Below are 144,179 nucleotides of genomic sequence, written 5' to 3'. Positions count from 1 at the left end.
GGATATGGGACCAGAGATGCCAGGAAGAGAAGGGTGAGGGGGCATCACTGACAAGGAATCAGCTGTTAGTGACCCTATCATTCTTTTCCCTTTCCATAATATTTATTACAGAAATCTCGACCTTTACAGCAAAAGGTTGAAATCTTCACGTCCCCAAAATAGAAATTTGAAGATAAACAATAATCATAACAGTCCAGTTGAGTGTGGTTGAGGCGCCATCCGTCTGGAAGAGAAGGACACTGACACTCAGTGCCAGACAACAGTACCTGGAACCTTCCCCAGCCGCCCCAAGCCTGGCCTCCAGACCAGGGACACATCCACCTCCCAGCGAGGGCTCCCCCAGGCTGCAGCCCCTACCCAGTGTCAGGAGTCAGGGGCCAGCTCAAGCCAGAAGGACGTGGCTTAATAGCATTACCTTTCTCTGAGAAAATGAAGAAATCTCTGGTTCTGCATCCAGGGCCTTGTTCCATGGTGCAGTTGCCTTTGCCTCTCAAACACTGACCTTTCTTAAAATTCTGGCAGACCATACATAATGTATCTGAAGCTGTAGAAAACAGACATGAAGGCTGATCCCAGAGCTGAATGGCTGATATTAAGGTGGGCTAGAACACTGATAGGGTCCAGGGGGTCAAGGGAAAAACATGATCCTAAATACTTCCTCCAATATACGCTTAAAGCTTGGAAATGTTTGCATCATATTATGACTGTTGATTCTGTAAGGATATGGGTTTTTTACACAGGATTTTGATTCCATTAAAAATGAAATGAATGCTGTCCCCCTCACTATGATGCCATTATGCAGAACAAAATGAGAGCATCTACATACAGGCACCTGAGGCCAGAATATCATGGGACATAAGGACTGTACTGGCTCCAAGGTGGGGATGCAGTCTTACAAAATTTCTTACCGTACCTCCCCACAAAAGACATCTGATGTCCAAACATATCTAAGTGACAGTGGAAATATTGTCACTTACTATGGAAATATTGGTTCAAGATAAGCCTTTCAGGGACCTGTTCCTGGTAGTTCATTGCCCCTTGGCTGTGTCTTTATAGGAAGTCTTGAGCAGCCATTGGCTCTGCCTCTTAGGGTCATCCCAGCAAGCCACAAAACCTCCCATTGAGAAGAGCCCCCAGCTGCAGTCTGGCCCCAGGGAGGGACTGACCCCACTCTGAGACCTTGGAAAGGAACCTGAACTCTTGCCCTGGTAGCAGTCGGGATGGGGACAGCAGAAAGAGACCTCAAATCCTTGCTGGTCAGATCATCCCAGAGCCTCATCCTTGATTTGTCCCCTCCCAAGCTGGTCAGATCACCATCCAGGTGCTGCTGCCCAGCCCACCTCCACGTCGTCACCCCCTGCCCAGCCACCACAGGCTCTCACCCACTCCTTGGAAGAGCACGAAAAGCAAGATTCCCAGCAGCAGGAGCAGGGACTTGTCCATGTCAGCCTGGGATGGCGGGAAGATGCAGAGGCGGCTGCAGAGGGGAGCAGGGTGCCCAGGAAGGGTGCGGACAGACTGCTCTTGTGTGCAGATGAGGGAAGCCGAAGAATCTGGACTGAGCTGCTTCTGGGCTGTGGGCAGAAGCTTCCTTTTACACACCTGCCAGTGGGTGTTTCACAGCCACGCAGGCCCAGGAAACGTTCCCACAGAACCAGCCCCTTGGACACTTCCGAGGATTAATGTCCCAGGTGTCCCTCCTGATCCTTTGAGGCTGCCTCCTGATCAGTGGGGGACATGACGCCTGACCAGATCTCGGGGCCCCTCAACAGTTCCTGACTGTTTACTCTCTGGACATCCCACTGCCCCAGGCCCAAGAACAAGAGCTTGTCATGTGGGCCGGGCTTTGCTAAGATAGCCATTTCCTCTGAGTCCACAGTGCCCATGACCACCTCCCCTCCAGTCCCACAGCCCAAGCCAGTACCCAACCTGGGCTGACACCAGCCTCAGGCCTCAGGATGCACTCATTGTAGTTATAGCCTGTGCCTTTTGCTTTCCTTTCCCCCTCCCAATGTTTGTACTCATATTTAGGACCATGGCCCTCTACTAAATGGAAAACACTCATGACATTTGTTAAAAACAGTAAGGTAAACTTTATTCCAGGGGACAGCTATAATGGGTTTTGTAGTAGGGAAGAGAGATTGGACTCAACTCTGAATACAACAAGGACAAGTGAAGATTTATAGTCAAGGAGCGGGGGTGAGGTGAGGGTCAGTGATGCAAAATTAACTAAGAAGAAACATCAAATCTATGGGAAATCTTGCTAGGCTGACTCAACAGGATTTTTGCTGAGGGCAGGGCAGAGTGATAAGATACAGAGGCAGGGAATGAGGAATTTGATCAGATATCAAGATGGAGAGTTTTTACTAAGCTGACCCAGCCAGATTCTTGCTAAAACTGGACTATCTGTGCCAAGGACAGGGCCAAGGTCAGGAACGAGACAAAAAGAGTACTCAGAGGAGCCTGACTCACGTTTGGTGAAAGTACAGAGTTTTTGTCACCTCTCAGGACCAAATTGGTGTTGGCGATTGCGAGAGTAGTTGGCAATAATTTTTGTAAAAACAAAAATTATTCAGCATTTTCAAAAACAAGGATCTACAGCCACTGCTACAAATGCAAATACATCATTTAAGATATATCTTCAGCCTATCATGAATACATAGTAAACAAATACTATCCAAACAACAAAGGAATTGAAGCCTTAGAGCTAGATGGATGCCTAGGTAATTTTACAAAGTATAAAACAATTTCTACCATATTCAACTCTTTTATTTTTCTAGCCCCTAAAAATGCAGACCCATTTTTACCAAGTTGGATGTATACAGATAGAGGCAAACACTGCTCCAGGACTGGGCTGGAAGACTCAGAATTTTTGCAAATACTTCGCCATCAACATGGAGTGGGACATGCTAGGATGGGACACACAAGGCAAATAGGGTGCAAATATTTTTGTCATATTTTAATTACAATTCACCATTTATTTTCTCTCAAGTGTCTTCACCTCACTCACCATGTTTAATAAAAATAGCCAAGCCCCCAACTAGAGTGTTCATGCTTGTAGATCCAGCCAAAGGAAGGAGAAAGTTCATGGAGCAAGATCCCAATGTGCAGGTTGGGCACTAGAGAAAACATTCCAGGTCACAGTGGCTGTCTCCCTTTCCCCTCTCTCCTTCTCCATCTAGACAACCCTTTCATGGCAGAGACCTTGACAGTCACGTTCACCATTAGCCAGAAGCACTCCACACAATGCATGGTAAAGAGCAGGCGTTCAGTAATATTTCTGACTAAACAAGAATAAGAGGACAAGTAAATGAATGCTTAGAATCTGCCAGCCCAGAAGGCAACTACGGGAGGAAAAGGGCCAAGAAACCCCACGCACCCACAGACTGAGAGTCCAGCTGTCTCCTACACTGTGAGAGGAGGGCTGTGATGCGTGAGAACTCCCCTTCACCACCTTCAGAAGACAAAAATGATTCAGAGTAGATTCTGCAGGAGTGTGGGGTGCATGGATGACTGATGTCATTGTTACCCAGTCCCCACACTGAGGAACTGTGCTGAGGGACCCAGGGTCCTCTGTATGCTCAGCAGGTCACTCTAACATGATAGTGGAATTCCAGAGATGGACACGGTTCTGCAAATCCCACATGCCCCCGTCTTCACTATGCAAGAACAGAGGGTGTGGAAGGAGTAGAGAATGGAGGAAACAGGATATACACAAATTATTGGAGCTGCCAAGGAACAGAATTCTTCTTTCATAACATTGTTGTACTGAAGATACTCTGTTCTGTGCAAGCTTGAAGGATGTATTGATAATAATAGTGCATAGTACACAATGCATAATGTGATATTGTAAAGGGCCACGTTATCACTGGGGAACCTGGGAAAAGAGAGTGAAAAGCAGAAAATAATGATCTGGTTAAATCATGTCATGGAAATTTATGCTCCTCAAACATTCCGATGATGTTTCCTAAGGGAAGGATAGTGCTGGATGCTTGAGTATGGAATTCTTCTGGCATGATGTACCTGTTCTGTTCAGAGTACTTACAAGAAACAAATAAAGGTTTAGGGGATGTGGCCCCACTAGAAAATGTCTAACAGCTATCTAATTATACTAAAATAAACTGAAGATGCCACATGGCTAAAATAGTTCCATTTGTATATCCAAACCACACATAAATCATTTAGAAACATCATAAGTAAAATCTATACCTGAAAAGGCCATGATCGCCTCAAAGAGGAATGTGCTGTGCCACATTCCTGGCAGGGCTTCGTTCATCCACTCTTCTCTGTAAAGTTTCTTTTTTGTTTTATTTAAAAAAAATTTTTAATTGAACTACAGTTGATTTACAATATTATATTAGTTTCAGGTGTACAGCAAAGTGATTCATATATATGTGTGTGAAGTGTCTGTAAAATATATATATACATTCTTTTCCATTGTAGGTTATTACAAGATACTGAATATAGTTCCCTGTGCTATACAGTAAATCCTTGTTGTTCACCTATTTTATATATACTGGTATCTGTTAATCCCATACTCCTAATTTATCCCTTCCCCCGTTCTTTTTCGGTAACCATAAGTTTGTTTTCTGTGTCTGTGAGTCTGTTTCTGTTTTGCAAATAAGTTCATTTGTATTATTTTTTAGATTGCATATGTAAGTGATATAATATTTGTCTTTCTCGGTCTGACTTACTTCACTTAGTATGATAATCCTTAGGTCCATCCATGTTGCTGCAAATGGCATTATTTCATTCTTTTTTTATGGCTGAGTAATATTCCATTCTACATATATACATCACATCTTGTTTATCCATTCTTCTGTCAATGGACATTTAGGTTGCTTCCATATCTTGGCTATTGTGAATTGTGCCGCTATGAACATTGGGGTGCATGTATCTTTTCGAATTAGAGTTTTTGTCTTTTCCAGATATATGCCCAGGAGTGAGACTGTTGAATCATATGGTAACTCCCTATAAAGTTTCTTAAACAGTGCTCCATAATGTGTCTACATCAGGTTGCACTGGAAGACAATGGTCATTTTAAATGGTGGCGTTATGCTGGATGATACATCACATCACTGAATGATGTACTTTGGAAATTTCCTCGTTTTTCAGGAGAGGAGGCTTCAGAGGTTGATCAGGAATTGAGAGCTTGATAAAAGTCATATATTAATTTATCCCGAGCCCATGAGACTTCCAAAGTTGGGAGGGATCTAACAGTTAGTTCTAATTCATGACTTTATTCCAAGCTTGCTTACTAAATTACCACTTTCACTGCCCATTGCTTCAGTCTAGGGAATAAATTATATGGTCAGTCTACTTAGAGGTTATCAGGCACAATCTCTCCCAGCACAGGAACCTTCGCCTGGGCAGCAGCCAGACAGGGGGCGCCTAGAACCACCACAAGCTTCCAGGCCCACGCCAATCCCTATCAGATCTTTCAGTAATGTGTCTAGGCAGAAACCCAACCTGGAAGTGCCCTGGCCAGAGCACAGACTCAGAAATCAGATGAATCTGGGTTTGAAGACTCGTTCCAACATCTACTGGCTATGAGACTCTGGCAAGTCATTAATCTACAGCTCTCAATTTCCCCATCAAGGAAGTAGGGAATATAATAGCACTTAAGTCGTTAGGTTATAGGTTCAATTCTTTACATTCATTTTCTTTTCAACTACTAACTAGAGAATACAGTTAAGAAAAGTTTAATTAAAAAATTGGGACTAAGTATTTTCACAGGTTTATATTTAGTGACCTCTATTCTCTGCCTATATGATTGGTCCAATCATCAGTCCTAACTTCACCCCCAAGACACACACACATCGGCAAACCTCCTTCCATATGGTCGTTTGTCTCCCTTCCCCCAACATCACGCAAGGAGTGTGGCTATTTTGCCTCATTTCCTGAACTGCCGTCTCCCACCATGTCTCCTCTCATTCATGTTCTACCTTGGAAACCTGCTAACCTTGTCCAGACCAATGACCAACTGCAGCAGTCACAAGACAAGGAATGCTGCTTTATGGGTGGATGAACAGGCTGCCCTCATCACTGGTCCTTCATCATTTCCCAAATCACCACTGGGAACATGCATCTTCTTACAATACGTTCTCTTGTGGATTTTGTGTATTTTTCATCAATTATGCAGAAAGTACACTCTGTTTGAAGAGCTGCTTTTCTGGAACATTGATAATAAAACCCACGTGTATAAACCACCTGGACCAGCCCGTAAACCTCTCCTGTCTGGCTTGCTCCAAACACCCCACCAGCATAATCCACCACTACCAGCACCACTTTAATTGCCATCATCAACACTGACCGCCACTAAGACACTCCAGGCATTTTATTATTTTTTTGTATGAAACTTTTATTGTCCCAAGATCAATTTAAAAAAATTGTAATTGGTGCGGCTTCCCTGGTGGCGCAGTGGTTGAGAGTCCGCCTGCCGATGCAGGGGACGCTGGTTCGTGCCCCAGTCTGGGAAGATCCCACATGCCGCAGACCGGCTGGGCCCATGGGCCATGGCCGCTGAGCCTGCGCCCGGAGCCTGTGCTCCGCAACGAGGGAGGCCGTAGCGGTGGGGGGCCCACGTGCCACACACACACAAAAATTTTATTGGTGTATAGTTAATTTACAATGTTGTGTTAGTTTCAGGTGTACAGCAAGGTGAATCCGTTTTACATATACATATATCCACTGTTTTTTAGATTCTTTTCCCATATAGGTCATTACAGAGACTCCAGGCATTTTAAACCCATGTTCTTTCACCTGTCAATGCTCAGCCTCCAGGATATTTCCAGTCGTGTGTGGGTTTGGGGCATGGAAGAATGATGTATGTAGTGGGGAGGGACATGGATCTAGGGCAGAAAGCACTGGGGAGCTCAAGACTTTGAGTCTTTGTGTCAGTTTCTCTGATGACATCAGTATAAAGTTTCTTCCTGATGTATCAGGGCCGAGCATCAAGAGTACTCCAGAGCATCCCTCCCTTCACTATCTGTTTTGGCCTCATTCTTCGCACTCCTAACCGCTCCACGAGCAGAAAGGAAGGACGTGCCCTGGGAACCCTCCTAAGGGCAGCTTGATAAATGGACTTGCCACACAGCCTTATTCCCCAGTGCCACACTCCTCACAGCAGAGGGTCAGTGTCAGAGTGTTCTCATCTCATCACGGGACACTGCTAATTGAACTGCTCTGCCAAAGCTTGGTTTCTTTGCCCACTTGGGCACGATAAGGCTAGAGCCACAGGGAAGTTGGGCCAAGGATCCTGCTTCCAGCTGGGAAGATCTCAGGTCCTGAGAGTGATAGATAGGTGTCTGTTGCTGAGTGTGGTTTCGTTCTGGGTAGTGAGTGCTAAGGTGGGCTAGGATATCTTTCACAGTCTGTGATAGGCTGAATTCCATCATGGTTCCATGATGTTTGCCACGTATTCCAACCCCCATGATAATGGTAAATTCAATGACAGGATTTTGCAAATATAATGAAGTTCACTAATCTTTGGGCCATAGATTCAGGAGATTACTGGTATGGACTTACATCTGACCTACAGGCTATGTGACAATAAATGGGTGTAGTTTCCAGTTGCAAACTGTATGGTAATTCTTTACACAATGATAGAAAATAATACGGAGTGATGTCAGCAAGATGGTGGAATAGGAGAGTCCAGCTCTGATACCCTCACAGAAAAATCAGTTTTGTTAACTATCCCTGGACAGGAAGAGCTCTGTGGAACTTATTAGTCCATCAGAGAGGTTCTAGCATAGTTAGTCACATGAGTCTTTTATAAGGTGAGGTTTTCCATGCCTGGTCAAAGTACAGAAATTCAGAGTGATACAAAGCTGGAGGAGGATTCAGCTTGAGAGTAATATTGTTGCTGTCTTTGAAGATCAAGAGGCCTTGTGGAGAGCAACTGAGACTCCCTCAAAGGGCTGACAAACAGCATGAAAAATGGACCTCTGTTCTACATTCACAAGTAACTGGATCCTTACAAAAACTTTAATGAGATGTCGATTCTTCTCAGAGCCTCTAAGTAATGTTCAGTCTGGCAAAACAACAACAATAAAACAAAACAAACAAAAAAACACTTTATTTAAACCTTGTAAGACTCCTAGCAGAGAAGTCAGTTGACCTTGCATAAATATCTGACCTACAGAACTATATGATAATATAAAGGTATAGTTTTTCAGCTTCTAAGTTTATGCTATTTGTTACACAGAAATAAACAGAAATAGACAATGACATCAGCAAGATGGTGGATCAGGAGATTCCAGGCCTCATACCCCACAGAAACTTTGATTTTGACAAGCATCCCTGGACAGGAATATCTCTGTGGAAACTTGGGAGTCCCGTATGGAGATTCCAGCACCCCGCTCAAGCAAAAATATCCAAGAATAGACACATTAAAGAGGGTAAGAACAGTTTAACTTCACTTGCATCATCCCTCTCCTGGGGAGGAAGATCTGAGTGCAAAGAGAGACTCCCACAGTCCACAATTTCTCCCAAGGGGGAAAGTGAGAAAGGAATGAGTGCCCATTTTCCCCAGCTTTGCAGCATGTTGCCAGAGTGCTCACTTCTGTCTCATCCCACTCATATCACTGAGAGGATCAGCATGGCTGAATAGTCTGGAGGGAGCGAGAAGAAGGGAAAAAGGGAGGGACCTCAGAAAACCACCTCTTGCATCTCAAAACCTGGCTGCACATCCTACTAACTGGCTGGCAGACTCCACCAAAAGGCCCGTGCATGAACACCACAGGACACCTTATCTGCAGTACCCACCAACTGGCTGAAATAGGCCCCCAACACACCACACGTGCTCTCAAGTTGGTGCACTGAAAACTACCTTGAATAACTATGCTATCAAACTGGATAAACTAGAAGTAATGCATCAATTCCCAGATACATATAACCTTCCAAGACAGAATCATAAGGAATCAGAATTTCTGGGCAAATCAATAATAGATAAAGAGATTGAAAAAGTAATCAAAAGTCATCTACCAAAGAAAATCCCAGGACCAGATGGCTTCATGAGTGAATTCTACCAAACATTTAAAGAAGAAATTACACCAATACTTCTCAAACTCTTCCAAAAAATTTGAGAGCACCTCTAAACTTGTTTTACAAAGCCAGCATTACCCGGATACAAAGACACTATAAAAAAAAGAAAATTATAGGCCAATATATCTGATGAACATAAATGCAAAAATCTTTGACAAAATACTAGCAGACTGAATTCAACAGCACATTAAAATGATCATACATCATGACCAAGTGGGATTTATCTCTGGAATGCAATGATGTTTCAACATAAGCAAACCAATAAATGTGATACGTCACATTAATAGAATAAAGAACAAAAATCATATGACCATGTTAGTAGATGCATTAAAAGCATTTGACAAATTTCAACACCCCTTCATGATAAAAATTCTCAATAAATTAGTTATACAAGAATTGTACCTCAACATAATGAAGGCCATATGCGAACAAGCCCACAGATAACATCATACTCAATGGTGAAAAGCTAATAGCTTTTCCTGTAAGATCAGAAACAAAACAAGGAAAAACTATACTCCAGTAAAAATTAATTAAAAGAAAAATAGAAGTAAAAAAAATAAAGAAACAAAGCAAGGCTTCCCACTCTCACCACTTTTATTCAATATAGTCCTAGCCAGAGTAATTAAGCAAGAAAAATAAATAAAAGGCATTCAAACTGAAAAGGAAGAAGTAAAACTGTCTGTTTTAAGATGATACTATTTTATATATAAAAAAGCCCTAAAGACACCATGAAATCAATACTGCCTGGCCACCAGGTCCAAGCATTCAAAGGGTTTTCCTTGTGTGAGCTGCATGCAATGTCCTGTTGTGGTGGAGCCATAGCTGCTGCTGTGGTCTGTTGGTGCACAAGGCTGGTCCCCAGACCAGATACAGTGCCCAGCTGCCATTTCTTCAGGGCTCTGGTGCATGAAGCTGACCGCAGACCTGGCTGTAGAGCCTGGTCATGGCTGCTGCAGGGTGCTGGTGTGGGAGGGGCTACTACTTGGCTGGCTGTGAGGCTTGGCCAAGGTACAGGGATTGCTGGGACTCTTGGTGGGGCATGCCCACTGGTGCTAACATCTCCCATGTTGGAGGGAGAACTCCAAAATAGCATCCACCAGCACTGGCATTAGCAAGGTGTCTGAGATCACAAAAAAGGCTCCGACCGGTGTCTCAGTTCCTGGGGAGCATCCCAGCTGGTTCCATTGTCCTAACTTCAAGTTTGCTGTGTTTTTCTTCTGTCTGCTCAAATCTGCCTTTGTATCCTTCTAGTGAATTTTCATTTCAGATTTACACTTTTCAGTTCCAGAATTTCTTTCATTTTTTTTGTTTTCTATCTCTTTATTGATATTTTCATTTTGTTCATACACATTTTCTTGATTTTCTCCATATTTTCCTTCAGTTCTTTGAGCATCTTTTACACAGTTGTTTTAAGGCTTTTGTCTACTAGATCTGCAATTATGTCTTTCCAGGGAGAGTTCATGTTGTTTTGTTCTTTTCCTTTGAATGGGCCATACTTTCTTGTTTTTCTGTATGTCTTGTGATTTTTTTGTTGTTGAAAATTGGACATTAATTCTAATAATGTGGTAGTTCTGGAAATCATATTTTCCCACTTTCCCAGAGAAAGGGGAATGAATCTGATTTCCAGATTTTTTTTATTGTTTTTGTTTATTGTTTTTGTTTTTTGATTGTCCTAGGCTGTGTTTGTGCCAAAGATTTGCCTGGGAGGTAAACGTAAAGTCTTTTCAGATCTTTTCTGTCCAATGCCTTTCCTTTGGCATCCTGGTCACTTTTTAATTTTTTAAAAAATTTTCTCTGCATATGTAATTGCTTTTGAAGGTCCTAGTCTTTGATGTCTGGCTCCCCCCAAAAGAAGTGTGGTCCTATAAGTCTCCTGGAAGTCATTTTCAGCCAGAGGGTGAGAGGATTGCAGCAATGTTAGGGAGGCACAACCATGGCTACCTGCCTCTTTGTCCGCACTTCTGTAGTCAAAAGCTGCAATCAGCAATCAGAGCACAGATTCCTGATATTTGGAGGACATGGTTCTTTCACCCATACTAGCCCTTACAAGCTGTGTCCAAGCTACCCCAGGAACATGTGCACAGTTGTCTGTCATAGGACTAAAGGTGAAGGATGGGTAGGTACTGCTGTCTAAAAGCTGAAACTGACCATAATTAACTGCAATTTACTATCCAAGCCTTCCCCTGGAAGTTGCAAGCCTTCAATGGACTCCAGAGTTCTAAGATAGTTACATCAGACAGATTTTCCCCATGTAATTGTTGTCCAAATGGAGAGATAGATTCCTGGTGCTTCCTACCCAGCCATCTTCCCAGAATCCTTTCCCTGAGAGTCATATTGTATTTATTAAGAAAATATCTGGCACAGATATAGAGATTATACAACAAAGAAATATTCACAAAGGTCAAGAGACAGACTGGGAAGAAAAATTTAGTAGACAGACTGTGAATCCTTCTTCTAGACTAAAGAATTCACCCTTAGTCAAAGTTCTTGCAACATTAATCCTGAAGATGGAAGAGTGTCCTGCACGTCCTGCCATGCATTGAACACTGATCCAAGGATATTCTAGAGTCTGCTCTACTTGATTTGCAAGCAGACTCTTGTGAAACTTGTAATTTATGGATGGCAACTACACTCAAAAACATGAGATAGTCACTTATTCTTACAGACACTGTAATAATTCTTACAGAGACTGTAATACTCAATAGCAGGTATTTAAGCAAGGAGATCCCAGACCCGGTGGCATCCCTGCACTATTATAACCCACATTCATGTCAATGCCACATCAACTACATGACCAAAATACGACTTAAGTGTGATGAATGGAGATATTAGATGCTATGTCAGAGTTTTGAGGTTTCTGTGAAGCTGCTAATGTGCATGGCAGTGTACTCAGTTCTGTATAATTTCCAATAAATTGTTGCTGGAAAAAATCAATTGTATTTTCTGAATTGATTAAGAATCTGAGTCTGAAATGCAGCCTGGTGGTTTTTCCTTAGGGTCCTTCTTTTGTTTTCCAACCTAAGTGGAACAAATTAAAATTTCCTCTATTAAGCCCACAGTTTGCTATAGGAAATTATTTACAGCTAGGAGGGTATAAGGATCCTTATTACTTAATGGAATTCCTTTTTAACTACTTTTGATTTGCCAAGAAGTTTTTTTGTTGCTGATAGACAAGTTTTGAACCTCACAAAATAATATTTTCTTCCTTTGAGATCATCATACGATTTATCTCCTTCAGGATATTGATGTGATGTGAATGGATTGATAGATCTTCTAATGCTTACCATACTGGCATTTCAGGTATAATCTTGAACGTTATCTATATGCATTATTTTGCCCTTTATTTTTAAATTCTGCAGCTAACATTTGATTTGATACCTTGTATTTATAATTATAAATAGCTGATCAATAATTTTCTCTCTTTTACTATAATCATCTAAATTTGAGGTAAAATCATCTGGTTAGCTTTGTTTCTATTTCTTAGAAAAATTTTCAAATAATATAGATGAACTATTCTTGAAAGATTAGTGGAACCCACGTGTAAAGCCATCAGAACCTATTTGGGGTTTTGTTTGTTTTGGTTTGGTTTTGTATTTTAAGGACAATCTTTCACTACTATTTCAAAACTTTAATATGATTACTATATTTAAGAATCTTATTCTAGAGCCAATTTTGGAACTTCTTCTTAAAATTTTTCTTAGATGGCTTTAAGTAAGTGAACTAAAACAATGAGCCATAATCTTTAGCTGAGAAGCTTTATGTCCATTTTAAAATTTACCATATGGTAAGAGAGGAGGGGTAGACAGAGAGTGAGACAACCATTTGCCACATGGGATAAAGGCAAGTTACACATAAAAGGGAAAATGTGTTGACACCTGTTTTTAGGACCCTCATAGCTACCATCCAGTGCCATTCTGCTCTTTTTTATCAAAAACTTCCCACAAATTCACATAAAAACCCACCCCAGGAGATGCTTATTTATCACTCATACCCACAGGGATTGGCCTACACCGTGTCTGCTAGGAGAAGCCCACCTTGCAGGGAGAGGCAAACTAAGGTCCAGGCGGTCCCGACCCTGATTATTGATTCATCTCCCAGCTGTCATGAGTCACAAACCCTTTCCAATCTACTCTGGCCAAACGGGAGGACACTGAGAGGACCCCTTCCCCACTGGCTGTTCTTACACCATTTCCTCAAGATTCCCTGCCACCCCCAGAAACAAGTTTGGAGGAGTGTCATTCCTGAAGGTTTCCTGGAAAGAAAATTCCCAAAGCAGCCCAATCATGCCCCAGAATCACTGGGCAGTGACCCCAGAGGAGGGAAACTGAGTGTTCTCTGCTCACACTCGAGGAAGCAAAGAGGAAAAGGTGCTCTGCAGCCAGCGGTTCGCTGCTTGGCCTTCACGTGATGCTAAAGCTCCGGAGCCTGGCCCTGCCTGCAGGACGTCAGTTCCTGAGGTCCAAGGCCCTCAGCTCTGATGATTCTTGTTGGGGATGGGGTGGGAGTGGTAGTGAGCTGAGAGTAGCATTCGGGCTCCTCCCAACCCCTCCCCTGAAGGAGATGGTTTAGGAGAGAGTCAGAGAGGGTAGGCTGCAGCAAGATCTAAGCTGCTCTCAGACAAATCAGGAATCTGAGGCCTTGTCTGTGGCCTTGACCCAGGCCACCAAAGAGCAGTCGACATTTAATATCCACATTCTGTATATGATCTTACTCCTGTAAAAGATGTGTATTAAAAAAATTATATATCTATATTTGTATGTATCTCCATGTATGCATGCATACTTATCATGAGAAGTCCTGTACAATATACATGTAATTTTTAAAACGTTAATCTCTAAGAAATTATTTGGGAGCGTTTTTTCAATAATTTTTCTTGAATAGTTTTAGACTTAACAAGGATGTTACTCATTTTCTCACCCAGTTTCCTGGACTGTTAACAGTTGACATCACATTGGTACTGTTGTCACAACTAATGAAAAAATATGGATTCTTTATTATTAACTAAACTCCATATTGTATTCAGATTTCCTTAACTTCTTGCCTAATGTCTTTTTCTTTTTTTTTTTTTCCTCTTCCAGGAGTCTACATTTCTTTTACTCACCACGTCTCCCTGTCCCCTCTGGATCCTTACAGTTTCTCAGAATCTCCCTGTTGTTTTTGTGATGTTGATAATTTTGAGGATTTCTGTGCAGATATTTCGCAGAAAGTCCCTTGTTTGTGGTTTGTCTGATGTTTATCTCATGGTTAGGCTGGGATTATGGATATGTGGGAGGAGAACCACAGAGGCTCAGTGCCATTCTCAGTGCTTCGTATCAAAGGTATACGCTGTTAACCTGCCTTATCGCTGTTGATATCAACCTTGATCACTGGACTGAGATACTGTTTGGCAGGTTACTCCAATTAAAGTGACATTTTCCCCCTTTCCATAGTATGCTCTTTCAAAGCAAGTCACTGGGTAGCCCATTAAATCTGTTTTTAACTGTTCTTTTAACTTATTTATATTTTTCAAGTAATTTACAAGAGTTAAGATTTACATTACTGGTGAGAGTATGTCTAAGAAGGCAGCTTTTCAAATAGAAATGGCCTCGCACTGGTCCTGTCTCCAGAATCCTGGCTCATCCACTGTTCTCTTTAGTACAGCGGGATCTAACCAGACAAGCTTAAAGTAGGCTGGAATACTTGAGTTGGGTTTTCACTAGTGATGCTGATGGAGTTGTTCCTGATATTTAAAGACAAGGCTCTGGCTTAGGCTGTGCCCCACAAAGGCTAATCTAACTGGCCTTACCTTTTTTAAAAATATTTATTTATTTATTTTTGGCTGCATTGGGTCTTCATTGCTGCGCATGGGCTTTTCTTTAGTCGTGGCGAGCAGGGGCTACTCTTCATTGCAGTGTGCAGGCTTCTCATTGTGGTGGCTTCTCTTGTTGTGGAGCATGAGCTCTAGGAGCACGGCTTCAGTAGTTGTGGCTCACAGGCTCAGTAGTTGTGGCTCGCGGGCTTAGTTGCTCCATGGCATGTGAGATCTTCCCAGTCCAGGGCTCAAACCCATGTCTCCTGCATTGGCAGGCGGATTCTTAACCACTGTGCCACCAGGGAAACCCTGGCCTTACCTTTTATCTCCTATCTTGCCTCAACTTTAGGGGGAAAAAGGCCATGAAAAATATTTACACTTGACATTCTGAAAATAGAAATAGATATTTGGAAGATTTCCTTACAAGTTCAAAAAATTTTAACTAAATAAAAAATCACACGAAAATGAATTTTTTAGACTCTACAAGAGAAACAAAATATTATTGATACGTTGTTTTAATTTATGAAGGAGAAATGTAAGATTATATTAAATAAGTAAAGTAAGATGATCATATTCTTCATTCTTGCATCATGAGTGGTTAGGGAAAGAGAGTGAAGGAAAGGGGTAAGGACAGAGGAAATATAATACAAAGGGAAAAAGAATGAGAGGTAAAAAGGTCAGGAAAAACACACACAGAACTGATGATAAATGTTTTAAAATTCACAGGGAGAGAGATAATAAGATGGTGACACGTATTTCTAAGCATAATATAATAGAGCCATTTTTCACTAAAGAGAAGAAAGACATAAATCTTTCTATGCCTAAAAACATATTAAACTCATTGTTCTTATAAAAGATCCTATTCCACTTTCTCAATTCTTCTCAAATTTCTTGGAAGAGTTGCCCATCCTCACTATTTCCTCCTGTCATAGTCCATTCATTCTTCAAACCACTGTAATGTGGTTTCTGTGCCACTTCTCCACTGAACCTGCTCTGCCAATAACATACACGTTGTCATGGAAAACAGAGAATCATGCTCTTCTGTCCTGGTTCTCCACCTACTTCCATGCCCATCACTCATGACTCTTTTTTGGAGAGAGACCTTCACCTGCTTTTTATTTTGGTGGTCTCTAGTGTCAATGACTTGTCCCCACCCTGTTCCCACCTCACTCACTAGACAACCTCTTTAAGTCTTATAAGCTAAGTTATCAGTAGCTTCTGAGCATGTATATAACATCTAAATCGGATGAGCCCACTTTTTCTGCCTTAGGCCTTGATACCATTTTGGACTTTAAGGCCTCTCTGTCCATCTGCCAGTTGGACACATTTTCCTGAGTTTTCCACTGACCCCGCAAACTCCTGATGTATGAGGTGGTACCTGTCCCCTTCTTGGACACATTGCAGTCACTTCTGAGTTAGTGGAATCAGAAACCAGGCAGCCAGACTGCCAGAGGAATAGGGCGACTGTGAGGGAACAGGGTGGGATGATGATTTGCAGATGTGAACGAAGCAGAGAGATGAACCAAGGGTGAATTGAGAGCACTTGGTGTACGTTGGTGGGAAGGAGCCGGTTGCCAGGAGAGAAGTGAGGAGGGAAACTTGGGGTAGATAGGAGGACACAGCATGCTCTGCAGGAGCATGTGTGCAGGGATATGGGACCAGAGATGCCAGGAAGAGAAGGGTGAGGGGGCATCACTGACAAGGAATCAGCTGTTAGTGAGACTTCCAATGCAGTGATTTTCCTCTATATATATTGCAGAAATCTTGACCTTTACAGCAATAGCTTGAAACCTTGAAGTCCCCGCGAATCAACTTCCAAGCTCTACACTTATCATAACAGTCCAGTTGAGTGTGGTTGTAGCGCCACGCATCTGGAAGAGAAGGACACTGACACTCAGTGCCAGACAACAGTACCTGGAACCTTCCCCAGCCACCCCAAGCCTGGCCTGTAGACTAGGGACACATTCACCTCTCAGCAAGGGCTCCCCCAGACTGGAGCCCCTACCCAGTGTCAGGAGTTAGGCAACAGCTCAAGCCAGAAAAGCCTGGTTTAAGAGCATTACCTCTCACATTGAAAAAGTATATATCCGAAGTTCTGCATCCCGGGCCTTCTTCAGAGGTGCAGTTACCCTCGCCTTGCAAACATTTGTCCTTCTTAAAAATACTGCAGACCTTACACAACGTGGCTGGAGCTGCAGAGAAACAGACATGGAAGCTGAGGCCAGGGTTGAATGGGCTGAGACCAAGGTGTGTAAGACACATTAGAACGTAGGAGTTTAAGGACAAAGCATGACTCTAAATACTTTCCTGCGCATAATTTGGGGTAAGAAAGATCCCCACTAGATTTCTTCCATTGGATATTTAAGGAAATGGGGTCTTTGACCTGCGGATATCAAAATCCATTAATGATAAATAACTTTGTGCATACATTATGAGTGAATTGCATGGTATGTGAATGATATCTCACTAAAGCTGTTTTTCTCAAAATAACCTTGAACAAGAATATGACACTTTACTTGCCAGGGGATATGGCAGATACTGGACAGTGAGATATAAGAGAAAAAAAAAAGATAGGTGTTCTAACCAAGCAAGAGAAATTTCCAAACTTGCACCTAAACAGCACTAAGAGATTATGTCTCCTTAATTTTTGTTCCCTGGGAGCCTGGATGAACTCCCCATAGTAGCAGCTCTGTGCTCAGAAGCTCACTTTAGCTTTGGAGCAATTGTGCAGAACACATTCAGTGCATCCCATATAGCCACCCTGGGCCAGGATCTTGGGGAAATAGATGGGGCATACGGACTACACTGGCTTGAGAATGAGGAGGCAGATTTTAGTCTCCAAAGATTTCCTACGACAGCACCAAAAGTCATCCAAAGTACACACATATATAAGTGAAAAGACTGCTGTGAAAATATTGGTTCAAGATAAGCCTTTCAGGGACCTGTTCCTGGTAGATCATTGCCCCTTGGCTGTGTCTTTATAGGAAGTCTTGAGCAGCCATTGGCTCTGCCTCTCAGGGCCATCCCAGCAAGCCACAAAACCTCCCATTGAGAAGAGCCCCCAGCTGCAGTCTGGCCCCAGGGAGGGACTGACCCCACTCTGAGACCTTGGAAAGGAACCTGAACTCTTGCCCTGGTAGCAGTCGGGATGGGGACAGCAGAAAGAGACCTCAAATCCTTGCTGGTCAGATCATCCCAGAGCCTCATCCTTGATTTGTCCTCTCCCAAGCTGGTCAGATCACCATCCAGGTGCTGCTGCCCAGCCCACCTCCACGTCGTCACCCCCTGCCCAGCCACCACAGGGACTCACCCACCCCTTGGAAGAGCACGAAAGGCAAGACTTCCAGCAGCAGGAGCAGGGACTTGTCCATGTCAGCCTGGGATGGCGGGAAGATGCAGAGGCGGCTGCAGAGGGGAGCAGGGTGCCCAGGAAGGGTGCAGACAGACTGCTCTTGTGTGCAGATGAGGGAAGCCGAAGAATCTGGACTGAGCTGCTTCTGGGCTGTGGGCAGAAGCTTCCTTTTACACACCTGCCAGTGGGTGTTTCACAGCCACGCAGGCCCAGGAAACGTTCCCACAGAACCAGCCCCTTGGACACTTCCGAGGATAAATGTCCCAGGTGTCCCTCCTGATCCTTTGAGGCTGCCTCCTGATCAGTGGGGGACATGACGCCTGACCAGATCTCGGGGCCCCTCAACAGTTCCTGACTCTTTACTCTCTGGACATCCCACTGCCCCAGGCCCAAGAACAAGAGCTTGTCATGTGGGCCGGGCTTTGCTAAGATAGCCATTTCCTCTGAGTCCAAAGTGCCCATGACCACCTCCCCTCCAGTCCCACAGCCCAAGCCAGTACCCAACCTGGGCTGACACCAGCCTCAGGCCTCAGGATGCACTCATTGTAGGTGCAGCCTGTGCTGTTTGCATTCCCTTTCCCCTCCCTATATTCGAGCTCATAATTGAGACCTCAGTGGGCCTCTCAATACTGAATCAGTGTTGCCAATGCTGGGGGTAGTCATAATAGCAAACATTTACTTAGTATTTTCTATAAACCAGTATCCACATCTACTGCTACCATACATATCTAAATTAGGATATATCTTCAGCCTATCACAAATATATTAAATATACAGCAAATACTTCCAAAACAAAGAAGGAATAAAAGCACTATAGAGGACTAGTTTATTTTATAAAATATAAATCAATTCCTGCTATATTAATCTTATTTCTCTGGACTACAAAGGAAGCAGATAATTTTTTTTATTTAAAATTTCGTTGTTGTTGCTCAAAGAAATACCTATGCCCCAATACCTCTGAAAGTACAATCCTGTAGTATCCTGAGTTTATTAATCATGTATAATAAAAATAGCCAATTCCCCAACCAGAGTGTTCATGCTTGGAGATCCAGCCAAAGGAAGGAGAAAGTTCATGGAGTTCATGGGGTTCATGGATCTCAATGTGCAGGTTGAGCACCTGAGAAAACATTCCAGGTCACAGTGGCGGTCTCCCTTTCCCCCTCTCCTTCTCCATCTAGACAACCCTTTCATGGCAGAGACCTTGACAGTCACGTTCACCATTAGCCAGAAGCACTCCACACAATGCATGGTACAGAGCAGGCGCTCAGTAATATTTCTGACTAAACAAGAATAAGAGGACAAGTAAATGAATGCTTAGAATCTGCCAGCCCAGAAGGCAACTACGGGAGGAAAAGGGCCAAGAAACCCCACGCACCCACAGACTGAGAGTCCAGCTGTCTCCTACACTGTGAGAGGAGGGCTGTGATGCGTGAGAACTCCCCTTCACCACCTTCAGAAGACAAAAATGATTCAGAGTAGATTCTGCAGGAGTGTGGGGTGCATGGATGAATGATGTCATTGTTACCCAGTCCCCACACTGAGGAACTGTGCTGAGGGACCCAGGGTCCTCTGTATGCTCAGCAGGTCACTCTAACATGATAGTGGAATTCCAGAGATGCACACGGTTCTGCAACCGTTCACATGCCCCCGTCTTCACTATGCAAGAACAGAGGGTGTGGAAGGAGTAGAGAATGGAGGAAACAGGATATATACAAATTATTGGAGCTGCCAAGGAACAGAATTCTTCTTTCATAGCATTATTGTACTAAAGATAAGCTGTTCTGTGCAAACTTGAAGGATGTATTGATAATAATAGTGCATAGTACACAATGCGTAATATGATATTGTAAAGAGACGTCATCACTGGGGAACCTAGGAAAAGAGTGAAAAGCAGAAAATAATGATCTAGTCAAATCTTCTCATGGAAATTTATGCTCCTCAAACATCCTGATGGTGTTTCCTAAGGGAAGGATAGTGGTGGTCATCATTAAAAAGTCTCCAAATTATACATGCTGTAGAGGGTGTGGAGAAAAGGAAACCCTTCTACACTGTTGTTGGAGATGTAAATTGGTGCCACAATAATGGAAAACAGTCTGGAGGTTCCTTAAAAAATTAAAAATAGACTTCCTATATGATCCAGCAATCTTACTCATGGGCATATATCCAGAGAAAACTCTAATTTGAAAATATACATACACCCCAGTGTTCATATCAGCACTATTTAAGATAGCCAAGACGTGGAAGCAACCTAAATGTCCATCAACAGATGAATGGATAAAGATGTGGTACATATACTGGGTTGGCCAAAAAGTTCATTTGAATTTTTCCGTAACATCTTACAGATATATATACACAATGGAAAGTTACTCAGCCATAAAAAGAGAATGAAATAATGTCATTTTCAACAACATGGATGAACCTAGAGATTATCATGCCAAGTGAAGTAAGTCAGAAAGAGAAAGACAAATACCATATGACATTGCTTGTATGTGGAATCTAAAATATGACACAAATGAACTTATTTACAAAACAAAAATAGACTCAGACTTAGAAAACAAACTTATGCTTAACAAAGGGGAAAAGGGGTGGGGGGGATAAATTAGGAGTTTTGGAGTAGTGGATACAAACTACTATATATGAAATAAATAAACAACAAGGTCCTACTGTGTAGCACAGGGAACTATATTCAATATTCTGTAATAACCTATAATGGAAAAAATATGAAAAAGGATAGATATATAACTGAATCACTATGCTGTACACCAGAAACTAATGCAACATTGTAAATCAACTATACTTAAAAAAAATAATAATGATTTAGGGGATGTGAGCCCACTGGAAAATGTCTGTGACAGCTATCCAATTATGCTAAAATAAAATGGAGATATTATATGACTAAAATAGCTCCACTTGTATATCTGAACCTCACATAAATCATTGAGAAACATTGTGAGTTCAATCTATACCAGAAAAGGCCATGACCACCTCAGAGAAGAATATGCTGCCCCACATTCCCGGCTGGGCTTCCTTCAGCCACTCTTCCCCATAAAGTTTCTTAAACAGCACTCCATAATGTGTCTGCATCAGGTTGCACTGGAAGACAATGGTCATTGTAAATGGTGGCGTTATGCTGGATGATACATCACATCACTGAATGATGTACTTTGGAAATTTCCTCGTTTTTCAGGAGAGGAGGCTTCAGAGGTTGATCAGGAATTGAGAGCTTGATAAAAGTCATATATTAATTTATCCCGAGCCCATGAGACTTCCAAAGTTGGGAGGGATCTAACAGTTAGTTCTAATTCATGACTTTATTCCAAGCTTGCTTACTAAATTACCACTTTCACTGCCCATTGCTTCAGTCTAGGGAATAAATTATATGGTCAGTCTACTTAGAGGTTATCAGGCACAATCTCTCCCAGCACAGGAACCTTCGCCTGGGCAGCAGCCAGACAGGGGGCGCCTAGAACCACCACAAGCTTCCAGGCCCACGCCAATCCCTATCAGATCTTTCAGTAATGTGTCTAGGCAGAAACCCAACCTGGAAGTGCCCTGGCCAGAGCACAGACTCAGAAATCAGATGAATCTGGGTTTGAAGACTCGTTCCAACATCTACTGGCTATGAGACTCTGGCAAGTCATTAATCTACAGCTCTCAATTTCCCCATCAAGGAAGTAGGGAATATAATAGCACTTAAGTCGTTAGGTTATAGGTTCAATTCTTTACATTCATTTTCTTTTCAACTACTAACTAGAGAATACAGTTAAGAAAAGTTTAATTAAAAAATTGGGACTAAGTATTTTCACAGGTTTATATTTAGTGACCTCTATTCTCTGCCTATATGATTGGTCCAATCATCAGTCCTAACTTCACCCCCAAGACACACACACATCGGCAAACCTCCTTCCATATGGTCGTTTGTCTCCCTTCCCCCAGCATCACGCAAGGAGTGTGGCTATTTTGCCTCATTTCCTGAACTGCCGTCTCCCACCATGTCTCCTCTCATTCATGTTCTACCTTGGAAACCTGCTAACCTTGTCCAGACCAATGACCAACTGCAGCAGTCACAAGACAAGGAATGCTGCTTTATGGGTGGATGAACAGGCTGCCCTCATCACTGGTCCTTCATCATTTCCCAAATCACCGCTGGGAACATGCATCTTCTTACAATACGTTCTCTTGTGGATTTTGTATATTTTTCATCAATTATGCAGAAAGTACACTCTGTTTGAAGAGCTGCTTTTCTGGAACACTGATAATAAAACCCACGTGTATAAACCACCTGGACCAGCCCGTAAACCTCTCCTGTCTGGCTTGCTCCAAACACCCCACCAGCATAATCCACCACTACCAGCACCACTTTAATCTCCACCATCAACACTGACTGCCACTAACACTCCAGGCATTTTATTATTATTTTTGTATGAAACTTTTATTGTCCCAAGATCATTTTTTAAGAATTTTTATTGGTGTATAGTTAATTTACAATGTTGTGTTAGTTTCGGGTGTACAGCAAAGTGAATCAGTTTTACAGATACATATATCCACTGTTTTTTAGATTCTTTTCCCATATAGGTCATTACAGAGACTCCAGGCATTTTAAACCCATGTTCTTTCACCTGTCAATGCTCAGCCTCCAGGATATTTCCAGTCGTGTGTGGGTTTGGGGCATGGAAGAATGATGTATGTAGTGGGGAGGGACATGGATCTAGGGCAGAAAGCACTGGGGAGCTCAAGACTTTGAGTCTTTGTGTCAGTTTCTCTGATGACATCAGTATAAAGTTTCTTCCTGATGTATCAGGGCCAAGCATCAAGAGTACTCCGGAGCATCCCTCCCTTCACTATCTGTTTTGGCCTCATTCTTCGCACTCCTAACCGCTCCACAAGCAGAAAGGAAGGACGTGCCCTGGGAACCCTCCTAAGGGCAGCTTGATAAATGGACTTGCCACACAGCCTTATTCCCCAGTGCCACACTCCTCACAGCAGCGGGTCAGTGTCAGAGTGTTCTCATCTCATCACAGGACACAGCTAGTTGAACTTCTCTGCCAAAGCTTGGTCCCTTCAGCCATTTGGGTGGGATTAGGCTATAGCCACAGGGAAGATGGGCCATGGAACCAGTCTCATACTGGAAAGATCTCACTTCTGAAGGTGATGGACAGGTTGCTGAGGATAAGTGTGGTTCTTTCTGTTCTGGGTGATGAGTGCAACAATGGGCTAGAACATCTCTCACTGTCCAACCCACCTTGCAGGCAGTCAAGGAGATAGGCTGCTTTTATTGCCTTGCCTTCCCAGAAATATAGAATAAATTCTGGACCTGCAGTTCCTTGTGTGTTCTGACTCCTGGATGCCCAATAAAAAGTTGTCATTCAAAGGAAGCCTTCTACCTTTTATTATCTTTATATAAAATACATACTAAAAAATTTATATATCTCTTTATAATACATATATAGAGATAAAGAGACAGAGACAGACAGAGAGATAGAGACAAAAAGAGAAATTGCGGGGGGGTGGTAGGCAATGATTTCCCAGATATGACACCAAAAGCACAAGCGACCAAAGGACATGATCAAAATTAAAAACTTTTGTAATTCAAAGGCACCACTAAGACAGTAAAAAGACCACCCACAAGCCACAAAATGGAAGAAAATGTTTGCAAGTCATATATTTATTACAAGACTTTTATCTAGAGTATATAAAGAACTCTTATAATTCAACAATAAAAAGATATATAACCCAGTTTTAAAATGGGCAAAGGATCTATACAGACATTTCCCCAATGAAAATATACAAATGGCCAATAAGGTCACAAAAAGATTCTCAACATCATTAGCCTTCAGGGAAATCCGAATCAAAACCACAATGAGAGGGCTTCCCTGGTCGCACAGTGGTTAAGAATCTGCCTGCCAGTAATAAAAAATGAAATACTGTTACATGCTACAACACTATAAGCCTTGAAAACATTATCCTAAGTGAAAAAAGCCAGTCATAAAGGACCAGATATTATATGATTCCACTTATATGAAAAATCCACAATAGGCAAATCTATAAAGAAAGTAGCTTAGTAGTGGCTTAGGGCTGGCAGTGGAGGCGGTGGAGATGGAAAGGCAGTTGTGATAAAAGGTGACAGCTCGTGGGTGCAGGGTTTCTTGCTGGAGTGATGAAAATGTTCTAAAACTGATCACGGTGATGGTTGCACAACTTTGAATATACTGTTGGGAAGGAAGAAAATTTTCCTCTACCCTTCTAGGTTCTTTTGGCTGGTCTAAGAATTAAATTTACATGAGACAGAGTAATAGGAAAAACTTAAAATTATTTTTGTATGTACAGGAACCCCACATACCTGAGAGATAAAAAGACAGAAAGCTAAAATAAGGTACAGTATATATGCCATCCTGAAATAAGAAACGGGATAAGGGCCAGAGGCCCTCAAGGACAGAAGAGTAATTCACAGGACAATAAAAAGAACAGGAAACACCGAATCTATACCTACATACGTTTAGAGCAATTCCTCTTTTTTTTTTAAATTAATTTTTATTGGAGTATAGTTGCTTTACAGTGTTATGTTAGTTTCTGCTGTACAGCAAAGTGAATCAGCTATACGTATATATGTATCCCCTCTTTTTTGGATTTCCTTCCCATTTAGGTCATCACGGAGCATTGAGTAGAGTTCCTTGTGCTATACAGTAGGTTCTCATTCGTTATCTATTTTATACATAGTAGTGTATATATGTCAATCCCAATCTCCCAGCTCATCACACCTACCCTTCCTCCCTTGGTATCCATATGTTTGTTCTCTACGTCTGTGTCTCTATTTCTGCTTTGCAAATAAGTTCATTTGTACCATTTTTCTAGTTCCACATATAAGTGACATTATACGATATTTGTTTTTCTCTTTCTGACTTACCTCACTCTGTATGACAGTCTCTAGGTCCATCCATGTTACAGCAATTCCTCTTAAGATCTGAGGGCTGATTGAACAGCTATTGCACATAGAAGGACCACATAGAAACGGGTAGGAAAATGAAGACACGGTACCCATGAGACACCCCTCCCGCCCCAGATGCTACGACTTGCAGGAGGGAGGGATATTGCTGGAAGGGGCCCAAGGGCAGACTCGCCAACCCTAGGACAAAGCAAAGAAACAGCAATTTAAAGAGCACCTAGACTATATGGGAAGGAAATCCGTTTACTTACCCTAGAGCTTCTGGTCTGGGAACTGCTGGAACCCTCTCCAAAATCGGAGGCACCAGCCAGTGCTTTGAGTCCTCACAGGCCTCCCCTCATCTAGGGCCCACTCCAACCCCAGCTGCCCCACCAAGAGGCCTCAGCCAGGGACTGGCCCAGCCAGGGTCTCTTCCAGTATCAGATGCCCTGCCTGAATTTGATCCTTCATATTTTCAATATCGTGAAATCTATCCAAAAGTTCCTGAATCATGTGGGGTTTTTCCCTGGAGACAAGCAACACAATTACATGCTTTGCTCTCTGTGAGTCAGTTGAACAACAGATGCACATGTTACTTTGAAAGACATAACATGATCACTGGTCATGATAAGCCATCAGTTACCTACATAGTGATTTGGATTTGTGGACTGAAGGTCTAGTAGTAAGTTCATATTTTATGCAATTACTCACCGTTCATATACCGTGGTAATCAGAATTTGAACTCTGTCATGGAGGGACTGGCGTTATTTAACTAATGCATGGTAACTGAAATACGTGCATATTGGGTGTGTGCGAAGTGAGAACTACCTGCATGTATTTTCTTCACAGTTGCCTTCAGTTCATACCCATTCTTCCTACCTGAACCCACAACAATCTTCCTGAGTGAGATAAGTCATCACCGCCTCCACCCCAAATAGCACCCTGACTTCTGCGTGGTCTCCGTCTACATTGCCCACCCTCCAGAGCATCCTGTGCATGAGCACCCATGTCTCTGCCTCAGTCCATGGTGGGGTAAAGTGAGGCAGGAAAAAGGTCAGGGGACTAAAGGCTTTGAGTGTGTCAGGTCCTCAGCAGACATCATGAGGACACCATTAGCAATATATTGTGGCTATGTTGCTGGGAGAGTCTGGGAGACTCTGAGAGAGTCTAGGAGAACATTTCCCCAGTCTCCCCTGAAAAACAAAAAGTCTCATCAACTGAGGGTTTACTCTGAGAACCTGTGACACCCCATGGAGTGGAGAGTGGGGTGGAAGAGCACTGAGGTTATCAAAAGACACTGATAGTGGACCTGCTATGCCAACAAGTGGCCCCTGCTTCCACTGAGAGCCAGTATAAGGCAAAGCCCCAGGAGAGCCGGGCTTTGGAGCAGCAGCCTGCTTAGGGGACCTCTTTCTGAGGCCAGTGGACAGACTGCTAGGGCTGAGTGTGGCTCTGTCCTGTCTCCTGTGTGGTGAGTACTGGGTGGGTGGGAAGTTTTGTAACCTGGTGACACTGGTAACCTGGTAAGCTGGCTCAGCGGCTGGCCACTGAACGAAGGTTTGCCTCTTGAAAGCCATGTACTGCATTTTCATTATCTTTTTGTAAAATAAATTCTTAAAAAATAAAACAAAACACAACAAAAAAAAAATTATAACAGAGTGATCAACTCACCCCAGGTGGCCCTGGGACTTTACTGACTTTGGCACTGAAAGTCTCACATCATGGTAAACTCCCTTTTCTCAGGCAAATTTGGGATGGTTAAACATTTATGTATGTGAAAATAAACCTGGAAGTATAGAGACTAAAACATTTATTGATTAACTCTGGTTAATAGATTATTGTTTATTTTAATTTTATTATACATGACCTTATATCCATTTTTTTTTTTGAAGTCCAGAAAAGTGTGATTATATTCACAGCATAGTAATGGTAGCAATACTTCCTATGGACAGTGTACTTTCTTTTTTTTAATTTTAATTTTTATTGAAGTATAGTTGATAAACAATGTTGTGTTAGTTTTGGGTGTACAGCAAAGTGAATTTGAAAAAGTATAGATACATGTATATATATAATTGAATCACTTTACTGAAAACCTTATATACTTTTAAATCTTTTCTACAGTGACCATGTTTTAATTTGCTAAACAGGGAAATTGGGGGAATTATAAAAGTCACTTTAAAACAACATCAATTCCATTCATTGGTCCAGGCTTCATCATCATTAGCCCATCCCTGAATCTCCTGGTTAGGACCAAACCCAAATTGACCTGTATAGGCTGGAGAATTTGGGTTTGTGGTTGTTTCTCTTTGAGGTGAGCTCTTGTGTTGGAGCAGAGAAATAACCAGACCCAGACTCACCTGTCTTCCAATTCTCTCCTTTGTCATTCTCATTATTTTTAAAAGTCCATGAAAAACATTATCTGAACGTTAAATATTTATTTGTTGAAGCTTACTTATGAGAAAGAGAATGTTTTAAACTATGATAAGCACACTAAGTAAAATGGGGAAAGATTAAAAAATAGTTGTAATAATAATATAAATAATATAAATATTCTTCATTTTTACATCAAGCCTAGTTTTAAAAAAAAGGGTGGGGGAGAAAGAAGGAAACAGCAGAAGAGAGAAAGAAGGGAATGAAAAAGAAAATGAAACAGGAGAGACGTGAAACATGATAAAGATAGAGAAAAAGGGGAGGGAGAATCTAAAGGAAAATTAAAGGTACAAACAAGGAAATAAAAAGATGGATGAAAATAGAGATTCCTAAACTCATGAGGTAGACTTTCTGCACTAATGCAAGGAAAGGAAAAAAGATGGCAGAAATGTCTTTGTCTAAAAACATGCTGGGGGCTTCCCTGGTGGCACAGTGGTTGAGAGTCCGCCTGCTGATGCAGGGGGCACGGGTTCATGCCCTGGTCCGGGAAGATCCCACATGCCACGGAGCGGCTGCGTTCTCTTTGAGGCGTTTTATGGTGTTGCGTCTTACATTTAAGTCTTTAAGCCACTTTGAGGTTTTTTTGTGTATGGTGTGAGGGAGTGTTCTAACTTCATTGATATGTACGCGGCTGTCCAGCTTTCCCAACACCGCTTGCTAAAGAGACTTTCTTTTCTCTATTGTATATTCTTGTCTCCTTTGTCAAAGATTAATTGACCACAGGCGTGTGGGTTTATTTCTGGAGTCTCTATTCTGTTCCACTGATCTACCTGTCTGTTTTTGTGCCAATACCACACTCTTTTGATTACTGTAGCTTTGCAGTATTGTCTGAAGTCTCAAAGGGTTATGCCTCCAGCATTGTTCTTTTTCCTCAAGATTACTTTGGCAATTCTGGGTTTTTTGTAGTTCCATATAAATTTTAGGATTATTTGTTCTAGTTCTGTGAAAAATGTCATGGGTAATTTGATAGGGATCTCATTAAATCTGTAGATTGTTTTGGGTAGTATAGCCACTTTAACAATATTAATTCTTCCAATCCAAGAGCATGAGCTATCTTCCCATTTCCTTGAATCATCTTCAATTTCCTTTATCAGTGTTTTATAATTCTCAGCATTAAGCCTTTCACCTCCTTGGGTAAGTTTTTTCCTAGTTATTGTATTTTTTTTTAATAAAATTTTAAACAAGATTTTTTTTTTTTACTTTTCTGATATTTCATTGTCAGTGTAAAGAAATGCAACAGATTTCTGTATATTAGTCTTGTACCCTGCTACCCTGCTGAATTGGTTTATCAGTTCTAATAGTTTTTGTGTGGCATCTTTAGGTTTTCCATATAGAACATCATGTCATCTGCATATAATGACAATTTTACCTCTTCCCTTCCAATTTGGATAGCTTTTATTTCTTTTTCTTGTCTAATTGCTGTGGCTAGGATTTTCAATACTATGTTGAATAGAAGTGGTGAGACTGGGCACCCTTGTCTTTTTCCAGAATTTAGTGGGAAGGCTTTCAGCTTCTCACCATTGAGTATTATACTGGCTGTGGGTTTGTCATAAATGGCTTTTATTATGTTATGAAATGCTCCCTCTATACCTACATTGGAAAGAGGTTTTTTTTTTTAATCATGAATGAATGTTGAATTTCTCAAATGCTTTTTCTGCATCTATTGAGATGATCATGTGGTTTTTGTCTTTTCCTTTGTTGATGTGGTGTATCACATTGATTGATTTACATAATCTTTTAAAAATTATTTTATTTTATTTTTGGCTGCGTTGGGTCTTCGTTGCTGCACGTGGGCTTTCTCTAGTTGTGGCGAGCGGGGGCTACTCTTTGTTGCAGTGCGTGGGCTTCTTGTTGCAGTGGCTTCTCTTGTTGTGGAGCATGGGCTCCAGGCACGTGAGCTTCAGTAGTTGTGGCACACGAGCTCAGTAGTTGTGGCTCAGGGACTCTAGAGCGCAGGCTCGGTAGTTGTGGCGCACAGGCATAGTTGCTCCACGGCATGTGGGATCTTCCCGGACCAGGGCTTGAACCCGTGTCCCCTGCATTGGCAGGCAGATTCTTAACCACTGTGCCACCAGGGAAGCCCCAATTTACATATGTTGAACCATCCTTGTGACTCTGGAATGAATTCAAGTTGATCATGCTGTATGATCCTTTTTACTTGTTGTTGGATTTGGTTTGCTCTTATTTTGTTGAGGATTTTTGCATCTATATTTATCAACGATATTGGCCTGTAATTTTCTTTTTTGGTAGTGTCTTTGCCTGGTTTTGGTATGACAGGTGGCAGGAATATACAATGAAGAAAGGACAGTCTCTTCAATAAGTGGTGTTGGGAAAACTGGACAGCTACATGTAAAAGAATGAAATTAGAACATTCTCTAACACCATATACAAAAAAAGAAAAAAGAAAAGAAAGAAAAAACCTCAAAATGGATTAAAGAACTAAATCTAAGATGGGATACTATAAAACTCCTAGAAGAAAACATAGGCAGAACACTCTTGGACATAAATCACAGCAATAATTTTATGGCTCTGTCTCCTAGGGTAAAGGAAACAAAAGCAAAAATAAATAAATGGGACCTAAATAAACTTAAAAGCTTTTGCACAGGAAAGGAAACCACCAATGAAATGAAAAAACAATCTACTGAATGGGAGAAAATATTTGCAAATGATATGACCAATAAGGGATTAATATCCAACATATATAAACAGCTCATACAGCTCAACATCAAAAAAAAAAAGCCATTGAAAAATGGGCAGAAGAACTGAATAGAGGAAATGCAGTTGACCAACAGGCACATGAGAGGATGATCAACATTGCTAATCACCAGGGAAATGCAAATCAAAACCACAATGATATATCACCTCACAACTGTCAGAATGGATATAATCAAAAAGAACACAAATTGGGAATTCTCTGACTGTCCAATGGTTAGGACTCTGTGCTTGCACTGCTGAGCTAAGGGCCCAGGTTCAATCCCTAGTCAGGGAACTAAGATCCCACAAGCCGTGCAGAGTGGTTTAAAAAAAAAAAAAAACCACAGATAACAAATACTGCACTACTGGTGGCAGTATAAGTTAGTGCAGCCACTGTGGAAAACGGTATGGAGGTTTCTCAGAAAACTAAAAATAGATCTACCATTTGACCCAGCAATTGCTCTCCTCAGTATATATCCAAAACAAACAAACAAAAACCACAAAAAACAGTAATTTGAAAAGATGCATGCACCCTTATGTTCATAGCAGCATTATTTACAACTGCCATGATATGGAAGCAACCTAAGTGTCCATCAATAGATGAATGGATAAAGAAGCTGTGGAATATATATACAATGGAATACTACTCAGCATAAAAAAAAAATGAAATTTTGCCATCTATAGCAACATGGATGGACTTGGAGTATTTTATGCTAAGTGAGGTCAGTCAGACAGTGAAAGACAAATACTGTGTGACATCACTTGTATGTGGAATCTGAAAACTACAACAATCTAGTGAATATAACAAAAAAAGAAGCAGACTCACAGATATAGAGAATAAACTAGTGGTTACCAGTGGGGAGGGGAGGAGAGGCAATACAGGGTGTGGAAGAGGGAGGTACAAACTATTGAGTATAAGATAAGTGTTTATTGTACAAAATGGGGAATATAGCCAATATTTTGTAATAATTGTAAATGGAAAGTAACTTTTAAAAACTGTAAAAAAATTTTTAACAATTAAAAAAAATTGAAAACAAGAAATGTAAAAAATAAAAACACACCAGCTCTTGGTTTTATTGATTTTTTCTATTTTTTAATCTCTATTTTATTTATTTCCTCTCTGATCTTTATTATTTCCTTCCTTCTGATGACTTTAGGTTTTGTTTGTTCTAATTTTTCTAGGTCATTAAGTTAGGTTGTTTATTTGGAATTTTTCTTGTTTTTTTGAGGAAAGCCTGTATCATTATGAACTTCCCTCTTAGGACTGCTTTTGCTGCATCTCATAGGTTTTGTATGGCTGTGTTTCATTGTCATTTGTCTTGAAGTATTTTTGATTTCCTCTTTGCTTTCATTGTTGACCCATTGGTCTTTTAGTAGCATACTGTTTAGTCTCCATGTGATTGTTTTCTTTCTCATTTCTCTTTCTGTGGTTGATTTCTAGTTTCATGACATTGTAGACAGAGAAAATGCTAGAAATAATTTCTATCCTCTTAAATTTGTTGAGCCTTGTTTTGTGCCCTACTATGTGGTCTATTCTAGAGCATGTTCCATGTGCACTTGAAAAGAATGTGTATTCTGTTTTTTGGTTTTTTTGTTTTTTTAATGTAGTGTCCTGTAGATATCAATTACGTCTAAGTGTTCTATTGTATCTTTCAGGATCTCTGTTGCCTTACAGATTTTCTGTCTGGAAGATCTGTCCATTGATATCACTGGGTGGGGTGTTAAAGTCTCCTGCTATTATTGTCTTCCCATCAGTTTGTCCCTTTACCTCTCTTAGTATTTGTTTTATGTGTTTAGGTGCTCCAATGTTGGGTGCATATATGTTAACGTGTATGATATCCTCTTCTTGTATTGATCCTTTTATCATTATAATAGTGTCCTCCTTTGTCTATCTTTATGACCTTTGTTTTAAAGTCTATTTTGTCTGATATGAGTATTGCTACCCCCGCTTTCTTGTCATTTCTATTTGCATGAAATAGTTTTTCCACCCCCTTGCTTTCAATCTATATGTGTCTTTTGCCCTAAAGTGGGTCTCCTGTAGGCAGCATATTGTAGGTTCTTGTTTCACTATCCAATCTGCCACTCTGTCTTTTGATCAGAGCATTTAGTCCATTGACATTTAAAGGAATTATTGATAAATATGTATTTATTGCCATTTTAAACCTTGTTTTCCAGTTGACTTTATATTTAATCTTTGTTCCTTTTTTTCTGCTTTTTGTTTTTCCTTTTGTGATGTGTTGATTTTCTTTGTTATTACACTTGAGTTCCTTGGTTTTTGTGAGTCTATTGTATGTTTTTGGTTTGTGGGTATGTGGATTTCAAGTATGTTAACCCATAACTATATTTACTTGTTTTAGACTGATAGCCACGTAAGCTCAAACACATTCTTAAAGGTTCTACATTTTCTTACTACTCTCTCCCTCATTTTGTAATTTTTATGTCCTATTTTATATCTTTATGTTTATCCTTTTGCTCTTATAATCACTTTCACAAAGTATTCAATTGTTTCTTAATCTATATAATGGCTTATATAAGTGATCTTCAATACTTTTATAAACTTGCCTTTCCTATTGTGATTTTCCCTTTCCTATAGATTCTTGCTTATTTTCCATTTAGAGAAGAACTTTCAATATTTCTTTTAGGACATGTATAGTATTGCTGTATTCTTCTAGTATTTTCTTGTCTGAGAAATTTTTTCTCTCCCCTTCTATTCTAAATGATAATCTCGCTGGGTATAGTATCCTAGCTTACAGGTTTTTCCCTTTCAGGGCATTAAATATATCTTGCCACTCCCTTCTGGCCTGCAACATTTCTGTATAGAAATCAGCTGATAGCCTTATGGGGTTCCCTTGTAACTAACTCTCTGTTTTTCTCATACTGCCTTTAGAATCTTTTATCTTTAAATTTTGCCATTTTAATTATGATATGTCTTGGTGTAGGTCTGTTTGGGTTCATCTTGTTTGGGACTCTCTGTGCTTCCTCTACCTGGATATCTATTTCTTTCTTTTGGTTTCACACGTTTTCAGCCATAATTTCTTCAAATACATTTTTGATCCTCTTTTCTCTTTCTTCTCCTTCTGGAATCCCTATTATGCATAGGTTGGCATGTTTTATATTATTCCATAGATCCTGTATGCTGCTTTCTTCTTCTTTTTTTTAATTTGTCTTTCTGTCTGCTTTTCTGATTGGGTGATTTCCATCATTCTATCTTCCAGATCATTTATTCATTCTCCTGCACTATTTAGTTTGCTATTTATTGCCTTTAGCTTGGTTTTCATCTCAGTAATTGAATTGTCTAATTTTGATTGGCTCCTCTTTATAGTTCTAGTTCCCTGTTACAGTGATCCACTTTTCTATCAATAGCCCTTTCTAATTCCTTTAGCATTTTATTATGTTCTTTTTGAACTAGGAGTCTGATAGACTGGAGAGGTCTGTTTTATTGTTTTTTCTTTCAGGGAATTTCTCTTCTTTTAATTGGGAGTAGTTCCTCTGGGTTTTTTTTTTTTTTTACTATATTTCTCTGACTCTATTAATTTAGGAGAAACAGTTATCTACTGTGGACTTGAAGGTCTTATATGAGGGAGAGACCCTGTGTAGCATGTAAGAGTACAATATTTTGGGTGCAGGGGTGTTTTGGGTATGGATGCCTGCCATATCTTTGCTCAGAGTGTGCTGGCTGTTGGTCCCTTGATAGGGGGTGTGTTCGGTGTTGTGGTGACCAGAGTCTGCACTAGATGTTGGGCAGGGCCTCCTCTTTGATCTGTGGTTGTCATAGCCCTTTAGGGGACAGGGTCTGCTCCCCACTTGTTGGAGTAGAAGCTCCCAGATCTGGTTCTAAGCTTCATAGTGAGATAGATGGGACTGGATTGCTCCCTCTAAGAAGGGAGCTGCTGAGTGTTCTTCTGCAAGAGGTGTTTGCTGGGACCTGTGATTCTGTGATGTTGCCTGCCACCTGGTGTGCATGCCCACAAAGATCACTGTTGCTGGCACAGCCATCAGGGGCTGCCTCCACATGGGAGCTCCAGTAATTGGCTTGGAGCTCCCTTAAGCATGCATGTGTGCTCACAAAGCTGCTGGTGTGAAAACTCACTGGCACTGTGTCTCCTGAGCCCACAGTTAATCAGCTCAAATGGCCCTTAGGCATGCATGTACAGTCCTGGTCCCAATATCCACCACAGCAAGAACCCACCTGAGCTGTATCCCAGCACCTGCAGTAGGATTGGTGGTAATGGGCTCAGATTTCAGCCCTGCATCCACATGTGCCCACAAAATTCACAGAACCCACAGCTGCCAGAGTCTTTGCTCCACTGTAAGCATGCTGATAATGAGGCTGCTATGCAAACCCATGTCCCTCCCTTCCTGTGTTGACATGGGATTCCTATGGAGGACACACACTCCATCCTGCACGTGCCCCCAGTTGCAGCCCAACTGCACTCCAGTCCCTATGACCTGTCTCTGTGCAACCAACCTGAGTCCTCTCCCTATGTCTGTCCAGTGAACCCCCAGTTTCAGCACCCAACCACTGCGCATACCAGCAGGCGTACATCTTAGGCTGGGATGTGTGGTGATGTGGCCAGGACTGTCTGTACTGGTCTCTCTCTACCCTGTGGGGCTGCAGGCCAGCTCCTACACTCTCCTCTCAAGCCTCTGAAGCTCCTTACCTGTCCTGGAATAACTCCCAGCCAGTGAAGGAGGTTCTCAGGGTGAGGGAACTTTTCCTCTTTCAGACCTCCCTCCCTGGGGTGCAGGTCCCATCCCAATTCCTCTTCTTCTCCCTTTTCCCTTTGTCCTACAATTTGTTTTCCATGTAAGTAGCCTCTGTGGAGAGGATGGACACTAAGGAAATGTACTACTTTGAGGAGTCTAAACCTCATTTCAATAGGACTTGATAACATTGTTCAAAGGTGAATTTAACTCAAAGATACATGCACCCCAATGTTCATAGCAACACTATTTACAGTAACCAAGACATGGAAGCAACCTAAATATCCATTGACAGAAGAATGTATAAAGAGGATGTGGTATATATACATATAATGGAATATTACTCAGCCATAAAAAAGAATGAAATAATGCCATTTGCAGCAACATAGATAGACCTAGAGATTATTATACTAAGTGAAGTAAATCAGACAAAGACAAATATATGATATCACATATATGAGGAATCCAAAAAGTGATACAAATGAACTTATTTACAAAACAGAAACAGACCCACAGATATAGAAAACAAACTTATGGTTACCAAAGGGGAAAGAGGGGAGGAATAAATTTGGAATATGGGATTAACAAGATACAAACTACTATATATAAAATATATAAACAACAAGGACCTATTGTATAACTCAGGAAACTATATTCAATATCTTGTAATAACCTATAATGGAAATGAATCTGAAAAAGAATATGTACATGTATAACTGAATCACTTTTGTGTACACCTGAAATAGTGTAAATCAACTATACTTCAAATTAAAAGTTAAAATAAAAAAAAAGAATATTAAGCCCAGCTCCAACATCTGGGTCTATTTGTATATAGTTCTCCACTGGTTAAACTCAGGGACCCTTCTCAATCCCCCACCACTTGGGAAGATGCTTGATCTACGTGTTCTTACTAAAGTCCTCAGTGGAGGGAGAGGTTAGATCTGTGCTTATGAACAGATGAAGATCCTCCTGTTACCCATATATGTCTGTGTTTGGCTTGAGCCACCAAATGATAAAAACAAATCCCTCTCATTGATTCTCAGCTCTGCTTCTAAACCCCCTTCCATCCCTCCCTCCCTGCGCTGAGCACATATTTTACCTCCTAATGTTTTCTCTCTGTATCAAATATCAGGGTTTTTGGTGTAATTTTTTATGGAAGGAAGAGACATGGAACTAGTACATGGAAACTGATTCAAGGGCTGATTGGGTTGGGGGCCAGTGAGTCCAGAAGAAAGAGAGATGATTGTAGAAGACAATATATAGTCTTAATAATCTATTAATCCTTTAATAGTCCCAAACAGCCTCTAGTCAGTTGTGTAGGTTCCATATTTGCCAGACAAACTGTTTGATCCCAGCCATGATTCTCTTGCCCTATGTCTTGCTGGGTTCTTACTCATAAGTGTGTTGACAAAGAGAAGATGAAGGAGACATTGGAAGCAATTAAGCCATGTTTTAGGAAGAAAAGACAAGTCATCAGTGAAATGCAAATCAAAACTACCTTGGAACCCCCATACATCATAGGAATATAAAATGGTGTAGCCACTTTGGATAACACTTTGGCAGTTCTTTTAACTTTTTTTAGAAAGTTAAACAATGAATTACCATATGACATAGCAATTTCATACCCAGGTATTGGTGAAATAAAAATACTTTTAAGGCAGAACAAGAAAATCTTTAAACATAAGATTCTGTCTCTATCCATTTGGGCCACTACCCCTCTTTACTGTGCATTGTGCATCCACATTATACATTAGCCAGATCTCCTTAGAAGACACAGGAATACCTGCTTGACCGAAAACAGCAATTTTCTCCTGGCATCAACAAGGTAACTCCTTAGGAGATAACATTCCTTTCTCAATCCTGTAAGGGGTCACGATGACCCACTACTTGCCTTGTAAGTGCAGATCTGGACTATGTAAACTATCCATATGTTACTTTGATATATAATCTGTTGTCTCAAAAACGTATATAACTGTGCTTTGACCTCTAATGGGTGGAACAGTTCTTGGAGATTTCTGAAAGAGTGTTTCCTGGGTTATAATCCTCAGGTTGGGTTGAATAAAATTCCCCATTTCTTTCTTGGATTGACTATCAATTAATTTTTTCATTGACAGTATATACATAAGAGAATTAAAAACAAGCTGACACAAAAATTTGCACACAGGTGTTCATAGTAGCATAATCCATAATAGGCAAAACGTGGAAAAAACCCAAATGTGTGTTAACTGCTGACTGGATAAACAAAATATGGTCTATCCGTACAATGGAATACTATTCAGCAATAAAAAGAAATGACATACTGATACATACTTGTCTACTTAAAGAAAAATGTACAACATAAGAGTTGTGAGTTTATGTTTTATTTAGTGACTTACTGAGGACTATAGCCTGGGTGACATCCTCTCAGTAACTCTGAGGAAATTACACAAAAGAGGCAGAGGAGAAGCCAGTTTATATGATTTTTGGCTAAGGAATATGTGTATCCAAGCATACATCTTGGTGAAAGATTACTGCTAGGCACAAAGAACACATATCTCAAGTTAACGATTTTAGTGTTTTTCCTATGTATGGGAAGGTACAAGAATCTGGTGTCATTAAAATTCTTCCTGAGATATACAACTATCTAAGGGGCCTGCTTGTCCACAGCACAGGGTGCTCCATCTGTTATCATCTTACTTTCCTCTTAGAGTGCACTGTCGGTCAGCACTGCAGTGGGTTACAACTTAACTCTTGAGGAACCAGGTGGTGAGCAGTGCTCTCTGTTCTTCTTTGTTTACATGCCACAACATGAGGGAACATTGGAAATGAACAAACAATTAAATAGAAACGGATAAATGCTTTCAAATGTCAGCTGTGCCTTCATCTTTGGGTTTTCTGCATCCTCAAAAAACAAAAACAAAAAAACCCTTTAAAAAACCTCTTTCAAAGGTTGGAAAATTCAAGAGAAGAATAGTATTTTATAACATATGAAAACTATATGAAATTCAAATTTTAGTGTCCATGAGCAAAATTTTGTTAGAACACAGCCACGCTCATTTATTCACCTATTTTCTGTGGCTGCTTTTTGCTGCAAATGACAGAGTTGAATAGTTACAAAAGACTGTATGGTTCACAAAGCCTAAAATGTTTACTCTCTGGTCCTTACAGAGAATGTTTGTCTATTCTTGCTCCAATAAGTAACTTTTGGATTGGAGAGAGTATTGTGAACTTTGGAGACAGATCGTCTGGGTGGAAATCTACTGCCACAGTTTTGGGAACCTATTATACCTCTCTAGGCTTTAGTTCCCTCATCTATAATATGGGAATAATAATAGTACCTCCCTCACAGAGCTGTGAGAGTTAAAAGATATAATGCATACAAGAGTACTGCTTTTGATACCTGCAACTTACGATTATCATTGTTGTCTTATTATTGACTGCATCACGGAAAGATATAAATGCTGAGAGCAGACACAATCATAAGGACTGGATACATTTTAGTGACATTCAACATCTTTCCACCTTTGAAATGTACCTTTGGGTGAAATATTTAAACATCAAGCATTGGTGGATGAAAAATGGGTACTTAGTGTGCCAGAATAAGATCACATATGCACTCTGCTTCTCATTCTAAAGATAATTCCACCACTCAGAATTATCTTCAGTCTTCTGTCTTTGCAGATGGACTTTCTCTGGTTCTCTATCACATGGATGAAGATGAGCACCCCATAGCAGCTGAGTTTCATATTACAGTTCTAATCACATTCAAAGAATTCGATTCTAAAATCCAATAACAAATTTGCCAGGAAAGAGAATTTTATTGGCTCAACTTGGGTCAAGTGTCCACCACTGATCCAGTCAACCCACACCAGATGAAAGTCTTCTAACGTCCACATGGTTTGCACCCTTGAGGAGATGTGTCTAAACGCACCCTCCCACCCAGCCTGTGGCATGTTTTCATAGCAAAAACAAGCTATGGTGATACGGAGACCATTATCAGGTGATAACCAAAAAACGCAGAAGGCTGCAAATAAGAAAAAGAGTTTATTTAGAGTTCCAAGAATTGCATTTTGGGAGGCACCGATTCGAATGGCAACTCAAATGTGCTCCGGGGGGAACAGAAAATAGCGGGGGCTTCTAAAGGCAAAAAAAGATATTCCAGAGAAGTAACGAAAGTTATCTTTACAGAACTACGATTGGTGCCGGCAGACTTTCACTCACTTGCTGGCAGCACATTGGTTGCTAAGCTGTGGTCTCTAAGGAGTAAAGAAGGCAAGTTCCAGGTGGTCTCAGGATGGATGGGTCCAAAGTTTATGTTGGGTTTAGGGATGGACGTGTGTAAGTTCCACTTCCTTAATAGCCTCCCAACTCCATCTTAAATCACTTTGACATAAGTGACTCCATTTTTTTTAATTTTTTATTTAAGCCACTTAAGAGATTTGTGTTACAACACCTAGCCCACTCAACTAACCCATCATTTATGGACTCCCCTCACACTTCTACTGTTTTCAGCTTTCAAAGACTCTCCCTCCTCCTTCAGTTCCTGCCCCCAGAACATGAAGAATCACAAATGCAGCCTTCCACAGACGCTGCCTTTTTAAGCAGCAATCAATGTGACTGATGATTTAGAGCCTGAAAAGGGAGAAGGTAGCCTTGGACCTAGCTATGCCCATCAATCTTCACCCCAATTTGGTTTCAAAAATTATCCCTGGGGCATCTCGCAATGAAGGAAAGGAAAGGGGGCCTGAAAACAGAACGAGTCTGAGGCTGCTTCTCATAGGGGACCCATATTCAGATCACAGAATCTTGGAGACTGTGGTGGTTGAAAGGGATCCTAACTTAGCTTCATCCACCACATCAGGGCGAAAGCTGGGCCCTGTCTTTAGAACTTGTTGCAGAGAGGTGAGTCATGGCAGCATCTAAATTCCACAGTAACACTGAATTTAAAGAGCTTCATAGGAACACATAGGCTGCTACAACCCTGGTATCCATAGGAAATGGTGTCACCTGGAAAGAGACAGAGAAGAGGGCAAGTGAGGTCCCAGAACCCAGGCTGCAGGCCCATGGGTATGGGACCCAGCATATCCTGGTATGCAGCTCAGTAAATATTCCTGAACGAAATCACAGGGTCAATGCATCAACCAACTAATCAAGAATGAGAAGAAAATAGCACATCCCATGGAGGACTCATGCTCCTGGTAGGGTGAATGTCTGCCACCTGGGAATGAGATGCTGGAGGTAGGCCCCCTAATGGGCTCTCCTAAAACAGCTCTGCAAGCTCTGTATATTAGAGCTCAATCCATTCCCTCCACACACGAGAGGGCAGAGAGGATGAATGGAAATTGCCCTCTCCACCCTGACCATTTCTCCCCCAGTCTATGTCCCTAGTTCCCCAAACCCCATCACAGTCAGGCCCCACTCAGAGGAATTTCAGCAGCCCAGTTCCAGTTACCCTCAGGAGCTAAACTCCCTACTTTGCTTACAGGTCACCATCCCAATCAATAGTGAGTGGCAGTCCAGTACCACAACGAGATGAAAATGTTTCACTAGGTTAAGAAAAGAAAACCAACCCCTTTTCTATGCAGTTCCTACTCCCAGGGTTCCTGAGGGGTCACTGCCCTGAGTCCTACAGGCACCCGGCCTTGTTCTTGGGACCCAGGCTCTCATGGTGTCCCATGGAGGGTTCATACTATCCCCCCACCCTGAACACCCACTGCCAGCCCCTAACCTCTGGCAAAGGTCACCCAGGAGACTTCTCAGGCCCCACCTACCTTCGTAGACCTTCCTCAGGAAGCACTGCTGGCTGCCTTGAGTGTGGCAGAAGCTTTCCCTGTTCTCGCAAACCCCGCTGGCATTGACTCGGTGACACTGGAAACATTCTAGAGCTGGAAAGTCAAAGCAGCATAATAAGGCTCTTACGTCCCAGCATCCCGGCTGCTCAGGAGGGAGCACACCTGTGACCCAGGTTCGCCTGGACACTGACCAGCTCCCAGTGCCTGAGGAATGTGCTGAAAGCAGGTCATTTCTCCGTGCTTGGCTTGCACCTGGGAGGAGGCGTGCGCGCCTCTAGGCACAAGGTCTGCACCTGAGCACAGAGGGCTCTGCCTGTCCTCCCAGGGATGGGCTGTGCTGCTGGAGGAATGAGGTCGAGCCCTTCACTGCAGCTCCATTGACCCCACTTGCCAACTGATTATCACCCCAACACCAAGGGGCACCATTGAAAATGTTCCATGTGAATGGCATCTGCAGGAGCAGAACAGGTGATGGTTGGAGTTGCGAAGGAGTCGGCACTGCCCACCCCTGCTCCGCCCTGGCTGCAGCTTCACAAAGCCTCCCCTCACCCTCCTTCACACAGAGCCCCACCCTCCACTCTCCCTTTCATCTGAGGAGTCGGGGTCCGAGGAGAACACCAGGACTCAGCCTAAAAGGAGAGCTGAAGGGGACAGGTAGGGGAGAGAAAGGACGGGTGGGAGGAGGAGGATGGGAAGTAAAAGAGAAGATTGGAAGTAAGAGAGTGAGGCAAGCCAGGGGGAGATTGAGGAGGGCAGGAAGGAAGGGAGGGAGGAAGAGAGGGAGGGAGGGAGCTTCCGGACAAACACTTGCCCTGGAGCCTCCTTCTTGGGATGAGCACCCAGTGGTCCCTGCGCTCCCTGCGTTATTCACCAAACAGTGAGCACCTGACATGTGGGAGGCCCTATTCCATGTGTTGGGAATTGAGTGCTGAAGGAGCACTGAAACATGCATTCCACTTATTTAAACAATAAACAAATAAATGGGGAAAATGACTGACAATGAAAAATAAGAAAGGTTATTTCAGGTCCTGGTGACTTGTGAAGATGATGAGATGGAGGAAACATGGAGGAGACAGCGTGGGGAGACCTTGGGGAGGCAGAAAAGCTTTCTCAAGTGTGATTTAAGCTCAAACCTGAATGATGTTTTTTTTAAAGCTGACTACTTAAACAGCTGGGAGAAGTTGGGAAACTGGTTCCAGGAAGATCCACAGGCAAGTGCACAGAAGGGTTCTGAGACGGAATTAGCTTGGCCAGTTTGAGAAACAAACAGAACAGCACAGGTAAAGTGGAAAAGGGTGAGAATATTATAAAATGGGACTGAAGAGGTCGGTAGAGACCAGACCATAAGCACAGCACGTATCTGCTTAGACCCGCACTGTTGTACATGGTATCCACAGGACTTACATGGCTGTTGAGCCTGTGAAATGCGAGTAGTCCAAACAGATGGGCTGTAGGTCAATTTCAAACACTTAGCACACAAAAAAATTTTAATTGCTCATCAGTAACTTTGATGTTGATTACATGCTGAAGTAATATTTTAGATGTATTGGGTTAAATAAAGTGTACTATTAAAGTTAATTTTACACATTTCTTATTTTTTTAATATGCCTACTAGAAGATTTAGAATAACATCTGTAGCTCAGCTTATATCTTATTTGGACAGGACAGTTTAGGCCATTGTAAGAACTGGGATTTTATTCAAAGTTGGAGGAAGCCATCAGAGGTTTTTCAATAGAGAATGACATTAACTGATCTATGTTTTGCAGTTTCACTATGTTTTTCTATTCACTGCAGGTGTGCAGACAATAGATTTTAAAGAAAGAGAAAGTAACAGAGGGCTAGGAAAGAGGGTGGAAACTGGAAGGAAGCCACAAGTCAACCGAATCCGTGCAAAATGTGAGAAATTAAAGGTCAAGTATAAATGAAATATTTATGTGGGAAACAGGGGCTGGGAAAGCTACAGCAGAACAAATAGAAGGTCATTTCAATGTGCTTGCCATGACCTCATCATTTTTTGTGTAGTTTAAATCTGAAACTATACATTTTTTTATTTACTCACACATTTTTATCTTGCAGTAAAGCTTTTCGCCTGGAATGAACTTTGAAAAATGCACACTCAGTAGAAAACTGAGCACTCAATTCCTCTTCCTCTAAACTTAATGATGACTGTATAACTTGAACAGCCTGTCTGTCAATATTTACCATTGCCCCTGGGCCTGTGCTGTCCCTGATCCCATGAAAACCTCCTAAAGATACAAATCTGCTTAAGAATTTCAGTGGCTCTTTTGAAAGTTAGTAGTTATTTGAAGAAGGCTGTGCCCTAGGATGATTTCACTTGTGCAGCTGCAACAGAGGCCTCACGTATCACTGACTGAAGCAGGTGTAATTCCCATTGTTCTCCCTGTAGCCCTCAGCCTTCACCTCCACATGCTTGTGACTGCAACACTTGTGACTCTGACGGGGGGCTGTAGGACACACTCGCTGTGCATACAGGGCAGCTGGAACAGTGGAGAGCAGATGCCTCTGGGAGCGTCCCTCTCCCAAGAACAGATGGGGAATCGGTGGGTGACTACTCCAACTTTCTCACCCATGAGTTGGATCCTCTACACTGTCCTCCAGAATTTCCAGCAGGATGGATTCCATTTGCCCACCATGGTGTCCAGCTTATTAACTTCATTGCATATTCTGTCTTACTTCCCCACGCCCGTCCTGGTATTTCCTGGGATCACCTTCCAGACAAATGATTTTTACTCCTATCAGCTTCAGAGGGAAGCACAAGCCAGGATGATGGATTTTCATTTAGATCAAATGTGTGTTCTTCTAAATTAATTTTTTATATTTTTTATTCTGAGTCTTCTTGTGCTTTTACAAAACAAACAAAACATTGACTATTAACAGACTGATTCCGTTTGCTGAAGAAGGACATTGGAAACAAATGATGCCTGTTAATGCCAATGATCATTCCAGTTTTCAATCAATCATGGAATCAAATAAAAGCTATGAAAGTATATTCTGTAGAAGGTGAAATACCTGACTTTTTGTGAATGCTATAATAAATTTAATTTAAAAGTCCACATAGAACATAAAATCATTTCTTTTTACTGTGAAAGAATAAATACAAATGCTGGTAGAATATAATATTGCAGCAAAAAAAAAAAAAAAAGTTTTTACTTAATTGAGGCCCAGAGAGCAAAAAATGCCCTGATAGTTGGTTTTGATTCACACATAATTCTGAAGTGTGTCCTAACTGTGTCCAAACCAGATAGTATATGAATATAAATAAATATATATGTAAATACTTTATATATTTTAATGTTATATATTATAACGTTAAAATATATAATATATATAACATATAGAATATGTTATTTTATGAATTATATATATGAAAAAATATATTTTATATATTATATATGTATGTGCACATACACACCCACAGATAAAATAACTGAACTGTAAAATTTTGTGATGTGGAATAAAAAATAGTCTTTAGCAAAATTTCTCCCTGCTCCTTGTCATCAAGCAGATCTGAAAATGGTTTAGCTTCTAAGGAACTACATTGTGATTCAATCTAAGTGTGCTACAACAGTAATGAACATTTTGTAAAAGGTCCTGCAAATATCAGTTGCATTTTGGTCAGGTAGTAGATTTTGACTCCATTTTTTTATGTTTCACAGCTGGCAGCCTTGAAGTCTCTCCCCTGTGCCCCACATCTGGGCCTCAGGAGCTCCCTCCTTTACCACTGGTGGGAGTTTCAAACCACACAAGCCCCTACCTGAATGCAGGAACCCTTGCCCTGTCTGTCCCCCTCACCACCATAGAAATTTGAGTCTCCTTTCTCTGTTCCCTCAAGCCATCTTAAGACACCTGGCAGTAAGCCCTGCTCTCCCGAGAAAGCCTCATTAGGTAAGTAATAAACATTTTCATACTCTCCTGGTGCATATGTGACATCATCAGTCTTGACATCTGATCCAAGTTTGGGTGAGGGTCCATCCTGTTTCTACAGTATAACCCCAACAGTCTGAAATCTTAAAGTAGTCAACAAATGGAGTACCCAAGTATTTCAGCTTTCAAAAATGTTTAACCAGTTGAAGTTATGAAAAACAGACTTTCAAGCAAAAAGATATTGAAATGTATTCCTACGAAAGCAGAATGCCCCAGATTAAATTGTAAAATGTATATGGTCGTCTTATCTGTTGGACATTCTAATGTCAAGGCAGGCAGACAAAGAGTCAAAGAGAGAGGCAGTGCCTGGAAACATAACCTGCCACTCACCCAGGTTCTCCTCAGTCCCCATTGCCCTCCTACATGCTCCCCAGAGGGCTCACCTTGCAGGAATCTCAGCAGTGAGGACAGGACCACCAGCGGCAGCAGCAGGAGGCACTTACCCATCTCTGGATTTGGCCCCAGCACCAAAGAGTTACAGAAGGCAGGACAGAACCACAGGCCTTGAGAGCCTCTGAGATACGGCTTTATAATTCCAGGCTGGGAGGAGCAGCCAATGGCAGCCCAGGCAAAGGGCTGTACTTCCACAGACAAAGAGCAAACAGGGTCCCTGAAGGAACTGGGGCCCTGCATTCCTTTCAGCATTATTGGCCCTGCTCACCTCCAGTGGCCCTACTGAGGGAGCCAAGTTATGTAAGAAGAGCTGGCTCTTTTGTGTCTCCATTTCACAATTGTAAAATGGAAGACTAGAGTCTGACTTACACTGCCTAAGGATTTGGGAATTCAATTGAGTTAGTGACGTTTTATAATCTAAGAGGTTTGCCATATTGAAAGGAACTATTGAGGTATGGTGTGAACAAAAATACTCCTATTAAGGATACTATCTTATTAAAATAAGCCTAGGGAAATAAACACATGCTTAGACTTTGTAAAGTGCAGGCTGGACACAAATAGATTTTGGTGGTAGTGTTACCAACCAAGGTTCCTGGCCTCCTTAATCAAAAGAAATTGATCAGAGGCCAGACAAGAAATTCAGGCAAGGCTTTATTGGGGCCCCTGCTGCAGCAGGGGAAAGTGAGAACTAGCAACAGTTTCCCTTATTCACTAGCTCACTCAGAGGAGGTGAGCTGGTTCCTTACATGGGGTGAGGTAGGGGTGGGTCCAGGGGTCAGGCTGGAGGGGTGGCTTAGGTGGTCTGCCCACCCCTTTGGTGGTGTTGTGTGCAGGGGGCATACGTAGGACCCTGCTTTTGCTCCCGGCTCTTCAGAAGTGGCAGTTGTGCTTTTGGCCTCTTTGTATCTTGTTGTCCATAATCTGCCCCAACTGCACATGCACACAGTTATTTCTAGTCCCTTATAGTTTCTTTGTATTTTGTTGCTGGAGGAGACATTTGTCCAGGTGCAAGCACTGCAGAAAGGGTCCTAGGTCCCAGGTCCCAGCCTGTCTCAGTATTATTGTCTCCTTTCTTGGAAATGAAGCACATCTGCATTTGTTTTTTCACATTTTGGCAAACAGGAGCAAGATGGAGTATTTCTCCATTTCTCCATCTTCAAGATCTATACTACAAGCAACCCAGAGTTCTTGTTGTCAGTGTTTCATCTCACTATTCCTTTTTAAATAAAATTTTCTTTTCTATTCTGGATGCTAGATTAGAGCCAGTGGAGAACTCTCTTTCCAGAATGGTGTCAGGAGGAGATCTGCAGACCCATTCCCACCCCATCCAATGAAACAACTATAACTGGCAAAAGCTATGTTTAAAACAATCATTTTAAATCTCTGGAAAATGTCCTAAGGGCATACAACAAATCAAGAAACTTTTTTTTTTTCAAGAAAATGTACTAAATCTCAGTAGGAACAGTGAGAATCTGTGGCATCTGAACCATAACTTGCACAGGTCTGCATGAAAGAAATTCCACTCTAGGAAGGTATGGCCAAGAAAATGGGGCATTCTTTACCCCAGCTCCCAGTGGAGGGACATGGCATCTCACTGGGAGGGTCAGACCACTAGCATTCCTCAAGCATCGTAGTTCCAAGTTGCAGAAGCTAAATTCCTGCATGTATGGCCAAGACAAGTGTGTCCCTTCCTCCACCAACCATGCTCCCCACCAGAAAGCAGAGCCTCTAACACAGGTGTGGCAGTCTGATAATATTGCCCTCAGCTATGGCAGAGGTTCCATTTCAGGAGAGGCAAGACAAGAAGACCAAAGGCTACTCCCCCTGTGCAGTACCTTGCTTGGAAAGCAGGGATGTAGCTCTTGGCTAAGTAGGTCTCTGCCCCTCCACAAACTCTGGGCTTAGAGATTTTGCCAAGAGAGAGGGGCAGTCCATAGGAGCTTAAGAATCTGAAGTTCTCCCCAGAAAAACAAACTTTATTCTAAACAGAGTGTGCGGACATTCAAGAATAAGGGCATCCTCAAAAACAATGGAGATTTTGGTGGTAAGCAATTAAAGAAGAGACTCTTATCTCCCTGCAAGCAACACATTAAACTGTAGGTTAGCTAGTTTACCAGAGAGAACCAGAGAAAGAAACAGCTAAGAAAAATCCTACTGGGAGCAGAACAAATATGAAAGACTGGCCTGAAAAGTGATCTTTATAAAAGGGATCTGAAACTAATTGGATCAGACAATGAAGCTTTTCATGTCCTAAGTCATTGTTAATAGAGCCATCAGCCAGTTAGTCATGGAGCCCACAGCTTGGTGTGACACAAGTAGAGGCAGACAATTTCACAGAGAATCAGGGAAAGAGATGGTCCCAAAGAGCCCTGGTAGGCCACTCTCATCCCAGGATGACTGTGACCATGCACCAGCCTGTGCCCTCTGAGGGGTGACATCAAAGCTGTCACACTGCAGGGAAAATAGATTTCACTAAAATAGTCCAGCCAAGTCGCTAAACAAATAAACAGGAAAATGACGACAACAACAAGCCCGGGAGGGTAAGGTGAAAGAGCAGGAATCAATATCCAGAGTTACTACAATAATTTACCTAAAGTATTCAGTTTTCAACCCAAAATTATGAGACATGCAAAGAAACAGGAAAGTATGACCTATACACATAAAAAAACCACAAAAAACAGGCAATAAAAACTGCCTTTGATGGGGGGGTGTCAGAGGAGTGGATGGGGAGATGGTCAAATTTTTACTATAAGATGTCTAAGTTCTGGAGATCTAATGTGTAGCATGGTGACTATACTTAATAAAACTGTATTGTATATTTGAAACTTGCTAAGAGAGTAGATCTTAAGTGTTCTTACCACACACACACACACACACACACACACACAAGGATAACTTGTAAGATAAATGTTTTAATTAGCTTGATTGTGGTAATCATTTCACAGTGTATACATATATGAAATCATCATGTTGTAACTTTTAAATATACATAATTTTTATTATCAATTATACCTCAGTAAAGCTGGGGTAGGGGGTTTCAACCGAAAAAAATACACACACCCTAAAAGTTGAGAGTTATGTTTTATTTGGCAGAAATTTTTAGGACTTTAAGCCCAGGAGGCAACTGCTCTGAGGAGGTGTGGGGGGAGCCAGGATATATAGGAGTTTTGCAAGAAGGGCAGGTAGTCTGAACGTCAAAAGATTATTGTTAATTAAAGAAAACCAGATATTGCAAATTAAGGAATTTAGCACTTTTCTGTAAATGGGAAGATGCAAGAGTCTGGGCTCACTGAAATCATTCCTTTGATATGCACCTCAGCTATCTGAGGCCAGTATCCTGTGTTTTCACATCCTGAGTTTCCACAGGGCTCACTGTGGGGAGTGGCTGCAGTCTGAGGGCTGCTAGATGGCAGGCATTCTTCTCCTTCCTGAGTTCCCTCAGTGCTCACGAGCTCACCAATGGTGGCTGCAATCTCTGATGACTGTGACATCCTTTGTTTACTGATGTGGCAGGAAATATAACATTTCTCAGGGGAAAGAAACTTTCCATGAGACATCCTAGATGTCACATTTAACAAATATAAAATTATATGTTTGGTTCTATTCCTCTGAGGAACCTTGATTGATACATCATCCAGAAAGTTCAACAAATTCTTAGTAGGATGAACACAAGAGATTTACACCTAGGCATATCATAGTAAAAATGTTAAAAGGCAAAAAAAATCTTGTAAACAGCATGAAAACAAATGACTCATGACATACAAGGGATTCCCTCAATAAGGTTAAAAGCTGACTTCTCTTTAGAAATAGTGGGGGCCAGAGAAGATGGGATGACAAATTTAAACTGCTGAAAGAAAAAACAAAACTGTCAACCAAGAATCCTACATTCACAAAATTCATCTTTCAAAAATGAAGGTGAAATACAGACATTCCCAGATGGACAGCCAGTGCAGAGGGTAGGGGGTGGGAGGGTGGTAAACAGCATCCCATCCTCTGGGTTGTTCTCCAGACTAAGAGAGAGATTTCTACTGAATAATATATACTATATATAAAATGCATCCCAATGAAAGATGCTGAAAGAAAAAAAAAGCAGTTTTTTTTTTATCTCATACATATATTAGAAATGATTTTTAATGTGTTGTTGGGAAATGTTCCCTGATTCCGTACTGCTTCTATAAAAGATCCAGACATGTACATGTATACAGTTGGGAGCTGGGCATGTGTACAGTTTAAAGATAAAAAATGTTTGCTCTCACTCTCCTAGAAACATTTCACTTTTCATGAACCATAAGAATTAGATCTCTAATTACTTGTTTACTTAATTGCTCTGATTCAGGAGAATAATAAGCAACAATCTTCCCTCATCTCTCTCAAAGTGTAACTGAGCAGGAACCTATGGGGCCTTCCCAGGACAGGCCTTGCCCCCATATCTTCTGCTTTAGCTCTTCTCTGAAGTACCTAGATAATAGTATTTGATGCAAATTTCATGAGTTGTTTTCCAGATGTGAAAACCCCCCACCAAATGGAAGATGTGAACTACTTGATGACCATGAGCACATAGCTCCAGGCCTCCCAGAGCCTAAGGACTGATAAAGTTAACCCCTGTGACACCACCCTGTTCCCTCATCATCAGCCAATCAGAGAATTGTACAGGATCCGAAAACCATACCCTGTGACCTCCTCTCCATTACCTGGCTTTTAAAACTGCTTTGCCAAAACCCTTCGGGTAGCACAAAGCTTTTTGGGGCATGAGCCACCTCGTCTCCTTGCATGGACTTGCAATAAACCTTCCTCTGCTCCAAACTCTGACATTTCAGTTTGTTTGACCTCACTGTGCGTCAGGCACATGAACCTTCATTAACAATTTTGGTGAGCCAGCCAGGAGTCTGTGCCCGTGGCTGGTCAACCCTGGCCTGGGGCAGCCCCTTCCCTGAGCCTCCAGCAGCTGTTGGAGCCCATTTCACTCCAGGGATCTTGGAGGGACTGTCCCCAACAGGCGTTGGTCTCCCATGGCATGAGGCTGTTTGAGGCGGAGAAACATCTGGAGATGTGGTCCACATTCGGTGTCACTGGGTGAGCTGCTCCAGCTTGTGCAAACTGGGAATTCTCTCCACTCCATTTGGGCTGCTTCCCTGGTGGGAAGTGAGCCACTTGAGGGTAAGTCACTCTGGTGTGTACAACCAGGAACATAATCCCCCCTCAATTTGGGCTTTTCCTTTACAGGACAAGCCAATTTGTTTGATTGGGGTACCCTGTTGGAGAGGGGAATTGTTGTTGTACTCTACCCGATTTGGGAACCAGTTCATTTGCTTTTTGAGAGCCAGGCTTGCCAATTTGTTTGGAGGCCTCCGTTTGGGAGTGGAAGTGGAATTTTAGACTACACCGCTTCTGATTTTCTGTCTGTGTGACTGTAGCTTAGTTGTTTGTGTTTTTGTGTGTATAATTTTGGGGTGAGCCACTCATAGTCCATTCTTTCTGGCTATGCCTCGTCTGATTCTTTGTTTGTGGGACCATGAGTTTGTGGTTTATATGTGTGTTAGTACTTGCCTTGGCCAGTTGAGATGTCTTTGGTGAATGATGGGGCTCATGTGTGATGACACCAGGGTATCCTTCCCTATTGCATAGGTTTCACCTATGGTGGAGCATTGGTTGAGATTTTCCCTTTTGAACTAGCCACGATCATTCGTTCAGCTTCATCTCCAATGGGACATTGGTTGGGGTTCTCCCCTTTTGGACTGATGGGGCACTGGTTGGGAATCTTCCTTTTTTGAGGGTCTAGGGAACTGTGACCCTGAGAGACCGATTTGAATTGCTGTTTGCTTGATATATGATAACACTGGCCATGAATAGTTAAGTATGGATAATCAGAGCTCTGTTCCATCTTATAGTCCCCTAGAGTATTTTTGTAAAACTAATAGATCTTTAGCTATGCTTCCTAAATGAAAGAAAATGCCTCAATACTCCCTGAGATCTGGAGGGCAAAGGCCCCTAATGGCTTGGCTATTATATCAAAGTAGATCTTTTGCAATTGCTTTTATCTTGTGGGTATGTGTGTGTCTGTGAATGAGTGTCTTGGTACCTGAGTCCAAATCCCTTTTTCTCTTCCTGGTTTTGCTGAAAGAAGGTCATGCAAAAGTGAGCAGATGATATGTATTATCGTATTTGTTTCTTTAAACTGAGGTGGATATTTGGGAACAGGAAAAAAGAAAGCTCTCTGAAAATAGCCCAAGATGGCTGGGTTTGGTGTAAGTAGTTAGAAGAGGAATTTGCATTTCTCTTCCTGTGCCTTTGAAATGTAAATGATTTACCTGGGTTCTCTGGAACTTATCTAATCAATCTGTGTTGCTTGGTACTGGAAAAAGGGATGCAGGAATAACATTCAAACTGTTGGGAATGTTCCCTCAGCTAAACTTTAATTCATAAGCTTCATAAGGGTAGGAAGAAACTTACAGTAAAATCTGTTAATTACAAAAGGGTGAAAGAGGTCCAACAGGGACAGGCACTTTTGGTTATGCATTTCATAGCCCAGTCTTCCCTAGACATCAGGCACAAAATTCAGAAAACAATGGCTGGTCCTCGGACTCTAATGAACGATTTGTTCCAATTGGCTTATTCAGTTTTCAATAATAGGGATATGCCCCAAAAGGCTGAATGCACCCAGAGAAATATGCAAAAGGATACTGGTGCAACCTTTTTGGTCTTAACCTGAAAGGTTGGAAACCTTAGCAACCATAAAGAGTATGTAATGGGGGGTGTCAGGGAAAAGGCCGGGGCATGCTTTCCTGGAACACCTTTGTGCGAGATTAATGGCCAGCTGTTTTTATATTCCTTTCTGTTCATGCCTGATTGTCCCATCCCTTTAATGGGAAGAGATTTATTAACTAAGTTAGGGGCCACTCTGTTTCTTGAGGGGCAAGAAACATCACCAAATTGTTCTAACAGAATGCAGAAAGGAACAGATAAAATCTGAAGCTAAAATAGAAGGCTTAATAGACCCTGGAATGTGGAATATCAAGGTTCTGGGCTTGGCTGAAGATATCCAGCCAATGATTATTAAGTAAAAATGGTTATATATTGTCTAAATATAAAGTACAAATTTCTTTTTTTTTTTTTTTTTTTTTGCGATACGCGGGCCTCTCACTGCTGTGGCCTCTCCCGTTGCGGAGCACAGGCTCCGGACGCGCAGGCTCAGCGGCCATGGCTCACGGGCCCAGCCGCTCCGCGGCATGTGGGATCTTCCCGGACCGGGGCACGAACCCACGTCCCCTGCATCGGCAGGCGGACTCTCAACCACTGCACCACCAGGGAAGCCCTAAATTTCTTAAACCTAGGGAAGATCCCCAAAAGTGTTTGTAAATAGATTACAAAAATGGGAGGCCACTGGTCTAACTAAATGAATCATAGCTGATAATCAGAGGCTGATAGGAATTCTGGGGGGAGGCCTTCTCCCCTAAGCTAAATGAGGAGCCACCCAGTTCTTTGAAGAAAAAAAAAAAGAAAAACCAAACTGTCCTTGTTTTACAACTCTAGTCTTTACAGGACCAGAGGTGTGGCTCTAAAACTAAACCAATGCCCAGCAATGCATTCCTCAAACGTTCCCTATTTATCTTAAGAGACTTGTAAGTATTAAACAAAGGGGAAACAAAGTCATTCTAGGAGAAACTTGCCTGTACCTTTGAGATGCAAATGTCCTATCTGGTCTTCTCAGGAACCTTCATCTCTGCCATCTTTTTAAAATGCAAATTTTGAAAAGAGGGAAAAGTAATTTAGAAATTGACTTGTCAAGGGTAAATAGAAATCCTAAGTGTCTTTTCTGTAAATATTTAGCCATCCAAGTGAACTTGATTTGTTCCATCTGCAAGAAACCTAATTTTAATCCAACCTCTTTTGTAAACTGGTGGGTTTTACATTGCTCTACATGACTCAGGGATGAAATTTTGAAATGAGAACTGTGAGGTCTCCCCATTTGTGTGTTTGTATGTGTGTTTGTCTTTGGATAACATTGCTGAGGTTAATTTGTAAATGAGATTCGTTTAATTGGCTTAAAGAAAAGTAAGCACTTACAAATCAAACAATCCTAAATACAAGAGAAATTAAGCTAAATGAGTTTCAGGTTCATGTGAACTGGGAAATATTCAGTATTAAATTAATACCTGGTATTAATGTTTAAGATTGTTGATCTAATTAATATAGGCATGTCTTAAGAGTCATCAACATTAATTATAATAATTTCACTGCACCTAAGTTTAATAGAAGTTTAATGGAATCTTGTTATATCTGTTGCAAACTTGTCAGCAAGAAAAATAACTTGATATGATGAAACTTTAAAGTAAATGTAAACAAGATAAGAACTTTTAGGTAAACTCTATAGGAATAATTATGTTTTGAAAATTATCTAAAATAGTCTCTCCAGATTTTGGTAACTATTACTTGCCTCTTGGTTTTCACTAGAAATTAAGGTTTATAAGAGTCAGGGATTCTAATTTAAATATGTAATTAAAGCTACTGGAAGTAATAAAACATTTCACTATACAGTAGGAAAGTGGGATATATGTTTTGAGTAAAAGGAGTTTTATGCATGGTCAGGCTGAGATTAGATAAAACTTAATTGGGTAAATGGATTTTCATATTAAAAGTAGACTGGTACAGGATTAGACTTGGTTCCTCTCTGCTAAGAGAACAATTTTACTTGGAATGCTGCTTTTGATGACAGATTGTGTGAACTTCCTTGCCTTTCAGTGATCTGTATTTGTTTTTAAATATTCATAGTGACCTATGATTCTATCTGACAAAATGTTTTTAAAAAAACTTTTTGAGGGCTTCCCTGGTGGCGCAGTGGTTGAGAGTCCTCCTCCCGATGCAGAGGACACAGGTTTGTGCCCCGATCTGGGAAGATCCCACATGTCACGGAGCGGCTAGGCCCATGAGCCATGGCCGCTGAGCCTGCGCGTCCGGAGCCTGTGCTCCACAACTGGAGGGGCCACAACAGTGAGAGGCCCGTGTACTGCAAAAAAAAAAAACAAAAAAACTTTTTGATATTTTTGATGAACTTCCTATCAAATTCTAATTAAAGTTCTTTTGACTTCAGCTAGCTTTGGGATGCTTCAGAGGTCCCCTGAGGCAACTCAGAAAAAGAATATATATATTAAAATGACTAGAATTGGTTGGTATGCTAAATTACATGAAAAGCATTGTCAAATGAGTGATAACCCTCGTAAGACTATACAGTATGAATAAATGTTATTAATATAGGCATTCTAGAAATTATATAGTTTCTGAAATTCGTATACGTCCTGGTATAATGCTATAATTTTAGTTGTTATCTTAAAATGTTGTATGAAACAACAACTTGGATAAGCTTCTTTGCCAAGAAGAATTGTAATCAGATCTTTAACTTTGCCTTTTTAAGACCTTTATCATTCATATGCAGCTAAGCTGATGCTTTGAAAAACTGCCACATCTTCAAGAAGAATCATAGAAAGGATGTTTTGACAAAAACAGGTTTCTGATAACTTTTAAATCATACTGCTAAACTAGGTAAGATATTTTTAAAGTCTAATGGAAACTCTGATTTCATAAAACTGTCAGTAAAAAGGATTAATTATATGGGACTGAGTAAACTGATGAATATGATGGAAATTTTTTAGTTTTGTCTGAAATATTACTGGCTTTTAATCTGTGTTTTTACTAAGGGGTTTAATATTCCCTGCCCAAGGCTGATCAATTCCATTGCAAAATCACCCTTCATTGCCCCTGTACAGCAGGAAGTAGCCAAGGGCAGTCATTGCCCTTTCGCCACAAGATTGTGGAATGGACATTGGCAGCCGGGAACTATAATAGGGAAGAACAAATCTGACTCCATATCAGATCTGTTTCTTTTACTTTAAACTTTGTATTCCCTCGCTCTTGCTACAAGTTAATCACCAAAGTGATGTTGCCTATAGCTTAAAGTATACATAATGGCCCATCTCAGGGAATCCTGCCCCATGCTTGAATGTTAAACTAGAATACTTTTGTTCAGCTCACAGGTAACATCCTGACCCAGCCCACCTGTGAATGGCTGCAGGAAAGAAGAAATTAACATATCCCCTCCTGAGTCTGGCTGAAACCGGGAGATATTTGCAACAATTTATAACCTATATTGCCTTCTTTTTGTGGTTTCTTGAATTAACAAATGTGTGACCGAGCTGCTGATAAAATGATGATATATAGTTCCATATGAGATCAATGATTATACTAATGTAATTCTAGATATGGGAAGAAGCAACAGGAGGGAATATTTTCCTGGACCATAAGAGACTGGTGAGGTAGGTGGTCCAGAGACTTTTGGCATTAAGGCCTAGTCCAGTGATAGCACACTGAGTGGTCTACCAATGAAACCTTCAGCAGACCTGGGAATGAGCATTCTTAGCACTGTGGAACAAGACGGTCATGAAATTTCCGCAAAACCATGGTCAAATTCAGGATCATGAAGGGGCCCTGCTGGGTGAGAATTGGCACTTGCCATCTTCCTCTCCATTGCAGCTGCTGACCTTCAACAGCCCCTGAAAGGAGTTCAGAGTGGAGATCAAGAATGAGGCACTCTTTGCTCTGGGAAAAACTGGCAGAACAGGCCTTCAGATAGTTAGATATTTTTAGAAAATTTTATGAGCCCAAAATCTTGAATCTTCTCATATCTAGAAAAGCATTAAAATCACTAATAGTGACATCTGCTTTGGCCATTGAGGAGAGAAATGCATCTGGAAGTAAAAATGGAGTAGCTGTGTCAGACTCAGACACCACCAGCCATTCTCAAAGCAGTGTCTTCCGGAATGTGGGTACCTCTGTCAAATTTACAATTAACCTCCTTATCTGAACCTTTATCCCTTTTCTTGTTCAAAACTTGTACTCCTCAAGATTGAGGAGTATCAAAGAAAAGGGGGTAATTGTAACTGAGCAGGACCCTATGGGGCCTTCCCAGGAAAGGCCTTCCCCCATATCCTCTGCTTTAGCTCCCCTCTGAAGTACCTGGATAATAGTATTTGATGCAAATTTCCTGAGTTGTTTTCCAGATGTGAAACCCCTCCACCAAATGGAAGATGTGAACTACTTGATGACCTGTGAGCACATAGCCCCAGGCCTTCCCCCCTCCTGCTGGAGTCTGGGGACTGAGAAAGTTAACCCCTGTGACACCACCCTTTTCCCTCATCATCAGCCAATCAGAGAATTTTGCAAGATCTGATCACACACCCTGTGACCCACCCCCCCACCAGGCTTTTAAAAATGTTTTGCCAAAACCCTTCAAGGAGCTCGAGGCTTTTTAGGGCATGAGCCACCTCATCTCCTCGCATGGCCTTGCAATAAACCTTTCTCTGCTCCAAACTCCAACGTTTCAGTTTGTTTGACCTCACTGTGCGTTGGGCACATGAACTTGCATTAACAAAAGGGCCAAGTAGTTACTGCCTGAACTAGGTCCCTGCCTTAAGCTCTCAAGGTGCCAGGAAACCTGGAACACTCTTACCCTTAGGCATTTACATTTCAGACAGGAATGAGGCCTGGAGACTTAGAGACACCTCTAGATTGAGAAAGCCAAGGACACATGATGGCCCCTGGAGACATTTTATTTACTTAGCAGAAAGTTACAGTGAGAATCCAGGAAATCCCCAGGGAGCAAAAGTTTTGCTCCCTCCTTTCAGGAAGGGCTGAGGACAGCTGTCTCTCTCTTGTGTATAAATGGCCAAAAATCCATTTTCTCGCACTTTTGCCTGTGGACTGTGAAGCCACTTGTGTGGGAGAGTTTTCCACTTATCTTTTATTGCATCACCCCAAGAGTAAAGACTAGAGCAAAGGGGGGGCCGCAAATTTATTGCTTACTGTGAGATAATTAATTTAAAAATAGCTCTGATGCAGAACATCTATGCACTTTCAGGATAAAATTAATACAGATACATGTCAAGAGCCCAACATTTTAAAGTGTTGTTTTAGAAGTAAAATATTGTTTTTCTGTGTAAATGCAATATACTATACACTGGAATGTTGTAGGAAGTCATATATTATGGATGCAGTGATATTTTACTAAGTAAAAATAAGTAAAACCTCCTATCATAAAGAATAACAACAACAAAATCTTGGCATTCACTGCAATGGAAACTGAACCATCATAAAGTTTAAGTGAGAGGAATTCCCTCAGAATTATTAAGGGCCCACATCTGGGAAAACTCACATTTGTGTTCCATTCAATCAGCATCCTTAGAAGCATAGAGTAGGGAGAACACTTGGCCCATTCCCCTGCCTTTATACCATTATCCATTAGACGCAGTAGCTGTGTGCTTAGGACCCACAATACTGTTAGAGACCCACAAAAATGTTTTATTTTAAAATCAGAAGAAAATAAATGAACATTTAAGTCAAAGAAAGTATTTTAACTTATAATATTCACAGATTCATCTTCATACCAATGCAGTCATAAAGCATAACTTTAATGACTTTAATGGAGGAAGAGGCCCACAAAGGCAAAAGTCTTCTAGGACCCACAAAAGTCATCATGCAGCCCTATTTCAACAGCACCTACTCAGTTTATTCATGTGTGTGTCCTAGAATGAAAGTCTGCATCAAATTAAGGTTTCTTCCTCCAAGGGCTGGAAAATGGGGTCAAGCAAGTCCCATCATTATGGCCCCTTGAAAAGGCCATGAAATGAGGCCAGGGGAGGACTCAGCAGCTCCTCTGACCAGGCAGATGCAGGCTGGCAAAAGCAGGAGCACACTGACTCCTAGCCTTTCAGTCCAGATTTGTGTACGGTGGACTCAAGGTAAAGTGTGGCTTCCTTTGGGGGTGAGAAAGATGTGCTTATATTGGCAAATATAAACTTTTTGGAAATTTTAATAAGATGCATTTCCTGGGACTCCCCTGGTGGTCTGGTGGGTAAGACTCCCAATGCAGGGAACCTAGGTCCAATCCCTAGTCAGGGAACTAGATCCTATATGCATGCTGCAACTAAGAAGTCCACATGCCACAACTAAAAGATCCTGCATACTGCAACGAAGATCCCACATGCCACAACTAAGACCTGGTGCAGCCAAAATAAATAAATAAATAAATATTTTTTAAAAGATGCATTTCCCCTTCAAGAAAGCCATGTAGCTTGGATTTAGGGTATTTGCAGTAAACTGAATGATGGCCCTCGAAGATGTCCATATTCTAATCCCTGGAACCAGCCAATGTTATCTCACGGCAAAGAGGGGCTTTACAGATGTTGATTAAGGATCCTGAGATGGGGAGATTACATGGGATTAACTGGGTGGGTGCAGTGTAATCACAATTGTCCTTATAAGAAGGCAGTAGATCAGAGTCAGTAGCAGGAGATGTGATGATGGAAATGAGAAGTTGGAGTGATGTGAAGGGGCCACAAGCCAAGAATGCCAATGGCCTCTAGTAGGTGAAAGAAACAAGGAAGGGATTCTCCCTTGGAACCTCCAGAAAGATCCAGCTCATGTGGGCTTCAGTAGTTGTGGCACATGGGCTCAGTAGTTGTGGCTCGTGGGCTCTAGAGTGCAGGCTCAGTAGTGTGGCACAGGCTTAGTTGCTCTGCGGCTTGTGGGATCTTCCCAGAGCAGGGCTCGATCCCATGTCCCCTGCACTGGCAGGCAGATCCTTAACAACTGTGCCACCAGACCCTGTAATTTGATTTTGGCCCCATGAGATTTGCTTCAGACTTCTGAACACCAGAATCGTAAGGGAAATAATCTGTATTGTTTAAACCAGTAAGTTTGTGGTTTTGTTTTGTTTTTTTACAGCAGCAACAGGAAACTAATACAGAACTTCTCAGCTTTAGGCTGAATCTACGACCATATTTACTCTCTTCCCAGAGGTAAGAGAAAGTTCACAAATACTCCATTCCTTCTGTACTTCTTCCCCTGGTTTATGATCACAAAACCTTCTAGAGGAGAGAGTTTATTCTCTAAGGCTGTTGTTACTTTCCACCTGGCCCAAGGCCTCAGGAAGACTCAATTACCTCTCAATAACAATGATTACTTTCAACTAAACATTAATGCAGGGCCAGCCACTGTGCCGAGAGCTTTAGAAGTGTGGACAAAGAAAGAACAAAGAGTGTCACTTATCATCCAGTTATACAAGGGTTAAATCTCAACAGTCTGCAGTTATCCACTGACAGAGCACCCTGAGGGGAATCCAAGATGAAAAGACAGGATGAAGCCTTCTGTGCTTTGGATAAGAGGACCCCTAGCTAGTTAAGATGCATGTCTCAGGCAGAATTTCAGTGACCCCAGATTCTTGCATCTTCCCATACATAGAAAAGGACCAAAAGCATTAACTTGAGATACCTGTTCTTTGTGATTAGAAAGAATAATCTTTTACCAAGATGTATGCTTGACTACATGTATTTCCTAGCTGAAATTCATGTATAAGTTACTCCTCCCCTACGTCTTCGGAGCAGTTTCTCAGAGCTACTGAGAGGCTATCTCCTGGGCTATAGTCCTCATAAATAAAACTTATATTTACAACTCTATGTTGTGTGCTTTTCTTTAAGTCAACATAAGCATTTTCCATTTGCTCCTTTTAACTTCCAGTATGGTAGGTATTATTACTCCCATTTCGTGAATATGATAACTGAGGGTAAGCATGTGTCCAGGTTCACACAGCTAGTAACTCCCACTCCACTATTGGCCTCCAAGTCTCTGTAACTCATCACCTGTGGGCACCTGCCTTGCCCCAGTCCCAGAAGACTGTCCTCCACCAGGAATGCACAGTCCCTGGGGCATGTAACTACCTTAACAGAAATAGTTTTTCTATGGTCCCCATGCTCACAGCTACCACTACCACAAATTTACTCAATCTAACCTTAATTAGAATTGGCTCTTTGTCAATGTCTTGGCTTTCTGAGAGGTTTCATTTGGGCCCCTTGAAACTGAGCAGGACCCTGTGGGGCTCCTGGGCACAAAAGCCTTTCTGTGTCACCTTTCCTGAGTTCCAAAGGACAGGGTCAAACATTTGCTAATCAGGGAAGTGAGGAGATGCAGAGATAAGGGAGGAACAGTCAAAAAACAACAGTGCAGCCTTCGGGCAGGGCTCTAGTTCCTCCTCAAGGGATACACACAACAATATCTTGCAGCTGTTTTGCAGATACTGAAACCCCCACCAGGTGAGAGAAGTTAACTCTGTGCTGCCCACAAGCACGCAAACCCCAGACCCGGTTGGAACCAGAAGGTTGATGATTCTGACTCCCACTTACCTCCCCACCAGCCAATCAGAAGAGTGTCCATGAGCTGGTCACGCCCTCTTTGAACCATTACTATAAAACTCCTCAATACCCCCTCCAAGTTGGGACACACAGTTTTGAGGGCATTAGCCTGCTCTGGCTCCCTTTGCCTGGCAAAGCAGTAAAGCTTTTCTACTTCACCCAAACTCTGTCTCCGAGATTTAATTCGGTGTTGGCGTACAGAGGCCGATTCAGCTTCACCCTCTTCTGGCCTCCATAAGCATACTGACTGAAGAAAACTACTTTATCAAGTGATTGTTCTAGTCTCCTGATTATGTGGTTTCTGAGGGGCTCAGGTAGGACGAGGGAGTAGAGCCTGCCACTTAGCTCAGCCCTGAGGGAGTCAGTCTCTTGGAGCTTCTCCCTGCTTCTCGCTGCAGAGAATCCAAGTCCAGGGACTCTCCCAGCTCCCAGTGGGTGTTACAATCACATCTTATTCTCCTTGTTGCAGAGGAACAGACCCCCACCCTGGGGTTATGAAGATGGCCAAATACACAAGTAACAGTTGGACAGGTGAGGGTGATAGCAGTTTATTAGTCACATAATGTGTCCCAATTATGTGGCAGGATCACAAACTAATGCACTAAACTCTTTTTATCCTTTCCTCTCCCTCCTTCTCAAAATAGCTCTAATTTCTCCTAAGAGGTTTCTAGGATTTTTCATTGCCTGACCTCAGGGATGGTTTTTGGCAAGCACAAGCAGAAGCTGTTGAGGACAACTTCTCTCCCTGGCTTTTTTATCTGGAAGCCTGAAATCTTTCACAGGGTTACCTAGTTGAGGAGGTTAAGGAGGTGGGAGGAGTGAATGCCTGGAGAGCAGTAAAAGAATCAATCGCTCCTCCCACTTCAGGCAGAGCATGAAGGAGGGCGTGACATCAGAGAGGCATGGCTGACGGTACACTCAGGTGGATCACCTCCACGGATTTCAGACGCGGCAGGAATCAGTTTGGACCCCAAGCATGAAACAAAAACAGAGACCAAAGAGCCCAGCATGCGCATTTCTGAGGTAAGTTTGGGCAAAAATTGATGAACATCCACTGATGTGTTTCTCTTCTTAAGACGCTCCTCACAAAGGACGAGGTGAGGATGTTAACGCAAGTTCAGATGACTGATGCACAGTGAGGCCAAACAAACTGAAACGTTGGAGTTTGGAGCAGAGTAAGGTTTATTGCAAGGCCATGCAAGGAGATGAGGTGGCTCATGCCCTAAAAAGCCTGGAGCTCCCCTAAGCGTTTTGGCAAAGCATTTTTAAAAGCCAGGTGAGGGAGGGGGGTTGCAGGGTGTGTGATCAGATCTTGCACAATTCTCTGATTGGCTGATGGTGAGGGGACAGGGTGGTGTCACAGGGGTTAACTTTATCAGTCCTTAGGCTCCAGGAGGCCTGTGCTCATGGTCATCAAGTCATTAACATCTTCCATTTGGTGGGGGGTTCACATCTGGAAAACAATTCAGGAAATTTGCATCAAATACTGTTATCTAGGTACTTCAGAAAGGAGCTAAAGCAGAGGGGGAAGGCCCCATAGAGTCCTGCTCAGTTACAGGTAGAAAACACAAAATTAAGAGAAGAAATTTTCCACCATTCAGGTAGGTGGTGCTTGGGTATCAGATTCTCAAGATCAGGTAGCTGATCTTGAGAATTAAAAAATATAGAATTTCTTGGACATCAGAATATAATGTCGGCTGAAGAAAAACACACAACCTAAAAGCTGTGTAATGTTTTGTTTGGCAGGGTCTTCCTATAGCATGGGAAGACAGCCTCTCAGATAAATCTGAGTAGCTGTTCCAAAGAGGTAAGGGAGGAGCCAGGAAATAAAAGAGTTTTTGCTGAAAAAAGAAATGAAGTCAAGCATCAAAAGATCCAAAACCAGACATCTCAAGTTTATTATTTTTGCGCTTTTATGTGTATGGGAAGATGCAAGAGTTAGGGTTCATTGAAATCATTCCTAGATATGCATCTTATCTAGGGCCAGTATGCTGTTTTTCTCCATCCTGAATTCCTTTTAGGGTGCACCATCTGGGATGGCTTGAGAGACTGATGGATTGATGGCAAGGAACATTCTTTGTTTACTGAAATGGCAGGCAACAACTTTTTTTTTTTTTTTTTTTTTTTTTTTTTGCGGTACGCGGGCCTCTCACTGCTGTGGCATCTCCCGTTGCGGACCACAGGCTCCGGACGCACAGGCTCAGCGGCCATGGCTCACGGGCCCAGCCGCTCCGCAGCATGTGGGATCCTCCCAGGCCAGGGCACGAAACCGTGTCCCCTGCATCGGCAGGCGGACTCCCAACCACTGCACCACCAGGCAACATCTTTTTTTGTCCACAGTAGTAACAACAGTCCAAATGGAATGAATTTTCCTTGCTCCTTCAGCACTCAATTCCCAGCACCTGGAATAGTGCCTCCCACATGTCAGGTGCTCACTGTTTGGTGAATAACGCAGGGAGCGCAGAGACCACTGGGGGCTCATCCCAAGAAGGAGGCTCCAGGGCAAGTGTTTGTCTGGAAGCTCCCTCCCTCCCTCTCTTCCTCCCTCCCTTCCTTCCTCCCCTCCTCTCCTCAATCTCCCCCTGGCTTGCCTCACTCTCTTACTTCCAATCTTCTCTTTTACTTCCCATCCTCCTCCTCCCACCCGTCCTTTCTCTCCCCTACCTGCCCCCTTCAGCTCTCCTTTTAGGCTGAGTCCTGGCGTTCTCCTCGGAGCCCCACTCCTCAGATGAAAGGGAGAGTGGAGGGTGGGGCTGTGTGAAGGAGGGTGAGGGGAGGCTTTGTGAAGCTGCAGCCAGGACGGAGCAGGGGTGGGCAGTGCCGACTCCTTCGCAACTCCAACCATCACCTGTTCTGCTCCTGCAGATGCCATTCACATGGAACATTTTCAATGGTGCCCCTTGGTGTTGGGGTGATAATCAGTTGGCAAGTGGGGTCAATGGAGCTGCAGTGAAGGGCTCGACCTCATTCCTCCAGCAGCACAGCCCATCCCTGGGAGGACAGGCAGAGCCCTCTGTGCTCAGGTGCAGACCTTGTGCCTAGAGGCGCGCACGCCTCCTCCCAGGTGCAAGCCAAGCACGGAGAAATGACCTGCTTTCAGCACATTCCTCAGGCACTGGGAGCTGGTCAGTGTCCAGGCGAACCTGGGTCACAGGTGTGCTCCCTCCTGAGCAGCCGGGATGCTGGACCGGAAGAGCCTTATTATGCTGCTTTGACTTTCCAGCTCTAGAATGTTTCCAGTGTCACCGAGTCAATGCCAGCGGGGTTTGCGAGAACAGGGAAAGCTTCTGCCACACTCAAGGCAGCCAGCAGTGCTTCCTGAGGAAGGTCTACGAAGGTAGGTGGGGCCTGAGAAGTCTCCTGGGTGACCTTTGCCAGAGGTTAGGGGCTGGCAGTGGGTGTTCAGGGTGGGGGGATAGTATGAATCCTCCATGGGACACCATGAGAGCCTGGGCCCCAAGAACAAGGCTGGGTGCCTGTAGGACTCAGGGCAGTGACCCCTCAGGAACCCTGGGAGTAGGAACTGCATAGAAAAGGGGTTGGTTTTCTTTTCTTAACCTAGTGAAACATTTTCATCTCGTTGTGGTACTGGGCTGCCACTCGCTATTAATTGGGATGGTGACCTGTAAGCAAAGTAGGGAGTTTAGCTCCTGAGGGTAACTGGAACTGGGCTGCTGAAATTCCTCTGAGTGGGACCTGTGATGGGGTTTTGGAGAACTAGGGACATAGACTGGGGGAGAAATGGTCAGAGTAGAGAGGGCAATTTCCATTCATCCTCTCTGCCCTCTCGTGTGGAGGGAATGGATTGAGCTCTAATATACAGAGCTTGCAGAGCTATTTTAGGAGAGCCCTTTTGGGGACCTACCTCCAGCATCTCATTTCCAGGCGGCAGACATTCACCCTACCAGGAGCATGAGTCCTCCATGGGATGTGCTGTTTCCTCTGAATTCTTGATTAGTTGGTTGATGCATTGACCCTGTGATTTCGTTCAGGAATATTTACTGAGCTGCATACCAGGATATGCTGGGTCCCATACCCATGGGCCTGCAGCCTGGGTTCTGGGGCCTCACTTGCCCTCTTCTCTGTCCCTTTCCAGGTGATACCATTTCCTATAGATACCAGGGTTGTAGCAGCCTGTGGGTTCCTATGAAGCTCTTTAAACTCATCTTACTGTGGATTTTTAAAAATTGAGATGTAGCTGATGTACAGTATTATATAAGTTACAGGTGTACAACATAGTGCTTCACAATTTTTAAAGGTTATACTCTATAGTTTAAAATTATTTATAAATTATTATAAACTATTGGCTAGATTCCCTGTGTTGTACAATATATCCTTGTATCTTATTTTATACGTAATAGGTTGCACCTCTTAATTCTCTACCTCTGTCTTGCCTTTCCCCCCTTCCCTCTCCCTACTGGTAACCACTAGTTCTCTATATCTGTGAGTCTGTCTCCTTTTTGTTTATTCACTAGTTTGTTTTGCTTCTTAGATTCCACATATAAGTGATATTATACAGTATTTGTCTTTCTCTGTCTTATTTCACTTAACATCATACCCTCCATGTCTATCCATGTTGTTGGAAATGACAAAATTTCATTCTTTTTTTTATGGCTGAGTAGTACTCCATTGTGTGTGTGTGTGTGTGTGTGTGTGTGTGTGTGTGTGTGTGTGTGTGTATGTATCTCACATATTCTTTATCCATTAATCTATTGATGGACACTTAGGTTGCTTTCATATCATGGCAATTGTAAATAATGCTGCTATGAACATTGGGGTGCATGTACCTTTTCAAATTAGTTTTAGTTTTTTTCAGATATATACCCAGGAGTGGAATTGCTGGACCACTATTTTTAGTTTTTTTGAGAAACCACCATACTGATATCTACAACAATTTATATTCCCACCAACAGTGTATGGAGGTTCCCTTTTCTCCACATCCTTCCCAACACTTATTATTTGTGCTCTTTTTGATGATAGCTATTCTGACAGGTATGAGGTGATATCTCATTGTGGCTTTAATTTGCATTTCTCTGATTAACAATGTTGAGGATCTTTTCACATGCCTGTTGCCCAGCCGTATGTCTTCTTTGGAAAAACATCTGTTCATGTCTTCTGCCCATTTTTTAATTAGGTTGTTTGTATTTTTGATGTTGAGTTGTACGAGCTGTTAATAATTTTTGGATATTAACCCCTTATCAGTCATATCATTTGCAAGTATTTCCTCCTATTCAGTAGGTTGTCTTTGCATTTTGTCAATACTTTCCTTTGTTGTGCAAAAGCTTAAGTCTAATTAGGTTGCATTTGTTTATTTTTGCTTTTATTTCTGTTGCTTTAGGAGACAGATCAAAAAAATATTGCTGTGGTTATGTCTAAGACTGTTCTACCTATGTTTGCTTCTAGGAGTTGTATGGTTTCAGTTCTTACATTTATGTCTTTAATCCATTTTGAGTTTGTTTTTTTTTATGGAATGAGAAAATATTCTACTTTCATTCTTTTACAGGTAGCTGTCCAGTTTTCCCAGCACAATTTATTGAAGAAACTGTCTCCTCTCCATTGTATATTCTTGCCTCCTTTGTCAAAGATTAATTGACCATAAGTGTATAGATTTATTTCTGGCCTCTCTGTTCTGGTTCATTGATCTATTTGTCTGTTTTTTGCCACTACCATACTGGTTTGATTACTGTAGCTTTGTGGTATAGTGTGAAGCCTGGGAGCATGATTTCTCCAGCTCTGTTCTTCTTTCTCAAGACTGTTTTGGCTATTCAGGGTCTTATGTGTTCCCATACAATTTTTAAATTATTTGTTCTATTTCCATGAAAAATGCCCTTGCTATTTTGATAGTGATTGCATTGAATCTGTGGATTGCCTTTAATAGTATGGTCACTTTAATAATATTAAACTGTTCATGAACACAGTATATCTTTCCATCTATTTGTGTTGTCTTCAACTTCTTTCATCAGTTTCTTATAGTTTTTTGAGTGCAGGTCTTTTACTTCCTTAGGTAGATTTAGTTCTAGGTATTTTCTTCTTTTTTTTTTATATAGGTTTTTTTTTTTTGAAGATGTTGGAGGTAGGAGTTTTTATTAATTAATTAATTTATTTTTGCTGTGTTGGGTCTTCATTTCTGTGTGAGGGCTTTCTCTATTTATGGCAAGCGGGGGCCACTCTTCATCATGGTGCATGGGCCTCCCACTATCGCGGCCTCTCTTGCTGCGGAGCACAGGCTCCAGACACGCAGGCTCAGTAGTTGTGGCTTACGGGCCTAGTTGCTCCGTGGCATGTGGGATCCTCCCAGACCAGGGCTCGAACCCATGTCCCCTGCATAAGCAGGCAGATTCTCAACCACTGTGCCACCAGGGAAGCCCCGTATTTTCTTCTTTTTGATGCAGTAGTAAATGGGATTGTTTCCTTTATTTCTCTTTCTGATAGTTCATTGTTAGTGTATAGAAATGCAACAGATTTCTGTATATTAATTTTGTATCCTGCCACTTTATGGAATACATTGATGAGCCCTAATAGTTTTCTGGTGGCATCTTTAGAATTTTCTATGTATAGTATCATGTCATCTGCAAACAATGACAGTTTTACTTGTTCCTTTCCAATTTAGATTCCTTTTATTTCTTTTTCTCTGATTGCTGTGGCTAGGACTTCCAATTTAAGTTGAATAAAAGTGGCGATGGTGGGCATCCTTGCCTTGTTCCTGATCTTAAGGGAAATGCTCTCTGCTTTTCACCATTATGATAATAGCTGTGGGATTTTCATATATGGCCTTTATTATGTTTAGGTATTCTATGTGCACATTCTGGAGAAATTTTATTGTAAATGGATATTGAGTTTTGTCAAAAGCTTTTTCTGCATCTATTGAGAATCATATAATTTTTATTCTTTGATTTGTTAATGTGTATCACATTGATTAATTTGTGAATATTGAAAAATATTGAAAAATGCAAATTCTTGCACTCCTGGGATAAATCCCACTTGATCATGGCGTATGATCCTTTTAATGTGTTGTTGAACTCAGTTTGCCAATATTTTGCTGAGGATTTTTACATCTATGTTTATCAGTAATATTGGCATCTAATTTTCTTTTTCTGTGATATCTTTACCTGGTTTTGGTCTCATAGAATGAGTTCAGAACTCTTCCTTCCTTTGCAATTTTTTTGAATAGTTTGAGAAGGATAGATGTTAATTCTTCTCTAAATGTTTTGTAGAATTCACCTGTGAAGCTCCCTGCTCCTCAACCTTTGTTTCTTGGGAGTTTATAATTTACTGATTCAATTTCATTACTGGTAAATGATCTGTTTATATTTTCTATTTCTTCCTGGTTCAGTCTTGGGAGATTGCACATTTCTACAAGTTTGTCTGCTTCTACTCAGCTGTCCATTTTATTGGCATATGGTTGTTTATAGTAGTCTCTTATGATCTTTTGTATTTCTGTGGTGTTGGTTGTAACTTCCTTTTTCATTTCTTATGTGACTGATTTGGGCCCTCTCTTTTTTCTTGATGAGTCTGGCTAAAGGTATATCAATTTTGTTTATATGTTCAAAGAAGCAACTCATAGTTTCATTGACCTTTTTTTTGCCTATTTCATTTATTTCTGCTTTGATCTTCATGATTTCTTTATATTCTATTTTTTTTTTTTTTGCCTGTGTCAGGTCTTAGTTGCAGCATGCAGGATCTTCATTGAGGTATGCGGGATCTTTCATTGCAGCATGCGGGCTGCTCTCTAGTTGTAGCATGGGGGTTTTCTCTTCTCTAGATGTGGTGTGTAGCCTCCAGGGCGCATGGGCTCTGTAGTTGTTGTGCATGGGTTCCAGAGTGCGTGGGCTCTGTAGTTTTGTGGCACACAGGCTCTCTAGTTGAGTCACACGAGCTCAGTAGTGTGGCACACAGGCTTAGTTGCCCCATGGCATGTGGGATCTTAGTTCCTTGACCAAGCATTGAACCCGCATTCCCTGCATTGGAAGATGGATTCTTTACCACTGGACCACCAGGGAAGTCCCTCTTTTTATTAACTTTGGGTTTTGTTTCTTTTTTCCAGTTCTTTAGTTGTAAGGTTAGATTGTTTATTTGAGATTTTTCTTGTTTCCTGAGGTAAGCCTGTATCATTATAAACGTCCCTCTTAGAACGATTTTTACTGCATCCCATAGATTTTGGATCATTGTGTTTTCATTTTCATTTGTCTCCAGGTATTTTTAGGTTCCCCTTTGGTTTCTTCAGTGATCCATTGGTTGTTTAGTAGCATATAGTTTAGCCTCCATGTAGTTGTGATTTTTGCAGTTTTTTTCTTGTAATTGATTTCTAGTCTCATAGCATTGTGGTCAAGAAAGTTGCTTTATACAATTTCAATTTTCTTTAATTTACCAAGGCTTGTTTTGTGGCCTAGCATGTGATCTTTCCTGGAGAATGTTCCATGTGCACTTGAAAAGAATGTTTATCCTGCTGCTTTTAGGTGGAATGTTCTATACGTATCTATTAAGTTCAGCTGGTCTAATGTGTCCTTTAAGGCCAGTGTTTCCTTATTCATTCTCTGTCTGGATGATCTGTCCATTGTTGTGAGGTGTTAAAGTCCCCTACTATTATTGTGTTACTGCCAACTTCTCCCTTTATGTCTGTTAATATTTGCTTTATGTTTAAGTGCTCCTATGTTTGGGTGCATATATATTTACAGTTGTTATATTTTCTGTCTGAATTGATCCCTTGATCATTATATAATGTCCTCCTTTTTCTCTTGTAACAGTCTTTACCTTAAAATCTATTTTGTATGATGTAAGTGTTGCTATGTCAGCTTTCTTTTGATTTCCTTTTGCATGGAATATTTTTTTCTATCCCCTCACTTTCAGTCTGTGTGTCTTTAGATCTGAGGTGTGTCTCTTGTAGGTAGCACATATACTGGTCTTGTTTTTATATCCATTCAGCCACACTATGTCTTTTATTGGAGGATTTAGTCCATTTACATTTAAAGTAATTATTCATGTGTATATTCTTATTGCCATTTTGTTAATTTTGAAGAGGAGGTGGTTTTTGTTTCTTTCTTCTTTTGTTCTCTTTTCTTGTGGTTTGATGACTGTCTTTAGTGTTATGTTTGGATTCCTTTTTCTTTTTTGTCTATGTATCTATTATAGATTTTTGGTTTGTGTCTATCATGAGGTTTTTATATAGCAATCTATATATTTATGTGATTGTTTTAAGTTGCTAATCTCTTACAAATGCATTTTAACAACCCTGCATTTGTACTGTCCTCACCTCACAGTTACTGTTTTTGACATCATATTTTACTTCTACTTGTTTTGTGTATCCTTAACTGCCTATTGTGGATATAGAAGATTTTACTACTTCTGTCTTTTAACCTTTCCATTAGCTTTGTGTGTAGATGATTTCCTACCTTTACTGTATGTTTGCCTTTACTGATGAGCTTTCTCATTTCATACATTTATGTCTGTAATTGTAGCCTTCTCTTTCACTTAGAAAACTTCCTTTAACATTTCTTACAAAGGTGGTCTGGTGGTGCTGAACTCTTTTAGCTTTGCTTGTCTGTAAACCTTTTGATCTCTCCATCAAATCTAAACGAGAACACTGCTGGGTAGAGTATTCTTGGTTGTAGGTTTTTCCTTTTCATCATTTCAAATATATCATGCCACTCCCTTCTAGACTACAGATTTTCTGCAGAAAAGTCAGCTGTTAGCCTTAAGGGAGATCCCTTGGATGTAATTTGTTGCTTTTCCCTTGGTGCCTTTATCTTAAATTTTTGTCATTTTAATCACATAGTGTCTCAGTATGTTCCTCTTTGGGTTAATCCTATATGGGACCCTCTGCACCTCCTGAATTTGGATGTCTGTTTTCTTTCCCAGGTTAGGGAATTTGTCCACTCTTGTGTCTTCAAATATGTTCCCAGCCCCTTTCTCTCTCTTCTTCTTCTTTTGTATCCATTCAGCCACACTCCTGCCTCTCCAGGAGACGGTCCAAGATGAAGAGGTAGGTATTCACCCAATAATGTGAATATTATTTAGCTTAATGTTGTCCCAGAGGTCTCTTAAACTGTCCTCATTTCTTTTCATTCTTTTTTCTAGTCAGCATCAGTGATTTCCAATCCTCTGTCTTCTAGCTCACTGATCTAATCCTCTGTATCTTTTAGTCTACTATTTATTCCTTCTAGTATATTTTTCACTTGTTACTGTATTCATCACCTTTGTTTGGTTGTTCTTCAGATTTTCTAACTCTTTGTTAAAAACTTCTAACTTCTCACTTTGTCCTTATATTCTTCTCCTGAGTTCTTTGATCATCCTTATGATCACTGAACTCCTTCTTGGGCAGATTGCCCACCTCCACTTCATTTAGTTCTTCTGGGGTTTCGTCTTGTTCCTTTGCCTGGAACATGTTTTTCTGTCACCTCATTTTGCATAAGTTGCTGTTTTTATTTTTCTGTATCTGGTAGGTTAGTTATATTTGCCTACCTTCAAGAAGTGGCCTTTTTTAGGAGATGTCCAATGCATCCCCACAGCACACTACCCCCTTGTCACCTGGGCTCTGTGCTCTAGGGGTTCTTCCTATATGGGTTGTGTTTTTTCTTCTGTTGTCTTCGGCTAATTATGACGGTGGGTAGTCTGGTAGGCTAGGTTGACCCTGGCCTGGTTGGCTGCCAGGCACTGCCTTGTGCAGAGGCTGCCAGCCACTGGTTGGCAGGACCAGGTCATGAAGCAGCTGACTTCAGAACCCAGGGGATCCCAGGGGTTATGTTGGCTCACTGGTGGGTGGAGTCATCTTGCAGAAGACTCTGGGAATGTTGCCTGTCCACTGGTGTGTGAAGCCAGGTCCCAGGGTTAGTGCAGGCCTACTGGCTGGCGGAGCTGGGTCAAGGAGTCTGGTTGTGGGTCTCAGGGATTCCAGAGCTGGTGTCAGATAACTGGGGGGCAGGGGGCATGGTACTTCCTGAAAAAGTTGGGTGGGGGGTCTAGAGTGTCCTGAAGCTTGTGTTAGCCTGCTAGTGAGCAGGGCCAGGGCCCAGTTGGTCCCAGGGCAGGGTCCGGCCTGCTGATGGGCAGGGTGAGCCCACAAGTTGTAGGATTGTGCTTTTCTTGAATCTGGTTTCTCTCTTTTTTTTTTTTTTTTTAGAAATTTTATTTATTTATTTATCTATCTACTTTGCATCAGGTCTTAGTTGCAGCACGTGGGATCTTCGTTGGGGCATGCGGGCTCTTCATTGTGGCACGTGAGCTTCTCTCTAGTTGTGGTGTGTGGGTTTTCTCTTCTCTAGTTGTGGCACGCAGGCTCCAGGGCAAGTGGGCTCTGTAGTTTGCAGCACACAGGCTTTCTAGTGGAGGCGCATGAGCTCAGTAGTTGTGGCATGTGGGCTTTTCTGCCCCATGGCAGGTGGTATCTTAGTTCCCCGACCAGGGATCGAATCCATGTCCCCTGCATTGGAAGGCAGATTCTTTACCACTAGACCACTAGGGAAGTCCCTTGAATCTGGTTTCTGCCCCCTGGTGGGTGAGACTAGTACAGTGGGTAGAGCAGGCTCTCTGGAGGGCAGGGCCAGGCCCCAGGGTCTTCTAAAGCTGGTGTCTGCCCATTGGTAAGTGGAGATGTGTCCTAGTCCCTCTGGTGAGCAGAGCCATGTCCATAGGCAGCTGTGGGCTCAGGAGGTCTTGAGGCAGCTGATAGGTGGGGTTGTGTCCCTGACTAGTTAGTTGCTTGGTCTGAGGCATACCAGCACTGGTGCCTACAGGCTTTGGGTGGGGCCAGCTCTTGGCCCTGATGAGTGGAGGGAGGATTCCACAGTGGCGCTTGCCAGCACCAGTGCCCACAGTAGAAGGGCCACCAAGAATGGCTGCCACCAGCATCTATATTTCTAGGGTGAGCTGCTATTCCCTCCTGCCTCTCCAGGAGACTGGCCAAGATGAAGAGGTAGGTATGACCCAGGCTCCTCTCAAAATACTGCATCTGCCCTGGGTCCCAGAGCATGTGAGACTTTGTATGTGCTCTTTAAGAGTGAAATCTCTCTTTCTCTCAGCACTCTGGGGTTCCCTAAAGTAGTCCCCTCTGACTTTCAAAGCCAAATGCTCTGCGGGGCTCATCTTCCAGGCGCTGGACTCCAGTGTGGGTCTCAGACCTCTCACTCCTTTGGGAGAACCTCTGCAGTAATTATTCTCATTTGGGTTCATCCACCCAGGAGTATGGGACTTGACTATATCACATGTCCATCCCTCATACCCATCTCATTGTGTTTCCTTATTTATGTCTTTAGTTGTAGATCTTTTTTGGTAGGTTCCAGTCTTTTTTCATTGGCTGTTCTGCAGATAGTTGTGATTTTGGTGTACTTATGAAAGGAGGTGAGCTCAGCGTCTTTCTACTCCACCGTCATGACTGATCTCTTGCTGTGAATTTTAGATGCTACCACTACTCACCTCTCTGCAACAAGTTGTAAAGACAGGTCCTAGTTTTTGCACTGATATGGTAGATAAAGCTAATTTAGCATCCCTTTCAACTATCAGAATCTCCAAGATTCTGTGGTCTGAATACAGGTTCCCTATGAGAAGTCTCAGACTTGTTCTGTTTTTGGGCCCCATTATTTTGTCCTTTCCCACTAACAGTTTACAAGGATTCCCTTTTATCCACATCCTTGATAACATTTGTTATTTGTAGACCTTTTAGCCATTCTGAAAGGTGTAAAGTGATATCTCATTGTGGTTTTGATTTGCATTTCTCTAATCATTAGCAGCATTGAGCATCTTTTCATGTGCCTGTTAGCCATCTATATGTCTTCTGTACACAAATGTCTATTCAAGTTTTCTGCCCATTTTTTGATTGGGTTCTTCTTTTTTTAAAAAAAATATTGGGTTATATAAGCTGGTTTATATGGGCTGGATATTAATCCTTGTTGATTGTATCATTTTGAATATTCCATTCAGTAGGTTGTCTTTTCATTTTGTTCATGGTTTCCTTTGCTGTGCAAAAGCTCTTAAATTAATTAGGTCCCATTTGCTTGCTTTTGTGTTTGCTTCTTTTGTCTTAGGAGACAGATCCAAAAAAATTGCTATAATTTATATTAGAGAGTGTTCTACCTGTGTTCTCTTCTAGGAGTTTGATGGTTTCAGGTCTGCCATTTAGGTCTTTAATATATTTTGAAGGTTTTTTTTTTTTAATGAAGTATAGTTGATTTACAATATTGTGTGAGTTTCAGGTGTATAGCAAAGTAGATTTGGCTATGTATTTTTTCAGATTATATTCCATTATAGGTTATTACAAGATAGTGAATATAATTCTCTATGCTATACAGTAAATCTTATTGCTTGTCTATTTTATGTATAGTAATTTATATCTATTAATAACATACTCCTAATTGGTCCCTCTGCCCTCTTTCATAACCATAAGTTTGTTTTCTATGTCTGTGAGTCTGTTTCTCTTTTGAGTATAGATTCATTTGTATTGTTTATTATTTTACACATATAAGTGATATCATATAGTATTTCTCTTTCTCTACTTGAGTTACTTCACTCAGTATATTATTCTCTAGTTCCATCCAGGTAGCTGCAAATGGCAATATTTCATTCTTTTTTATGGCTGAGTAATAGTCCATCTGTCTGAATTCAGTTTGTTGGGATATAACTGTTCATAGTAATCTCTAATGATTTTTTTTGTATTTCTACAGTAATTAGTTGTTATTTCTCCTCTTTCATTTCTTTCTTTCTTTCTTTCTTTCTTTCTTTCTTTCTTTCTTTCTTTCTTTCTTTTCTTTTCTTTTCTTTCTTTTCTTTCTTTTCTTTTCTTTCTTTCTTCTTTCTTTCTTTCTTTTTTTACATTTGGGTCCTCTCTATTTTCTTCTTGGTGAGCCTGGCTAGAGGTTTATTGACTTTGTTTATCTTTTCAAACAATGAGTTCTTGGTTTATTGATATTTTCTATTGCTTTTTTGGATCTCTTTTATTTATTTCCTCTCGGATCTTTATTATTCCCTTCCTTCTGATGACTTTGGGCTTTGTTTGTTCTTTCTCTGATTCTTTTGGGTGGTAGGTTAGGTTGTTTATTTGTGATTTTTCTTGTTTCTTGAGGAAGGTATGTATTGCTATGAACTTCCCTCTTAGAACTGCTTTTGCTGCATCTCATGGGTCTTTTAAGGTTGTGTTTGCATTTTCATTTGTCTTGTGGTATCTTCTGATTTTGTCTTTGATTTCATTGTTGACCCATTGGATTTTTAGTAGAATGTTGTTTGATCTCCTTGTGTTTGTTCTTTTCCTGTTTTTCTTTCTGTGGTTGATTTCTAGTTTCATACAATTGTGGTCAGAAAAGATGCTTGTAATAATTTCTATCCTCTTAAGTTTGTTGAGGCTTGTTTTGTAGCCTACTATGTGATCTATCCTAGAGAATGTCCCATGTGTGCTTAAAAAAAATATCTATCCTCTTTTTGGGGGGTGTAGTGCCCTATAGCTATCAGTAATGTCCAACTGATCTATTGTGTCATTTAAGACCTCTGTTGCCCTCCTGATTATCTGTCTGGATGATCTGTCCATTGATGTCAGTGGGGTGTTAAAATCTCCTACTATTATGGTATTATTGTCAATTTCTCCCTTTATGTCTGTTAGTATCTGTTTTCTATATTTAGGTGCTCCTACATTGGGTGTAGATATGTTAAGGAATGTAATATCTTCTTCTTGTATTGCTCCCTTTATCATTATATAATACCCTTTGTCTTTCTTTATGGTCTTTTTTTAAAGTCTTTTTTGTGTGATATGGGTATTGATACTCCCATTTCCTTGTCGTTTCCATTTCTGTGAAATATCTTTTTTCATCCCTCACTTTCTGTCTAAGTGTGTCTTTCTCCCTGAAGTGAGTCTCTCATAGGCAGCATATTTTAGGTTCTTGTTTGTTTTATCCATTCTGCCACTCTATATCTTTTGATCAAAGCATTAGTCCATTGGCTTATAAAGTAATTATTGATAGGTATGTACTTATTGTCCTTTTAATACTTGTTTTGAAATGTTTTTGTAGTTCTTTGTTCATTTATTCTTTTTGTTTTTCCTTTTGTGGTTTGATTTTCCTTTGTCACATGCTTGAATTCCTTTCTTTTTGGCTTTTGTGAATCTATTGTGTGTTTTTGATTTGTGGTTACCATGGACTTCAAGTATGTTGACCCATAACTATATCTACTTGCTTTAAACTTATAGTCATTCAAGTTCAAACACATTCTAAAAGATCTACATTTTTATACTCCCCTTCCCCACATTTTGTGATGTTCTTGCCCAATTTACCTCTTCATACTTATCCTTTTATTGTTAATTGTAGTTATAATTGATTTACAGTGTTTTACTCTTTCTTAATCTATGTACTGACTTATTTATGTGATCATCAATCCTTTTGTATGTTTGCCATTCCCACTGTAAATTTTCCTTTCCTACAAATTCCTGCTTCTTTTCTATTTAGAGAACACTCTTCAATATTTCTTTTAGAATAGGTATAGTAGTATTGAATTATTTCAGTTTTTGCTTGTCTGAGAAATTCTTCATCTCTCCTTCTATTCTAAATGATGATCTTGCTGGGTACGGTATCTTAGGTTGCTGGTTTTTCCCTTTCAGGACTTTGAATATATCATACCACTCCTTTCTGGCCTGTAAAGTTTTTTTGGAGAAATCAGGTGATAGCTTATAGGGATTCTATTGTAACTGACTATTTTTCTTTTTCTGCCTTTAGAATCCTCTCTTTATCTTTAACTTTTGCCACTTTAATTATGATATGTCTGGTGTGAGTCTGTTTGTGTTTATCTTGTTTGGGACCCTCTGTGCTTCCTGTCCATGGATATCTGTTTCCTTCTTTATGTTTGGGAAGTTTTCAGTCATAATTTCTTCAAATACATTTTCAATCCCCTTATCTTTCTCTTCTCCTATAAAACCCCTGTATGTGTAGGTTAGCACACTTCATATTATCCCATAGCTCTCGTGTTGCTTTCTTTTCTCTTCATTTGTCTTTCTATCTGCTGTTCTGATTAGGTGATATCCATTATTCTATCCTCCAGATCACTTATTCATTCTGCTGTCCCATTTAGTCTGCTATTTGTTGCTTTTAGATTGTTTTTTATCTCAGAAATTGAATTGTCTATTTTTGATTGTTTCATTTTTATAGTTTCTAGTTCCTTGTTACAGTGCTCTGAATTTCTATTGATAATCTTCCTTAATTCCTTTAGCATTTTTATTACCTCCTTTTTGAACTTGAGGTCTTATAGACTGGTGAGGTAAGTTTCATTAATCGTTCTTTCAGGGGGTTTTTCTTATTCTTATAATTGGGAGTAGTTCCTCTGCTTTTTCATTTTACTAAACTTTATCTGTCTCACTGAATTTAGGAGAAACTGTTGACTACTATGGTCTTGAAGGAGTATTTTTATGTGGGAGTGTCCCTGTGTAGACTGTGTCCAATATTTTTGGTACAAGGGCTGGTTTTGTTATGGAAGCCAGCCATGTCTTTCCTCCAAGTGTGTTGGCCGTTATCCCCTTGATAGGTTGTGTGTGTTGTGTTGGGGTTTTAAAGCCTGTGCGGGATGTGAGATGGAGCTTCATCTCTGCACTGTGGCTGTCACGGCACTGTCAAGGGTGGGGTCTTCTTCCCAGTTGTTTAGTCTCCACGTGTTTGTTCTTTTCCTGTTTTTCTTTCTGTGGTTGATTTCTAGTTTCATACCAGTGAGGTCAGAAAAGATGCTTAAAATAATTTCTATCCTGTTAAATTTGTTAATACTTGTTTTGTGGCCTACGATGTGATGTATCCTAGAGAATGTCCCATGTGTGCTTAAAAAAATATCTATCCTGGTTTATGATCAGGCTCTGTTGCCCTCGAGTGCACGCCCTGCCCCAAAGGAGATGATTGCTGAAGGAAGTGAGGCCTGTGTGATCACAGAGGACCCGTATGCTGCCTGCATAGGCATCCATGATTCCACTCAACAGCAGCCCAAGATCATGTCCCTTTCTCTGTTGTGTTGGTCCCAGATCTAGGGCAAGGCTGTGGTGTGGAGTAGTCTGGACTTGGGGGTCAGAATGGTGTGGCTGCAGGAACTGAGGTGGCTGCACTGCCGCCTGAGATCTGGGCTGCCTCTGTGGCAGAATTTCCCCAGGACCCTGTCTGTCCCAGCTCCTGTGCCAAGCTGGGTGTGGAGTGTGTGGAACCTGGGCACTCTATTGAGAAACAGCTGCTGCATACTCCCTCCAGGCCTGTCTGCCTGATATTCAGTGCTTAACCACTGAACCCTCTTGTGGCACCACCCTGTGTACAAGCTGACAGTGGCCACCACTGCCCACCTGGGTCATACCTCATGCCCCCTTGTCTGTCTATGCATAGCTAAACCAAGTCCTCTCCCAGGGCCTGAGATTCAGTGCTTAGCCGCTGTGGCCTCTTGCTGCTGCGCCCTCTTGTGGTGTCTCCTGGTACATGCTCTGATGATATCTGCTGTGGCTAGACCTGCCGCCCTGTGTGAGCTGACAGTGGGCTCTGCGGCTCCTGCCAAATCACACCCCAGGTGCCCTGGTCTGTTTCTGCAGAGCTAGATCAAATCTTGCCCAGATCTCCTGTCAGGCTTTGGTGTGCCGTGAGCAGGGCCAAGGCATTTGCACCTTTGGAATGGGAAGTGCGGCAAGGCAGAAGCCACCAGTACAACAAGGCTCTCTCTGTCTTTATTGTTAGCAAGCCAGTGTGTACACACTCCTCAGGAGTACAGTTGAGGCTTCTCCAGCCCTTCCATCTGTCTCAGTGGATTTCCTAGCAGGCAAGGGAACTTGTCTTCTCCACATGGGAACTCAGGATGGGATGCCCCAATTGTGGCTCGACTTGCTCACTCTCCAGGGCAGTTGTGCACCTGTGTGGACCTTCTCTTCCTTACAGATCCCTTCCAGAGGTGCAGGTCCTGACCCAATGCCTTTGTTTTCCATCCTAGTGGGTTACATGGAGATCTTTCTTATAGTTTTGGTGGTTTAGGAGTTCTTTTGCCAGTTTCCAGTTAGTTTTCTGTGAAAACTGTTCCACAGGTAGATGTGTTATTTATTTATTTATTTATTTATTTATTTATTTATTTATTTAGCAATACGCGGACCTCTCACTGTTGTGGTCTCTCCTGTTGTGGAGCACAGGCTCCCGACGCGCAGGCTCAGCGGCCATGGCTCATGGGCCCAGCCGCTCCACGACATGTGGGATCCTCCCGGACCAGGGCACGAACCTGTGTCCCCTGCACCGGCAGGCGGACTCCCAACCACTGCGCCACCGGGGAAGCCCCAGATGTGTTTTTGATGTGTTGGTAGAGAGATGTGAACTCCACGTCCTCCTACTCTGCCATCTTGATCCAAGAAGCCATTTTGAGTTTATTTTTGTATATGGTGTGAGGGAATGTTCTAATCTGATTGTTTTGCATGGGGGTGTCCAGTTTTCCCAGCATCACTTATTGAAGAGACTGTCTTTTCTCCATTGTATAGTATTGCCTCCTTTGTCATAGATTAATTGACCATAAGAGCGTGGGTCTATTTCTGAGCTCTCTATTCTGTTCCATTGATCTATGTGTCTGTTTTTGTGCCAGTACCATGCTGTTTTGATTACTGTAGATTTGAAGTATAGTCTGAAGCCTCAGAGGTGGATACTTCTAGCTTTGTTCTTTTTTATCAAGATTGCTTTTGCAATCCTGGGTCTTTTGTGGTTCCAAATAAATTTTAGGATTATTTGTTCTAGTTTTGTGAAAAATATCCTGGGTATTTTGATAGGGATTGCATTAAATCTGTAGATTGCTTTCAATAGTATGGCCATTTAAACAACATTAACTCTTCCAGTCCAAGAGCATGAGATATCTTCCCATTTCTTTGAATCATTTTCAATTTCCTTCATCCACGTTTTATAGTTTTTAGAGTATATGTCTTCTACCTCCCAGGTTAAGTATATTCCTAAGTATTTTATTCTTTTTGATGCAATTTTAAATGGGATTTTTTTTTTACTTTCTTTTTGTTCATTATTAGTGTATAGAAAAGCAACAGTTTTCTGTATATTAATCTTATATTCTGCAACTTTACTGAATTCATTTATTCTAATATCTTTTTGATGGAGACTTCAGGGTTTTCTTTATAAAGTATCATGTCATCTGCAAATAGTGACAGTTTTGTTTCTTTTTAATTTAGATACCTTTTTTTTCTTTTTGTCTGATTGATGTGGCTAGGGCTTTGAATACTATGTTAAATAGACATCAGCCCCCACTATTTTCTATTTGCCTCGGAGCTCATTTGAGCTGCCACTTGAACCAGCCAGCTCACTGACTGCAGCCCAACCTCGAGTTCAAGTTGGAATTGATGTCTGAAGGGCAACCACTGGGAGCTGGGAGAGTTGAGGAAAGGATCCAGAGAGGATCCTCTAAGAGGAGGGATATGAAAGACAGTTGACTACTTCAAGGGTGCGGTCCTCTCAATCATGGGGTGAGGGAATGAAGGAGTAAACAATTGGGTTACATCTATAAAATGGGCATAATAATTTTACCTCACCCATTTCATGGGTTGTTTGGGGAATGTTCCACCTGATGATAAATGTGGAAAGTACAAATATTGTTATACAGGTATCACCAACTTCTGAACATACTCTAAACCTGAAAATGCATGTGAAAGTAGAAATGTGGAAAGTAGGCTTTGTATTACAACCAGGTTTCCATTCCTAGTTAACTAAAGATGTAAAATTCCTAATTATATGTCATCATTTAGAAACAATCTATAATATATTTACTTTCAGATTTCAAACATATTCCTTATGTCCAATGATCCTCACAACTGTTCATGAAGCAACATAGATTAAGTCCAAAGAGCATCCAATTGAGGTTCTAGATCCTGCTTTTGCTGCAGTTAATTATTTTTCATTTTTAGATCAACTACTAAGTTTACGGAACCTAACGGTCTTATTTCTGGTATCCATCGTTTATATTTTTCAGTTGTCCACTTCATTTTGCAATCAAGAGAAGCAAAACAGAATAATTTTCAAACAATCTCCCAAACAGTTTTGAGACCAAGCTGCTCAAGTTAGGCAACATGAGGCTGGTCAGTGGCACCCCCTTGTGTTGGATGGGAGCATTCTTTGTCAGTAGATGCACCAGGGATTCAGCATTTCTTGTTCGAAAATACAGACTGAGTAAAAGCTAAATATAGGAATGCACAGGACTGCTGTATGTCAGTTTAGAGTGTGAGCTTCAGAAGCCGGCAGTCTGACAAGATCAATATAAAAAATAACTGTCAGAACTAGACTCCTGAGCTTTTCCCAAGGTGTGAACCATCAGACTTAGCCCAAAACATCTCCTTCCTCAGATTTGCAGAAAGCCCTCTACATAGTCGAAGTTCAAAAACTGTTTTCTGAATGCCTGATGAAAAGTCTGTAGAGAAGTCTATTGGCTGTGGCAGAAATGGGTATTACAGATGAATTCAAGGAACATATTATTCATGTAACAGAAATATAATCATTGAAAACACTGACTTCTAAGTGAATTGGCATTGTCTTAGATAGATTAATGTCTCTACTGATGATGGCAAAGAAAAAAAAACTTTTCAACTTTTCCACTTCTAAAAGTTAAGACCTTTGTTTTTGTAGAGAAATGGTTGAGTCTGTAGATCTGTGAAGGCAGGACTAAGGGTGCAATAGGGCCTGAAGGAAATTGTTCTTCCTAAGGATGTCATGAAGATTCGGGGAGATCTGTGGTTACTAGGGCTCCAGAGAAAAGAGATGTGGTGAGAGGAAGGAGCAGTCTTGAGGGGAGAGGTGGTCAAGAAACTGGTGGTATCAAACCATTCTATTAAACCCCAGACTCTCAAGACCCCTGTGTACAGAAATGCCATTTGTCATTTGGAGGTAAAAGGTGAATTTAGAAAAGCAGCTAAATTACTTGTGGGGGTGGGGCTGAGCACAGGTGCAAAGGGAGCTGAGGAGATGAAATGCTATGAGGTCATGAGTCCAGGGAAAGGAGAACTTGGAGCCAAGAGCGACGATGAGAGAGAAAGTAAAGTGCTGCCCGTGCCCACATGCATGGAGGCAGGATTTCCAAATAAACAGGAGGCTTTCCTGGTTCAGGGGGTTTGGCGGTACAGGCCCAGGGCAGAGGTGCTTGAACTAGTTGTGGTTCCCTGGCAGCTCCCAGCAGACAGAATCCCATGGACACTGGGCTCCCATACAGGAAGCACCTGCTAGAGGACACATGTCACAGAAACAAGTGTTTCCTTGGGGAGTATGGAGCCAGCACCTGGGGAGGAAGATTCTGAGTCATAGCAGAACTGGGTGGTCTCTGAAGCAGAGAGGTGAGGGTGACCAAGAGGAGTCTCCCAGGCAGCCTGAGAGAGCTGGGCCATCCTGGCCACAGTGTCCACTCTGCACCCACAGGAAGGAGGGAAAGCCTCTGAAACGTGATGTGAGCAGAGACATCTGCCCGGCGCAGTGCAGCAGCTGAGTGACAGGCCAGGCTGAACCTGTGCCTTGGGCTACAGAGGCCGCGGACAGGGTGCAGTCTGGTTTCAAGTGTTCTGTCTGCATAAGAAGTAAGACTCCTCCAATCTTGCCCCAGCCCTGAATTCTCAGGTCACTGAGGTTACTGTGGGAGGAGGAGGGGTTAGAGAGGAAGATCACCTGCTGCCACCAGGATGTAGCAGAGAAAAGAAATCCTCACAACTCACACCTGGGGAGGCTGAGTGGCTGGCCCTCAAGGGATACCAAGTACGTGACATCGGAAGGCTCCCTAACTGAGGCCCTGGGTGGGCCTCTAGATGAGCTCTCCCATTTGTTAGCTCTCCAGTTCTGGAGGCAGACCTTCACACGCAGGACAGAGGTGACCAAACAGCAATTCTCTGTGTGGTTCCACTACACACACACACCCTTTTCTTGAAGAAGTAGAAACCCTGAAAATGAAGGCACTGCTAGCACTTGAATACATTTCTCCATTTCTATTCATTTGATCAACTCTTGCTATCTTCTTAAGCCTTTTATTGTTTATAACAGTAATTAACTATATTGTAGTTATATTATAATTCAGTATTATTTTTGAGCCATATATATCTAAGCATTTATAATCAGCTAGTACATTTGGCATTTTGCAACAGTTTATTTCCCTAATAATAGGGATTTAATAAAGTTTATATTCCTTTAACTTGAAACATAATGTATTCTAGCTACAGGATTTAATGGGTCTTCTTCACAAAGCTCCCAATACTCTTAATTTAATATTTTTCCATTTTTTTATATTCAAAGTCACAAAAATTATAATCATCCTCATCAGTTCACTCAGTCCCATGTAATTAATTTTTTTTCATCTTGATCTTTTCTTAGCACTTTTATGAATTCATCAGTTTTCCATTAGAGTTCTGAAAATGCTTATTCATTCAGTTCAGCAGTATAGTCAGTAACCAGAAACCTGAATTTGTCAGAGTCTTCTCCATGAATTCCTTGAAGATGAAACCCTTTTATAGGAACATTTTTGTAAAAGCATCAGAGTACACCCAGAAGTGTCTGTAAATGATAAAAGACTTAAAAATGACCACGGTTATTAAAGATTTAATGAAAGTCCATAATAATGCAATTGACAAGGAAGTTTAGTTATTTCTGAGATATACATTTTAAAATAATAACTAGAATTATGACTTATAACATTACACCAGAACGTATAAGATTTTTAGCAATTTCATGTAATGTTTGAAACATTTATATTAACATATTTCCATACAAATAACCCAAAGGAAGTTTAGTATTAGTTTTTGGTTTTTTTGAATTTTATTTTATTTATTTTTTTATACAACAGGTTCTTATTAGTCATCAATTTTATACACATCAGTGTATACATGTCAATCCCAATCGCCGAATTCAGCACACCACCATCTCCACCCCCAACCCCCCCCCCGCAGCTTTCCCCCCTTGGTGTCCATATGTTTGTTCTCTACATCTGTGTCTCAACGTCTGCCCTGCAAACCGGTTCATCTGTACCAGTTTTCTAGGTTCCACATACATGTGTTAATATACGATATTTGTTCTTCCCTTTCTGCCTTACTTCACTGTGTATGATAGTCTCTAGATCCATCCACGTCTCAACAAATGACCCAATTTCGTTCCTTTTTATGGCTAAGTAATATTCTATGGTATATATGTACCACTTCTTTATCCATTCATCTGTCGATGGGCATCTAGGTTGCTTCCATGACCTGGCTATTGTAAATAGTGCTGCAATGATCATTGGGGTGCGTGTGTCTTTTTGAATTATGGTTTACTCTGGGTATATGCCCAGTAGTGGGATTGCTGGATCATATGGTAATTCTATTTTTAGTTTTTTAAGGAACCTCAGTACTGTTCTCCATAGTGGCTGTATCAATTTACATTCCCACCAACAGTGCAAGAGGGTTCCCTTTTCTGCACACCCTCTCCAGCATTTGTTGTTTGCAGATTTTCTGATGATGCCCATTCTAACTGGTGTGGGTGATACCTCATTGTAGTTTTTTTTTTTTTTTAATTTTTTTTTTTTTGCGGTACACGGGCCTCTCACTGTTGTGGCCTCTCCCGTTGCAGAGCAAGGCTCCGGACGTGCAGGCTCAGCAGCCATGGCTTACGGGCCCAGCTGCTCCACGGCATGTAGGATCTTCCCGGACCGGGGCACGAACCCGTGTCCCCTGCATTGGCAGGCGGACTCTCAACCACTGCGCCACTTGGGAAGCCCTGTAGTTTTGATTTGCATTTCTCTAATAATTAGTGATGTTGAGCAGCTTTTCATGTGCTTCTTGGCCATCTGTATGTCTTCTTTGGAGAAATGTCTATTTAGGTCTTCTGCCCATTTTTGGATTGGGTTGTTTGTTTCTTTAATATTGAGATGCACTAGCTGTTTATATATTTTGAAGATTAATCCTTTGACTGTTGACTCGTTTGCAAATATTTTCTCCCATTCTGAGGGTTGTCTTTTCATCTTGTTTATGGTTTCCTTTGCTGTGCAAAAGCTTTTAAGTTTCATTAGGTCCCATTTGTTTATTTTTGTTTTTATATCCATTACTCTAGGAGGTAGATAAAAAAAGATATTGCTGTGATTTATGTCACAGAGTGTTCTCCTATGTTTTCCACGAAGAGTTTTATAGTGTCCGGTCTTACATTTAGGTCTCAAATCCATTTTGAGTTTATTTTTGTGTATGGTGTTAAGGAGTGTTCTAATTTCATTCTTTTACATTTAGCTGTCCAGTTATCCCAGCACCACTTACTGAAGAGACTGTCTTTACTCCATTGTATATCCTTGCCTCCTTTGTCATAGATTAATTGACCATAGGTGAATGGGTTTATTTCTGTGCTTTCTATCTTGTTCATTGACCTATGTTTCTGTTTTTGTGCCAGTAACATATTGTCTTGATTACTGTAGCTTTGTAGTATAGTCTGAAGTCAGGAAGTCTGATTCCTCCCGCTCTGTTTTTTCCCTCAAGACTGCTTTGTGTACTCGGGGTGTTTTGTGTCTCCATACAGATTTTAAGATGATTTGTTCTAGTTCCATAAAAAATGCCATTGGTAATTTGATAGGGACTGCATTCAATCTGTAGATTGCTTTGGGTACTATAGTCATTTTCACAATATTGATTCTTCCAATCCAAGAACATGGTATATCTCTCCATCTGTTGGTGTCATCTTTAATTTCTTTCATCAGTGTCTTATAGTTTTCTGCATACAGGTCTTTTGTTTCTCTAGGTAGGTTTAATCTTAGGTATTTTATTCTTTTTGTTACAGTGGTAAATGGGAGTGTTTTCTTAACTTCTCTTTAAGATTTTCCATCATTAGTGCATAGGAATGCAAGAGATTTCTGTGCATTAATTGTGTATCCTGCAACTTTAACAGATTCATTGATTAGCTATAGTAGTTTTCTACTGGCACTTTTAGGATTCTCCATGTATAGGATCATGTCATCTGCAAACAGTGACAGTTTTACTTCTTCTTTTCCAATATGTATTCTTTTTATTTCTTTTTCTTCACTGATTGCCATTGCTAAGACTTCCAAAACTATGTTGAATAAGAGTGGTGAGAGTGGACATCCTTGTCTTGTTCCTGATCTTAGAGGAAAGGCTTTCACCATTGAGAATGATGTTTGCTATGGGTTTGTGATATATGGCCTTTATTATGTTGAGGTAGGTTCCCTCTATACCCACTTTCTGGAGAGTTTTTATCATAAATGGGTGTTGAATTTTGTCAAAAGCTTTTTCTGCATCTGTTGAGATCATCATATGGTTTTTATTCTCCAATTTGTTAATATAGTGTATCTCATTGATTGATTTGCATATATTGAATAATCCTTGCATCCCTGGGATAAACCCCACTTGATCATGGTGTATGATCCTTTTAATGTGTTGTTGGATTCTGTTTGCTTGTATTTTGTTGAGGATTTTTGCATCTGTATTCATGAGTGATATTGGTCTGTAATTTTCTTTTTTTGTAGTATCTTTTTCTGGTTTTGGTATCAGGCTGATGGTGGCCACATAGAATGAGTGTGGCAGTGTTCCTTCCTCAGCAATTTTTTGGAAGAGTTTGAAAAGGGTGGGTGTTAGCTCTTCTCTAAATGTTTGACAGAATTCACTTGTGAAGCCATCTGGTCCTGAACTTTTGTTTGTTGGAAGATTTTTAATCACAGTTTCAATTTCATGAGTTGAGATTGGTCTGTTCATATTTTGTATTTCTTCCTGGTTCAGTCTTGGAAGGTTATACCTTTTTAAAAATTTGTCCATTTCTTCCAGGTTGTCCATTTTATTGGCATAGAGTTGCTTGTAGTAGTCTCTAAGGATGCTTTGTATTTCTGCGGTGTCTGCTGTAACTTCTTTTTCTTTTCTAATTTTATTGATTTGAGTTCTCCCTCTTTTTCTTGATGAGTCTGGCTAATGGTTATTAATTTTGTTTATCTTCTCAAAGAACCAGCTTTTAGTTTTATTGATCTTTGGTATTGTTTTCTGTGTTTCTATTTCATTTATTTCTGCTCTGATCTTTATGATTTCTTTCCTTCTGCTAACTTTGGGTTTTGTTTGTTCTTCTTTCTCTAGTTCCTTTAGGAACTAGAGATTGTTAGATTGTTAGATTGTTTGAGATTTTTCTTGTTTCTTGAGGTAGGCTTGTATAGCTATAAACTTCCCTCTTAGAACTGCTTTTCCTGCATCCCATAGGTTTTGGATCATCGTGTTTTCATTGTCATTTGTCTCTAGGTACTTTTTGATGTCCTCTTTTATTTCTTCAGTGATCTCTTGGTTATTTAGTAATGTATTTTTTAGCCTCCATGTGTTTGTGTTTTTTACGTTTTTTTCCCTGTAATTCTTTGTAATCTCAAAGTGTTGTGGTCAGAAAAGATGTGTGATATGATTTCAATTTTCCTAAACTTGCTGAGGCTTGATTTGTGACCCAAGATGTGATCTATCCTGGAGAATGTTCCATGCGCACTTGAGAAGAAGGTGTAATCTGCTGGTTTTGGATGGAATGTCCTATAAATATCAATTAAATCTATCTAATCTATTGTGTCATTTAAAGCTTCTGTTTCCTTATTTATTTTCATTTTGGATAATCTGTCCATTGCTGTAAGTGAGGTGTTAAAGTGCCCAACTATTATTGTGTTACTGTTGATTTCCCCTTTTATAGCTGTTAGCCGTTGCTTTATGTGTTGAGGTACTCCTATGTTGGATGCATATGTATTTATAATTGTTATATCTTTTTCTTGGATTGATCATTACATAGTGTCCTTCCTTGTTTCTTGTAATATTCTTCATTTTAAAGTCTATTTTATCTAATATGAGTACTACTACTCCAGCTTTCTTTTGATTTCCATTTGCATGGAATATCTTTTTCTATCCCCTCACTTTCAGTCTGGGTGTGTCACTAGGTCTGAAGTGGATCTCTGGTAGACAGCATATATATGGGTCTTGTTTATGTATTCATTCAGCAAGCCTGTGTCTTTTGGTTGGAGCATTTAATTCATTCAAGTTTAAGGTAATTATCGATATGTATTTTCCTATGACCATTTTCTTAATTGTTTTGTTTTTCTAGGTCCTTTTCTTCTCTTGTGTTTCCCACTTAGAGAAGTTCTTTTAGCATATGTTGTAGAGCTGGTTTAGGGGTGCTGAATTCTCTTAGCTTTTGCTTGTCTGTAAAGCTTTGATTTCTCCATCGAATCTAAATGAGATCCTTGCCGGGTAAAGTAATCTTGGTTATAGGTTCTTCCCATTCACCACTTTAAGTATATCATACCACTCTCTTCTGGCTTGTAGCATTTCTCCTGAGAAATCAGCTGTTAACCTTATGGGAGTTCCCTCGTATGTTGTCATTTTTTCCCTTGCTGCTTTCAGTAATTTTTCTTTGTCTTTAATTTTTGTCAATTTGATTACTATGTGTCTCAGCGTGTTTCTCCTTGGGTTTATCCTGTATGGGACTTGGTGCACTTCCTGGACTTGGGTGGCTATTTCCTTTCCCATGTTAGGGAAGTTTTCGACTATAATCTCTTCAAATATTTTCTCAGGTCCTTTTTCTCTCTGTTCTCCTTCTGGGACCCCTATAATGTGAATGTTTTGTGTTTAATGTTGTTCCAGAGGTCTCTTAGGCCATCTTCATTTCTTTTCATTCTTTTTATTTATTCTGTTCCACAGCAGTGAATTCCACTATTCTGTCTTCCAGGTCACTTATCTGATCTTCTGCCTCAGTTATTCTGCTATTGACTCCTTCTTGTGTAGTTTTCATCTCAGTTAGTGTATTGTTCATCTCTGTTTGTTTGTTCTTTAATTCTTCTAGGTCTTTGTTAAACATTACTTGCATGTTCTCGATCTTTGCCTCCATTCTTTTTCCGAGGTCCTGGATCATCTTTACTATCATTATTCTGAATTCTTTTTCTGGAAGGTTGCCTATCTCCACTTCATTTAGTTGTTTTTCTAGGGTTTTATCTTGTTCCTTCAACTGGTACATAGCCTTCTGCCTTTTCCTCTTGTCTATCTTTTTCTGAATGTGTTTTTTGTTCCACAGGCTGCAGGATTTTAGTTTTTCTTGTGCTTTCTGCTCTCTGGTGGATGAGGTTATCTAAGAGGCTTGTGTGAGTTTGCTGATGGGAGGGACTGGTGGTGGATAGAGCTGATTTTTGCTCTGGTGGGCAGAGCTCAGTAAAACTTTAATCCGCTTAACTGCTGACGAATGTGTCTGGATTCCCTGCCTGCTGGTTGTTTGGCCTGAGGCAACCCAACACTGGAACCTACCTGGGCTCTATGGTGGTGCTAATGAGAGACCCTGGGAGGGCTCACACCAAGGAGTACTTCCAAGAACTTCTTCTGCCAGTGTCCTTGTCCCCTCGGTGCTCCACAGCCACCCCCACCTCGGCAGGAGACGCTCTAACACTAGCAGGTAGGTCTGTTTCAGTCTCCCCTGGGGTCACTGCTCCTTCCCCTGGGTCCCAATGTGCACACTACTTTGTGTGTGCCCTCCAGAGTGGAGTCTGTGTTTTCCCCAGTCCTGTCGAACTCCTGCAGTCAAATTCTACTAGGCTTCAAAGTCTGATTCTCTAGGAATTCCTCCCTCCGTTGCCAGACCCCAAGGTTGGGAAGCCTGACGTGGGGCTGAGAACCTTCACTCCAGTGGGTGGACTTCTGTGGTATAAGTGTTCTCCAGTCTGTGAGTCACCCACCCACCAGTTATGGGATTTGATTTTACTGTGATTGCGCCCCTCCTAACATCTTATTGTGGCTTCTCCTTTTTCTTTGCATGTGGGGTATCATTTTTTGGTGAGCTCCAGTGTCTTCCTGTCGATAATTGTCCAGCATCTAGTTGTGATTCTGGTTTCTCGCAAGTGGGAGTGAGAGCACATCCTTCTACTCCACCATCTTGGTTCCTCTCTTAATTTTAATAGAGACAACAGCTTTTTTTTCTATCCTGCTTGTTCAAAAAATAGTAGCAAATGTGAGGGACAAGATATTTCCCTTCTCAGCCTCCTCCCTACCTTCTGAACTTACCATCGAATGATTCTCTTGTAATTTTAAGTATTCTGTGAAAGGAATCATGGTTCCATTTTTTCAGCAACAATGAAATAAGCATGACATTCATCAGTATAGAAAAGAAACAGAGAAGAAAACTATAACAGTTCTCTTACAGAAGAAATGAGGCATGAGGCAGGGGCATTAGTATTAAACATTTAGGAAAGGAATTCCCTGGTGGTCCAGTGGCTAGGGCTCTGCACTGCCACTGCAGGGGTCATGGGGTCAATCCCTGGTTGTGGAACTGAGACCCCACATGCCCCAGGGTGTGACCAAAAAATAGAAAATCAAAAGATTTTAGGAGAAATAGCACATGTGCCCCACTCCTAGACATGTCTCTGGTATAAGCTACAGGTAAGGGGCAGTTAGGTGATGCTGTCCATGCAGAGTGGAGCAGGGGAACTCCCACCTGAGCACTGCCAGCAGAGGCCATGGTCCCCCCAGAGGGGAGAAGAGAGGGGTGAAGTTGGTTTGGAGGTGGGGCAGCCTGGAGTTGAGCCAGTGTTAGCAGACACAGTATCTGGATGGATGTGCGGGTGCTGACCCTCCCTGGGAGAGGGCCATAATCCACAAAGGCATGTCAGCTGTGCAGGTGAGGGACAGCAACCAAGGGCAACAAGATTGAATTGCTGAGGTCTAAGACATTTGGCTTGTTCACATCATTTTATGCCCAGAAAACATTCTCTTTAATCAATTCATGTCCTTAACTTTTTAAAAACTTTGAACCAGAACTTCATCTCCCCTGGGGGTAATCAACATTTCGTGATACCAGGTATGTGCTAGACCCCAGCTGGATGCTGGGGTCAGAGTGAATCAGGACATGGCACTGTCCATGAGGGCTCTGAAGGACCCAAAGAGGGTCATCTGAACAGGTGAAGTAGACTGCAGTGGGTAAATACTGTGAAGAGATGAGCAGAGGGCCTTGTGGGGTCACCAGGGATAGAGAAATTGATACCTTCTAGGAAAAGCAGGAGGTGACATTTGAGCTGTGTCTTCAAGGAAGAGCTGAGGTTTTGCTGGCCTGGAATGGAGACAAGAATGTCTCCCTGAGGGAACGCTTAGAGGTGAAGCCTCATAGTAATTAGGACAGAGCTGAGGCTGGGACAGACGTGTGGAATATTTGTCGGAAGCCTTATTGAATGTAAGTGTGGATGTGGTGCTCGAGCTACTGTAACCCAAACCACAGACTGGGTGGCACTAAGCCCAGACATTACTTTTCTCAGAGCTCTGAGGCTAGAAGTCCAAGATCAAGTGTTGGCAGGATTGGTTTGTCCTGCACCATCTCTCCTTGGCTTGCATCTGCCACCTTCTTGCTGTGTCTTCACATGCCCTTTTCTCTGTATGGGCCAGTCTATCTGGTGTCCATCTATGTCTCCAAATTTCCTCTCCTTAAAAGAACCTGGTGGAGTGAATTAGAGTCCCACACTACAGGCTCTTTTAATGTTAATTACCTCTTTAAAGTCCCTATATCTAAATATAGTCATATTGTGAGTTACTTGGGTTTAAGGCTTCAAATGTGAATTTGCAGAACCCAATTTAGCCCCATGGACATTTTGTCTTGTTGTGAGTGTATTTCCTTCATGTCTTGTTCGTGGCATGAATTGTGTATGTAAATGGTCCATGTTAATAGCCCTGAAGTCTTTGCTGGAGGTGGGTAAGGTGAGGGATGGGTTCGCTGGGTTGCTGGGATGAGTGGAGTGGGAGGGAGTTGTGGAAAAGAGGGACCCTCTCCCTGGGTTCCACAGTGTTGACCTGGTTCTCTGCTTTCACTGCCATCCCTTGAGGACTTGGAAGGACTTAAGTCTTTGTCTGAGTCTTAATTATGTCTCTGATAAACAGTGTGACCCAGGACCAAGTCACTTATCCTTTTGAAGCCACACAGTTGTCATTGGTAAAGTAGATAAAAGACCCTTTCCTCTTCCATGATGTGCTGTGAAGAGTCCACAGTGGCTCATATGTAAAATACTTTCAAAAATTATATATCTATTCAAATATGATGACAGTTTCTCCATCTCTGCAGCATAGAACTGACCCTTTTAAGCCTTCCGTCTGCTTTGTGACCAGTACTCCTGAGTATCAATGAGATAATTTTTCCTGCTGGGAAGAGGACTAAGAGCAAAGGCTCTGTTTAGGAAGGTGGTCAGGAGCACATGCAGAGGCAGCATTCTAGTTCAGATCCCACACTGTCCCCTGGCTCACTGCAAAGCAGGGAAACAGACCTTCCCTTGAGCTGGTACTTCTCATGAATTAATGGCATCCTTTCCTCTATCAGCTTGTCTTCTTCCTCATCTTCCTGTGATGTGAGTTAAACCCTGGGCTTACTTTTCTCCCCTCCTCCCTCCATCTTTCTCTGTCTCTCTCTATTTCTTTTTATAAGAATAGTGGTTTTTATTTTTTTATTGAGGTATAGTTGATTTACAATATTATATTAGTTTCAAGTGTACAATATGGTGGTTCAAAATTTTTATAGATTATACTCCATTTAAAGTTATTAGAAAATATTGGCTATATTCTCTGTGCTGTACAGCATATCCTTGTAGTTTATTTATTTCATACAGAGTAGTTTGTCCCCCTCCCTTTCCCCACTGGTAACCACTAGTTTGTTCTCTATATCTGTGAGTCTGCTTCTTTCTTTGTTATATTCACTAGTTGGTCGTATTTTTAAGATTCCACGTATAAGTGGTATCATACAGTATTTGTCTTTCTCTGACTTATTTTACTTAGAGTAATACCCTCCAAGTCCATCCATTGTTGTTGCAAATGGCACAATTTCATTTTCTTTTATAGTGAGTGGTACTCCATCGTATATATATACACACCACATCTTCTTTATCCATTCTTCTGTTGAGGGACACTAAGGTTGCTTCCATGTCTTGGCAATTGTAAATAATACTGATATCAACATTGGAGTGCATGTGTCTTTTCAAATTAGTGTTTTCTTTTTCTTCAGAAAATTCCAGGAGCAGAATTGCTGGGTCATATGGTAACACTATTTTAGTTTTCTTGAGGAACCTCCATATTGTTTGCCATAGCGGCTGCACCAACTTCCATAGCGGCTGCACCAACTCCCACCAACAGTGTACGAGGGTTCCCTTTTCTCTACATCCTCACCAATATTCATTATTTGTGGTCTTTTTGATGATAGGCATTCTAATGGGTGTGAGGTGATATCTCATTGTGGTTTAGGTTTGCATTTTTCTGCTGATTAGCTGTATTGAACATCTTTTCATGTGCCTGTTGGCCAGTTGTATGTCTTCTTTGGAAAAATGTCTACTCATGTTTTCTGCTCACTTTTAATTGGGTTTTATTTTTTTTTAAAGCAAGTGATGTTTAAGATTAGTAATTTTTAAAATGAATTTATTTATGGCTGCATTGGGTCTTCATTGCAGCGCTCGGGCTTTCTCTAGTTGTGGCGAGCGGGGGCTACTCTTCCGTTGCGGTGCGCGGGCTTCTCATTGCGTGGCATCTCTTGTTGCAGAGCATGGGCTCTAGGCGCGTGGGCTTCAGTAGTTGTAGCTCGCAGGCCCTAGAACGCAGGCTCAGTAGCTGTGGCACACGGGCTTAGTTGCTCAGCGGCATGTGGGATCTTCCAGGACCAGGGCTCGAACCCATGTCTCCTGCATTGGCAGGTGGATTCTTAACCACTGTCCAACAAGGGAAGCCCTAATTGGGTTTTTTGATATTGAGTTGTATGAGCTATCTATGTGTTTTGGCTATTAACCCCTTATCGGTCATATAATTTGCAAATATTTTCACCCATCCAGTAGGCTGTTTTTTGCTTTGTCAGTGATATTCTTTGCTGTGCAAACGCTTTTATCTCTGTTTTGTCCTTCCTTCCTTCCTTCCTTCCTTCCTTCCTTCCTTCCTTCCTTCCTTCCTCCCTCCCTCCCTCCCTCCCTCTCTTCTTTCCTTCCTTCTTTCCTTGAGATATAATTGAGAAATAGTTGACATACCACAAGATTCACCTTCTTAAAATGTACAATTCAGTGGCTTTTATATATTCACAATGTTGGGCAACCATTGCCACTATCTAATGGCATAATATTTCATCACCTCCAGAAGCAACCCTCCTTCCTCAATCCCTGGCAACCAGTAATCTACTTTATTTTTTAAATTTTTAATTGTGATATAATTCACATACCATAAAACCCACCCTTTAAAAGTATGTAATTCATCAGTTTTTCACATATTCACAAAGTTGTACAACCATCACCACTATCTAATTCCAGAATATTTTCTTCACCACAAAATGAAATCCTCTACCCATTAACATTCAATCCCCATTCATCCAACCCCTAGTTTTTGGCACCCACTCATCCATTTCCTATTTCTATGGATTTGCCTATTCTGGACATTTCATACAAATGACATCATTCCATGTGTGTCTTTTTGCATCCAGCTGCTTTCAGTTAGCATACTCTTTTCAGTGTTCATTCATGTTGAGGCATGTATCAGTACATCATATCGTTTTATTGCTGAGTCCCTGAATAAAACATAAACTCACAACTCTTTTTCTTTAAATAGACAAGTATGTATCAGGACATCATTTTTTTTCATTGCTGAATGGTATTCCACCGCATGGATAAGACCACATTTTGTTTTAGCCAGTCAGCAGTTGACACACATTTGGGTTTTTTCACTTTTTGCCTATTATGGATAATGCTACTGTGAACATTTGTGTGCAAGTTTTTGTGTGAGTGTTTTCACTTCCCTTAGGTATATACCTGGGTGAGGAATTGCTATATCAGATGGTAATTCATTTTTTCACATCTTGAAGTGCCAAAGTATTATCCAAAGTGGCTGCACCATTTTGTATCCCCACCAACAATGTATGAGGGTTCTAATTACTCTGCGTCCTCACCAACATTTTTTATTGCCATCTTTTTTAAAGTCATCCTAGTGGGTGTGACGTAGATGTCTCCTTGCAGTTTTGATTTGCATCCCTAATAACTAATGATGTTCAGCATCTTTTCATGTGCTTATTGCTATTCACATATCTTCTTTGGAGAAATATCTATTCAAATGATTTGCTTATTTTTTGGAGTATTTGTCTTTTACTGTTTTTTCCATATCTTAGTAAATAATTCTTATTTATTTATTTATGTATTATGGTTATTAGATTCTTACCAGATATATACTTTGCAAATATTTTCTATCATGCTGTGGCTTTTCTTTTCATTTTGTTGATAGTGATCTTTAAACCTCAAACATGTTTAATTTTGATAAAGCCAAATTTGTCTATTTTTTCTTTGGTGCCTGTGCTTCCAGTGCAAGCTTTCGGGTAGAGTTTCTACAGGTAGAAAAGCGAGCTCATCAGGGACCAGGGAAAAGCTATTTCCATCACTGCAATTCTAACCAAGTGCTATTGAGCCCTCAGCCTTTAAGCCTTTGAAGTGATAGGTCTTGGTGGGGGGGAAGATCCTTGCCCTCAAGAACATGCTATACATCTGGGAACCATAGGAACAGCCTTAGAGAACAAGAGTTTTGGAAAGCAGGACAGTGTTGCATAGGTGCTGATTGTGCTTGTAGCACGAAAGAGTCTGACAAGACTGAAGGTGGTCAGAGAAAGTATTTTCTGAGTCTTGAATTATCAAAGTGCAGGATGAGGGAGGGTATTAATAATTATTAAGTACATACTAATTGCTAAGCACTGTTCCAGACTCTTTACATCCTTGATCAAATTCAATCCCCCCTGCCTATATGGCAGGAAAATAAACGATGAAATGATGTCTGGAGAAGGTTAAATATCCTTCCAGAAATCACAGATGTGGTAGGTGTTGTTACTGGACCTTATTCAAAGAACTTTCTATTATACTATGTCCCAATGCCCTTAGCATCTCTAGAGCCTAGGAGAGGTGGAAGGGAGCCAGCGCAGTGCAGGGTACAGAAACGAGTCTTCTCCTTTTCACCCGATTGTTTGTCCTTCTGCACCTGACATGTTGATATTCCTCTCATGTTGGAAAGTAAAAGGCCTGGGTGGTGCATGTAGCTGTGAGACAAATTTCTGCAATCAATTTTTTCTCTTCTGCCTGGAACATGGGCAATGTGCTTCCAATGCCCCCTTGATCGTCCTCATCTTCTTTTTGTCAATACACTTCTGAGTGAGCAAGTGCCCGACAAGGCGCAGGGAGCCAGAGAATCATGGTGAGGATAGACTTAGCTCAGTGTTAGAGAACAGTGAGGAGGGGACACCAGGATTAGGTGGAGAGAGAAAGGAACAGGTAGAGGAAGGAGGAATGGGCTCACCATTCACTATCAGACATTCCTGAATCCCGCGGTTCAAGTCTGACCCTTCACTCCTGCCTCCTGCTGTTCCTGGAGTCCAGAAGCTGTAGCTCGCTGATAAATGTCTCAGCATTGGGCGGGCAGATGTGGGTGCCTGTTCTTCAGTGTAGGGTGTTGTGAGCAATGGAAATCTAACTGCTTCTTGCAACTTCCTTACTGATTTTTAACTCAGACCTTCTCTCATTTTGCAGTTCCTTGTGGCTCCAATTCCAGAGATTTTATGAGTTCCACCGGGTCAATCGACTGCTTCTAGTCCACCCTCACCAGACCTTTAGGTTTCACATCCCTGCTCTATCAAGCCATCTACGAGCCCACCCTCCATCTTCTTTCTCCATGTATTATTGTTCAGTGTTACAAGTGCTTGTGTTTCCTCCAGGGTGAGGTGTGCACTCTGTCTCCCATTCTCCTTGTGGTGTTTGGATGGTTTCTGAGAGGAGAGGAAGGCAGAAATATCTTTCCTCTGTTATCTTGAAAGCTGGAAGGCTGCCTAAGAATTGTAAAGGCATTATTCCATTGACTCCCACTGTCCAGTGCTGCTAACAAAAAGAACAATGCAGTTATTACTGTTTTGTAGTTGATCTGCTCCTCTGTCTAGGAAAGGGTAGTATCTATTCTTTATACTTGACCTACTGAAATGTCACAATGATGTGTCTAGGTGGGGTTTTAATTTGTTTTTCCTCCTCGACATTTGCTAGACTTTGAAGTTTTATGTATGACCTAAGGGGAGGAATATGTGCTTACATTATTACTTTCATATTTCTTTGTTAAATTCTTCCCATTTGTGTCATCGTTTTTTACTTTTCTCCCCTGGAAAGTCTGTTGGTTTGTGTTGAACTCTGGGTTCATCACCCCTATCTTAAATAATTTCTTGGTCATTTTTTGTCTTTGTCTTTTTTCTCTGCTCCGAGAGATCTAAGGCACAGACAGGCAAGGGGGAGAGAGGAAGGTGTAGTACCCCAGCATAGGATGTGCAGAAGGAGGAGCAGCACATCACAAATGCTCCAGGGGAGTTAGGGAGAGAGGGGTTGGCAGTGTGGGGTCCCAGGGTCCTGAGCTTCTTGCCCTCTGTGGCCACATGAATCTCCAGGCCAGGCAGCCTCTGAGAGTGGCAGCCAACCTTCATGGGGTCTGACTGGCTAAAGTTCCAGGTCCAGGAACAAATGCTTTGAAGCTGGTGTTACTTATAACAAAAAAATGGAAGCATGATGGACAGGAAGTCCCTCAAAATTAGTTGGTTACCTCCCATCCACCCCCAGCCTAAGCCAACAATCCAGAGGCTTCCCCAGGAGACTCAGTGACCCAGCACTTTCAGACTCAGCAGAGGGAAACTTCATACCCTCTTCCTGCTCTCATCCCTGGGAGCCTCCACCCCTCTCTGGCTACATAGATCGTGCACAGATGAGGACCTCTACTGGGTGGACATTCAGGTTGGAAGTGACTCCATCTTGGCTGCAGTCCTCAGGGCTTGTCCCCGAGAGCACATGAGGTCATTCTGTTACTTCTCTGGAGTATTGGGGAGTTTTTTCTCCGTTGAACAAGCTCCACCTCCTCCAGAGTCCTGACTGTTGAACAACAAAGGAGGGAGAGGTCCTCTCCCTTCCTTGGTCATGTGACTGATATCACACAGTGGGATCCAACTTTTCTGTGATTTCTCTGCAACCTTTGACAGCACTGGCCTCACCTTGTCCTCAGTCTTGGCTCTCCCAACCCGTGCCACTGAGAAAGTGGACCCCTGTCCCCATTTCCCTGACCACCTACTGATCATGGATGTGTGCACAACAGCCTCTCCTCTGATGCATGGTGTCCCTGGTCCTATGAGCTCATCTCTTGCCCACAAAAAGCCACATCCACCTCCCTCTCAGCCTTCTCAGGCTCCTTCAGGATCACGCATAAAACATTTATGCCTGGGTCCCTTCCAGATCTGCGTGAGTTCCAGGTGATTGGGACTAAGAACAAGGAGACCAACACCACAAGGGATGATCACCGCAAACTTTGCCCTCTGACCTGTCTGTAACTAAGAGGAACAGGGTCCCTTCCAATTCTGCGTGAGTTCCAGGTGATTGGGACTAAGAACAAGGAGACCAACACCACAAGGGATGATCACCCCAAGCTTTGCCCTCTGACCTGTCTGTAACTAAGAGGAGCAGGGTGCAGGCCAGAGAGGAACCACACAGGAGCTGGGAGCCCTGCTGGCTCCACGAGCAGATGTACACTATGACCCACGTCACCACCTACCTGTGGTTCGTTCCTCAGGGACACACTGAGAGCCACAGGCACTTTCTTATTATCTCCTCCTCTCTGGGCTGCAGCTGTCCTGACATCCCAGAGAGCAGCTAGCCTGCTGGTATTTCCTTTGGTTCTCTGAGAAGAAGACTCTCTCAGCAACCTGCATGTCATGTAAGTCCAGGTCTGGCATGTCTCTGAGTGTGAGGGACGCAGGGCCAGTGCACAGGCTCTGACGAAGAGATATGTGCTCCCCAGCTACCTATAGGATCCGGAGACCTCAGAGGTGATCCAGGTAGAAAATGGACACCTCTCTCACCTCCTCACTTCCCTAGGTATGGCATTTAAGTTGCACAGGAGGTCAGGAGAATGTTCCCTCCCTGTCCCACCCTTCCCCACACCATAGTGCCGTGTTTAGCAGAAAAGACTTTTAATGTCTAGTGTGAGGAGAGGAACGGGGTTGACCTGGGGCAGTGTGAGGGCCTTAGTTTCCCAAACACTCGAGCAAAGCACAACAGAGACAGAGAACTAAGAAGCCAGGAGCAGACTCATACTCCCTTGAATTGAATCTAACTTTGATATAACATGGTTTTTGAGGGCTCTCTGAAAGCTTACCTGGAGCAGTAAGTATAAGTGAAATCACTATGGATTTGCCATGTGTATGGTGGTGAAGAATGTTACATCTTCTAATTTCTTTACTCATCTTTAATCTGACTCCCAGCCACCATGTGCCGGGTTGGCAGAGAACTCAATCTCTGTCATTATCAGGGGTTCTCCCATTGTCATCTCCTTTGAGGGAGTGTATTCCACATCAGTGGAAATCTGTCAGGTTTGTCCGAACTTAGGGTGGAGCTGCCGGTGCTGAAGCTCCTTGGTCCATGCTTTTGTTTCTTGCTTGGGTCCCACACTGATTCCTGCCAAGTCTGAAATCCAGGAAAATGAGAGGTCCCCTTCCTGAGTGTACTACCAGCCACCTCCCCCCACCACCTCTCTGAAGTCACCTGCTCCTTCAGGCACTTCCAGGACCAAGAAGGAGGCCTAGGATCCCAGTTCCCTTCCACTTCTGGGAGAAATGTATTTCTCCTTTCAAATATTTATGGAGCAGTTGCCATATGCCAGGCATTGTTCTAGATATCCTGGTATTACTACTGAATCAGGTCCACATGCTTGCCGCTTGAAAATCAGTATATATGTATAGAGAAACACTGGTAGAAAGGAAACTTGCTTTTAATGAGAATGCTGGCAATCTGGGGAGATGGTGGACTCAGTGTCCCCCAAAACACCCCCTCTGAAGATTCTGCTTGGCCATGAAAGCTTTTAAAGGGAAGTAATCTCAGTTAATCATTTGACATAGGGGGTCAGACTCATTGCCATCCCCCCACTGTGTGCAGGCTTGTATGCCAGTTTGTCGACTTCTTGTGATTTTTCTTTAGATGCTCCTATTCACAAAGTCTGTTCACAAGATTACTGAAGGGGAAGCTGGGAAGAGATCTGATCATCTGTTAATTGGTTATTCTTCATTTCTACTTCTTTGATCTATGGAAAGAACCAACAAGTTAGGCAAAATATTGTGTGATCCAAAGCTTTGAAAGTTGTGCTTGGGCCAGAGATGAGTAGAGCATGGGGGGCACCTGGTTTAAGGTTAGTGACAAGACAAAGGGGGCTCCTGCAAAGAGCTCTTTCCTGCCAAAAGCTGCTTATACTGGGATACTCAGTAAATTGAACAGGAAAAAAAATTTTTAAACCCATTTTAAATTGGGGTGACAGAAACGTTAAATATAATAACAAATAGAGTCTGCTTGCAAGGTGATAAGTGCTATCGGGGAGAAGTAGCCCCTGATATAGGGATTTGTGAATGCTGGGATTGTGGGTGTGTTTTTAAGGAAGTGGCAGCTTAGTCCTCTTTAAGGATGGAATCTTTGGGCCAAACTTGAAGAGAGGGCGTTAACCATACAGGTCACAGGAAGGAGGCATTCCTGGTAGAGATAATAGTGGAGACACAAAGACAGAGATTGGGGGAGAGCTACTAGGAAAGTTGAGTGAAGGAGCATCTGATTGACTTGACCCTGGAAGGATCACTCTGATTACTCTACAGAGCAGACAGTTGAGGTAGGCAGCACTGTGCAGAAGCAGGGAGACAAACTGGGAGCATTTTATAGTAATCCAGTAGAGAGAAAATGGTGGCTTTGACCCAGGTAGTAGAAGTGCAGTGGGGAGAAGTGATGCACTCGAAGGCATTCACCTCTCTCTCCTCCTTTCTATGAAAACCTCTCAAGGGCATCAGGTTTCCAGATTAAAAAATCAGAAAGAGATTGTCTTCAAATGACTGCTTGTGCAGCATAAGCCCTCCTGTGAGGCAAGGGAATACAAAGGACCTGGAAACTTCTTAGAGTTAGGGCTAATCTAAGAAGGGAAAAGAAAATGGGGAGGAGAGAGGTAAAGAAAAAGCAGTGTGTCAGTAAATTATCCTGACAGACACATTTTTCTTTTTGTCTTTTAGTTAAACATCATATGACGGGAAAAGGGGGTTTTAGGGGAGCTTTTAAAGCAACAGCAGCTGGCTGGCAGAATTGCATTGTTGGTCTCCCATAGTCAAATAAGAAGAGAGGAGAGAGGTGTTTGGCAGAACTCCAGGGCATGGCAGGGATACCTGGCCTGGTGAGAGCTTCTGGGACCATTGCTAGGTGGTCTTTGGTAGACACCATATGTTTGTATGGGAACTGGATAAAAAGATTGTCCACCAGCTTCATTTGCAATTTTGGGTGACCTCCATTCCATGACCTGGGGTGCCCCCTCTCCACACCCTGCCGTTCCTACAGTGACAGTGGTAGCTTTCTACCAATTCTTCTCATTCTTTTAAGAACTTTCCACCCATTTTGACAATCAAATATCTCACATAGCACCTTTTCATGTGTCTGTTGGCCACCCATATGTCTTCTTTGGAAAAATGTCTGTTCAGATCCTCTGACTATTTTTTTAATCAGCTTGTTTCAGTTTTTGATGTTGAGTAGTGTGCATTCTTTGTATACTTAGATATTAACCCCTTATCAGATTATCATTTGCAAATATCATCGCCCATTCAGTAGTCAGCCTTTTCATTTTGTTGCTGGTTTCCTTCATGTATAAAAGCCTTTTAGTTTTATGTAGTCCCATTTCTTTATGTTTCCTCTGGTTTTCCTTGCCTGAAGAGACATATCCAAAAAAATATTACTAAGACCAATGTCAAAGTGTGCACTGCCTATGTTTTCTTCTAAAGTTTTATGGTTTCAGGTCTTACATTTAAGTCTTTAATCGATTTTGAATTTATTTTTGTGCATGGTATAAGTAGTCAGTTTCTTTTGCATGCAGCTGTCTAGTTTTCCCAACACCATTTATTGGAGAGACTGTCTTTTCCACCATTGTATATTCTTGCCTCTTTTGTCATAGATTAATTGCCCATATAAGTGTGAGTTCCCCTTTGTGTTCTTTATTCTGTTCCATTGATCTATGGGTCTGTTTTTGTGCCAGTGTCATACTGTTTTGATTACTGTACCTTAGTAGTATAGTTTGAAATTGGGGAGTATGATAACTCCACCTTTTTTCTTCTTTCTCAAGATTGTTTTGGCTATTTGGGGTCTTTTGTTTATCCATACAAGTTTTAGAATTATTTGTTCTACTTCTATGAAAAATGTCATAGTTATTTTGATTGGGATTGCATTGAATCTGTAAATTGCCTTGGATAGTATGGTGACTTTGCACTTTGACAATATTAATTCTTCCAATCCATGAGCATGGTATATCTTTCCATCTGTTTGTGTCATCTTTGATTTATTTCATCAGCATCTTATAGTATTGAAAACAGAGGTCTTTTACCTCCTTAGTTAGGTTTATTCCTAGGTATTTTATTATTTTTGATTTGATTATTAATGGGATTGTTTTCTTATTTTCTCTTTCTGATTGTTCGTTGTTAGTGTAAAGAAATGCAACCGATTTCTGTGTATCAATTTTGTATCCTGCAACTTTGCCACATTCATTAATGAGTTCTAGTAGATTTTTGTGCCTTCTTTAGAATTTTCTGTATATAGTATCATGTTATGTAGAAATAGTGACAGTTTTACTACTTCCACTCCAATTTGGATACCCTTTATTACCTTTCCTTGTCTGATGGCTGTGGCTAGGATTTTAATATTTGTTGAATAAAAGTGGTGAGAGTGGGCATCCTTGTCTAGTTCCTGGTCTTAGAGGAAATGCTTTCAGCTTTTCATCATTGAGTATTATGTTAGTGGTGGGCTTTTCATATATGGCCTTTATTATGCTGAGGTATGTTCCCTGTATACTCACTTTCTGGAAAATTTGTATCATAAATAGATGTTGAATTTTGTCAAAAACTTTTCTGCATCTATTGAAATAATCATATGATTTTTATTTATCAATTTGTTAATGTGGTGTATCACATTGATTGATTTGCAGTATTGAACCATATTTGCATCTCTGGGAAAAACCCAACGTGATCACAGTATATGATCCTTTTAATGTATTGTTGATTTGATTTGCTAATATTTGATGGAGGATTTTTGCATCTAAGTTCATCATTGATATTGGCATGTAATTTGCTTTTTTTGTGATATCTTCATCTGGTTTTGGTATGAGGGTGAGGCTGGCCTTGTAGAATGAGTTTGGAAGTGTTCCTTCCTCTACAATTTTTTAGAATAGTTTGAGAAGGATAGGTGTTAACTGTTTTCAAAACGTTTGATAGAATTCACCTGGGAAGCTGTCTGATCCTAGACTTTTTTTTCTCCCCAACACCTTTTTTGGAGCACAATTGCCCTACTTTGGTGTGTTAGCTTCTGCCCCACAAAAAAGCGAATCAGCCATTCACATACATATGCTCCCACATCTCTTGCCCCTTGTGTCTCCCTCCCTCCCACCCTCCCCATCCTACCCTCCCCATCCTACCCCTCCAGGTGGTCACAAACCACCGAGCTGATCTCCCTGTGCTATGCGGCTGCTTCCCACCAGCCATCCACTTTATGCTTGGTAGTGTATATATGTCCATGCCACTCTCTTACTTTCTCACAGCTTACCCTTCTCCCTCCCCATATCCTCAAGTCTAGTAGGTCTATGTCTTTATTCCCATCTTACCTCTAGGTTCTTCATGACCTTTTCTTTTTCTTAGATTCCATATATATGTGTTAGCATACGTTATTTGTTTTTCTCTTTCTGTCTTACTTCACTCTGTATGACAGACTCAAGGTCCATCATCTCACTACAAATAACTCAATTTTGTTTCTTTTTATGGCTCAGTAATATTCCATTGTATATATGTGCCACATGTTCTTTATCCATTCATCTGTTGATGGACACTTAGGTTGCTTCCATGTCCTGGCTATTGTAAATAGAGCGGCAATGAACATTTCGGTACATGACTCTTTTTGAATTATGGTTTTCTCAGGGTATATGCCCAGTAGTGGAATTGCTGTGTCATATGTTAACTCTACTTTTAGCTTTTTAAGGAACCTCCATATTGTTCTCCATAGTGGTAGTATCAATTTACATTCCCACCAACAGTGCAAGAGGATTCCCTTTTCTCCACACCCTCTCCAGCATTTATTGTTTCTAGATTTTTTGATGATGGCCATTCTGACCGGTGTGAGATGATATCTCATTGTAGTTTTGATTTGCATTTCTCTAATGATTAATGATGTTGAGCATTCTTTCATGTGTTTGTTGGCAATCTGTATATATTCTTTGGAGAAATGTCTATTTAGGTCTTCTGCCCATTTTTGGATTGGGTTGTTTGTTTTTTTGTTATTGAGCTCATGAGCTGCTTGACTTTTTTTGGGGACATTTTTTATTACTGATTCCATTTCATTACTGATAATTGGTTTGTTCATATTTTCTATTTCTTCTTGGTTCAGTCTTGTGAGATTCTACATTCCTGGGAATTTGTCCACTTCTTCTAGGTTGCTTATTTTATTAGTGTATAATTGTTCATAGTAATTTCTTTTGATCCTTTGTATTTCTGTGGTGTCAGTTGTAACTTCTGCTTTTTCATTTCTGATTTTATTGATCTGGGCCCTCTCTCTTTTTCTTGATGAGTCTGGCTAAAGGTTTATCATATTTATCTTTTCAAAGAGCCAGCTCTTAATTTCATTGATCTTTTCTACATAAATTTCTACTTCATTTATTTCCGCTCTGATCTTTGATTTCTTTCCTTCTACTAACTTTGGGTTTTGCTTGTTCTTTTTATAGTAAATATAGGTGAAATATTAGATTGTTGCTTTGAGATTTTGTTTCCTGAGGTGTGCTTGTATTGCAATAAACTTCCTTTGGAACTACTTTTGCTGAGTCCAATAAATTTAGATTATTGTGTTTTTGTTTTGTCTTCAGGCTTTTTTGGACTTTCTCTGATATCTTCAGTGAACCATTGGTTGTTTATTAGCATATTCCTTAACCTCCATGTGTTTGTGATTTTTTCCTTGTAGCTGATTTCTAATTTACAGCTTTATGGTTGTAAAAGGTGCTTGATAAGATTTCAATTTTCTTAAATTTACTGAGACTAGTTTTGTGGTCTGGTGTGTGACCTATCCTGAAGAATGTTCCATGTACACTTGAATGTATATCCTGCTGTTTTTAGATAGATTGTTTTGCTATATCTATTGATTCCAGCTGTTCTAAAATATCATTTAAAGCCAGTGTTTCCTTATTGATTTCTGCCTAGGTGATCTCTCCATTGATTTAGGTAGGGTGTTAAATTTCCCTACCATTATTATGTTACTGCCAATCACTCCTTTTATGTCTTTTAATATTTGCTTTAGGTTTTTAGGTGATTCTATGTTGGGTGCATACCTGTTGAAAATTGTTATAGTTTCTTCTTGGCGATCCCTTGATCATTATGTAGTGTCCTTCTTTGTCTCTTATAACAGTCTTTATTTTAAAGACTATTTTGCCTAATATGAATAATGATACTTTGGCTATCTTTTGATTTCCATTTGCATTGAATACCATTTTACATCCCCTCACTTTCAACCTGTGTGTGTCTTTAGATCTGAAGTATTTCTCTTGTAGGCAGCATATATATGGGTCCTGTTTTTGTATCCATTTAGCCACTGTGTCTTTTGATTGGAATATTTAGTTCATTTACATTTAAAGTAATTATTGATAGGTATGAACTTATTGCCATTTTGTTCATTTGGGGGAGTTGTTTTTGTAGGCATCTTTTGTTCCTTTCTTCTTTTGCTTTCATCCCTTGTGATTTAATTTTTTTTTCTTTTGGCTGTACCACACAGCATATGGGATCTTATTTCCCTGACCAGGGATCAAACCCATGCCCCCTGCAGTGGAAGCATAGAATTTTAATCACTGGACTACCAAGGAAGTCCTTTAATATCTATCTTTAATGTTATATTTGGATTCCTTTCCTTTGTGTGTGTGTGTATATCTATTATGTATTTTTGGATTGTGGTTACCATGAAGTTTATATATAGCACGATATATCTATGGGTCCTAGGTTGGGTGGTTGTGGGGTGGGGTTCCCAAATTTATTGTCAGCCTGCTGGTGGACAGAGATAGTTCCTATCATGGCTGGCTGTGGGGTCTGGGGTGTACCAAAGCTGGCATCAGACTGCTAGTAAGAGGGGCCAGATCCCAGGGTGGCTAGTTGAGGGGCCCAAAATATCTTGCAGCTGGTGTAGGCCTAGTGAGTGAGTGTGATGTGTGGGTCCCAGAGCTAGTGTCAGCCCAGCAGAGCTGGGTCTTAGGGTCTCTGGCTCTAGAGGTCTTGGGAGCTGGTGTTGGCCTGCTGAAGGGTGGGTTCAAGTCCCAACAGATGGCTGCAGGGTCGAGAGTCCTGTGGCTGGTGCAGTGGTGGGCAGAGCCAGGTCCTGGTTCCCCTGGTGGACAGAGCTGGGTCTTTTGGCTTCTGGGAACTCAGGGACTCCAAAGGCAGCCAGCCTGCTGATGGGTGGAGCCATGTACACACCCAGCTAGCTGCTTGACCTGAGGTGTCCCAGTACTGGAACCAACAGGCTGGTGGGGAGGAGGGCAGGTCCCAGTGTTTATTAACAAGAGGGAGGATTGCAAAATGTTGCTTGCCAGCACCAGTGTCCTCTTGATAAAATGAGCTCCCCAGATTGGCTGCTGCCAGTGTCTGTATCTCTACGGTGAGCTCCAATTGCTTCCTGTCTCTCCAAGAGGCTCTCTAAGGTCAGCACGTGGGTCTGACCCAGGCTCCTTTCAAATTACTGCTTCTGCCCTGGGTCTCAGAGTGTGATATTTTGTGTGCACCTGTGAAGAGTGGATTTGCTATTTCCTACAGCCCTCTGGTTCTCCTGAAAGTAAACCCCACTGGCCTTCAAAGCCAAACATGCTGGGGCCTCATCTTCCTGGTGCAGGAAACCCCAGTCTGGGGAGCGCAATGTGGAGCTCAGACCTCTTGCTTCTTGGGAAGAACCTCTGCAGTTGTAGTTATCCTCCTCTTTGTAGGTTGCCTACCTGGAGGTATGGCTCTTGACTAAACCACATCTCTGCCCCTCCTATCCATCTTGTTGAGGTTCCCTCTTAATGTCTTTATTTATTTTCAGGGGGGATTTTTCTTTTATATTCAAAAAGAAAGTCACAAAAATTATAATCATCCTCATCAGTTCACTCAGTCCCACGTAATTAATTTTTTTTCATCTTGATCTTTTGTTAGCACTTTTATGAATTCATCAGTTTTCCACTAGAGCTCTTAAAATGCTTATTCATTCAGTTCAGCAGTATAATCAGTTACCAGAAACCTGTATTTGTCAGTCTTTTCCATGAATTCCTTGAAGACGAAATCCTTTTATAGGAACATTTTTGCAAAATCATCACAGTACACCCACAACTTTCAGTAAATGACAAAATACTTAAATATGACCATGGTTAAAGATTTGATGAAAGTTTAGAATAATGCAATTGACAACAAAATTTAGTTATTTCTGAGATATACATTTTAAAGTAATAACTAGAATTATGACTTATAACATTATACCAGAACATATAATATTTTTAGAAATTTCATGTAATGTCTAAACATTTATATTAACATATTTCCATACAAATAACCCAAAGAAAGTTTAGTATTAGTTGTTTTTTGTTTGTTTGTTTGTTTATACTGCAGGTTCTTATTAGTCATCAATTTTATACACATCAGTGTATACATGTCAATCCCAATCGCCCAAGTAAGCACACCACCATCCCCACCCCCCCGCAGCATTCCCCCCTTGGTGTCCATACGTTTTTTCTCTACATCTGTATCTCAACTTCTGCCCTGCAAACCAGTTCATCTGTACCATTTTTCTAGGTCGCACATACATGCACTAATATACGATATTTGTTTTTCTCTTTCTGACTTATTTCACTCTGTATGACAGTCTTTAGATCCATCCACATCTCAACCAATGACTCAGTTTCGTTCCTTTTAGTGTCTGAGTAATATTCCATTGTATATATGTACCACTTCTTCTTTATCCATTCGTCTGTCGATGGGCATTTAGGTTGCTTCCATGAACTGGCTATTGTAAATAGTGCTGCAATGAACATTGGGGTGCATGTCTCTTTTTGAGTTATGGTTTTCTCTGGATATATGCCCAGTAGTGGGATTGCTGGATCATATGGTAATTCTGTTTTTAGTCTTTTAAAGAACCTCCACTGTTCTCCATAGTGGCTGTATCAATTTACATTCCCACCAACAGTGCAGGAGGATTCCCTTTTCTCCACACGCTCTCCAGCATTTGCTGTTTGTAGATTTTCTGATGATGCCCATTCTAACAGGTGTGGGTGATACCTCATTGTAGTTTTGATTTGCATTTCTCTAATAATTAGTGATGTTGAGCAACTTTTCATGTGTTTCTTGGCCATCTGTATGTCTTCTTTGGAGAAATGTCTATTTAGGTCTTCTGCCCATTTTTGGATTGGGTTGTTTGTTTCTTTAATATTGAGCTGCATGAGCTGTTTATATATTTTGAAGATTAATCCTTTTTCCATTTTTTGTTTGCAAATATTTTCTCCCATTCTGAGGGTTGTCTATTTGTCTTGTTTATGAATTCCTTTGCAGTGTAAAAGCTTTAAAGTTTCATTAGGTCCCATATGTTTATTTTTGTTTTTATTTCCATTACTCTTGGAGGTGGGTCAAAAAGGATCTTGCTGTGATTTATGTCAAAGTGTGTTCTTCCTACGTTTTCCTCTAAGAGTTTTATAGTGTCCGGCTTTACATTTAGGTCTTGAATCCATTTTGAGTTTATTTTTGTGTATGGTGTAAGGGAGTTTTCTAATTTCATTCTTTTACATGTAGCTGTCCAGATTTCCCAGCACCACTTATTGAAGAGACTGTCTTTTCTCCATTGTATATCTTTGCCTCCTTTGTCATAGATTAGTTGACCATAGGTGCGTGGGTTTATCTCTTGGCTTTCTATCTTGTTCCATTGATCTACGTTTCTGTTTTTGTGCCAGCAACATATTGTCTTCATTACTGTAGCTTTGTAGTATAGTCTGAAGACAGGGAGTCTGATTCCTCCAGCTCCATTTTTTTCCTTCAAGACTGCTTTGTCTATTCGGGGTCTTTTGTGTCTCCATACAAATTTTAAGATGATTTGTACTAGTTCCGTAAAAAATGCCTTTGGTAATTTGATAGGGACTGCGTTCAATCTGTAGATTGCTTTAGGTACTATAGTCATTTTCACAATATTGATTCTTCCAATCCAAGAGCATGGTATATCTCTCCATCTGGTGGTATCATTTTTAATTTCTTTCATGAGTGTCTTAAACTTTTCTGCATACAGGTCTTTTGTCTCCCTATGTAGCTTTATTCCTAGGTATTTATTCCTTTTTTTGCCATGGTAAATGGGAGTGTTTCCTTAATTTCTCTTTCAGATTCTTCATCATTAGTGTATAAAAATGCAAGAGATTTCTATGCATTAATTTGTATCCTGCAACTTTAACAAATTCACTGATTAGCTCTAGAAGTTTTCTGGTGGCATTTTTAGGATTCTCTATGTATAGGATCATGTCATCTGAAAACAGTGACAGTTTTACTTCTTTTCTAATTTGTATTCCTTTTATTTCGTTTTCTTCTCTGATTGCCATGGCTAGGACTTCCAAAACTATGTTGAATAATAGCAGCAAGTGTGAACATCCTTGTCTTGTTCCTGATATTAGAGGACATACTTTCAGGTTTTCACCATTGAGAATGATGTTTGCTGTGGGTTTGTCCTATATGGCCTTTATTATGTTGAAGTAGGTTCCCTCTATGACCACTTTCTGGAGAGTTTTTATTGTAAATGAGTGTTGAATTTTGTCGAAAGCTTTTTCTGCATCTATTGAGATGATCATATGGTTTTTATTCTTGAATTAGTTAATATGCTGTATCACATTGATTGATTTGCATATATTGAAGAATCCTTGCATCCCTGGGATAAACCCCACTTGATCATGGTGTATGATCCTTTTAATGTGTTGTTGGATTCTGTTTGCTAGTATTTTGTTGAGGATTTTTGCATCTACATTCATCAGTGATATTGGTCTGTAATTTTCTTTTTTGTAGTATCTTTGTCTGGTGTTAGTATCAGGGTGATGGTGGCCTCATAGAATGAGTTTGGGAGTGTTCCTTCCTCTGCAGTTTTTTGGAAGAATTTGAGAAGGATGTGTGTTAGCTCTTCTCTAAATGTTTGGTAGAATTCACCTGTGACGCCATCTGGTCATGGACTTTTGTTGGAAGATTTTTAATCACAGTTTCAATTTCATTACTTGAGATTGGTCTGTTCATATTTTCTGTTTCTTCCTGGTTCAGTCTTGGAAGTTTATACCTTTCTAAGAATTTGTCCATTTCTTCCAAGTTATCCATTTGATTGGCATAGAGTTACTTGTAGTAGTCTCTTAGGATGCTTTGTATTTCTGTGGTATCCATTGTAACTTCTCCTTTTTCATTTCTAATTTTATTGATTTGAGTCCTGTCCCTCTTTTGCTTGATGAGTCTGGCTAATGGTTTATCAGTTTTGTTTATCTTCTCAAAGAACTAGCTTTTAGTTTTATTGATCTTTGCTATTGTTTTCTTTGTTTCTATTTCATTAATTTCTGCTCTGATCTTGCTGATTTCTTTCCTTCTACTAACTTTGGGTTTTGTTTGTTCTTCTTTCTCTAGTTCCTTTAGGTGTAAGGTTAGATTGAGATTCTTGAGGTATGATTGTATTCCTATAAACTTCCATTTTAGAACTGCTTTTGCTGCATCGCATGGGTTTTGGATCATTGTGTTTTCATTGTCATTTGTCTCTAGGTATTTTTTGATGTCCTCTTTGATTTCTTCAGTAAACTCTTGGTTATTTAGTAACGTATTGTGTAGCCTCCATGTGTTTGTGTTTTTTACGGTTTTTTCCCCTGTAATTCTTTGTAATCTCAAAGCATTGTGGTCAGAAAAGATGCATGATATGATTTCAATTTTCTTAAATTTTCTGAGGCTTGATTTGTGACCCAAGATGTGATCTATCCTGGAGAATGTTCCATGCATACTTGAGAAGAAAGTGTAATCTGCTGTTTTTGGATGGAATGTCCCATAAATATCAATTAAATCTATCTAATCTATTGTGTCATTTAAAGCTTCTTTTTCCTTACCTGTTTTCATTTTGGATGATCTGTCCATTGGTGTAAGTGAGGTTCTAAAGTCCCCCACTATTATGGTGTTACTGTTGCTTTCCTCTTTTATAGCTGTTAGCAGTTGCCTTATATATTGAGGTACTCCTATGTTGGGTACATATATATTTATAATTGTTGTAACTTCTTCTTGGATTGATCCCTTGATCATTATGTAGTTTCCTTCCTTGTCTCTTGTAACATTCTTTATTTTAAAGTCTATTTTATCTGATACGAGTATAGCTACTCCATCTTTCTTTTGATTTCCATTTACATGGAATATCTTTTTCCATCCCCTCACTTTCAGTCTGTGTGTGTCCCTAGGTTTGAAGTGGGTCTCTTATAGACAGCATATATATGGGTCTTGTTTTTGTATCCATTCAGCAAGCATGTGTCTTTTGGTTGGAGCATTTAATCCATTCACGTTTAAGGTAATTGTTGATATGTATGTTCCTGTGACCATTTTCTTAATTGTTTTGGGTTTGTTTTCAAAGGTCCTTTTCTTCTCTTGTGTTTCCCACTTAGAGAAGTTCCTTTAGCATTTGTTGTACTGCTGGTATGGTGGTGCTGAATTCTCTTAGCTTTTGCTTGTCTGTAAAGCTTTTGACTTCTCCATCGATTCTGAATGAGATCTTTGCTGGGTAGAGTAATCTTGGTTGTAGTTTTTTCCCTTTCATCACTTTAAGTATATCATGCCACTCCCTTCTGGCTTGTAGATTTTCTACTGAGAAATCAGCTGTTAACCTTATGGGAGTTCTCTTGTATGTTATTTGTTGTTTTTCCCTTACTGCTTTCAATAATTTTTCTTTGTCTTTAGTTTTTGCCAATTTGAATACTATGTGTCTTGGCATGTTTCTCCTTGGGTTTATTCTGTATGGGACTCAGTGCACTTCCTGGACTTGGGTGGCTATTTCCTTTCCCATGTAGGGGAAGTTTTCGACTATAATCTCTTCAAATATTTTCTTGGGTCCTTTCTCTCTCTCTTCACCTTCTGGGACCCCTATAATGTGAATGTTGTTGCATTTCATGTTGTCCCAGTGGTCTCTTAGGCTGTCTTCATTTCTTTTCATTCTTTTTTCTTTATTCTGTTCCACAGCAGTGAATTCCACTATTCTGTCTTTCAGGTCACTTATCCATTCTTCTGTCTTAGTTATTCTGCTATTGATTCGTTCTACTGTAGTTTTCATTTCAGTTATTTTATTGTTCATCTCCGTTTGTTCTTTAATTCTTCTAGGTCTTTATTCAGCATTTATTGCATGTTCACGATCTTTGACTCCATTTTTTTCCCTAGGTCCTGGATCATCTTCACTATCATTATTCTGAATTCTTTTTCTGGAAGGTTGCCTATCTCCACTTTATTTGGTTGTTTTTCTGGGGTTTTATGTTTTCCCTTCATCTGGTACATAGCCTTCTGCCTTTTCATCTTGTCTGTCTTTCTGTGAATGTGGTTTTTGTTCCACAGGCTGCAGGACTGTAGTTTTTCTTGCTTCTGCTGTCTGCCTTCTGGTGGATGAGGCTATCTAAGAGACTGGTGGTGGGTAGAGCTGACTGTTGCTCTGGTGGGCAGAGCTCAGTAAAACTTTAATCCACTTGACTGTTGATGGGTGGGGCTGTGTTCCTTCCCTGTTGGTTGTTTGGTCTGAGGCAAGCCAACACTGGAGGCTACCTGGGCTCTTTGGTGGGGCTAATGACCGACTCTGGGAGGGCTCACACCAATGAGTACTTCCCAGAACTTCTGGTTCCTGTGTCCTTGTCCCCACGGTGAGCCACAGCCCCACCTCCAACCCCCACCTCTGCAGGAGACCCTCCAACACTAGCAGGTAGGTCTGTTTCAGTCTCCCCTGGGGTCACTGCTCCTTCCCCTGGGTCCCGATGCACACACTAATTTATTTGTGCGCTCCATGAGTGGAGTCTCTGTTTCCTCCAATCCTGTCGAAGTCCTGCAATCAGTTCCCACTGGCTTCAAAGTCTGATTCTCTAGGAATTCCTCCTTCTGTTGCCGGACCCCCAGGTTGGGAAGCCTGACGTGGGGCTCAGAACGTTCACTCCAGAGGGTGGACTTCTGTGGTATAAATGTTCTCCAGTCTGTGAGTCTCCGACGCACCAGTTCTGGGATTTGATTTTACTGTGATAGCACCCCTCCTACCATCTCATTGTGGCTTCTCCTTTGTCTTTGGATGTGGGGTGTCTTTTTTGGTGAGTTCCTGTGTCTTCCTGTTGATGATTGTTCAGCAGCTAGTTGTGATTCTGGTGTTCTCACAAGAGGGAGTGAGAGTACATCCTTCTACTCCACCATCTTGGTTCCTCTCTTCCCTCTTTGTCTCTTTAGTTGTAGATTTTTTCTGCTAGTCTTCAGGTCTTTCTCATTAATAGTTGCTCTGTAAATGGTTGTAATTTTGGTATGCCCATGGGATAAGGTGAGTTCAGGTTCTTTACCATCTTGGCCACTCCCTTATCTTAATTCTTTTAGGCAGTTAAGGGGGAGTTCAAAAGCCCTTCCTGAGTCTTTTGGGCCTGATTGTCTTAGGCTTAAAAATATTCACATGTTGGGCTTCCCTGGTGGCACAGTGGTTGAGAGTCCGCCTGCCAATGCAGGGGACACGGGTTCGTGCCCTGGTCCGGGAAGATCCCACATGCCGCGGAGTAGCTGGGCCCGTGAGCCATGGCCACTGAGCCTCCGCGTTCAGAGCCTGTGCTCTGCAGTGGGAGAGGACACAACAGTGAGAGGCCTGCGTACTGCAAAAAAATTAAAAAAAAATTCACATGTCAAAGTGGCACATTTGGGAGTGGCATATTCTGCTCCCCTTCACTCCCACCTTTGAAACTTCCCCAAGAAGTTTCACATTCCAGAAGTAGAGTTGGTAGATTGCTCCATCAATGAACCAGTCTCTTAATCCTTATAATAGGTCAGTGCAGTTAAGCAATTGTGCCTCATATCAGGAGGCAGTTATGCAGGTAGGCTCCCAAAGTTATGCCCAGTCTGAGTCTTGAGGGCAGCCAGTCAAAGATTTCTAATTGTTGGGCTCAAAGCATCTTCAGATGAATTGAAAGCAGGCAGTGGCAATCTGACAGGTTTTCATGATTTGCAGTTTGAAAGTCTCTGGTGATATTTCTGAGTGGCCCATACAGCAACACACACAAAGATTATCCATACATGGGCTGTTGTGATTTCTCTGAGGTTTATATCAAGTTGTCCAACTTTTCTTACGTGGCTTCAGAAAAAGAACAGTTTTCGTTCTCAAGGATTCCAAATCAGAAGGGTGGGGAAAAAACTGGAAACATTAGTTTGGAGAGTTGGAGCCAAATATTGGAGGAAACTAGAAGAATTCAGAATCTAGTCCACTTTACAGGTAGAAAACAAAACCTCAATGAAAACAGCTCTAGAATTAGATACCCACAAAGGTGTATTGTTGAAACATAATTTTTCTCTCATTATCACCCCCATTTCTATTGAAGATAATTTGCAAACAAATTAGTCTTATTGCATTTAAGTCTAGTTTTAATAAACTGGGCCTAATTATTTACATAAGTGTAGCAAGAATAGTGATTGACCACATAGGCTCTTTTAATCTGCTTTATTGGAACTTTTCATAAGGAATCTCAGAATGGACTTTTAAAAATCTATCAAGACTAGGAAGCCAAGCCAAGAACTTGACACCAGGCTTCATTTGCACAATACCTGTAGATTTGGGTGAATTCGTCTCTTCTCAAGGTCCCCCAAATATCCTGAGTTTCCTGCACTTGCCAGGAGATGACCTTCCTTATTCATGTGGTAAGGCTATGGGTAACCCTGTAAACAATGTAATAGGGCAGTTTTTCTGAGGGGCTTTATTGGCTCCATGAAGTCAACTTTAGTTCCTTAAAGCTATCTGGTCATATCTGATTCTATGCATATTGTCAAATAAGACATTCTAGCCAAAACCTTTGTAATATAACCAAGTTTTCCAATTGCATCCTTCTACAAGAACAGATTCTTACTGAATTTATGCAAATAACTAAATTGCCATGAAAGTAAGAATACTCACTGATGTTTTCCTAATTCTGAAGGGATCATGTAGGAAGAAAAATTAACTATTTCATCTTTGTTCACAAAGCTATACTTTACCATGTTGCTGTAAGTCATAGATAGCTTAAGAAAAAAGGTTTGCTTAATCTGGAAAAACAAAACATTAAGGAACCAGCAATGTTTCAAACAAAGTCATTAAAAAATTATAATAATCTTCATCAATTCATTCAATCCCATAAAACTAATTCTTGTTGATATTGATTGATCATTTTTTTAGCACTTTCATGAAGCCATCAGTTTCCCTGTTAGAGTTCTGCAAATTCTTACCCATTTTCGTGAATTATCTTAAAGTGATCAGAAACCTGTATTCTAGAGAACTTGTCAGAGTCCTTTCCATGAATCTCTCTGAAGATGAAACATATTTGCAAAAGCATGAGAATAAAACAATAACTGTTTATAAAGTACAAAGACTTAAAAATGGCCATGGTTAAAAATCTGATGAGAGTTCACTGAAGTTCTATTGACAAGGAAATTTAGTTATTTCTGTTACATACAACATTTTAAGATAATAACTAGAATTATGGCTATTTACATCATTACATCAGGACATATATTAATAATATATATCCATACAAATATAACTTAAGAAGGTTTAGCATCACTTACTTGATAATGCTTCCCATGGAATTTAATATATCAAATAAGCCTAATTAGAGTAACGTCTCTTTTTTTAAAATAAGAGAATAAATTTTCCAGAAGCCCTACGGAGAAATTCTAAAGTTACTTGCAGATCAGAAAGACTTCTAAAGTTACTTGCAGATCAGAAAGACTTCATTTAGAATTTGATTTTGGAAAATGTTTCAAAAATATCAAAATGTTTTGGACACTTGACTAAAAATGACCACAGATCATTAAGAAACAATACTTAATTATCCAGTTTAAAGTGACAATAAGAGATTTCAAAGGCAAATACAGAAAGTTACATACTTCTGAATAAAACTTAGCTATTTTAATATCAAAGACTTCATTTATTTAAGTAATCAAAGAGCTAGTGCTAAAGATAACATGAAGCACCACAGGAAATTATTTTGATAAAACAAAATCTTTGCTTTCTAGGCAGATTACTTAAAAAGTAAAGAAAAACCTTATTTTAAATTTCTTTTAAGAGCAGACCAATAATCCAAAAAACCTGTCCTTTTAGCAGAAGAAAATTCAGTTTTACATAAGTACACTATTGGTATTAAAGCTTAATTTTACAACCCTTATAAAGCCAGTTCAATTTTTAGCCAACTTGATCACAAAAGATTTCTTCTTCCTCTCTCCTTTTAACTTTCTATGTGCATAGTGTGTCCTTCATTTCCTTCCTTCCCATTCTGAAATAACCAGATTTAATTTAGGACAAAATCACTTTAATTTCCCTCGATAAAAATGCTTCTCCATACCTTGTACCTTTTCTAAACAAACAAAAAATAAAACTACATTCAACTTTCCTTGCATACAGAGTTGTTTCCCTTATTATTTGTAGTAACTAAAAGTTACACGTTTGAATTCTTGACCCTTAGAAACCTTAATTCCTAATGAAAACTAAGTAAGCAATTATGAACTGTCTGTTAGAACAGCATCTTTAGATTGGCAAATTTATGAACACATTTTATAATTTCTAGAAACACATGTCTTTCTTATAGTACAGTTTTTCAGTGTGGCATGAAACACGTAGAAACCAATAGATCCAAATATTTTCAGTTCCTCTGTAAAAGGAAATCAAAAGTGGGTAAATCTATTTTCAGTAATTAATGTTTCAGTATTTTATCTTATTTAGAATTGATCTAGATATTCAGTGAATTTTTATCATTTAACTGAACTTAGCAAACTCTAAGTATGTAAGTTACCAAAAACATTTGGGAAACTATGTAAGTACACATACCATAAAACATAATTATGTGGGAAAAAGTTCACCTAAAAACTCTTATCCCATTTACACCTATCTAAATCACTTGCTCCCAAAAATTATGTTTAGATTACCCATGATAACTTCATGAGACAAAGTCACCCATCACCCCAAGCTATTTTTCTTGCTGACAAATTTTGTAACTGATGTGAACTTATTTTACTAAAAAACCAAGGTAAAATCAAAGCATTATATTCAATATTGAGAACTCAAGACATGTTCACATCTTTGACTAGATTTTATTTACCCTAGGTTGTCCCAGATCATGTAAACTTGAAAAACATTTAGGTTAAGTTTCTATACTTCTGAGAGTATACTTAATTTATATAGCACTTGTTTGTTTTTAAGTCAATTAAATGGAGTTCTTTACAAATTAATTTTAGCAATATCATTCAGAGGTAGAAAATACAACACATCTGCAACAGAGAGAGAGAGAGAGAGATACATAGATAGGTAGATAGATATAGACACATAAAGATTAGACAGATACAGAAACTTTATAGTTTTCATTTTTAAAATTTAGCCATGAGATGGTTATAATAATATAAAACTCACTAGTTTACAAAACAACAGTTTGAATAAGTTAGGTTTACCTGACTAGATTTGGGACATGGTAGTTTATATTTTTTAAAAGCCTCTCCCCTCCACCCCTCTTCTTCTCTGATGAGTATGGGTTGTATTTTAGCTGTTTCCTGGGGTGTTTACATTTTAAAGACATGGTGAGATTTACATTTCAAAGGACAGAAAAAGAATGAAAGTTTTTTCCCAGGAGTTTTGAGGTATATTTCTCTATTATCAGAAGTTTAGGATAATTACTATTTAAATTTTTCCTTCATTTTAGAACAATTCTGTTCCAATGTCCTGATATTTTATAATATCTACAAGCATTTTGAGGTGAATAGGGGAGCTTTGGGGGATAGTAACTTTTTCTAGAGCTACATTTCTGTTTTTGCAAAGGATTTTAAGATAAGGACAGTTGCTTTTCATTTCTCAAATAACTGGGTTGCCGCCTAAATGGTATCAAGGGGCTGATCCTCCCATCCAACTACATTATCTTCAATTTATTTCTTTATGTCAGGGAGAGTGTCAACTAAGATGGAAATCAAAAGTTTTATATGTTCTGGATTTAGAGCTGTTTGTCTGGAATGTTTTAGTAAATCATTTCACAAAGACTTGAAGCCAGTATGCCTTTTGTTAAGTCTGTATAAAGCATTTTAACAAAGGCGTTCTTTCTGAGTTCACAATTCAAACTTGAGCCAATTCACCTTAGGGGAAAAAAGCCTCAACTATTGCTTCTGTCAGGCCCTGAGTATTAGCCTTCAGCTGATCATTTGTAGGCAGGCCTAGAAGAAATTCTGGTCATCTGTATCCTCTGTGTGGTGTGGGCTTTCCTCAGGGAGCTGTCTCACTTGTCTGTTAACTACAGTGTAATCATGAGTAGGAAGAACACCCACTAGCAGCTAATCAAGGTCCCTGTGACCAAGGTTGTGAATGGCCACTGATCTTTCTAGGTTTCTCTCTGAATTTGATAGGATCTTCTGAAAGTGGAGGTAAAGGGTCATTAAAATTTTAAAAATCTGCTGCTGTCCAGGTGGTGCTGCTTTGGGTGGGAGTCTAGCATACGTCCACAAAAGACATTGTATAGGAAGGCCTTAAGTTGGCAGAGCCTGCTTACAGAGCTCTGGAAAGTGGAGGAGTTGTAGGGACAACAGAGTAAGCCCTACCGCCTATCTTGGGTGCTTCTGCTAAATTCAATTCCTGAATTTTAGTATTTACATGAGTAACCTGTATACCCCAGGCCTGGAGATTAGGCCAGAGCACTCTCATAAATCTTGTAAAGAAAGGGAAGTCAAAATAGGCAGCTGAGTGTTTGAGGGATTTTCTGTGGAAGGAGGGGGAATTTGGGAGTTAAGGGGTTTTGCTGAGGTGATGGGGCTGGACTTCAAGAAGAGGAATTTAGTTTTTGGTTCTAAGTCTAATTTCTGTTCCTTCATCTTATTAAGGGACTCTCTTATTAAGGGCCAGTATAGTCCTTTGTGTCTTTTAAAAATTTGGTCTTTCCATAGGTACCAAATAAGAAAATTTTTTAGAATGAAAGCTAAAAATCTATTTTTTTAATTCAAATATAGCCAATTCAAAGTATCCATGGGAATTCCCTGGTGGTCTAGTGGTTAGGACTTGGCGCTTTCACTGCCAGGGCGCACATTTGATCCTGTTTGGGGAACCAAGATCCTGCAAGATGTGTGGCGCAGCCAAAAAAACAGAACACAAAGCATCCATGATCTGGCCATTGACAAGTAGGATCTTACATTAATCTCAATAGTAACTCAAACCAATAAGCCTTTTTTATGGCTTAAACAAAGATGCAAAAGGTGTCACAAAGGAGGTAAGATGCAGCAAGTATCCCAGAGGAGGATGCAAATAGATCCCACATACCACAACTAAGAGTTCGCATGCTGCAACTAAAGATCCTGCATGCCACAACTAAAAAAGATCCTGCATTCCACAATGAAGATCAAAGATCCTGCATGCTGCAAGTAAGACCTGGCACAGCCAAATAAATATTTTACAAAGTAAATCAAATAAAAAAGACTGTTACAAGAGACAAAGAAGGACACTACATAATGATCAAGGGATCAATCCAAGAAATTGATATAACAATTGTGAATATATATGCACCCAACATAGGAGCAACTAAATACATAAGGCAAATATTAACAAACATAATAGGAGAAATTGACAGTAACACAATAACAGTAGTGGAATTTATCACTCACTCTACATCAATGGACAGATCATACAGAAAATCAATAAGGAAACAACACATTAGACAAGATGAACTTAATTGATATATACAGAGCATTCCATCTGAAAGCAGAATACACATTCTTTTCAAGTGCACATGGAATAATCTCCAGGATAGAGCAGATGCTAGGCCACAGAACAAGCCTCAGTAAATTTAAGAAAATTGAAATGATATCAAGCATCTTTTCTCACCACAACATTGTGAGATTAGAAATAAACTACAAGGAAAAAACACCACAAACGTGGGGACTAAACAATATGCTATACATCACTGAGGAAATCAAAAACTAACTAGGGACAAATGAAAATCAAAACATCACAATCCAAAACCTATGGGACACAGCAAAAGTAGTTCTAAGAGGAAAGTTTATAGTCCTACAGCTTATCTCAGGAAACAAAAATCATAAATAACCCAACTTTACACCTACAGGAACTAGAAAAAGAAGAACAAACAAAACCCAAAGTTAGTGGAAGAAAAGAAATCATAACTAACACAGCAGAAATAAATGGCTTTTAAAAATGGAAAATATCAAACAAAATCTGGTTCTTTGAAAAGGTAAACAAAATTGATAAACATTTAGCCAGACTCATAAAGCAAAGGGAGAAGGCCCAAATCAATAAAATCAGAAATTATAAAGGAGAAGTTAAAACCAACATCATGGAAATGCAGATGATCATAAGGGACTACTGTGAACAACCATATGCCAATAAAATGGACAACTTAGAAGAAATGAACAAATTTTTAGAAAGTTACAATTTCCCAATAATGAACCAGGAGGAAATAGAAAATATGAACAGACAAATTACCAGTAATGAAATTGAATCAGTAATTTAAAAACTCCCAACAAACAAAAGTCCAGGACCAGATGACTTCACAGCTGAATTCTACCAAATATTTAGAGAACAGTTAACATGTATCCTTCTCAAAATATTCCAAGCACTGCAGAGGAAGAAATACTTCCAAATTCATACTATGAGGCCACCATCACCCTGATACCAAAACCAGACAAAAATATCACACTCACACACACACAAAGGAAATTATGGGCCAATATCTCTGATGAACATAAATGCAAATATCCTCCATGAGATAGCAAACCAAACCCAACAATACACTAAAAGAATCATACACAATGATCAAGTGGGGATTATCTGAGGAATGCAAGGATTTTTCCATATCTTCAAATTAATCAATGTATATACCACATTCAAAAATTGAAAAATAAAAACCATATGATCATATCAATAGATACAGAAAAAGCTTTTGACAAAATCCTACATCTATTTATGATGAAAACTCTCCAGAAAGTGGGTATAGAGGGAACATACCTCACCATAATGAAGGCTATGTATGAAAAGCCCACAGCTAACATAATACTCAATGACAAAAAGATGAAAGCATTTCCTCTAAGATCAGGAACAAGACAAGGATGTCCACATTCACCTTTTATTCAACACATTAGAATCCTAGTCACAGCAATCAGACCAGAAATGGTAATAAAGGGTATCCAAATTGGCGAGGATGTAGAAAAACTGTCACAGTTTCTAGATGACATGATATCATGCACAGAAAATCCTAAAGAAGATACAAAACTCAACTAGAACTCATTAATGAATTTGGTAAAGTTTCAGGATACAAAATTAATATACAAATTAATTAAAATCTGTTGCATTTCTGTACACTAACAATGAACTATCACAAAGAGAAATTAAGGAAATAATCCCATTTACTGTCACATCAAAAAGAATAAAATACCTAGGGATACACCTACCTGAGGATGTAAAAGACCTGTAGTCAGAGCACTGTAAGACAGTAACAAAAGAAGTTGAAGACAGCACAAACAGATGGAGAGATATAGTGTGTTCTTGAATTCGAAGAATCAATATTGTCAAAATGACTGTACCACCTAAGGCAATCTACAGATTCAATGCAATCCCCATCAAATTACCAATGACATTTTTCACAGAACTAAAACAATTTTAAAATTTGTATGGAAACACAAAAGACCCCAATTAGCTAAAACAGTCTTGATAAAGAAGAACAGAGCTGAAGAATCACAGTTCCAGGCTTCAGACTATACTAAAAAAACTAAAGTAATCAAAACAGTATGGTACTGGCTCAAAAAACAGACCCATATATTAATGAAACAGGATAGAGAGCTCAGAAATAAACACACACACTTATGGTCAATTAATCTATGACAAAGGAAACAAGAATAAACAATGGAGAAAAGCAGTCTCTTCAATAAGTGGTGCTGGGAAAATCAGAGAGCTGCATGTAAATGATGTAATTAGAACATTCTCCAACACCACATACAAAAATAAACTCAAAATGGATTAAAGACCTAAATGTAAGACCAGAAACCATAAAACTCTTAGAACATAGGCAGAACAATCATTGACATAAATTGTAGCAATATTTTTGGATCTGTCTCTTCAAGGAGGGGAAATAAAAGCAAAAATAAACAAATGGACCTAATTGAAAGGTTTTGCATGGCAAATGAAACCACTGACAAAACAATAATAAAAGCTACTGAATTATGGAAAATTTTTCAAATGATATGACCATTAAGGGGTTAATATTCAACATTTATAAACAGCTCATATGTCAACAGTTTTTTATAAAGTTTAAAAAATGGGCAGAAGAACTGAATAGATATTTTTCCAAAGAGGAAATTCATATGGCCAACAGGCACATGAAAAGATACTCAAAATCACTATTCACCAGGGAAATGGAAATCAAAATCACAATGAGATATGATCTCACACTTGTCAGAATGGCTATCATCAAAAAGAATACAAATAACTTTTTTTTCTGGTTCCAGATGGTAGAGTAGAAGAATGTGTGCTCACTCCTTCGTGCAAGAGCACCAGAATCACAACTAACTGCTGAACAATCATCAACAGGAAGACACTGGAATTAACCAAAAAAGATACCCCACATCCAAAGACAAAGGAGAAGCCACAATGAGACGGTAGGAGGGGCGCAATCATAATAAAATCAATTCCCATGACTGCTGGGCGGGTGACTCACAAACTGGAGAACACTTATAGCACAGAAGTCCACCCATTGGAGTGAAGGTTCTGAGCTACACATCAGGCTTCCCAACCTGGGGGTCCGGCAACGGGACGAGGAATTCCTAGAGAATCAGACTTTGAAAGCGAATGGGATTTGATTGCAGGACTTTGACAGCACTGGGGGAAACAGAGACTACACTCTTGGAGGGCACACACAAAGTAGTGTGCGCATCAGGACCCAGGAAAAGGAGCAGTGACCCCATAGGAGACTGAACCAGACATACCTGCTAGTGTTCAGGGTCTCCTGCAGTGGCAGGGGTGGCTGTGGCTTACCATGAGGACAAGGACACTGAGGACAAGGACACTGGGCAGCAGTTCTGGGAAGTACTCCTGGGCGTGAGCCCTCCCAGAGTCTGTCAGTAACCCCACCAAAGAGCTGGATAGGCTCCAATGTTGGGTTGCCTCAGGCCAAACAACCAACAGGGAGGGGACCCAGCCCCACCGAGCAGCAGAAAAGTGGATTAAAGTTTTACTGAGATCTGCACACAACCAGTCCCTCCCATCAGAAACTTACACAAGCCTCTTATATAGCCTCATCCACCAGAGGGCAGACAGAAGAAGCAAGAAGAACTACAATCCTACAGACTGTGGACAAAAGCCGCAATCACAGAAAGAGACAAGATGAAAAGGCATAGGGCTATGTACCAGATGAAGGAACAAGGTAAAACCCCAGAAAAACAACTAAATGAAGTGGAGATAGGCAACCTTCCAGAAAAAGAATTCAGAATCATGATAGTGAAGATGATCCAGGACCTCAGAAAAAGAATGGAGGCATACATCGATAAGATGCAAGAAATGTTAAACAACGACCTAGAAGAATTAAAGAACAAACAAACAGAGATGAATACAATAACTGAAATGAAAAATACACTAGAAGGAATCAATAGCAGAATAACTGAGGCAGAAGAACAGATAAGTGACCTAGAGGACAGAATGGTAGAATTCACTGCCGTGGAACAGAAGAAAAAGGAATGAAAAGAAATGAAGACAGCCTAAGAGACCTCTGGGACAACATGAAATGCTACAACATTCACATTATAGGGGTCCCAGAAGGAGAAGAGAGAGAGAAATAACCTGAGAAAATATTTGAAGAGATTATAGTAGAAAATTCCCTAACATGGGAAAGGAAATAGCCACCCAAGTCCAGGAAGTGCAGAGACTTGCAGGCAGGATAAACCCAAGAAGAAACATGCCGAGACACATAGTAATCAAATTGACAAAAATTAAAGACAAAGAAAAATTATTGAAAGTACAAAGGAAAAATGACAAATAAGATGCAAGGGAACTCCCATAAGGTTAACAGCTGATTTCTCAGCAGAAGCTCTACAAGCCAGAAGGGAGTGGCATGATATATTTAAAGTGATGAAAGGGAAGAACCTACAACCAAGATTACTCTACCCGGCAAGGATCTCATTCAGACTCGATGGAGAAATCAAAAGCTTTACAGACAAGCAAAAGCTAAGAGAATTCAGCACCACCAAACCAGCTCTACAACAAATGCTAAAGGAACTTTTCTAAGTGGGTAACACAAGAGAAGATAAGGACCTACAAAAACAAACCCAAAACAATTAAGAAAATAGTAATAGGAATGTACATATCGATAATTACCTTAAACGTGAATGGATTAAATGATCCAACCAAAATACACAGGCTCGCTGAATGGATACAAAAACAAGACCCATATATATGCTGTCTACAAGAGACCCACTTCAGACGTAGGGACACATACAGACTGAAAGTGAGGGGATGGAAAAAGATGTTCCATGCAAAATGAAAGCAAAAGAAAGCTGGAGTAGCAATACCGATATCAGATAAACTAGACTTTAAAATAAAGAATGCTACAAGAGACAAGGAAGGACAATACATAATGATCAAGGGATCAATCCAAAAAGAAGGTATAACAATTATAAATATATATGCACCCAACATAGGAGCACCTCAATACATAAGGCAACTGCTAACAGCTCTAAAAGAGGAAATCAACAGTAACACATTTATACTGGGGGACTTTAACACCTCACTTACACCACTGGACAGATCATCCAAACAGAAAATTAACAACAAAACACAAGCTTTAAATGACAAAATAGACCAGATGGATTTAATTGATATTTATAGGACATTGCATCCAAAAACAGCATATTACACTTTCTTCTCAAGTGCACACGGAACATTCTCCAGGATAGATCACATCTTGGGTCACAAATCAAGCCTCAGTAAATTTAAGAAAATTGATATCATAGCAAGAATCTCTTCTGACCACAGTGCTATGAGATTAGAAATCAATTACATGGGAAAAAAACGTAGAAAACACAAACACATGGAGGCTACACAATACGTTACTAAATAACCAAGAGTTTACTGAAGAAATCAAAGAGGACATCAAAAAATACCTAGAGACAAATGACAATGAAAACACAATGATCCAAAAACTATGTGATGCAGCAAAAGCAGTTCTAAAATGGAAGTTTATAGGAATACAATCCTACCTCAAGAATCTCAAATAAACAATCTAAACTTACACCTAAAGGAACTAGAGAAAGAAGAACAAACAAAATCCAAAGTTAGTAGAAGGAAAGAAATCAGCAAGATCAGAGCAGAAATAAATGAAATACAAACAAAGAAAACAATAGCAAAGATCAATAAAACTAAAAGCTAGTTCTTTGAAAAGATAAACAAAATTGATAAACCATTAGACAGACTTATCAAGAAAAAGAGGGAGAGGACTCAAATCAATAAAATTAGAAAGGAAAAGGAGAAGTTACAACAGACACTGCAGAAATACAAAACATCATAAGAGACTACTACAAGCAACTCTATTTCAATAAAATGGACAATGGGAAGAAATGGACAAATTCTTAGAAACGAATAACCTTCCAAGACTGAACCAGGAAGAAATACAAAATATGAACAGACCAATCACAAGCACTGAAATTGAAAATGTGATTAAAAATCTTCCAACAAACCAAATCCCAGGACCAGATGGCTTCACAGGCAAATTCTATCAAACATTTAGAGAAGAGCTAACACCCATCCTTCTCAAACCCTTCCAAATAATTGCAGAGGAAGGAACACTCCCAAACTCATTCTACAAGGCCACCATCACCGTGATACCAAAACCAGACAAAGATACTACAAAATAAGAAAATTACAGACCAACATCACTGATGAATATCGATGCAAAAATCCTCAACAAAATACTAGCAAACAAAATCCAACAATACATTAAAAGGATCATACACTATGATCAAGTGGGATCTATCCAAGGGATGCAAGGATTCTTCAGTATATGCAAATCAATCAATGTGATACACCATACTAGCAAATTGAATAATAAAAACCATATGATCATCTCAATAGATGCAGAAAAAGCTCTTGACAAAATTCAACATCGATTTGTGATAAAAACTCTCCAGAAAGTGGTCATAGAGGGAACCTACCTCAACATAATAAAGGCCATATATGACAGTCCCACAGCAAACATCATTCTCAATGGTGAAAAACTGAAAGCATTTCCTCTAAGGTCAGGAACAAGATAAGGATATCCACTCTCACCATTATTATTCAACATAGTTTTGGAAGTCCTATCCATGGCAATCAGAGAAGAAAAAGAAATAAAAGCAATACAAATGGGAAAAGAAGAAGTAAAACTGTCACTGTTTGCAGATGACATGATACTATACATAGAGAATCCTAAAGATGCCGCCAGAAAACAACTAGAGCCAGTCAATGAATTTGGTAAAGTTGCAGGATACAAAGTTAATGCACAGAAATCTCTTGCATTCCTATACACTAATGATGAAAAATCTGAAAGAGAAAGTAAGGAAATACTCCCATTTACCATTACAACAAAAAGAATAAAATACCTAGGAATAAGCCTACCTAGGGAGACAAAAGACCTGTATGCAGAAAACTATAAGAAACTGATGAAAGAAATTAAAGATGATACAAACAGATGGATAGATATACCATGTACTTGGATTGGAAGAATCAATATTGTGAAAATGACTATACTACCCAAAGCAATCTACAGATTCAATGCAACCCCTATCAAATTACCAATGGCATTTTTTTACAGAACTAGAACAAAAAAATCTTAAAATTTGTATGGAGACACAAAGACTCTGAATAGCCAAAGTAATCTTGAGGGAAAAAAATGTAGCTGGAAGAATCAGACTCCTTACTACAAAGCTACAGTAATCAAGACAATATTGTACTGGCACAAAATCAGAAGTATAAATCAATGGAACAGGATAGAAAGCCCAGAGATAAACCCACACACCTATGGTCAACTAATCTGACAAAGGAGGCAAGGATATACAATGGAGAAAAGACAGCCTCCTCAATAAGTGTTGCTAGGAAAATTGGACAGCTACATATAAAAGAATGACATTAAAACACTTCCTAACACCATACACAGAAATAAACTCAAAATGGGTTAGAGACTTACATGCATGACCAAACACTATAAAACTCTTAGAGGAAAACATAGGAAGAACACTCTTTGACATAAATCACAGCAAGATCTTTTTTGACCCACCTCCTAGAGTAATGGAAATAAAAACAGAAACAAACAAATGGGACCTAATGAAACTTAAAGGCTTTTGCACAACAAAGGAAACTATAAAGAAGACGAAAAGTCAGCCCTCAGAGTGGAAGAAATTATTTGCAAACAAAGTAACGGACAAAGGATTAATCTCCAAAACATATAAACAGTTCATGCAGCTCAATATTAAAGAAACAAACAACCCAATCCAAAAATGGGCAGAAGACCTAAATAGACATTTCTCCAAGGAAGACATACAGATGGCCAAGAAGCACATGAAAAGTTGCTCAACATCACTAATTATTAGAGAAATGCAAATCAAAACTACAATGAGGTATCACCTCACATCAGTTGGAATGGGCATCATCAGAAAATCTACAAACAGTAAATGCTGGAGAGGGTGTGGAGAAAAGGGAACCCTCTTGCACTGTTGGTGGGAATGTAAATTGATACAGCCACTATGGAGAACAGTATGGAGATTTCCTTAAAAAACTAAAAATAGAACTACCATATGACTCAGCAATCCCACTACTGCACATATACCCCAAGAAAACCATAATTCAAAAAGAGTCATGTACCACAGTGGTCATTGCAACAGTATTTACAACAGCCATGTCATGGAAGCCACCTAAATGCCCATCAACAGACAAATGGATAAAGAAGAAGTGGTACATATATACAATGGAATATTACTCAGCCATAAAAAGGAACGAAATTGGGTCATTTGTAGAGCCATGGATGGACTTAGAGACTGTCATACAAAGTGAAGTAAATCAGAAAGAGAAAAACAAATATAGTATATTAACGTATATATGTGGAACCTAGAAAAATGGTACAGATGAACTGGTTTGCAGGGCAGAAATAGAGACACAGATGTAGAGAACAAATGTATGGACACCAAGGGGGAAAGTGGCAGGGGTGGTGGTGGTGGGTTGAATTGGGAGATTGGGATTGACATGTCTATACTAATATGTATAAAATAGATAACTAATAAGAACCTGCTTTATAAAAAATAAATAAAATTCTAAAATTCAAAAAAAAACTAAAAAAAAAAGAAAAGAATACAAATAACAAATGTTGGTGAGGATATGGGGAAAAGGGAACTCTGATACACTGTTGATGGGAATACAAATTGGTGCAGCCCCTGTGGAAAACAGTATGGAGTTTCCTCAAAGAGCTAAAAATAGAACTACCATAAGACCCAGCTATTCCACTCCTGGATATATATACATACATATATCTGAAGAAAAATAAAACACTAATTTTAAAACATACATGCACCACAATGTTCATAGCTTCATTATTTACAATTGCCAAGATATGGAAGCAACCTAAGGGTACATCAGCAGATGAATGGGTAAAGAAGATATGGTATAAGTATACAATGGAATACTACTCAGTGATAGAAAAGAATAAAAATTTTCCATTTGCAGCAACATGGACAGACTTGGAGGGTATTAGGCTTAGTAAAATAAGTTGGAGAAAGACAAACACTGTATGACGTCACTTATATGTGGAATCTAAAAAATACAATGAACTAGTGAATAAAACAGAAGAGACTCACAGATATAGAGAAGGAACTAGTGGTCACCAGTGGGGAGAGGGAAGGGGGCAGGAGCAATATAGGGGGTTAAGAAGTACAAACTATTATATATAAAATAAGCTACAAGGATATACTGTACAACGTGGGGAATATAGCCAATATTTTATAGTAACTATAAATGGAGTATAACCTTTAAAAATTGTGAACCAGTATATTGTACATCTGTAACATATAATATTGTACAACTATACTTCAATAAAAAATAAATTAAAAAAAATTTTAAGATAAAAGGATGAAAGGAAATCCTCATTCTTTTTTTTTTTTTTTTTAAATATATATATGCACATGAACAGGTTTAGGTAAGCCTTGGGTCTCTTGGAGTCAAAGCAATTCCTGAAAGGGATGTGCCACTGAGTTGAGGCTTATGTGATGCTTTACAGAGTACCTCACTGCTTGAAAATTTTCTTGAGGTTGGTGCGTAATCTAGTGTCAATCTAACCCATTCTATGACCCACTTTTTCTAATATGGGAGTCTTTGAGCTAGGAAGTGAGCACTTTAAAGTGCTGTTAAGTGCTCAACCCATGCTCACCAATTTTGTAGCTTCCAAGATGTCCCTTATTAACAGCCTTTGCCTCAACCACATTAACCCACAGCAAAGTTTGTCTAGACAGATGCCAATCTGGTGAGAACCGTGAACTCAGCAGTCTGCGGGGCCTGCTCAAACAGCAGTCTTATAGGGTCTATGCCTGCGTTCTAGCCTATGGTTTTCCTCCTTATGACAAATGATACAACAGAGACAAAGAAAAACAGTTTATCTCTGGGAGGAAACAGATCAATAAAACCCAAGAGTAACAAATTTTTACCAAACTCACTATACCCAAGGAACTATTTCCACAAATATTTTCTCCTGTTAATCTAAATTTAGGAAAGGGAAGTAAGAAAAAGGACTCTCACCACCCTTGCTCCCACTGGACCTTTCAGGCAGAGATCTGGGAGACTGACTTGGTAAGAATTTATTCCTTGTGCTGATTTTTTTGTCAGAGGTCCCAGGAACTCTCAGCTGCAGCAGCCTCAAAGGAAGCAGTGTCCAGCCAGTGAAGTTAATCCCTTCAAGGTCACTAAATATATGGGGGGAGGGGAGGAGTTCCTCTACCCTTCTAACTTCTTTTGGCTGATCTATTAATTAAATAAACATAAGACAGATTAACAAGAGAAAAACAAATTTGATTTTATATGTACAGAGCCTCACATAGACATAAGAAGTTCCAATACTCCCAGGCAATTGAGGCCTATATGCCGTCAGGAGCTAAAGAGAAGGGATAGCAATCTGGAGCTTCAAAGGGAAGGAAGACAATTCTCAGGAAGAGGAGAAGAACATGTTTTGTAGACAAATGTTTTTTATGACAATCAGGAACAACAGCACACAGAGAGGCATCTGAACGAACAGGCCCTGCCAAACTCACCCCAGCCCACCACCTATCCATAATGCTCTTTGTCGTTATCTCTGGTGATAGCTGCCTTCCTGAGCCAGGCCCTCTATCTAAATTCTTTTAGGTGGTTAAGGGGGAGTTTAAAAGCTCTTCCTAAGTCTTTTGGGCCTTGATTGTCTTCAGTTCAAAATAATCTGTATGCCAGAGTGCCACATTTTGGGGTGTTGTATTCTGCTCCCTTTCACAGACCTCTCTTACCCAGTGAGAATCTGTGATGGTCTTTCCCTACATGCCATGGCCATGGTTTTGCCATGTTTTACCTTCTGTAGTCTGTTATGACAGCAGTCAGTGTTTATTTTCTTTTCCCAAATAATCAGACTTTGATGTTCAGCCTGCAATCCCTCAAAATCTGGGGGGCTGGGGAGGGGGGAAGTGGGGGGTGGTAAACACTATGAAATGGGAGCTGGGAGGGTCCTCTGTTCTGGATTCTTTGTAGAGAGAAACAGGAAGAAGCTCCAATGGACTGAATCCCTCAAGGCTGAGGTAATCGGCAGGGCCCACCCCCCTCCTTCTACATGAGCTCCTCAGGAACTACACAATTGGAGAATAGAAGAATCATCTGAGTAAAAGAAAATCATTTCTTCTTAGTTTGTTTATGAAGGCCAGGACATGGCTCTAAATAGGCCTCTAAAAAGGCCAAAACATGTTTTTAAAGGTCCAATTCCAACTTAAGGACAGGTTGATTAAATGGGTGGTAGTGGTAGGTATGAGTAGACATACAGTCTAGCTCATGTATGGCAGAGCACAAAGGAAAGAGGTAGCCTCCATAAAAGCAGATTAAAGCATAAAATTATAAGAGTGGATTAGCTAAGCTTTTAACAAGTATTAAAAAAACAAGTGAGAACTTGAGTGTCACTTTGAAATGAATGAGGGCCTCAGACCCAAGTATATTTTGCACTTAGTTGTGTGCAAGGAAAATCAAAATGGAATTGTTATTGCTAGGAGGGCTTTCCAAAAATGGAGCCTGGAGGGCACTGAGGAAGTGTGACATTTGCACGTCTCAGCCTGGGTGGAATCTGACTCTTTGACCATTTATTGTTCTGACAAAGGCATCCAGAACATCAGTATACTTATGGACACTTCATCTGAAATGACTTGTGACAGCCGTCCCTCAAGGACAAATATTTCCTTCCTCTGTCAGAGCATAGCCTCGTGGCTTTTGCCTTTGTAAGCCCCTGAGTCTTTCTCTTCCCTGGAACGCTCTTTCAGTTCTACCTGAATCTATGTCTCCTGAATTGCAATTCTTAAGACCCCAGATAAATTCTTTTCTTATTTGCAGCCTTCTGCATTTGTTGTTGTTATTGTTGACAGTTGCAATCTCTATTCCAGAGATGTCTAGCCAATGCTAATGAGAGAGATTGGGGGCAGAGCAAGAGAGAGCATGGAGCCTCACCCTCCACCCCACAGGCTTGTAGACTTGCAAACCCTCATCAGCAGCTTCTGAAAGCAGTAAGCCTCACTTACTTTCCTTGGTCACTTTTTGCTCTGAAGCAAATGTCTTAAATTACTGAAGGAGGGACAGAAAATCCTATTGATTTAAGGGCACAGAGGAATTCATATGGTGGCTGGAATAAGAATAGGAAAAAACGAAAAACTTTACATCTTTGAGATGGTCAAAAACTATCACCGAAGACTAACCACAGAACAAGGCACAAAGCAGGGTCAGGAATATACTAAAAAAGCCCTGCCTCCGAGGCCCAGGCATAAGAAGATAGCCTAAGATTGCAGCTGAACCAGGGTAACAGAATTCTTAGGTTGTAAGCACAAGCTTAGCACCAAATAACAAGAAGCAGCATTATAATGCTGAGAGAGGAGTGATGGGGGTAGAATATACCACCCCAAAATATGCCTTTTTAGCATAAGGATTATTTTAGGATGGTTATTTTTAAGAAACAGCAAGCAAAGGAGAAGCTCAGAAAACTGAATTAAAGTTACACTTTTGTAAGAGACATTTACATTTATAAGGGAAACCTCCATTTGTAAGGGCATCTCCCTCCCTGTACCAGGAATAAGAGGGTGACTAAATCTCTAACAACTCTTGTCAATGGAGAAGGCAATGACTTAAATCTGCATAACAACCTTACCCTTGTTTACTATGTAACATCCTGGTAACATCCCGTAACTCATTTTCCCCCACCCCCAAATATTCTTTTGTCTTTAGCTGGGGATGGTGTTTACATGGAGATGGTGGTGACTTGAGTCACTTTGGGGAATTACTTGCTTTTCCTGGGTATCTCTCATGTATATAGGAGGTATGCATGCTATTAAACTTCTGTTTGCTTTTCTCCTGTTAATGTGTCTTTTATTACAGGAGGGTCTTAGCCAAGAACCTAGAAGGTAAAAGGAAAATTATTGTTCCTCCCCACAGGAGTATAAGCTTGGAGAGGGACCTCATCTATTGTGCAGGAATGCAAGGAAGTGTAAACGCTGAGTGGGGAGCATGAACACAAAGAAGAACACTCCAGCAACCCTGACACCCACCTGAGCATGAGAATACAACAACCCATCACTGGAGGAATTTGAAGCCTGTGGCACATAGAAAGTAATGGTAGCAACAAGAAAAAGTAACCTGTCACAATTCCTGACTAGACGGACTCAAAAAAAGAAGCATGTCCATTTCCAGGTTTCAGTACTATTTATCTCATTCTCTACTAACACTAAAATGTCAAGCATTTGATAAAGAGTTACAAAAACAAAAAGGGAAAACAACCCACTGTCAAGAAATAAAATAATCATTTACTGATTAACGATGGCTTAGATATAGAAAACATTAACCAGGGACATTAAAATAATTATAGTTAATAGGTTAAATGAGTGAGTGGAAAAGTTAGACAACATGCATGAATAGATGAAGAATTATGAAGAATTAAGAATAGATTAAGAAAGGAGAAATAAAATCTAAGTCAAATGGAGATGCTAGAAATAAAATTACACAATATCAGAGGTAAAGAATTACTGTGATGTGCTCAAGTACTTCACTGGTGGTCCAGTGGTTAAGAATCTGCCTTCCAATGCAGGGTATGTGGGTTCAATCCCTGGTTGGGGAACTAAGATCCCACATGCCGTGGGGCAATTAAGCCCTCATGCCACAACTAGAGAGCCCACATGCCACAAGTACAGAACCCACGTGACACAACTAGAGAAGCCTGCATGCCACAACGAAGAGCCCGCATGCTGCAACTAAGACGTGATGCAGCCAAAAATGTAAATTAAATAAAAAATTGTTTTTTTAATTATTGTGATGGGCTCATAAATAGACTCAATACAGCTGAGGAAATAATCAGTAAACTTGAAGATTGAGAAAGAGAAATTATTCAGATTGATGCATGAAGAGACATCATTTTCATCATCACCATCTTAAGAAGGAGAAGGAGGAGGAGGAGGAGAAGGAGAAGTAGTAGTAGTTAAGTTTTATTTGTGTTAGTTTTATTTGGGACAAAATGAGGACTATAGCCCAGGAGACAGCATTTCAGATAACTCTGAGAAACTGCTCCAAAGAAGTAGGGAAGAGGTCAGCGTATATGTGATTTTGGTGAAGGGGGAGTATATGCAATCAAGTGCATATTTTTTTGCATAAGGTTGCCGCTAGTCATGAGGAGCAGATGTCACCATGAAGGATTTTACTGCTTTTCTAGATATAAGGAGACACAGGAATTGGGCTCATAAAATCTTCTCACGAAAATATCTATCTAAAGACCTGTTCTGCCAGTTTTTCCCAGAGCACAGAGTGCCTCATTCCTGCTTGCCACCCTGAAATCCTTTCAGGAGTTATTGAAGGTCAGCAGCTGCAGCAACTCATAATTTAATCTGTGTAGAGGTAGATGTCAGGTTCCAATTTGTAGTTGGCACCCAAAAAGAGAAGAAAGAGAAAATGAGACAGAATATGTACTTAAAGACATAATAGCCAGCACTTCCCTGGTGATGCAGTGGTTAAGAATCTGCCTGCCAATGCAGGGGACATGGGTTCGAGCCCTGGTCCAGGAAGATCCCACATGCTGCAGAGCAACTAAGCCCATGCACCACAACTACTGAGCCCGCACTCTACAGCCCACAAGCCACAACTACTGAGCCCATGTGCCACAAATACTGATGCCCACATGCCTAGAGCCCATGCTCTGCAACAAAGAGAAAGCACCATAATGAGAAGCACGTGCACCACAGCAGAGTAGGCCCCACTCTCTGCAACTAGAGAAAGCCTGTGCGTAACAATGAAGACCCAATGCAGCCAAAAATAAATAATTAATTAATTTTTTAAAAGACATAATAGCAAAGATTTTCCCAAAATAATAAAAAAAAATCAAAACACAGATCCAAGAAGCTGAAAGAATCTCAAACAGAATGAATACTGAAAACACCACTATGTTCATCATCTTAAACTAACTGCTTAAAACAAAAGATAAAGAGAAAATCTTGACATCAAGAGAAAAAGAAAGAAACTTTTCAAGTATTTTAATTCTTACTTATTTTAAGGTAAGCTGTGATAAATTAAAGATTTATACCAAAAGATCAAGAACAACCACTACAAATATTCCAGAAAAGGGGCATAACTAATAAGCCAATAATGGAAATAAAACCTTACCATAAAAAATACATAATCCAAAGTAAGGCACAAAAATGCCTGTATGCTTCTATGGGAAAATAGCAAAAAACAAACAGTATGATAAATTTTAATCCAATCATATTAATAATTGCATTAAATATAAATAGAATAACACCCTTCAATTAAAAGCAGAGATAGTCAAATTATGTTACAAACCAACACCAAATATGTGCTGTACTCAAAAAACACACAAAGATATAAATAGATTAAAAGTAAAGGGATGGGAGAAGACATATATGCAATCATTAATCCAAAGAAAGGTGCAGTGGCTGTATTATTGTCAGATAAGATAGATTTCAGGATAATGAATACTACCATGGAAAAATAGGTTAATTATTCAACAAGTCAATCCACCAACAAGACTTTAAAATCCTAAATGTTTTCTGCACTAACAACAGAATTTCAAAATGTACAAAGCAAAACCCAATAAAATTGAAAAGAGAAATAGATTCATAATAATAGTTACAGATTCACAAACACATGGAGGCTAAACAATATGCTACTAAATAACCAAGATCACTGAAGAAATCAAAAAATACCTAGAGACAAACGACAGTGAAAACATGACAATCCAAAACTTATGGGATGCAGCAAAATCATTTCTAAGAGAAGTTTATAACAATACAATCCTACCTCAAGAAACAAGAAACATCTCAAATAAACAATCAAAACTTACACCTAAAGGAACTAGAGAAAGAAGAACACACAAAACCCAAAGTTAGCAGAAGGGAAGAAATCATAAAGATCAGAGCAGAAACAAATGAAATAGAAACAAAGAAAACAATAGCAAAGATCAATAAAACTAAAAGCTGGTTCTTTGAGAAGATAAAATTGATAATCCATTAGCCAGACTCATCAAGAAAAAGAGGGAGAGGACTCAAATCAATAAAATTAGAAATGAAAAAGGAGAAGTTACAATGGATACCACAGAAATACAAAACATCATAAGAGACTCTATGCCAATAAATGGACAACCTGGAAGAAATGGACAAATTTTAGAAAGGTATAACCTTCCAAGACTGAACCAGGAAGAAATAGAAAATATGAACAGACTAATCACAACTAATGAAATAAAAACTGTAATTAAAAATCTTCTAACAAACAAAAGTCCAAGACTAGATGGCTTCACAGGTGAACTCTATCAAACATTAGAGAAGAGTTAACACCCATCCATCTCAAACTCTTCCAAAAAATTTAGGAGGAAGGAACACTCCCAAACTCATTCTACAAGGCCACCATCAACCTGATACCAAAACCAGACAAAGGTATCACAAAAAAAGAAAATTACAGAACAACATCACTGATGAATATAGATGCAAAAGTCCTCAACAAAATATTAGCAAACAGAATCCAACAACACATTAAAAGGATCATACACCATGATTGAGTGAGATTTATTCCAGGGATGCAAGGATTCTTCAATATACACAAATCAATGTGATACACCATATTAACAAATTGAAGAAGAAAAACCATATGATCATCTCAATAGATGCAGAAAAAAGCTTTTGACAAAATTCAACACCCATTTATGAGAAAAACTCTCCAGAAAGTGGGCACAGAGGGAACCTACCTCAACATAATAAAGGCCATATATGACAAACCCACAACAAACATCATGATCAATAGTGAAAAACTAAAAGCATTTCCTCTAAGATCACGAGCAAGACAAGGACGTCCATTCTCGCCACTATTATTCAACATAGTTTTGAAAGTCATAGCAATGGCAACCAGAGAAGAAAAAGAAATAAAAGGAATACAAACTGGAAAAGAAGAAGTAAAACTGTCACTTAGCAGATGACATAATACTATACATAGAGAATCCTAAAGATGCCACCAGAAAACTAATCAGAGCTAATTAATGAATTTGGTAAATTTGCAGGATACAAAATTAATGCACAGAAATCTCTTACATTCCTATACACTAACAATGAAAGATCAGAAAGAGAAATTAAGGAAATCTCATTCACCATTGCAACAAGAAAAACAAAATACCTAGGAATAAATCTACCTAAGGAGGTAAAAGACCTGTATTCAGAAAACTATAAGACGCTGATGAAAGAAATTAAAGATGACACAGATTGAAAGATATACCATGTTCTTGGGTTGGAATAATCAATACTGTAGAAATGACTATACTATCCAAAGCAATCTACAGATTCAATGCAATCCCTATCAAATTACCAATGGCATTTTTTACAGAACTAGAACAAAAACCCTTAAAATTTGTATGGAGACACAAAAGACCCTGAATAGCCAAAGCAATCTTGAGGGAAAAAAATGTAGCTGGAAAAATCAGACTCCCTGACTTTGGACTATACTACAAAGCTACAGTAATCAAGACAATATGGTACTGGCACAAAAACAGAAGTAAAAATCAATGGAATAGGATAGAAAGCCCAGAGATAAACCCACACACCTATGGTCAACTAATCTCTGACAAAGGAGGCAAGGATATACGATGGAGAAAAGACAGCCTCTTCAATAAGTGGTGCTGGGAAAACTGGACGGCCACTTGTAAAAGAATGACATTAAAACACTTCCTAACACCATACACAGAAATAAACTCAAAATGGGTTAGAGACTTAAATGTAAGACCAAACACTATAAAACTCTTGGAGGAAGACATAGGAAAACACTCTTTGACATAAATCACTGCAAGATCTTTTTTGACCCACCTCCTAAAGTAATAGAAATAAAAACAAAACAAACAAATGGGACCTAATGAAACTTAAAGGCTTTTGCACAACAAAGGAAACTATAAAGACGAAAGTCAGCCCTCAGAGTGGAAGAAAATATTTGCAAACAAATCAACGGACAAAGGATTAATCTCCAAAATATACAAGCAGCTCATGGAGCTCAATATCAAAAAAACAAACAACCTAATCCAAAAATGGGCAGAAGACCTAAATAGACATTTCTCCAAAGAAGATATACAGATTGCCAACAAACACATGAAAGGATGCTCAACATCACCAATCATTAGAGAAATTCAAATCAAAACTACAATGAGGTATCACCTCACACAGGTCAGAATGGCCATCCTCAAAAAATCTATAAGAAATAAATTCTGGAGAGTGTGTGGAGAAAAGGGAACCCTCTTGCTCTGTTGGTGGGAATGTAAATTGATACAGCCACTATGGAGAACAGTATGGAGGTTCCTTAAAAAATAAAAATAGAATTACCATATGACCCAGCAGTCTCACTACTGGGCATATACCCAGAGAAAATCATAATTCAAAAAGACACATGCACCCCTAATTTTCATTGCAGCACTATTTACAATTGCCAGGTCATGGAAGCAACCTAAATGCTCATCGACAGTCGAATGGATAAAGAAGAACTGGTACATATGTACAACGGAATATTAGCCATAAAAAGGAATGAAATTGGGTCATTTGTAGAGACGTGGATGCATCTAGAGACTGTCATACAGAGTGAAGTAAGTCAGAAAGAGAAAAACAAATACACTATATTAACGTATATATATGGAACCTAGAAAGATAGTACAGATGAACCAGTTTGCAGGGCAGAAATAGAGACACACGTGTAGAGAACAAATGTATGGACACCAAGGGGGGTAAGTGGCAGGGGGTGGTGGTGGTGGTGGTGGTGGTGGTGGTGTGATGAATTGGGAGATTTGGATTGACATATATACACTAATATGTATAAAATAGATAACTACTAAGAACCTGCTGTATAAAAAAATAAAATTCAAAAAGAAATAGTTACAGATTTTGTTTTCTTATTTTTTTGGCAATTCCATGCAGCATGTGGGATTTTAGTTCCCCAACCAGGGATTGAACCTGTGCCCCCTGCATTGGAAGCACAGAGTCTTAACTACTGGACTGCCAGGGAAGTCCCTTTTTAATTTTTATTTTATATTGGATTATAGTTAATTTACAATGTTGTGTTAGTTTCAGATGTACAGCAAAGTGGTTCAATTATACATATATCAATACATTTATCTTTATTTTTCAGATTCTTTTCCCATTTAGGTTATTACAGAATATTGAGATGAGTTCCCTGTGCTATACAGTAGGTCCTTGTTGATTACTTTATACATAGTGGTGTGTATATGTTAATTCCCAACTCCTAATTTATCCCTCCCCACCACTTTTCCTGTTTGGTAACCATAGTTTGTTTTCTAAGTCTGTGAGTCTGTTTCTGCTTTGTAAATAAGTTCATTTGTTTCATTTTTTTTAGATTCCAAATATGAGTGACATCATATGGTATTTGTTTTTCTCTGTCTGACTTACTTCACTTAGTATGATCATCTCTAGGTCCATTCATGTTCCTACAAATGGCATTATTGCATTCTTTTTTTTTTTTTTTTTTTTTTTTTTGCGGTACGCGGGCCTCTCACTGTTGTGGCCTCTCCCGTTGCAGAGCACAGGCTCTGGACGTGCAGGCTCAGCGGCCATGGCTCACAGGACTAGCCGCTCCACGGCATGTGGGATCTTCCCGGACCGGGGCACGAACCCGTGTCCCCTGCATCGGCAGGCGGACTCCCAACCACTGCGCCACCATGGAAGCCCTATTTCATTCTTTTTGATAGCTGAGTAATAGTACATTAATAGTTACAGAATTTGAAACTCGTCTCTCAGTAATTGACAGAACAAGTTGACACAAAATCACTACATGGATTATCTGAATATACAATTAACAAATTAGTCCTAACTGACATTTGTAGAATTTATCAATACGACAGTAGTAGAATAATATTGCTTTCATGTGCACATGGAACATTCACAAAGATAGACCATACTCAGGACCATAAAACCTCGACAAATTTTAAAATAAATCATACAAAGTATGTTTCCTGACTATAATAAAATTAAAATAGTAATAATAACAGAAAGGTAACTGAAAAAGTTCAAATTTTGGAAATTAAACAACAGTTCTAAAACTGTTCTAAACAAAAGGAGGAAGCCAAAGGTTAAAAATAGAAAATATTTTCAATGAAAATGAAAACACAATATATCAAAATTTGTAGGACACAGCTAAAGCAATGCTTAGAGGACATTTACAACATTAATCCTAATTGAAATATCATTTCTTTTAAGAAATCACTTTTTATAAATCATAAACAGGGAAGGAAATCAAGATGTCCAAGTAAGAGGACATGGAGTTCACCTTTCCCTCCAAATACATCAAAAATACACCTACATGTGGAACAATTCTTATGCAAAACAAACTGGAAATTGGCAGAAGGACTCCTATGCAACAAAGGCTGTCAAAAAATACACATGTAATTGGGTAGGACAGAAAGAAAAGTGATTGAGTCAGGCCCTGTGCCCCAGGGAGGGGACTCAGAGGGAAAGGAAAATCACACAGATGGACACTCACCCTGGGGAGTGAGCAAGCTGAGCTACAGACAGCATCCCAGTCCAGGGGTCCCATGAATAGGAGACAAGCCCCCTTGGCTGTTTGGAGAACCACTAGGACAGATAGGCTGGAGAAGCCAAGACTCCACTCATGAAGAGCACACAGGTGCTGGCTTGCCACCAGGCTGGGCAGAGAGAGTCCTGCCCTATCAGATGCCACCTTGCCATGCACCCCTCTCTGATCTAGGGTGGCCGGGACTAGGGAAAAGATTTGACCTAGGGACACAGAGGTGACCCAGGGGCCTGGGGTAGAGCCCAGGTGAGGCAGCGGTGGCCATTGATGGCACTTACTCAAGCAGTGCCGCAGAAGCAGTCCAGACTTCTGATGGCAGTGCAGCTGCTAGAACTCCTGCAGCCACCTTGCTGTGTACCCCAGCCCAAGCCAAGCAAACCATCCTGGCCAGCTCACTCCATGGCACAAGGCAGCACTAGACCTGGAGCTGTCACAACCAGGGAAAAGACACAACCATGGGCTCTATCTGAGCAGAGCCACAGATATCTGCACAGGCAGAGGTCTGGGTTTCTGTAAGCACATGAGACCCACTTGCTTCAGCACTACCCACCTTTGGGGCAAAGTTCCCAGTGCAAAGAGAAAAAAAAAAACATACTCTTGGAGGGAACAGAACAGCTCAAGCCCAAACCTCAGGGCTTCTGCTCCAGCAACATAGGAACTAACTCCAGCCCTGTCAGGGCAGTGCTGGCCACTGAGCAGAGAGGAAGTCCTGCCTCACACCCTATGCAGGCTCTAGCTCTTCCATCTCCAGCCACATGCCCTACCAAGGTAATAGCAGCCAGCACACCCTGAGGAAAGATGTGACTGGTGTCCACATCAAATCCAGCACCCCCCCACCAGAGGCATTGGGCATATGCAGTCTACATAGGGACTCGCCCACATAAGAACACCCTTCCAGACCGCATTAGATAACCATTTCACCTAAATTCACAGAGACAGAGAAAGTTAAGTAAAATGAAAAGGCAGAACTACTCTCAATTGAAAGAGCAAGAGAAATACCCTAAAAAAAATAATGAAACAAATAAACAATTTTCCAGATAAAGAATTCAAAACATTGGTAATAAATATTCTAACTGAATTAGGAAAGATAAGTGATCTAAACACAGATCATTTTAACAAGGAAATAGAAAATATAAAAAAGACCCAATCAATGGGCTTCCCTGGTGGCGCAGTGGTTGAGTCCGCCTGCCGATGCAGGGGACACAGGTTCGTGCCCCGGTCCGGGAAGATCCCACATGCTGCGGAGCGGCTGGGCCCGTGAGCCATGGCCACTGAGCCTGCGCATCCGGAGCCTGTGCTCTGCAACGGGAGAGGCCACAACAGTGACAGACCTGCGTATGGCAAAAAAAAAAAAAAAAAAAGACCCAATCAAAATAGATAATTCAAGGGGCTCCAATCATGATGGTAGAATAGAAGGACATGGAGCTCACCTCCTCCCAAAAATACATCTATGTGTGAAACTATTCTCACAGAATCCCTACTGAACAAGGGCAGAAGATCTCAGAACCTAAAAGTGCAAGAAAGATCTCCATGTAATGGGGTAGGATGAAAGGAAAAAAAAAAAAGTAAGAAGAGACCTGCACCTCTGGGAGGAAGCTCTGAAAGAGGAAAGGTTCCTACACCCTGGGAAACCCCCTCACTGGTGGGAAGATCACTGGGACAGAAAGGGAGCTTCAGAGGGTTGGAGGAGAGCACAGCAGCTGGTTTGCAGAAGGCAGAACAGAAAGAGACCTGTACAGACAGTCCATTCCTCTACCCTGCCCTCCCCAGCCTGAGACACGTATCTGCTGCTACACTTGGGGGCTGGGTGCTAAAACTCAGGCTTTAGAGGACAAACCCAGGGAGAGCCTGAAACTCATCCTGCATGGAGACAGCCTGAAGGGACTGGAATGTGGTATGGTGGCAACCAGGGGGTGTATGCAGAAAAAGTCCAGGCCCACCATAGAAGTGAAGCACCAAGGTTAAGGGGCGCATGAAGGGAGGGGTGGGGCCCACCATATCAGCCTCTTTCTCCACCTGCTCTCAACTGGCTCAGTGTCACCTTTACAAGCTCTGGGAGCGTGCAAGCACAAGCGGGTTGCCCGCAATCAGAGCCAGGACTGAAATCAGAGTTGATCCCCAGGGTTGTGCAATCTGCAGATTTATACCATCACTGCCAGCTTTGTAAACTCAGCACCTGCAGGACATCCAAGTGGACAATGGGTGCTTCCGCAGCTGAGATGCGTCTGGCTTTAGCAGCTTTGGGCTTAGAGGGTGTGCACACGTGGAGGCAGGGCCAGGTCTGGGCTGCTTCCATAGCTCCCAAGGTGGGTCCAAGTGCATGACTACTGCGTTCCTGGTACCTGACTTCAGTGGATCTGTGCTGGCAGATCTGTGCTGGTGGATTTGTAAACAGAGCACCTGAAGGACACCAAGGCCTACTGACTGCATTCCTATGGCTGACGAGGGGCCGAGGGCAGTCCTAACATCAGTGTACTTTGTGAGCCCACACAATGGGTTTCAGATGACACCACAGAGTGCACTCCCTGATGGGCAGCTCTGGCAGGGAATACTCAGTGTCTCTTCTCCCAGTGGGAGTGCTCCAATCCCACCTACCTCACACCACAGCTCAGAAATAGATCAGGGGGTGGCGGGTGGTGGGGATTCCCTGGTGGTCCAGTGGTTAGGACTCTGTGCTTCCACTGCATGGGGCATGGATTCAATCCCTGGTCAGGGAACTAAGATCCTGCATGCCACAAGTCGTGGCCAGAAAAAAAAAAAAGTAAAAAAAAAGAAGCAGATCTGGGGGCTCCTACTCCAACAACTAGGGAGCAGACTCTGCCCTCTAAAAGGGCTGTGACAACCATAAAGCCAAGAGGAGGCACTGCTCAACATCCAGTGCAAGCTCTGGACACCACAACACCAGTCACAATCCCCTGTCAAGGGGATGATTGCCATCACACATTGAGGAAAGATGTGGCAGGCATCTTTACTAAAAACAGCCCTCAAGCCAAAAATATTAAACCCACATAGGTTACACAGGGACACTCCCACATAAAAATAGCCCTCCAAGACCACAGTAAATAATTGTTTCTCCTAAACTGATACAGTAAGAGAAATATAAGTAAAATGAAGAAGCAGAGGAACCACTTCCAATTAATAGATCAAGAGAATTCCCCTGAAAGAACAATGAAACAAACTGCTTCAGTCTAATAAACACTGAGTTCAAAAAGGAGATAATGAAAATACTAAAGGAATTAAGAAAGGCTATCAACAGAAATGAAGATTACTGTAAAAAGGAACTAAAAACTATAAAGAGGAGCCAAGAAAAATTAGACAACTCAATTGCTGAGACAAAAGCTGAGCTAGTGCCAATAAATAGCAGATTAAATAATGCAGAAGAATGAATAAGTGATCTGGAAGGTAGAATAATGGGAATCACCCAATCAGAACAGCAGATAGAAAAATTAAAACAACATAAGAGACCTATGGGATAATATAAATTGTGCCAATCTGTGCGTAATAGGGATTCCAGAAGGAGAAGAAAGAGAAAAGGGGATGGAAAATGTATTTGAAGAAATTATGGCTGAAAACTTGTGAAACCAAAAGAAGGAAATAGATATCCAGGTAGAGGAAGCACAGAGGGTCCTAAACAAGATGAACCCAAACAGACCTACACCAAGACTTATCATAATTAAAATGGCAAAATTTTAAAAAAGAGGATTCTAAAGGCAGCAAGAGAAAAACAAAGAGTTAGTTACAAGGGAATCCCCATAAGGGTATCAGCTGATCTCTACAGAAACATTGGAGGCCAGAAGGGAGTGGCAAGATATATTCAAAGTCCTGAAAGGGAAAAATCTGTAACCTAGGATACTCTACCAAGCAAGATTATCATTTAGAATAGAAGGAGAGATAAAAAATTTCTCAGATAAGGAAAACCTAAAAGAATACAGCAATACTAAACATGTCCTAAAAGAAATATTGAAATGTCTTCTCTAAATGGAAAAGAAACAAGAATCTATAGAAAAGGGAAAATCACATTTGGAAAGTAAATCACTTAAATAAGCCAGTATACAGATTAAAAAAATCAAAAATATTTTGTGAAAGTGATGATAACCAAAATGCAAAAAGATAAACATGAAGATGTAAAAGAGGGTATCAAAATCATAAAATGTGGGGGAGGAGAGTAAGAAAATGTAGGATTTTTTTTTCTAATATGTTTGAGCCTATATGACTATCAGTCTAAAGCAAATAGATATAGTAATGGGCTAAATAACATACTTGAAAAACAGTAACCACAAATCAAAAACAAACAATAGATTCATGAAAAACAAAGGAAGAGAACATAAGCATAATACAAAAGAAAATCATCGAACCACAAAAGGAAAAACAAAAAGGA

General features: G+C 40.5%; 1 protein-coding gene and 2 long non-coding RNA genes across 5 annotated transcripts; 1 reads left to right on the top strand and 2 right to left on the bottom strand.

The window, feature by feature from the left end:
- Nucleotides 1-16,644: 16,644 nt before the first annotated feature.
- LOC138842802 (uncharacterized) lies at nt 16,645-18,355 on the bottom strand. Its single transcript, XR_011377679.1, has 3 exons — nt 18,147-18,355; nt 16,900-17,028; nt 16,645-16,707 (listed from the first exon to the last, which is right to left on the bottom strand). It is a non-coding gene; the product is annotated as an uncharacterized lncRNA (long non-coding RNA).
- A 20,626-nt stretch (nt 18,356-38,981) lies between these two features.
- Nucleotides 38,982-45,167, bottom strand: LOC115841487 (protein PIP-1-like). The gene is made up of 3 exons (XM_030835446.2): nt 45,038-45,167; nt 40,689-40,802; nt 38,982-39,924 (listed from the first exon to the last, which is right to left on the bottom strand). The coding sequence occupies exons 1-3, from the start codon at nt 45,099-45,101 to the stop codon at nt 39,800-39,802; spliced, it is 303 nt and encodes a 100-aa protein (XP_030691306.1). The 5' UTR covers nt 45,102-45,167; the 3' UTR covers nt 38,982-39,799.
- Nucleotides 45,168-61,165: 15,998 nt separating this feature from the next.
- On the top strand, nt 61,166-137,975 carry LOC132597721 (uncharacterized). 3 transcript variants are annotated; one of them, XR_009564982.1, is made up of 4 exons: nt 61,166-61,306; nt 63,507-63,620; nt 129,237-129,316; nt 132,170-137,975. It is a non-coding gene; the product is annotated as an uncharacterized lncRNA (long non-coding RNA). The 3 variants fall into 3 exon arrangements; XR_009564981.1 differs by lacking the exon at nt 129,237-129,316; XR_009564983.1 differs by lacking the exons at nt 129,237-129,316; nt 132,170-137,975 and adding an exon at nt 121,969-128,511.
- Nucleotides 137,976-144,179: the final 6,204 nt, after the last annotated feature.

The sequence above is a fragment of the Globicephala melas genome, chromosome 8 (genome assembly GCF_963455315.2).
Source record: "Globicephala melas chromosome 8, mGloMel1.2, whole genome shotgun sequence".
Classification (NCBI taxonomy): Eukaryota; Metazoa; Chordata; class Mammalia; order Artiodactyla; family Delphinidae; genus Globicephala; species Globicephala melas.
This window is presented reverse-complemented; position numbering and strand designations above follow the sequence as displayed.

Excerpts from the sequence above, each read along its gene's own strand:
- LOC115841487 (XM_030835446.2), bottom strand. The coding sequence starts at position 45,101 with ATGGGTAAGTGCCTCCTGCTGCTGCCGCTGGTGGTCCTGTCCTCACTG. Across the intron at positions 40,803-45,037 it reads ACTGCTGAGATTCCTGCAAG|CTCTAGAATGTTTCCAGTGT; the intron begins GTGAGCCCTCTG and ends TTGACTTTCCAG. Across the intron at positions 39,925-40,688 it reads CCTGAGGAAGGTCTACGAAG|GTGACACCATTTCCTATGGA; the intron begins GTAGGTGGGGCC and ends GTCTCTTTCCAG.